Raw genomic sequence first — 116,094 nt, forward strand, 5'->3', positions numbered from 1 at the left:
GTAAAGCAAAGACCCTATCATAGAACGATAGAGGGATTGATCAACCGGTTTACCGTCCACATCCAAGTCGAGATGCCCATTGGTTGCCATGGGTGTCTTGATTGGCTTGCACTCATCCATCTTGAACTTCTTCAAGATATCTTTGGTATACTTTTCTTGATGGATGAATGTCCCTTCCTTCATTTGTTTGACTTGAAAACCAAGGAAGAAGGTCAATTCGCCAATCATGGACATCTCGAATTCCCTAGACATCATGGTAGCAAACTCATGGCTTAGTAAATCATTAGTTGAGCCAAAGATAATATCGTCAACATAAATTTGACAAATAAAAAGATCCCCGTTGACGTCTTTAGTGAACAAGGTGGTGTCCACCCTCCCGATCTTGAAGCCTTGCATGATTAGGAAGTCACGAAGCCTCTCATACCAAGCCCTTTGAGCTTGTTTGAGCCCATAGAGTGCCTTGTGCAACCTATAAACATGGTTAGGATTCCTCGGATCTTCAAACCCGGGAGGTTGCTCAACATAAACAAGTTCGTTAATAACGTCATTTAAGAATGCACTTTTCACATCCATTTGATACAACTTAATGTTATGATGTGAAGAGTAAGCAAGAAGGATACGGATAGCTTCAAGTCTTGCGACCGGAGCAAAAGTTTCACCAAAATCCAAACCTTCGACTTGAGAGAACCCTTTTGCCACAAGTCTTGCTTTGTTGCGTATCACCACCCCATGTTCATCTTGCTTGTTTCGAAAGACCCACTTGGTGCCGATGATGTTCTTGTCTTTCGGAGGAGCTTCGAGGACCCAAACTTCATTGCGGGTGAAGTTGTTCAACTCATCTTGCATGGCCATCACCCAATCCGAGTCCTCAAGCGCTTCCTCTACGCTAGTGGGTTCAATACAAGAAACAAACGAGTGATATTCGCAAAATGAAGCATGTTTAGAGCGAGTTCTTACTCCCTTTGATGGACTACCAATGATTTGACCAATTGGATGATCCTTGGAGATGCGACCATGCTTCACTAGCGGTACTTGCGTGGATGCTTGTTGGGGTGGATCATGGGTGACTTGTGCTTGTGGTGGAACACTTTGCTCTTCTTGTTCTTGAACTTGGGGTGTTGGCGTTGGCACATCTTCTTGAGGTTGTGTATCATCTTTTTCTTGATCTTCATCCACTTGGGGCGCCATGGAGGTGCTTGGTGTAGATGAGGAAGGTCCTCCCCCTTGATCATTGTCTTCATGCACCTCTTCCGGCTTGATATCCCCAATGGACATATTCTTCAAAGCTTCATCAATCTCCTCATCACCTATATTTTCATAGCCAACAACCCCCTCTTGGGAGCCATTAGATTCATCAAACTCCACATCACATGTTTCTTCAACTAACCCGGAGGTTTGATTGAATACTCTATATGCTTTGGAGTTTGATGCATAACCAAGAAAGAAACCTTCATCACATCTACTTTCAAACTTACCGAGCCTTTTCTTCTTGTAGATGAAGCATTTGCAACCAAAGACTCGAAAGTATGATATATTTGGTTTCTTCCCGGTGATGAGCTCATATGGAGTTTTCTTGAGGAGTCGGTGAGGATATACTCGGTTGGATGCATGACACGCCGTGTTGATTGCTTCCGCCCAAAACTTCTCGGACGTGCCATAATCATCCAACATTGCTCTAGCTAGGGTGATGAGTGTCTTGTTCTTTCTTTCCACCACTCTATTTTGTTGAGGCGTGTAGGTGGCGGAAAACTCATGCTTGATGCCCTCTTCATCGCACCATTCTTCAATCTTTATATTTTTGAACTCGGTGCCGTTGTCACTCCGGATCTTCACAATTGGGGAGTTGTACTCCCTTTGAGCTCTTCTTGCAAAAGTCTTGAAGATTTCTGGAGTTTCACCCTTATCGCCTAGAAACATAACCCAAGTGTAACGTGAAAAATCATCAACAATTACTAGGCAATAGAGGTTACCACCAATGCTCTTGTATGTAGTTGGACCAAAGAGATCCATATGAAGTAGCTCGAGCGGCTTGGAGGTAGACAACATCGTCTTGATGGGATGATGTGTTGCAACTTGCTTCCCGGCTTGACATGCTTTACATAGCTTGTTTTTGTCAAAAGTGACATCCTTCAAGCCGGTGATCATCCCTCTCTTGTGGGCTTTCTTGAGGTTGCTCATGCCAATATGAGCAATTCTTCTATGCCAAAGCCACCCAAGAGAAGACTTGGTGAAGAGGCATGTCATGGTACTTGTTTGCTTTGAAGAGAAGTCCACTAAATAGATGTTGCCATGCCTAAACCCCGTGAATACCATTGACTTGTCTTCTTCAAGAGTTACTACAACACCATTCTTGTCAAAGGTACACGTTAGTCCAAGATCACACAATTGAGCAATAGAAATAAGATTAAAACTAAGTGCTTCTACAAACAAGACATTAGAGATAGATAAATCTTTAGAGATAGCTATTCTACCCAAACCTAAAACTTTTCCCCTTGAGTTATCACCATAGGTGACATGTTCATGATCGCCGGGGTCTTCAAGGGAGGTGAACATGCTATCATTGCCGGTCATGTGTTGAGAGCAACCGCTATCAAGTACCCAATGTTTTCCACCGGCTTTGTAGTTCACCTACACACATGAGAATTCACTTTTGAGTTTTAGGAACCCAAACAAGCTTTGGGCCTTGCACATGTGTGACAAGAGCTTTTGGGACCCAAAGTTGCTTCGGGAGCTTCTTCTTTGACTCCTTAGCAATTTTGCCAATAAATTTGGCCTTCACTTTGCCCTTCACTTTACTCAAGAGAAAATGGTTATTTTGAAACATTGATGAGTAATTCTTAGGTAAAGTGGGAAGAGGACGTGATGGTAAGGTGCACTCCCTAGTGTGGTGCCCGGTGACTTGGCAATGTTGGCAATATGAACCAACTTCCTTGATGAAGCTTATCTTGATCTCCGGAGAAGGAGTAGTGCCTTGATTTGGCTCCGGAAATGAACCAAGACCTCTCTTGCCATAGTCACGTGCATTGTTGAAGAGAATTTCCTTGTGGATGTATTCTCCTCTTGAGAGCTTCTCCACACTACTCTTGAGGCTAGCTACTTGATCCATCAACTCCTTTTCCCTAGAAGGAGCAAGCTTGGACACAATATTAGTGGCATTTGCATTAATGAGTAGGTCATCACATGAGGTAGAAGCATTGACATTTTCAATAGTTTCATGAGCAAAGTTCTCAAGACTTGGGTCAATTGCTTCATAGGCAAATTCAAGTTCTTGATATTTGTGAGCCAACTCCCTATGCTCTTGTTTAAGCTTTTTGTGGCTCTCTTCAACTTGCTTAGCAAGTACAAGTGACTCATTGTGCTTTTTGAGCAAGTCATTGTACTTGCCAAGCAAGTCGGAGTGGGCAAGCTCTAACTTGGCATGAGTGCTCTCAAGAATTTTGACTTTGCCCTTTTCCCTCTTGATGACGGATGTATACTCATTAATGAGGTTAGTGAATTCATAAGGATCAAGCTCTTCATCACTATCATCTTCACTATCCACCTCACATACCTTGGTGTTACCTTTTGCCATTAGGCACATAGGAGGCGGAGGTAGTGGTGGTTCTTCATTGGTGAGGGCGATGGTGACGATGTCTTCTTCATCACTTGAATCTTCGCTTGATGAGACATCGGTCACCCATTCTTGTTTTTCCACCAAGAAGCTTCTCTTGGTGTGCCCTTTCTTCTTTGGGAAGAGCTTGGTCTTCTTGTCATGACTCTTCTTCTTTCCAAGCTTCTTGTTCTTGTTCTTCTTCTCATCTTCTTCATCATCGCTTGAATCATGGCGATGTTTGCCTTTGTTGTCCTTCTTTCTTTTGTCCGGCTTGGGGCAATCGGGAGAGATGTGTCCTTTTTCTCCACAATTATAGCAAGTTTTGTACTTGACATCTTCCTTATACCGGAACATCCTTCTTTTGGGGTCAAAGTTGTAACCCTTCTTGTTTATCTTATCGCTCAAGCGTAGTGAACTTTCTCATCATGAGAGCAAGTTCCCCATCTTCTTCATTATCGGATGAGCTTTCATGATGATCTTCTTCTTCATTGCTTGAGCTAGATTTTTGCTTGACCATCTTGAGCTTGCGGTGCTTGTTGGCCTTGGTTTTGAGAGCAATTGATTTGCTTGTTGTTGGCTCTTCGGTCATACCAAGGATACTCATTTCATGAGCGTGAATTTCGCCCACAAGCTCTCCCAATTCCATTGTATCAAGATTCTCCTTTTGAAGCATAGCATTGATAATGTTGTACTTGGGCTTCGGAAGGAGCATGAGAATCTTGCGGTTGATGGAGCCACTGTCAATTTTGGAAACTTCAAGAGCATTAATGTCCTTGACAATGACATTCAAGCGAGAGTACATATCATTGCAATTTTCATGAGCTAGCATTTTAAAGGAATCATACTTAGCTCTAAACAAGTGATATTTTTGCTAACGAACTTTAGTGGAGCCTTCATGAATTTCAATGAGCTCCTTCCAAATATCACTTGCTAAGTCCATGCCATTAACTCTAGCAAAGACTTCCTCACTAATGGCCTCGGAAAATTGCATTTCTAGCCTTGGCATTCCATTTTAATTGTTCGGTGGTGGGAGTTCCGGTGAACCCGGTCTTAGTGGCCAACCACACTTCGGGGGCAATCGCATCAAGGTATGCGGCCATGCGAACTTTCCAATAAGCAAAGTTCTTGCCCTCGAAGTGAGGCGGCGAACCACCCATCTTGGCCATAGCTCTAGGCGGTGAAGCCTAATGATCCAAATGAGCAACGAGGCTCTGATACCAATTGTAAGGATCGATGGACCAAGAGGGGGGTGAATTGGGCCTTTTTCAAATTCTAAAACAAGGTAAAGCAACCTTAACCTATGCAATACTAGTAGGGCACCAATTCACCAACCGGATAACTAAGCTACCTACACAAGCTAAGAGAGATAAAAAACAAAGTAAAGCCTAGCAAGGTAGAGCTAAGTTATGATCTCTAAGTCAAGCACATGAGTAAATTGCATGAAAGAAAATGCTTGAATAAAGAGAGTGGACAAGAGACGACTGGATTTTTTCCCGTGGTGTCGATGTGTTGGCACACACCCCTAGTCCACGTTGTGACACTCACTAAGAGTCTTGTCACCTCCCATGTCACCGAGACTTGGGCGCTCACTAAGAGTCTCCGTTCACCATCCCGGCGTGGTGGAGCTCAAGCCACGTACAATCTTCTTCTCCGGCTCCCACAATCCTTGGCAAGCTCCGCGAGAAACACCCCGATCACCAAGATCGCCTAGGTGATGCCAATCACCAAGAGTAACAAGCTAAGGCCTTCACTTGAGCAAGAACCGATCACCAAGAACGGATGCACACTAGCTTCTCTCTACTCAAGTCCTTAATCTTGCTTCTTGATTGATTGAAAACACAAGTATGTGAATGATGAAGCTCAATGTGGCTCTTGACTATAATATGAGTGTATGGATGTTGCCTGGTGTCAAGAGTGGGTGAAATGACCCATTGGAGGGGTATATATAGGCAGCTCACACAAATAGAGCCGTTGGAGAAAAGCTGCCAGAAAACTGCGTAGCGCCGGTTAATCCGACGTCCCTCCAATAGTCATCGTCGGTTTAACCGGTGAATGTAAACTGCCACTTCTGAAAACTAGCCGTTACCACTTGGGCAGATTAACCGACGTATCATCGGTTTAACCGGTGAGTGTAGTTGTCCACTGATCAACTGAAAAACCAAGTCTCTGGACAACTGCACCGACGTTAACTCAAACCTATCATCGGTTTAACCGGTGAGTACAACTTTTGAATTCCTCTGAAAAACCATCTCACTGGTCAATTGCACCGACGTCTTGATTTAAACAGCGTCGGTTTAACCGGTGTATAGAACTTGAAATACCCTGGAAAAACCAACTCTGGACTAATGCACCGACGTTAATTTCAAACACGTCGGTTTAACCGGTGTATTGAATTTGTCCAGACTCTGCTGACTTCGTTTAACCGACGTATAGAAAATTGAGAGCGTCGGTTAAACCGGTGTATAGACTTTTTCTGATTTTGTCTTTTCTGATTTGAGTCTTGAATGAAATCCAAATATTCTTGAGATATAGTTTGAGAACCACTTATTTGAACTTCTAGAAACCTGAGTGACCATAGTGTGCATCCATTTTCAAATGATCATGTCCATGCTCAAGTTACTTAGCCTTAACCCCTCTTAATAGTGCGATCACTACAAAACTATAAAACCTATACTAACCTAAGTGTCCTTCTCAACCTTATGACACTTAGGACTAGAAAGATCCTTAGTCTTGACATAAAATTGAGTTGAATACCGAGATCGCCTTTTTGAATAATGAAATTGAGGGGCCTCTTTTGACATATGACCAAATGAGCGATAATGATCTATTTAGCTGCACAAACTCATTAGACACAATAATGGTTGTCATTAATCACCAAAACATACCTTGAGGGCCTAGATGCTTACACCCGCCCATCGTGGCCCGCTCGCCCGCCGTGGCGCCCCCGCACGCCGCAGATCCGGTGGAGGGAGGGGGCGTGGCCGGTGGTGGGGCGGCGTGGCGCACTGCCGGTGGAGGGGAAGGGGGCGCGGCGTGGGAGGTGGGCGCGGAGGGGGAGACTGGGAGAGAGGAGGGATGCGGCGGAGAGGGATACGTTGGAGTGAGGAGGGAGAAAGAGAATGGTGTGTGGGTTAGGGTTTTAACATGTTTATATACTCTTCTCAATTGTTGGGCTTATATGGGCTTTCGTTTGGGCTCAGTACATTAACGGTGGCGGGTCTTTATAAGCCGTCCGACTCCGAAAATAGGGATATTAACCGAGGCAGACATTTGAAAGCGTCCGTCTCGGTTAATCGCGGGCATTAACCTAGACCGTTTTTTAACGTGCCCGCCTCCGAGGCCTTTTCAAAGTAACTCGGTTAATCAGTTTTTGTAGTAGTGCTAGTTGGTTTGCGGACCTGTTCCAAATTCTAACACCTTTGATTCAATAAGAATAGTATATTTTGCAAGATGTAGGTGAATGATATTACAAGAGATCAGATGGGCAGAGTTATTTAGGAACAAATTTGTATGCATGTGCTAACGCAACCTCCAACAGCTAAAGATGTCATCAATTATTCTATGTGGGACATAGCCACTCCAACAGTTTGTTTTTTCTCATCTTTTTTTTTCACGTATGACACACGATAACGTACAGTCCCTCCATATACGACACGACCACGACAGCTAAGTTGGCACGGTTGAAGCAGGCCTAACAAAAATATTTAAGCAGGAGCCACAAGAATGTGCATCGAAAAGGAAGAGAGCGTGTCACAATTTGTTCATTTCTGCGTGACGCACGCTGCCCAGCCAAAGTGACGCGAGCCGAATATAATGTGGTGGCAAAAAATTTAAGGGCACAACTTCATGGAAGTACACCCTCCGATTCCAAAAAATGGAACTCTCAATTTTCCGTGAAGTCAAATAATTTTAAATTTAATTAATTTATTCAAAAAAATATTAATACTTGTATTAGAAATAAGTATTATTGGATGAAATATGTAATATAATTTTATATACTAAATCTATTAAGTGACATAAATGTTAGTAATTTTTGTATACATCTAGTAAATTTTGAAATTGTTTGATTTCCGAGGTAGCGAGAGTTATGGAACGAAGGGAGTACTCAACTACTCACTCTATTTTTTTTTACATATCATATTAAGTTTGCCTTAAGTCAAATTTAGCAAATTTTGATCAAAATTATATAAAAAAATAATAATATTTACAATACCAAATTTGTTTCATTGCATCCACCATGAAGTAAACATTAGCAGTGCATATGTTGGATAGTATAGTTGTTGCTATAATTTTCTATAGATTTGGTCAAAATTAGTTAAGTTTAACTTAACACAAAACTAATATGACATGTAAATAAAAACGGAAAGAGTATTAGTCCCAAAGCTTTGTGCTGTATTTAACACATTTCAACTCGTGATAATTGAACTTTTTTTTCTTGGTTGAGATAAACAAACGGCCTTCCCCCTCCAAAGCATCCTTTGACCAGTCGCGTGGCCGCGCAGCTTATCCAGCACACCATGGCCCCACCTTTTCTCCCTTCTCCTCCCCTGGCCGCCGCCCGCCGGCGGCAGCAGCAGCAGCAGCAGAAGCAGCTGTTCCTCCCCCTGCGCTATACTCAGCTCTGCTGCCCATGTCCACCCCAATCACCGTCCCCAACGCCCCTTGACCCCACCTCTCCTCCCTCCACCCACCCCACCCTCACCCACCCTTCCCCCTCCGCCTCCCATGTCCCGCCTCCATCTCCTCCCGCTCCTCCTCTCCGCCCTCCTCCTCCTCCGCCCCATCCCGCTCCGTTCCCAGCCGGCCGCCCCCTCCCCGCCGCCGCAATGCGCGCTCAACTTCACCGCGCTGCGCCCCTTCCTCGCGCCGCCGCCGCCCGCCGACGACGCCTCCCGCTGCGGGGTCGCCACGCAGGCCGTCACCTTCCTCCTCTCGCTCCACCTCGCCGCCACCTCCTCCTTCGTGCTCCCCGCCGGCTCGTCCTCCTGCCTGGCCCCGCTCCGCGCCGCGCTCCCCTACCCGCTCCCTGCCTCGGCCTGCGGCCTCTCGGGCCTCGACGCCGTCCTCGCCGCCCCCGGCTGCGGGAACGTCTCCTCGCTCGCCGACTTCGACGCGCTCGTCCCGCCCTCCGCGCGCCAGGACATCGACGCCAGCTGCGACCGCGACCTCTCCGCCGTCCCCGACTGCACCTCCTGCTCCACCGCGCTCAGCAAGGCCGCCGCGGCCTACCTCTTTCCTAGATCCCCCAACGCCGGGAACAACAGCGTCACCGGGTGCGTCCAGTACCCGCCCATCTATGCCGGCGCCAAGGCGAGCCCCCACGGGCCCGCCGACCCGGCCACGGCCTACTGCCTGTTCCAACTCAAGGCCAACCCTCCTCAATCCCGGAGCTCTGGCACCGCCCCCTGGGTGTACGGCACCGCATTTGGCTCCCTCGCGGGGGTGCTCCTGCTCGCCGCTGCCGCGGGATCCTGCTTCGTCGTGAGGCGGAGGCGGGCGCGAGCGGCCGCAGCTGCCCTGGCGGCGGACAGCAGGAGCAAGCGCTCGCAGGCCATGGAGTCCATCAGCGCCAGCACCACGCTCGTCAAGTTCACCTACGACGAGATCAAGGCCGCCACGGACAACTTCTCCAGGGAAAGCATCATTGGCAGCGGAGGCTACGGGAACGTATACAAGGGGGTGATGCGCGACGGCGCCGAGGTGGCGGTCAAGCGATTCAAGAACTGCTCTGCGGCCGGGGATGCTGCTTTTGCCCATGAGGTAGAGGTCGTGGCCAGCGTGCGCCACGTCAACCTGGTCGCGCTCCGCGGGTACTGCATTGCAACCACGCAGAGGGAGGGCCACCAGCGAATGATCGTCTGCGACCTCATGCATAATGGCAGCCTCCATGACCATCTCTTCGGCGCTGGAGAGTGCCAGATGGCGTGGCCAGTGAGGCAGAGGATTGCCGTCGGAATGGCAAGGGGCCTGGCCTACCTGCACCGAGGTGCGCAGCCAGCCATTATTCACAGGGATATCAAACCAAGCAATATCTTACTTGATGATGATTTTGAGGCCAAGGTGGCTGATTTTGGACTGGCCAAGTTTGCACCGGAGGGGATGACACATGTGAGCACAAGGGTTGCCGGAACACTGGGTTATGTCGCTCCAGAGTATGCACTGTATGGCCAATTGACCGAGAAGAGTGATGTCTATAGCTTCGGAGTCGTGCTTCTTGAGCTTCTGAGTGGAAAGAGGGCGTTCATTTCTCTCGGCGAGGGCCAGAGCTTTGTGCTCACTGATTGGGCTTGGTCTTTGGTGCGGAGGGGCAGGACAGTGGAGGTAATCCAAGAAGGAATGATTGAGCCTGGTCCAACTGAGGTTATGGAGAAGTATGTCCTTGTCGGTGCACTCTGCACACATCCCCAGCTGCACGCAAGACCAACGATGGATCAGGCGCTGAAGATACTTGAGGCTGATTCTGCACCAAGTCCGTTAATTATTCCAGAGAGGCCAATCCCTGTTGTTGCAAACCTGGCTGAGATTGAGAGGTCAGCCAGCAGCAGTGGCTCAGGTCAGCTGTTCAGCCCCTCTGGTTTCCGATCTTTTATTCATGCTAACGAGGACGCTGCTCTGGCATCTCCAAATGAAACATGATCTTGGCCCATTAGTAAAAGGTTCTTGCTAGAATTCACTACATTGTTTTTGTTTCATATGATTACACACTACAGGCAGCCGTTGTACATAGCAATTTGTAGTTTTGCTCCCATAGGAAAAGTAAGGTTCTTGTGACAGTTGAATTCATTGAAACATGTTAGTGATGTTTTTTCGATTCCTAGATAATTAGCTTTCAACCTGCAGTAGGTATATATCGGGATTCTGGATATGGAGGATAAGAAATTCGAAACTCAAAACATATCCCTGATAAATTAGATTCATAACTTGCTGAATCCGATTGTGAAGTTGAGGTAACTCAGATCCAGATATTAGGTGTTAGGACATATCATTTGAATGGAAGAGCAAGGAAATCTTTTTGATAGAAGATGCCATCAGCTTCCATATGTACTGCATGTCAAGATTCTCGCAGTTAGATTATTGGACTCCGAGAGTCATGGGAACTCCCTTCCGACCGGGGTTGAAAGTGCGGTACCTTCTTAGAACAAAGCTCAGGGGAAGTCTCCAACCGTCGGTGAAGTTTTTTTTTTATGCATACTGTATTCATTAGATGCTATAAGGAGGAGGTATAAGCTTAAAAATCATTACCCTATAAATCTGTTATGTTGTTTTTAGCTGTCTCAAGGTTTTCATTTACACTGTCAAGAAAAATACCAGAGGACCAGAGGAGCTACTTTTGTCCGTTGATATTTATTCAGTATGACTCTAGCCTGTAGGGTTGCAACACTATATTCTCGGATGTAAGATTTTGTCTATGATATACTCCTTCCATCCCATGAAGAGTGCAATTCTAGCATTCAAAAAAAATCCAACAAAGACTGTGATCATAGATATTGGACCACCTTAGTATTCAGTATTCCGCATGGCAAGTGGTCAAATTTGATTCCCGTTCTCAACTACATGCCCAGTGTTTCATGGTGAGGGGTGTGTGTTTTGGGTGCGTGGTGGTGGTTGTGTTGTATGGCTATTTTGGCCTAACTCTTCTTCCTTTAATGCAATGATATGTAGCTCTCCTGCATTTAGAGAGAAAAAAACTACATGCATGCCCAATATTTGCATAGCAATTGGTCAGCTTTGATTTCCCATGTTTAGTTACATGCATGCCAGTTAATATGCCTGTGGATAGTAAAAAGACAACACCACCTAATTAGATGAGCTAGTGGATTTAATAAGGGCACCAATGTCATTTTACAGAAAAAAAAATACAGTTGCACTCATCAAGGGATGGAGGGAGTATGTATCTAGCACCAAGTGTTAGTACCTTTAGGATCTCTAGGAATAGATTGAGTTGGTACTTTCTTTTCTATTGGATAAAACAGGGGTTGTTGAATACATGAACTAGAGAGAGAAGGAGAGAGCAGAGACACTAACCATTGGCTGTGGAAGTAGAGGATGAAAGTCGTCGGTGTAGGTGAAGATCGTCGCTGCAGTGCAGTGCAGTGGCGACCGGCGATGAGGCGCAGTGACGGTGGTGATAGGGGTCATCCCTCAGTACAGCGCCCTTCGTGATCGGACCGATACCCGCGTAGATGAGATCCCAGCAAACGTTGGTTTGCGTGCCCTCCTCAACAGGGTTCTTATAGTTGTGGCGCTGACAGAAGGGGCCCACTACCTTAATGATGATTAGTGCCCCCGATCAGGGCGTGATTAGGGGAAGTTGGACTTGGTCCCTTGACAAGTCTTGGAGATCAATCCAACATTCTCCCCCTTGATCTCAACTTTGTACTTTAAACTATTCAACTTGAACTTAACTTCTTTTCTTTACTTGCTTTGCTTTCAGTCCTCATCTCATTGCAGATCGGTACGTAGGGCGTGCTTCGTCATGACAGTTATCACTTACCATCAGATTAACAGCCACAATGCACCTTTTTGTATTGAAACAAGACCTTAACCTTTCTTTGGGCCCTTTAGTAATCCAGAAATCATAGGCCTCCCGTAAAACCCATGTCGACTTGGGCGGTAGGCCTTTTGGTAAGCGGATCCGCAAACACTTGTTTGATACTTTGGTGCTCCATGATTTCATATGATTCTGGATTTTCTCCTTTGCAACATATAAGCCATTGTCAATGTGTTTGGCAGCACACTTAACATGTTGCCATAGGAGTGAAAACATTCGAATGGTATATTGCTGTTGTCTACCATTATCAATTCCGGGTAATAGTTTTCTTAACCATTTTGCCTGTCCTGTAGCCTCATATAATGTTAGACTTTGGGTACATGACCCACAATATCACAACTATTTTGCTTTGGAGCTTTTCCACAATAAAACTCCAAACTCGAGTGTTAGCTACTACTGTGGGCTTCACTAAACTCGCCAAAACTTTCTTTTTACTCACAATCTTTTGAGAGTAAATGTTTCTTTCTTACTTAGCATGAGGCTGACAATATTTTGTAAAATTGCAAAACATTCTATAACTCCATTTCAGTGATCTATTGCTGGACTGGACTTCTGCCAAAATGTCCCGGATACTTGCACTATGTCAGGGTAAATTCTTTTGAGCACTAATTTTGCTTCCAACAGCTGAAGCACATGGAACCACTTTCTTTTGATCGATCATATAACGGTTCCTGGAATCCTGAAAATTCCAAAACTATTACCCTTGACAATAGGACAGGCGTAGGCTTACTCGCATGCATACTATATATCTTTAGAACTCTTTTCTAAGTATGCTCTCTGCGAATGTCCTGATACCCCTTTTTTTTTCTTTTATCCCGGTGAATTTCCTTTCCTAGAGCGAATGACTCTTCACCAAGATTATTCCTATCAAAACTAGAGATCATAATAATCTTCTTTTGACTTTGCGGGAAAAGGAATTTCCCATCTTTGAACTTTGCATATTTGCAATTTGTCATCTTGAGTTTTAATTAAAACCCAAAACTTTCTTTGCACTCATAAAATTTTAGATATCACTATTTAGTGATCTGATTTCATCAGATGGTATTCCCATGTTCTTTTCTTTCCACAACAAAAGGAACCATTTGGTTATGCCATGTATATACTTTCTTGAGCAAATCTCCATCGGGAGGTATTGCTCCAACATCCATCTGATGCAATTCTAAAAGCAGTATGCCATCAATTACATTATGATTCTAAAAGAATCATTTCATGAGACTGAATAAAATGTCTCATTATAACTTATTCTTTTCTTTGCACAAAACTTTTTGCCATAAGTTGTGCTTAGCAACTTTTCATGTTCCCTCCGGAGTCACGTATCAATCTTGTAGACCCATTATAGCCTACTGTCTTGGCTCCATTAGAAACTTATTCCATGTTCCAAAATAAATTTAGAACTTTTAGATCTCATTATATCTTCCATGGCTTCTCGCCACGTCGATGAATGAGACAACTCTATTTATGACATTCATACAATGTCAAAACATATGTTGAGACAATTTCAGTGCTTGAATCATAGGAGTGAATATACAGTCCCACTTCTCTTCAAGCCTTAGTTCTCGGCATACAATACTCTCCAGATTATCCCATTCTATTGTAAAGATGGAATATCTTTGCTTTTGTTTGGGTTTGACTTTACATGCCTCGCAGGGTGCTTTAAGCACCTTTTCTTTTCGGTTGCTTTGAGGCTCAACTATCTTTTCTTCCTATTTGGAGCTGAAAAACTCCAGGAATTTCGCTTACTTTTATTATTGGGGTATCAATGTTATGACCGTTGTACTCCCTTCTCGGTCATATTCACTTTAATAGATCATCCTTACTTTAATTTTGAGGAGAATTTCTTTGTAAATCTTAGTCTTTCTAACTTTTCTCCCCCTCGAAATATGGCACAGACTTTGTTGCCATGATTTCGAAACTATTTTCAGCAATTGTGAACGAGGAGCCTTTTCATTACTTGAACTTTATTCATTTGACCAAGTCATACAAAATAATGGGAGTACCATTTCCTCGTTCCTTTTCAAGAGCTCCTCAGAGTTCTTGATTTGTTGCACTTTTAAGAACTCATAAGTTCTTCATGTTTCTATACTTTTGCAAGTCATGCTTGCAATCTTGGTTCGCATACGACTTTCTTTTTGTCCTTCGATTCTTTTCAAGTCACTATCCAACATGCCAATATAGTAGTGCATGAGAATTGCTGGGATAACTTTAAAAGCTCCCTTAGACTTCTTTACTTTTATGTGATACTCAAGTAGCACATGAGCCATCACAACTTTTCCTGTCATGCAGGATATAAGTGACACAAGTGCCAAAAACTTTTCCGACATGCGGTATAAAACTTCAAAGACATTTGCAACGCATATTTAATTCAACGTTGGTCAAATTGAACGTGCATCAAACTCATTTCAACCATTATCTTTACTGTTGAAGGACAAGATAAAAACATAATATAGTGATAAACTTTGGTCACAATGACTAAAACATGCACATATACTTTCTTTTCTGATTAAATCTTCCCGTTGGTTCCAATTTAATCAGAAAATTTAACGAATTACAATATTCGCAAAACTTTAGTGAGAGAAAAGAAAAACTTTTCGAAAACAGTTGCATCTATTTTCCATATCAACTAGAAGTCAGAATGGAACAAGCACTTTTCTTTCTTAACCTCAACTATACAGCTGAGTAACCTCAAAACTTTATCTGTAGCGTTGATTGGAATCAACTTTTGTCTGTTAATTTCTCTCTACGTGGGAAGAATTGTATGTCTTAATTTAACGTTGGTCAAAATTAAAACATACAACTTTCCTTTACTTTCAATTCTATATCACCGTTGGGCAGAAATAGAACACATGACTAGAATAAAAATTATAATATTGTCATCATCAACTTTGGTCAGAAAATGACAACATCTTAATAAATTTTAAATTTCTTTTCTTTTAAGAGCAAACTAAAGCTCAACTTAACACTTACAATGGCAAATAGTGCCAAAACATTCTTTCTTTGACATACAACAGCGGAAGCTTTTCTTAACCTTAAACTTAAAAGCTCCTTTTTCCCACAGGGAAATAACTCATATGAGTTTATATTTCTTTATTCAGAGGAAAACTTTTTCTTTCTTTCATAAGCTTTTCTTTGTTTTTCTCTATTCTCTGAAAATTGATCACTTTGATGCAAAAATGTCAGAGAATTACATTGAACTTGAAATCACAATGAAATTATAATATTGTTATAATCAACGTTGGTCAGAAAATAACAATATCATAATTAACTTTAAACTAATATCTTTCTTCTCCTCTATTTAAAGTGTCCCGTTGGTTCTAATTTAAATAGAGGTTGAGACTTTTACTTTGCAGCAGAAACATATAAAATTCTATGTCCAAAGACATTGCTGTACTCTTTTATTCTCCTAAGCAATATACACGTTGGTGCAAAATTGAATGGAGAACAAACTGCGAACAAAACCATCTAAATATCATTCAAAATGCCTCTGGAAAAAAATGTTGAACTTTGTTACTGTGCTGGGAGGCCCAGCGAGCCAGCCAGCGGCCCACAGCGGAGCGTGGCCCACGGCCCGCGAGTGCGCGGCGCGCTCCCCCGCGCCCAGGCCGCAACCTGGGCCTGGGGCCGAAATCCGGCCCGGTTGCGGACACCCCCTGGGCCTCATATGGCCCAAAGCCGCGCGCGTCGCTCAGGGCCGTCGGATTAAATCCGACGGTCCTCCGTCGATTCCGGCCGGGCAAAACCGGCGTCGCCGGTCAGCTGCCCCAAACCCTAAACCATTTCTCCTCTCCCTTGCTTTCTGCGCACCGAGCGGCGGCGGCCGAAGGGGCGCCGCGCCACCACGGCCCTCCCCCTCCTTTGCCGGCGCGCTGCCAGGGTTGGCCGACGCGCCATGGCTGTGCCATGGCTGCGCGCAGACCTGGGCCTTGCTTGTTTTTTCCCTTCTCTCCTTTCTCTCTCCCGAACGGAGGCGGCGGCCCGAGCGACGATCTGTGCTGTGCTCGATGGAGGAGGTGGCCGGCGCCGACGGCGGCGCCGCCTGGCGATGCGCGGCGGCCCCGAGCTGTTCTATCTTCCTCTCCTCCTCTTTCTTTTTCCTCCACCGAGCGGCGGTGGCCATTGGCGGCCGGAGAAGAGGCATGGTAACGGCGCCGCCGCAGGCCCACTCGCCGGCGTGCGCATTCTCCCTCGCGCGAGCACGCCGCCGTCGAGCGGCCTTGCTGCGGTGCCCAAGCCCGCACGCCGAGCGGCGGCTCAGGTCTTCATCCCGCGCGACGGCGGTGGTCCATCGGCAAAACGGCGGCTCTGGTGTCTTTCCAGTGCGGCGGCGGCCGACGGTGGTGCGTGCAGGTACGTCCCGCCGCCTCTTTTCTTTGTTCTATTCCCCATCCAATCGGTTAGAGTTAGGGTTACATTTCTGTTTTTCGATTTGCATCGAAAACCTATCTTTTCTTTTGATTCCTTTCGATTCATGACGAATCCAAACTTCTTCCGTCTCGATCTACCCACTAGATCGGCTCTGATACCATTGTTAGTACCTTTAGGATCTCTAGGAATAGATTGAGTTGGTACTTTCTTTTCTATTGGATAAAACAGGGGTTGTTGAATACATGAACTAGAGAGAGAAGGAGAGAGCAGAGACACTAACCATTGGCTGTGGAAGTAGAGGATGAAAGTCGTCGGTGTAGGTGAAGATCGTCGCTGCAGTGCAGTGCAGTGGCGACCGGCGATGAGGCGCAGTGACGGTGGTGATAGGGGTCATCCCTCAGTACAGCGCCCTTCGTGATCGGACCGATACCCGCGTAGATGAGATCCCAGCAAACGTTGGTTTGCGTGCCCTCCTCAACAGGGTTCTTATAGTTGTGGCGCTGACAGAAGGGGCCCACTACCTTAATGATGATTAGTGCCCCCGATCAGGGCGTGATTAGGGGAAGTTGGACTTGGTCCCTTGACCAAGTCTTGGAGATCAATCCAACACCAAGATCAATGAATTAACCAAACAGAAGTAGAACCATCATACAGTGTTTATGTTAAGCATAACCATTAGCTGTGACATGTTTAACCAACATAGTAATCAAAATATTGTTGGGGTAATCAAATAGTAATACTTGAGGGATGATTCTCTCTAGTCGAACTGAGTCACATATATCATTTCAGATCATTTGTATATTTTTTTATGGATGGTTTTTGATCCTGAGGTCCAGTTAGATGGTTATCCATATTATTATATATAACTAGCACTGTCTACACACTAAGTTTGTTACAGCTGTGCCTTCTGAATGCTACTGAAGTTTTTGTAGATCCTAAAGGAAGAGTTGCTGTGTAGATTGATAACGTAGCTCAGCAAACACATAGCGGAACTTTTGTAGGCAAGGATAATCTTCCTGTGAACGCATGCCTTACCCAAAGTGTTAACTTTTTTTGTGGGAAAATCAAAGTTTGAAACTGTTAACAATCTCACTTCCTGCTTGTCTGACCCCAACCATGTGATCCTATTCCTATGAGACAAGGTCTTGCATATGTGAGGTATAAATATTAATTTATATCGTCGCATGTGGCATCAGTGCATCACTGACCATGAAATGAGTCTCAGTCCAACAATCCAACCTCAGGTGCACGAGAGCAGCTTGGTGTTGTAGTATGATTGCCAGTTAATGTACTACTGCTTTCATATCCCTCTGGAGCAATAAAAGTTCTTGATGTTGTTTAGGGGACCCATGTAACAAGAAATGCCCATATAGTGGTAGTTTTGCTTGGTTTCTGTGATGGAAATGATGGTATATGGCAGCAAATTAAGTATTTGAAAGCCTGAAAACATTACCCTAACTTCCTAAGTCATACTCCCTCCGTTCCAAAATATAGGTCGTTTTGACTTTTCTAGATTCATATATATTGCTATGTACCTAGACATATGTTATATCTAGGTGCATAGCAAATAATATGAATCTAAAAAAGCCAAAGCGATCTATATTTTGGAACGGAGGGAGTACTAACTTCAGTAACTTAGCGGTAGCACCATTTATTGATAAATGGAAGGTATTAAACAACATGGTTAAATCAACAGGATAACTGCGATGCAAGGCAAATATATCTTAACATGATGTATATAAAAACCAAACCTTCTTGAGTAGCAAGACACATAACTGTGTTTAGGTCCATAAACATGACATACAAACTAGATGCATTAGCATCTTACTGAAGTTCGATGAAACTTTCATTATTTTCCTATGGACATTTCCTATACGAAATGCCCTATTTTGAAAGCTTCAGTGGGGCTTGTTGATCCCTTCTAGTGCTCCTGTTGGTGCTTCCTAATCTTGTTCAGTTTAGCATTGCCATGCTTCAAAGATGGTGGAAATACTGAAGGGGCTCCAGAGTCAAGAGGAGAACATCCCCCTATGACCATGGCCTAGTGGCCTACATGGATGGTGGTTCTTCATTGGGCACATATGTTCCTGACTCTGGCTGGGACCCAGTTGCACTACTAGCTGCTGGAGTCTGGAATGCTGATGAGGAAGACCCCAGCTCTTCTTTAGGAGGATTTGCTTTGTTCCTCCGCATTGCAGCAATGGCTTCTAGGCGTTCAAGCTGCAGGAAGAATGATCAACAATAAATGACTTTAAACTTAAAAAGTGTTTGTTTGCTCAAATCTGGTGTAAAGAATACTGAGGTAAATAACATGAACAGAATGAACTACAATTTGTAAGTGCATGATATACATTGGCATGTGATATATGTAATAGTTGACGGCCCGTTTGGCTGAGCTAAAAAGAGCTGGCTGGGCTGGGAATTCGGCAAACCACGTGCAGCCGAACGGCTGTTCCTTCAGTCAATTCTTTCAGTTCCATCCATCAGGAACAGTAAATACCAGCTTCTACTGTGCATTCCAGCCACCGGCCCAGCCCAAGCCAGCAATTTTTAGCTCAGCCGAACGGGCGGTGAGATATGAGACTTAATGCATCACAAAAGTGTTTTTGGCCATGTTCAACTTAACACCCACTTTCATCTCTAGGGATATATATGACAGTGCCTAGTGCAAAGATGTGTGCCTTCCCTTGTAGTTTTTCATTTTTGCGCAATTATTGACCACTATCTTTAAAGAATGACCAAAGTGCCCGTCTCATTTTTATATGAAAGGAATGATTTTAAATCTCTTATCTCAGAATTTTGGTATTTAAAACTAAGAATTTTTGTGAACGAGCATATGGAGAAACATGTAATGTAAATTTCATGCACTAGAAATTTCTTGTCACTTGAATTCTCTAAAATTTTACTTACCATGTTGGACTACCCATTTTAAGAAGTGATATGATGACTGGTTATGTTAACAGTGGCGTCCAAGCATATGGTTCCAGAACAAGGCAAATTTGCCATATTTATCATAGTTTAAGATAAATTTGATATCGCCCAAACACCGTGTCATGATCACAATTCCCCGGCTCCCCAGGTGAGAGATGTTTTCTGGATCGCTGACCGCCATTCCTTTTAGCTCAAAGCTAACTCAAACGAAAAAAAAAACTATCAAACAGCCATTGGTCTAACTGTAGCCATTGCTCCCTTCGGTTTCAGAAGGATGTCATTTCCTCTTAAAAAAGAGGCGTAATTTTCCTCCCCCCAAAAAGAAGGATGCCATTTTGGATATTGGCATGTTCTGCTAAAGATAATTTTAACCACTAATTTCCATTGTACTTGTTTGTAATCAACAGTAATTTTAGTGCTTATCAGTTCCTATATGCAGATACAATATACAGCACATGCCAAAGAAAAGCAACTCTGATATAGGAGTCTGAGATTACTTTTACAAACCTCAGCTTTAAGGCGAGCGTTCTCAGCCTTTAATATGCAAAGGCCACATACTTTCCTTCTCTGCGTTACACCCATTGTGTGGTTCTCTTCCCTCAGCATTTCATTCTCAAGCCTCAGCCTTGCATTCTCTTCCCTTATCATCTGCTTCTGTGATGAACATTATGGTTTTATCAACTTATTCCTTGCATTATATAAAACTTGTGAGAACCAGATACTTTAGTTACAAAATATTCTAAATATACTTGTTATTAGTGCAATCGTTAGAGTAGGTGACATATTTTCATCTAGGAATATGTAACTTCCAAAGAAAATGTGCTAGAGAAATTTTGTGAACATCTCGAATTTCTTATCATCTATATTGCTGCCGAAGTACTCTGCATCCTATTTGCCACTAGTGTACCCTGAGTAACAAATTTATTGGAGTTTACAGTTTTTATACATATTGAAATAATTTATAGCCCCTCTGGGTTCCTTGGCATTTTTTTTAAAAAAAATCTTGAAATTGACCCATTTAGTTTAAATAAGAAACTAGGTACATTTACACCTTATGGTTTGTGTGCCAAATCCACAAAAAGTTGTGTGAAGTGTAGTCAAGTCATTGTGTGTGTTCAGATGATATACTAATTTAATATCCTTAGGCCAAACTCAATTTAACTCTTCAAAATATAATATATGTAAATTTTTATTTCAAAATTTGTGTTTTCAATAGCAGTGTTTGTTTCTAAGGTTGCTAGACTTAAGAATATTATATATATAGTTGCAAGTTAATCATTACTTAGACTAATTTTGTTGTTAGACCGAAATTCTGTAAACTATGGAAGAGCTGTTCCAAAATTATTAATATGTACCTTAGTCTTTTCAAACACACGGTATATTATTGTTATTGTAAAACTTGGAATACTTACAATATTTAAGACACTAGCATGATAAAAATCACTGAAATTTTCACTTGAATAAGTTTGAGTGTTCGGTGTTGTAACATGTTACCTTAAGTTGAGCTCGCTTGTTCGAAATCAAGATCTTCATTTGCTTTGATGGATGTCCCGAGTTCCCAGCCATTTGGTTGATGTTTTTCCTACAAACGTATCAGGCTCTGCAGAGCTGATAAAATTAAGAGATTAGAACTTCTTCCACAAAGAAAAATATCAATATATTAGAACTCGCAAATTAATCTTTGTGAAGACAAAGAATAGAAATGGTCTAGCTAAGAAAACTAAAAGTATCTCCAATATATATGTTGGTTCACCCCTTGCTAATCCAGCTACGAGCGGTTCTACTTCCCAAAAAGCATATTAGTATTAAACCTTTACGACAAACTTAATAAAATATATGCTTAGTAACTGCATGTATTGGAAAAATTATTAAATTTTTTTAAGAAAAAATAAAAAAGTTGATATTAGTACCTTTGATGGAAGATTTCATGAAAATTGGTCCTAGGTATAAATGTTGTCAAAACATATAGGTTTAGAATTTATCCTCACAATTTTTCTCCATAAATGTAACTACCGAGACATGCACCAGTTTTGCAATACTACTCACAAGAGTTTGGGAACTTAATATATAACATAAATGTTCACTCCTTATCATTCCTTTATGGAGTTTTTTGAATTCTATAAGGATAGGAACCATAGAATCATAAATGAATTCCATAAGATAAATGATGTTATAATACTTTTATTTAGAAAAAATGCTTATCATTCATGGAACCATTCAGAACCATCTTTAAACTGCAAAAGTAATGTTGTAAAAGGAATAGTTTTAGTTATTTCATAAGAATGCAATTTCCAACTTAAAACTTCTTTCAAAGTGCACCATTGAAAACATGAAATGATTTGCATGATCGAATATTCGCTTCTTAAATAAAGTTAAGTACAACAAATTCAGTAAAAAAATACAAATTTGTAACTCAAGTTGTTACTAAAACTGCATAAGCATGCATTCTTTCGTCTGGGCCATCAAATATAATTGATCATTTCAAGATCTATAGAAAAGCATCAAGAGCAAAAAAAATTATACATTACTGCTTCCTACATGCATAATTTCTTCTCAACATACATATAGTGAGCATATGGTGATTGGAAGAAGGGTAAAGAAAAAACACAATGGTAGATACATGAAAGAACCTTTCATACATACTATCCATTATATTGTTTAGGGGGATCCAGACATCATTTTTTTTAAAAATTTGGTAAGAGTTATACAAAAGTTTGCTACAATAGTTCAAAGGAAAAATTGAATATTTTTCCTATGAAAATGCATACCAGATTCTCTCCTTGATAGAATGATTCGACTTAGTTCTAGTACTTCTCTTTTCTTGTTATGTGTTGATGAGAAAAGGATGCTTTATATAGACTTTTCAAAACTAGCGGTGTTTGTTATCAAATCCATGTATGGCCAGTCAAGTCTCATGCCGCACTAGGGATAGATAGATTTACAGATATAATGGTGAAGATATAGATATATAGAGATAGATAACGGTAGATAGAGAGATTGGGCAGCGGTATTTTTTTTTTTGGACAGTGTGCCAAAGCCAGCGGCGCAGACATTGGAGGGCAAACTTGACTTTTTGGATATGCAACTAGTGTATCCATGCCTACACACATGTTGCTAGGAGATGAAAACAGATTGAATATGATCAAACTGGAACATCCTTCATAATGTTTGGAATGTAAGAGTTTCAAATGTGGTTAATTCAAAGTTTGTTTGTCAAATATTGAGAGTAGCTTATAATCTGTTTCATCTAATTATTATATCTAGGAAGATCACGAATGCATTAAGAAATTCGCTTTGAAATGGTAAGATACAAATATGGGGATATCTAATTGTCTAGCTTATAATCTAGACATCATCTGAATTTATTTTGTAAGATACAAATATGGGATATCATTTATATTTATTTTGATTTTTTATTTTGAATATGGATATATCTTCTCATATACGGATGTTGGATAAATTAGACTAACTATATCAATTTTCAATTCCTACATGTGGCTCTTGGTCGGTGCCTTCAGCATCATGTACAAACTTTGCAAGCCAACTCATTAATTCTACGAAACTCACAAGCTCCTTGGCAATCAAGATACAAATATGGGATGCTATTTTTATTTCTTTGGATACGGATGTTGGATAAATCAAACAACCATATGAGTTTTTAGTTCCTACTTGTGGCACTTGACCAGTGCCTTCATCATCATGTTCAAACATTATAAGACAACATAGTAATCCTAGAAAATCAACAGACTCTCCTTGGCTGATCAAGAACTCCTGCACCTAGACTGCGTTTGGCGGGCATCTTGTTAGCTATGTACCCAAATGAGTGTTGTGATGTATGTAACAAAGGAGGTATGACACAATTTCATTCACTAAAATAAGAAAGAAAATGTAGTATAAACCTACCGTATCATGGTGAGACATACTGATGTTATGTAATGAAAAGCTTTCAACTTGTGCTCTTGTAATAGATGGTTGCTTTTATGATATGGAACACCACCCATGAAATTCATTGGCATGCACGGTAACTGCAAACTAGTGAAAGAACATATATATGTATTGACTTCGTATGCAGTAGTAGCATATAGTGGTGAGCTTTCGACAAACAGAAGCCACAAAGGTGGTGAGGAATATTGTAACTTGATAATACGACTTCGATGTCGACTGGTATAAGATTTGAATTCGAGAGAGATTAATGCCTAGTATGTACATTCAGTGATGAATCATGGGTGGGATTACAGATGTCCATGCAGCCCGCAGCCCGGCAGCCCGCTTTTTTGGCCCGGCCCAAGCCCGGCACGGCCCGGTCGCATCCGTGCCTGTGCTGGCCCAGCCCGATGGGGCGTGCCGGGCTTGGGCCGCCACTCCAGCCCGTCTGGCGGCACGGCCCGGACCGGTAAAAAAAATAAGCCCGTTAAAAGCCCACTTAACCATCCCCTCCCAGCCTTCTAAGTTAAAAAACAAAAAACCCTAGGCCCATCAGTCTCCCCCACACCCCACTCAAGCAGTCAAGCCGCCGACTCCCTCGACCCCTCCCTGCCGCCTCCGCCGACTCCCTCGACCCCTCCCCTCCCCGCCGACTCCGCCGCTCCCTCCGCCCCGCCCCTCGCCGACGCCGGAGCTCGCCCCCCTCCCTGACGCCGGAGCTCGCCCCACCCCGCCCATCCCCAACGCTGGCGCGGCGTCTGCCGCTCCCCCCGCCCTCGTTGTCGGCCTGCGCTCGACCCGCCTCTCTCCGGCGCCGGCGTTGGCGCTCGCTCCGCCGGCCCTGCTCGCCCCTACAGGCGCACGTGGCGGGGGCCGGCGGGGCGGCGGCTAGCAGGCGCTGCAGGAGGCGCGCACGGCGCGCCGGCGTCCAGGGAGCGAGGCGGCGGCGGCCGGCGGCTGGCACAAGCGCGACGCGAGCGGAGGCCGGTGGGCGGGGGATGGCACGAGCCCGAGGAGTCGCCGTGCTTTTTCGGGCCGACCCGGCACGAATTCGGCCCGTGGGCTCGTGCTTGGGCCGCTGATACAGCCCGTGGGCCGCCCCGGCACGACCTGTTGAGATATAAGGCCGGGCCAGGCACGGCACGGTGAAGACCGGGCCAAGGCGGGCCCGTGCCCGGGTCGGGCCGGACGGCCCGGATGGACATCTATAGGTGGGATGATGAAGTGGTTGCCGTCTCAAGGTAATCAGTAATTACACGGTGACAATCTACGCACGAGGTTTATTTTGCTCACAAGCCGACCAACCCCACTTGCAATCCGGCAGGTATAACTTGCTCCATCTTGGAAGGAAGAACGTGCTAGGCGTACACAAAGTGCGTACCCCGAGCATTAAATCGATACTATTGTTTATCTTACAACACGTAAAGAGATCTTGTTTACTGTATTCCAACTTGAAGTCCTATTCTTTACGGTTCCATCAAAATTTCCCTAAAATGTTTGCAACTATATATTTCGTCAATACTTATGGATAGTAGTACATTCTCCATTTCAAAAAGTAAGAAATTATTGAGTAGCCAAAATATTACTTTTTAATGCAAAGATATTACTCACTCAAGTCAGGAACAAGTGGTGTTTTGGGTAGTCAAAAAGCAACTATATTAAACTTGGGTTAATAAATAATTTGAGTCTGTTGGGTTTGGATAGTTGAAACTGGTATGAGTGGATTTGTATCAAATATAGTTTCGTAGCAGTATGTTTCGCCAGGTATTACAATCATGTTATAAAAATTAGGTATATAGTTTTATATCAAAGATTACGTAAATGTTTAAACCATCCTTATTTGTGCGTAAAATACATTTTAGTACAATTGAATTAAAAACACTACTCCAGTGGATATAGTTCCATACACTTATCTGAGCATGGAATATATGACTTGCAAAAATATTACTGCAAAGTGCCGCTACATTTCGTTACATAGGTTTTTGCCATCGCATTTAGCAGACAGCCGTTGCTAGCCATGGGCCGGCCCCTTGCTCAACACCACATATTGAAGTCTGTGTAGGAACCGGGGTACCCGAAGCAGGCTCGCTGAAAAACAGCGGGACCGGCAGTCCGGCACGAAGCTGCGGCGAAAAGATCAACTCGAGGACCGAAGCTGCGGCGAGGAAGCCGTCAAAGTCCACCACAATCCACAACAATCCCCCGCCGGAAGCCCGAAGGCAAGGCAGCCGACGCGTCTACCAAATCCATTGCTCGCCCCTCCCCCTTCCTTCCTCCTCCGCGTTTCCACCACTATAAGAGCCCTGCGCGCTGACCCGCCGGAGATTCCACAGGTCCAAACTGCGACCAGCAACCAGCGCCCAAGCCCAACTAACTTCCACCACCCCCCTTTCCCCTTCCCCTCAGCTCCCCGCCGATCCTCCTGCCGAGAGACATGGCCACCGAGGTGCTGCGCGCGCACAACATCCTCCTGCCGGCGCCGCACCGGACCCGGCCGGCGGCGTCGCACCGGAGGCCCAGCAACAGCAACACCCCCGCGGTCGCCAGCAGGAGGTCTCCGCCGGCTCCCGCGTCCGGCCGGACGAGGCACCACGGCAGGAAGGCGGCGAGGCCCGCCGCGGAGGTGTACGCTGGGCCGGCGTTCTCGACGTCCCCCGAGCCGAGCGCCCTGCCGCTGCCGCAGTTCCCTGTCAGGAAGGCCGCGGCCGCCGCTGACCTCCTCGTCGACGACGCCGCGACGCGCGACCTCAGGCGCATCCTGCGGCTGGAGTGATCGATCGATTGGTGGCTCCGATCCGATCCTCCGGTTTCTCTTTTCGCTAGTCCCCCCTTTGTTAGTTCAGTTCGTAGTCGTCGACGCGTGGTCGATGGAGCTGCAGCTGTATGTTAGTTCTAGCTACTCTCGCGGTGCGTGCTCCGCGCCGCCGCGGCGAGGCCTCCCCGCCTCCGGCTCAGTTTTATTGTGGGGCCGGAGGCGGCAAGCCACGCGGCGCGCCGTGGGCTCCCCACCGCGATGGCGGTGTAGAATGACCGCAGCAGTACACTACGTACGTGACCGTGAGTCCGTGACATAGAAATTACTAGTTATGTGTAGACAGGGTAATTAAGCCTTAAGCAAGGGGTTCCTCGGTATACAAGACGAGAACCTCTCTCTCTCTCTCTCTCGTTCAAGCTGCTTTACTTTCTGGGCCTGTTCATGTTAATCTTCAATGTACTCCAGCATATAGTACATTTCAATCATGTCGATTTGAATAAGTCAAATTGTGTTGATTTCAATCGCAATCAGTCGCGATCACACCAACCGGCAGCTGGCAATTGCCAACCTACCGCCAGCGGGCAGCCCGCATCTTGTTTATTGTAGTATACTATAGGAGATTAGGAGGGAGCGCATCAACTTTTTCTTTTTCTTTTGAAGAAAAGGAGCGCAACTTGGTCAAAGATCGTTTATGTCATCTTATAAACCAAGTTCATTTCTTGACGGTCGATGTGTCGCAAGTTATTTATAAAACAGAGCAAAATTGTACTCTTATGAAACCACATTTTCGAGATGAAACTAATCGGACAATTTTGAAATATCAAAACTCAACAAATAAAAGATTTACGAAAAAGTTTGATTTTAATCCTCCGACCATTTAACTCTAAAAGTTGGTACTGTAACGAATATGGCACCATTGATGCCATTTCGAGTGATTTTGGTGATCGAATGACAACACAACACTTGGACTAATATGATTGTTAAGATAATCATTCTCAGGCTTTTAGGTTCAAGTGATGACAAAGAGAAAGAGAAGATAGGCGTAGCAAGGCCCGATGGACTGCCCCTACGGGGGTTCCGCTACCCGGTTAGCGGACGGGGGTCGAGGGGGAGCCGCCCCTCGCGGGTCTCAGGGCAGCGCCCTGAAAGCTCTTCGATTCAGGAGCACCGGAAGAACCGACACCAGGGCATCGGAGCATCCGATGGTAGTCGGAAGAACCGACGCCTTGATACTTTGGTGCAGAAGGGAATCGAAGCCAAGTCAGCCTATAGGCACCGGTTGAACCGACGGTCTAAAATAGGGCATCGGTGCAATGGCCGTCCTTTGTACCAGAGACGATGTCAAGTGCCCAGAAGAAGTTTCTTCAGCACCGGTTCAACCGACGGTGCATCGGTGCATACCACCGGTGTAATGACGTCAGCGTCCAGGAGAAGATTCCTTCAGCACCGGTTGAACCGGTGAGGCATCGGTGCAAAGCATCGGTTCAACCGGTGGTCTCTGCGTCAGCCATCAGGAGTCCAACGGCTACTTCGTGTTATGAGTGACCGGATGAACCGACGCTACCCTGCCAAGAGGCATCGGTTCTTCCGGTGGTACGCAGATTTTCAGCTAACCGTTGGAGCAACGGCTACAAGACTTGGTGGCCTATATATACGCCTCACCCCGGCCATTTGAAGATTGCTGGAGTTGCTGGACATCCCACACACACCCAAGAACATCTCCAAGCCATACAAAAGCATCAAGATCATATCCTTAGCCCTTAGCACACTTTGAGAGTGTTGTGTAAAGGATTAGCTCTTAGTGAGTGAGTTTGCAAGGCTTAGAGCCTTTGTGCTGTGGTTCATTAGTGAACCAAAACAAGAGCTTGGTGCGCCGGCACCTTGGAGCGTGGAGCTCGCTGGCAACGTCATCGACCCTCCGACTTGGTGTGGAGCGGCGACGACACCTTTGTGCGGGGGACGTGGAGACCCCCATCCTTTGTGGAGAAGCTCTTTAGTGGAACACGGGGCCAAGGTGACCGTGATTGTGTTCACGGAAGAGACTTGGTGGCCGAGTAGCAATACTCTTAGTGAGTGCTACAACAACGTGGATGTAGGTGTGCCTTTGTGGCTAACCGAACCACGGGATAAACACCCGCGTCAAGAGTTTGCTATCTCCTATCCCGCTCTTTAAGCTTCCGCATTTCTTTCTAGTAATTTGTATGCCTTTACTTTCATAGAATAGTTTCTTGGTAGGAAAGGCTATAGGTTGCTAAACTCTTTTGGGATAGGGGTTTTACACTAGAACAACCTAGTTGCACTTTTTGATAGCATGTTTTAGTTTAAGTTTTGTGCAAACTAGTTGGAGCCATAGGTCTGAGTTTTTATTAGTGCCTAATTCACCCCCTCCCCCTCTTAGGCTAGAGCACCCGATCACTTTCAGGTACTTCACAACATCCCGCTATTACTCAATCCAGACAAAAAGAAAACACCCTTGCAGCAATACAATCCTGTTTTCAGGGCGGCGTGAAATGTTTTTGACACGTTTATATATCTGTGAAGGTTATATTTTTTAAAAAATTTAAATTATGCGGGTAAAACAATTATTTGAAGTGTGAACTTTGTATTTCAATATTCAATTATCATACAAGTTTGATTTTTAACACTCAACATCAAAACTAGCTGATAATAATGCGTTAAAAGTATCCATGCAAGCGGTTGAGATGAACCGGCATGTTTTATATTATGAAGTTGTATCATTGAGTAGTTGCACGTTAAAAGTATTTTTTTACTTCATGTCTAATTAGGTGCTTAATAGATGCTATTTTTATGTCTGGTTACATCGAATGTTTAGATGCTAATTAGGAGTACTAAAACAAAACAAATTCTATAACACCTAGACTTTTTCGCGAGACAAATCTATTAAATCTAATTAGTTCATAATCAGCTCTGCTACAATAAACATGCAAGTACTAATTATAAATTAATTACTCTTAATAGATTTGTTTGTGAATAAGCTCTAGGCTTATGCATTTAGTTTTATATGTCTAATTGCATAACAAATTTTATGCACGTAGAAAAGCTAAAACGACTTATAAATTTATAATATGGAAGAGGGAGTATATAATTTTAGAGTTTGAATCCTAAAAATCTATGACTAAAGTTCAAAGCCTTGACTTAAGACAACGCTATATGGTCACGTATTTGTGAACCAGTCAATGTATAAAAGACATGGCCGAGCCACACCAAGCATTTTATTTATCCTTGGTCACATCTCCCATGGGCCCATAAGTCAGCATGTCCCAGGGTGAAGGGCCCACACTACACGGGAAGCTCCAAGGCGGGACGGGGCAATCGAATCGTCAGCGAACACGGCGTCACGCGCTCCGTGGTCCGTGCAAGACCGTCACGAAACAGCGAAACTTGCCCAAGCGCGGAGCGGGGATCAGAGGGGAAAAGAAGGAACCCACCACACCCTTCCCAGTGAGATCTCCCCCCCCGCACCCTCCCCTCCCCTGGCAGCCGCAATCTCTCCCTCCCCGGCGCGGAGGGCGAGCAGCGCTCTCGATCCGATTCCTGTGAGCGCCCGAGATGGCGGCCTGGTCGGACTAAGTCCGAGCGAAAAAGGCGAGAGCCGACGCGCCGCTGTCAGGCGATGGCGAGGCGGACGGGCGCCGCCGGCTTCCTGCTGCCGCTGGTGCTCCTGGCAGGTGCGCCTCCTTCCTCCCCTCCGATCCGAGAACGTCGCGAAATGCCAACCCGTGTCTTCGCGCGGGTGTCTCTGCCGATTAGGGTGGGTTGTAGCTGTGGGCGCCGTGCGTCGATTTTAGCTGCCCATGGTGTCTAGTTGCGAGTGTTTTCTGTGTTGAGTGGCACGATTAAGAGGTTGACAAGGTAAAATGTATCCTAGGTAAGATGGTGTCCTACAAAAAGATGGGAAACTAGGTGCCCGTTGGACAGAGCAGACATCCTTTCGTTTTAGCACCATTTCATTTTCTGTGGTACTTGTAGTAGGCAATCTATCAGTGTTTTACCCTTTATGAAATGGTTCTCATGTTCTGGAACATTTCACACGCGTACACTGCGACTCATGTCTATCAGATAAGTTGCCAGTCTGTCAGTGACTAACGGCATGCTTGCTCCGTTCCAAAAAATGTAAGGTGTTTTAGTTTTGTTCTAAGTCAAACTTCGAATTAGTTTGTAGAAAAATACACCGACATCTGTAACAAGTTAGTTTCGTTAAATCTACGCTGAAATATTTGATAGTGCATTTTATTTGGTATGGCAGATGTTACTCCCACTGTTCACAAATATAGGGACTTCTAGTATTTGAAATTTGTCCACAATACTTGTACATAAATGTAAGGGCTTCTGAGTATCCATCAGGCCTGCACCCCAGAATTTTATTTATATTTTAGTATTTACACGCATAGAATGTGGGGCTTGAAATGGTCTAGGAAGAGTGTAGAGCATGATGGGCAAAAGGGGACACGGTAGAAAAGTGGCTAGTATTTTCAGAATACATGTCTGTTTTGACCTGGTCTTTGCTTTATTACTCTATAACAGGAGACTAGGAAGTAGTATAGATAGAAAGGTACCAAGGGTTTCAAGCATAGAAGTACTTTGGGTATTTCTGGTGGAGTATCTAGTGGAAATGATTTCTCTGTCTGGTGGACTGGGTACTTCGTAAGCCTGGGAGGTGGCCCTCTGAGCTCCAGCCTTTGTGGACACTAGGAATGTGACCTGCCGAAGTGTAACGAGATCCTTTGGCCAGCTGGCCCTCATGCCCTAGGGGCTCAGCATTGCTTCTATGAGTGTGAAATGATGGATGAAGCCCTTTAGCCTTGTGACCTCCTAACCTGGTGATTCTGGGTAATTGAAGCTCCATGTTGCTTTAGAAGACGACCTTCCTGATGAGTATGGCCTTGAATTGATGTCCATGTCCATGTCCATGTCCATCTCCATCTCCTTTGTCTTTGTCTATTTGTTTTCCCTGTTTTGGATTGCAGCATAGCAATTACAAGCTGGCCCATAAGGCTATTCAAAACTATTTCTCAAACCACCAAAAGTTAACCATTTTTTCAGCATATGCTTCCTTTTGATCTGACTGTTAACTTTGCATCTGTATTTTTGCAGCCTCCTTACTTGATTGGAACTTGATTTCTCTAATTAATATGATCATCTTCTTTGCTATTCGATTTCTTGCTCCAACAAGAGGTATGTCTGTGATGACTGATATCTAGTGCATTGCTCAAGTGTCATTTATATTCTTTCAATAAAGCTGGACTGAGTTTTTTTTTTGGGTTGTGTACTATTTGATGAAGAACTAAGTTCAGGTTGCTAAACTGGAAAGTGTCACTCTCCTCCCTCAAATTGTGACATGTGATTGAACCAACTAATTCTAGTACCATGTTATTAAATATTTAATTGGCTGATTTTAGTATTTTTACTGTCTTGGTATGATACTTGATAGCACGGATTTGATTTTCCTTCAGTATTTAGGGATGCTAATTTATGATAACTAGAATGCTACCACGTGTTTCTGTGGGTTCGATTGTACCGTTAAAGGTTTTTGAAAATTATTGTCAAACTTTGATGTGTGTTTCCTTGTGTAATCTAAATGTTGATGTTTTATTTATTTTGACTTTGTGACCTACCACATGTTTCTGTGGGTTCGATAGTACAGTAAAGTATTTTTGAAAATTTTACTGTCGAACTTTAATATGTTTATGTTTATTTATATAAAATCAAACTTGATTTTTTTTAATTTACGAACTACCTAAAGCATTTGCAAAATGAAATGGCCTATAAAGCTGAGATTTTTTTAGATCTGAATTCAAATATTAGCAGGAGCAAAATTGGGATGTCATCTCTTGTCATTTAGGATTGTCTTGTATCACTTTGATTCAGCCCTTTTTTCTTTTTGATCCTTTTGTAACTCCTGCCTCCGCTTTGGAAAGTCCTTTGGTTAGTGTCATCTAGTGAGTCGAAGTTAGATTGAGCGAGGGCTGAGTTGGTCTAGTTTGAGATGAGAAAACTTGTTAAACTCTTGTAGCTTTCAGTCTCTCTCTTGCTTCTGGACTTGTATTTGTAACTGTCATCCTCAGCAGTCGACCATTGTTTCTGCTCAGTTACACTTAGGAATAAAGCTGGGAAGTTGCCTTTGGTTGGAAAAAAAATCATCCATTTGAATACATTGATGTACATATTTTGATACATCCATGATCAGTTCATAATCTCCATTGTATACATATTCTTATAGTGGATCTCCTGTTTACCTTCTTCATTTGATGTTCTCTTGACGATCAGAAAATAAGGTATTTGCACACAAGCACGCAGTACTAACCTTTATATCACGACCTTTTTCCTTGTGCATGAAGCCATGAACCAATGCCATTGAATTCATGTTTCAGCAAAATTGTAGCTCATGCTTAATAATGTTATGCCAATGCCCTCAAGCGAATTACATTGTGGTCAAAGCATTTTACTGTCATATATCAAATCCACAACTGTGTGCTCTGTACCAAGCACATGGTTGAAAGTTCCTTTTGCTTTAGCGACGGTGGCTGAAATCATAAATTGATTTAAGGGTTTATGACTTGCTGACAGTGTGGTCGCACGAGATTAATTATTGTGGTGGATTAGTGTTTCTGTAATGTTAATTTAAAAGTCTTATAGGTTTAGGCGTGTAGGAGAGAGCGGCGAGGGAGGCGGCGGCCCACGCGGCCTGTGCGGCGTGCGCGGTGGGCGTGACGGCCTACGCGGCGTGTGCCCGCGCGGCCTGGACGAGCTTGGCCTCGAGGTCCCGCAGCATCTCCTGCGCGCGCTCATGCGCGGTAGCAGGGGCGGCGCCGGGGGCCGTGAGAGGCGCCAGGGCGGCGGCGGCGGCGGGGCCGGGCGGCGGCTGCGGCACACCGGCCCTAGAGGGGTCGCGCGGCGGCAGCCACGCGCCACCAGCGCCAGAGGAGGCAGGGAACGGCCGCGGGGGCCAGGCGCCGGCCGCACCCGCGGCCGCACCCCCCATAGTAGAGGAGGTAGGGGCGCAGGCGAGTGCACGGGCGCGGCAGAGCGGGCAGGAGGCGTGCGCGCGGAGCCAGACGTCGATGCAGTCGGCGTGGAAGGCGTGCGCGCACAGCGGCAGCACGCGGAGCTCATCGCCGTCCGCGAGCTCGAGCAGGCACACGGCGCACTCCCTGTACGCCCCCGACCCGCGTGCGGCGGCCGCGAGGTACTGCGCCGAAGGTAGCGACTTGATGGCGGCGGCGTCGCGCGCGGAGGATCCGGCGAGGGCGGCCATGGGATCCGCTCGGCGGCGCGTACCAGGCCGCGGATCCGGCGGCGGCGCGTCCCAGCCCGCGGGATCCGCGCGGCTGCGCATCCCAGGGTCCTCCACCGGCGGCTGTGCGTCCCAGGCCCGCGGCGGCGTAGGCCGAGCGACGCCGGCTCCCAGAGCAGGGGAGGTGGCGGCGCCCAGACCCCCCAGAGCAGGGGAGGCGGTGGCGCGCAGAACAGAGGAGCTGGCGGCACCCTAGATCCACGTAGAGGAACTGCCGCCGGGAAAGAAAGAGCGGGGAGGGAAGGAGGAGGAGAGGGGAGGGAGGGGCGGCCGGCCGGCCATGGAGGCGGCGGCGGCAGCCGGGGAGAGAGAGAGAGAGAGGGCTAGGCTAATGATACCATATAGGAGAGAATAATCACTTGTATTCCTCCAAACCCTAGAAGGGTGGGATATATAGATCCTATACATGGGCCTCTAGATGGGCCTCTATACATGAGCTCACATATACACCAACACCCCCCCGCAGTCTGAACTACCGGCGCAGTGGTGTTCAAGACTGGACAACAAGAAAGCCAACAAGGCGGATAACACAAGTTAAGAAAAAGGCACCTATTCGTGAACATAACTTATAGGTTTCGCCATCGTATCATGCGAGGTCATTTAACTACTAACTTGTTATAATAAGGTTAAATGCCTATTTAGTGCTATTTATATACCTAAAGAGCTCAAAGAACTTGGCCTTTAAATTTGGAATGATTCTTGTTGCAACTTTTAGATGAGGAATTGGTTCTCCTAGTTGTATTCTTACAAACTACATACACTGATTATTTATGCGTGTCCTAAATGGCAACTGTTTTCTTCTCATTTCAAAGGGTTTCGCACTTGGAGGCTGTACCTTCTATTGTGGTGTACGATTATTTACTCAGCGCTTGCTATTTTAGCACAAGTTATGTTTCATATAATCTGGTGCATTGAGGGCACGGGATGGTCTGTGGCTTATTCTTGGTGGGTGAAGCTGGTGGGTTTAGCAAGGTAAATAAGTTTGCATCAGTCCTTTTCTTCATGTTGATTCTCTATTCAAGTGTATGTGCACATATCCATCTGTCCACCTGTTTGTAGATTCTTCCCATGCAGGCCTGTCTGTATTGCAGCTAATCATGCATGTTAATGCAGGGGCCAGCCTTGGGAATCACCATCAGTTATCTATTTTCTAGCCTTACAGATATCTGCCACAATCCTTGCTTTGGTTGAAGTCCTTGGAAGTAGGCTTCATCAAGATTCATGTTGGCTGAACTTCTCTTTTGGGTTTGAGCAAATAGGTCTGTTTCCTAAGCATTGCGGATGAACACGGACTATGCAAAAAAGATTTAGTTCTTCATTTAACTCAAAGTATCTCTTTATCTTAAATTCACAGTTATATTTGATGGACCTTGAATTATTGCTCCATTTTTTTCTTTGTTGGCTTAAAATTTGTAGTTACGTGTACAAAAATCAAGGTTGTCTCTTGTAAATAATATTAAAATGCAGATAAATATAGATGTGTTAGAGGCAATGTAGGTGTTCATCTTTTTGAAAACCTATAACATACAAAATAAGAACACTTTTTAACTCCTAAAACATTATTAAATAGACAAGAATTGAGAACATTCAGTCCGACTTTTGCAATAATTAGTTCAGACTTCAGACCACTGCAAAACCAGTGATGTTATGAAGGATGAATTTTTTTAAAATATCATTGAGAAATGATATGATTTCATTTTTAAAGGTATCCCATCTTTTCCTTGCAATACTATATGCCATAAGAATTGTCAGCACACTAGTTCACAACCTATTGTATACTGTCCAATGAAAAAGCATTTACTCTGTGCAGGTTACCATTTGCGGGTAACATGCTGTTTATTACTGCCTGCTGCCCAGTTAGTTGTCAGTATTAGCCATCCTTCATGGATTTCTTTACCATTTTTTGTATTTAGCTGTATTGGCCTTGTGGATTGGTCATTAACAAGCAACTTTCTTGGTCTTTTCCGGTAAGCTCCTTCATGTGAACATTGGTTTATTATCTTAGTAAATGTGGGTTTTAGGGGTATTGATTTTATTTTTTATGTTTTGTGAAGATGGTGGAGGTTACTTGAGATATACTCGGTGTTTAGTATTCTTCTGCTTTATATCTACCAGTTGCCTGTGCAGTTTCCCTATGTTGTCCTAGCATTTGCTGACTTCATTGGGCTGTTCAAAGTTTCCTCGAAATCAGAATGGCCTGAGCTGTCTTCTGGTATTTCTCTTTTGGTGTATTACTTCATGGTAAGCAACCAAGCATCTATTTCTACAGTATGCTCAATGTGAAGTATGATATTCTTGTTGTATGCTTTAGGTTGCGATAGGATTTTGTAGATAATATAGGAGGATGAAATTGTTATAATTTATTGGGATAAGCTGTCCAGTAGCTGAATCTGGCATATTGGGGTTAAGAGTATGTTCAAATATAACTTATTGAAATATCATTGTTCTGCTTCGATGTTGTTGTTGTTGCCTTTGAGCTTTATGTAGAAGAGTGTTAACAACAACATCATTGTCTCCATTTCTTTCTTGAGAACTAGTAGCACAATGAAATAAAAAATACTACCAGTACTCTGAATTGGGATCTGTTGTGGGCGCCGGCGTTACGCAGGTTGTAGGAGTGGCTGGTGGGAGGGCGTGGTTTGGGTTCTCGGCTTCTCGCCGCTGGCAAGGTTGCGATGCCGTCCTGGCGTCCGGCATCGGAGTTGGAGGGAGGAGACGAGTTCGCCAAGAGCGAGAGAGATAACTCTATCTCTGGCTGCCTTTTTCCATTCACTAGAGTTCACCCTTTATACAATATCTTAACAAACCTCAATTGCTAGCCTAACAAACTGAACTATCTGATCCTAGAATCTAGGAGACCAGCATGTGCGCGCGGTGACCAGCGGCGCGCGTCGCGTGCGTTCTCCCTGCACGGACCTTAGCCACTGCCACGCTTCTTCCTCTGATACACGCGCCCCACCATGACAGGATCTCTAGTCATTTATATATTATAGGCAGAGCTTAAAGTAAGGATTTAAAGCGGAACCAATTAGGCTCTTGAGATCAACTACATTGTTGGTTATGGTAGTAATATGTGGAAGGTCATAAAACAGAATGCCTTGTCAAGTTTTAGCATTTAATATTCAGTCGAGTAAAGCAGTGGAGCTTATGTTTAGATGACTGATCATTTAACCAAACTAGACTGAAGTAATAATACAGTATGTATCATTAAAAATATCAAGTGTTGCACTCTATTAGTTCAAAGTATCAGTCAAACTATCATAAAAATTCTGCGATTAATAGGAAGCTTTGCTAAGTTCTGAGTTTGCAGTGCACAAAAAATCTCTTCCTTCTAATACCGGCACCTGGTTACTTACTGTAGTTGTCATCAGTGAAACAAGACATACAGGAAACGGATTCGCTTATATCTCTAGAAGATGGCAGCTTAACGGAACACCTACTGCCTTCTGGAAATGCCTTCTTCAGTTCCCAATCTCGGTATGCAAACAACTTTTTTTTTCTGTTAAATTATTGAGATGGTTTTAATCATGGGCTTGTGTCACTTGTGAAAAAAGTGAATGTTGTTGTAAAATATTATCTTACTAACACCACAGAAGAAGGAAACTAGAGAATAGCACTGGCTAATGATCTTGACTGCTAAATGACATCACAATCACAACATATTTTGGAATAACTATCTTGCTGGCATTGTTCTTCACTTTTGTGGAGTACTTTCAAATTGTTATTTCGTGGTGGAGATATTTACCAACTTTTATATGAAATGGGCACTACATGATCTGGCCAAAAAAGGAACTATTTCACATTTGCCAGGTTTTTTGAGGGCACGAAGCAAAATTTGGAGCTTCTGGTGTTTCAAGTACAGTTCTGAGATAGCGAGACTAAAGCAGAAAAAAGAATGATTTCTCATTCGCCAGGCTAATTTAAGCAACAAGCTAGATAAGCTAAGCACGCAAGGATTATTCTAACAGTGTCTTGAGTTCTTGACTACTTAAGCTCTTTAATTTACTCATTTTCTCAATCTTGATGTAGCAAGTCATCTAATTGTGTTTCCATTATTTTCCAGCCAAGCCAAAGGATGCTAGCCCAGTTGGTTAGTCACTCCGGCGGCACCCCTCAGGTCCTGAGTTCGACTCCCCATGGGAGCGAATTTCAGGCTGAGGGTAAAAAAATCCCCTTGCTGGCCCCGTGTGCCAAAGCACTGGTTGTGAGATGGCCCAGGTCGGCCTGAGGACCCTTACATGGCCCAGGCACAGTTCCCAGGGGTTACGTCTCCTAGTGTCAGGGCGGGGCCAGGGTTCGGGGATTTTCTCGGTCGGGGAAGCCGAGGCTTCTTCTTAAGTTAATACCGGTGGGGCGGTCTTTCCCCACCCGGCCGAGTTTTCATTATTTTCCAGCCAATAGAAACATTTCCTCTACAGAGTCTAGGGGCGCAAATTGATGAATCTAAGGGTATCCACCAACCCCTTTTAATTCAACTAATAATACTAGTTTTCCAAAAGGTAGGTTCTTTCTGAAAAACTAGTACTATTGGCTGAACTAAAGAGGGTGATGCCCTCAGGCTCATCAATTTGCACCCCTCAGAATGTTCTAATGGACTTTTAGCAAGCTGCTTAACTTCTATGCTTTGTGACTGCTGGTACTCGTGTTAGGATCATCAATTTGCACCCCTTACAGAATGTTCTAATGGACTTTTAGCGAGCTGCTTTACTTCTTTGCTTTGTGACTGCTAGTACTCTTGTTTACATCGACACTTTAAATAACATTTTATTGCTAATTATCTTTTCTGTACCTCAGATCTGACAGAAGGCATACTAACATATTACTGAGAGGATCGGTTTTCAGAAATTTCAGTATTAACTTCTTCACTTATGGATTCCCGGTATTGTTCCCTAATTTTTGTTTTCTCACTCTACCTTTCCATTTGCTGTCCTAGAGACCTAGACTCAACATTCTTTGTGATTGATATGGTCAACCATTCCTCTTTGTTTTTGCCATGTTGTTAAAGTCACTGATGATTGGAGAACATAGTCAGGAACAAACATACGAATTGAAGGAACATATAAGAACAAATAGGATAGGATCCATTATATTCAGGTTGACATGTTGAAAGATGCTGAAGTACAAGTGAATTGTCCGCCTCTTTGTTTAAGCTTTTGGATTGAATTGGCTGGTGCATGCAACTCAATATGGTATCAAGGCCAGAGGTCTCGAGTTCGAATCCTGGCAGGCGCGATTGAATAAAATTATTTTCGGCGACTCTTATTTCCAGGTTTGAGGCTTGGCGGAGCCTACACGTGAGGGGGAGTGTTAAAGTATAAATGAATTGCCCACCTCTTCCCATCAGCTTAAGCTTTTAAGCTTTTTGGGTTGAATTGGTTGGTGCATGCAACTTAATAAAAGATACCAATTATGATAAGAATGAAATGAGCCACTCCAAGAGGCATTTAGTCAGGCTTGCATGGAACTTGCGGTTGAGCTGGTGTCATGCCAGGCACCTCCTAGTTAAACAACTATGACTACTGTAGCCTGCTAAGGATGCACACATGACAGAAGCAGCAGCATGAGGGATGCATCGTCAATTTGCCAAAGTATTTGGCTTTTTCTGAGTCACCTTTAGCATTGTCACTGCAGGATGATGTCACGGCCCTGATCGGGGAGCCATGCAGAATTAGGGAAATTGGGGACTGTGAGGGTAAACAAATGCTGAACCGGACACTTGAGATAGGGCACGGCGTCGTTGGCTGCACCCAATCTCAAGGTCTGGAGTTAGATGAGGATCTCTCCTAATAATTCTTAATTGATTCCTCTAATTGACACATCTCTTGTTATATAGAGATGCTTACTTGACCCTTAAGCTATATATCTAATTCTATCTCTAACTCTAACCCTAATGGAGACCCAAAAGGTCTAGTTTTGGCCCAGCCAACTGCCCATGACATAAGACATTTGTTATGAAGCTGATAAGTCTGGGTGCCTCTTGGGATTATACGTTCGAAGGATTTTTTTAGCTGATCATATTAGTGACTCCTCTCTTTGAAAGAGGGATGCCAACCTCTTTCAAAGGCATGCAAATATGCAATTGTCCTATCCCTATGTCTTCTCTCCTTTTTGCCTACGGCAATGGCCCCTTCTCATGTAAGAAAAAATATCTTCGATTATTGCAGGTCCTGCTGCTTGCCCTTGCCTTCTGGAGTTTCAACTTCACTAGTATTTGTGCTTTTGGTCTCCTAGCATATGTTGGATACATTTTATATGCTTTTCCTTCCTTGTTCCAAATGCATCGGTTGAATGGATCACTTCTAGTGTTCATTCTGCTATGGGCAGCCAGCACGTATGTCTTCAATGTGGCATTCACATTCTTTAACAAAAGATTTCAGAAGGTATCATGTCAAGGTACAAGTCCACCTGTCGTTATTTTATATATCAGTATTTATGAGAGGTTATCAAATCAATGTTGCAGGATATGAAGATCTGGGAGACTGTTGGGCTTTGGCACTATTCTATTCCTGGGTTATTCTTACTTGCCCAATTCTGCCTTGGAGTCTTTGTAGCACTGTGTAATCTTGTTAATAATTCTGTTTTCCTTTACGTGCAATCCATGGATGGTCCTTCATCAAGTGATGATCATCTCATTGATGGTATGTCTTAACTCTTATCATATTCTCATGAAGAAGAATTTTATTCCTGCCATAGTTGACAGTTAAGCACTAATGAACTATGAAGAAACTGCATCAAATTCCGTATATTTCTGATCCTTCTGTTTTTAAGTTTCAGAATCTGTTTTGAAGTCCTGCATTCCTTACCTTGTAATTGCTAAAGGAAGCATATTGAACTCATGATTCTTCAAGTTCTCCTCGAAACCCAATAATACAGTCATTCATGTTATCTTGACTTTAAAGCTCGGCAAGTTTTATGGGGCTATTTTCGGGATTCTAGGCTAGTTTGTTGTCTCATTATGTTATACCATTTCTAATTTTGTGAATTTTGAGAGTTTACAGCAAAGCCAACACTCCTGTAGTGTAGTGGCAATCTTCCTAGTTGAGGAAGACACCAACCAGGGTTCAAATCCTGGTGGCAGCAAAAAAAAAAACCTCGCTGGCAACCCGAAAAATAATGGCACGGCGCCGGCCTGTGGCACCTCCACGGGGTAGCTGCAGTGGTTGCTAACCCAGTGGGTCGTGGTCGGCTTAGGTTATGGTGCAGCACTCTAGGGTGAAGCCGGGGTTCGCGGTTTTCTCGGCTGGCTTGTCTGAGATTTATTCTTAGTGCAATGCCGTGGGGGCGGTCTTTTCCCCCGCCGGTCGAGTGTTTTTTAGAGTTTACTGCAAATGGATTGCATAGGAGCTCTACTGCATTTACTGTCCTATGTTTTGTATTGCGAACATTTTTTGTTCTGTATGATGTCATTGATTTCTCTTCTGTTTTGTTGTGGCCTGTTCTTTGCAGAGAAGGAAGATACAATGGTTCTGATTGTAGCAACACTAGCATGGGGTCTACGCAAACTTTCACGTGCAATTACTTTAACATTACTCTTTCTACTTGTGATGAAGCGAGGATTTATTCATGCTGTTTACAGTATGGTGAACCATTCCTTCTCTATGCTGTCTTTCTAAATTCATGGTAGTATTTATATGTTGTCCTATAACATGTGAGAAAATATTTATCTACCACTAATTTATGCATTTAATCTTAAAATGTTTGATCTCTAGATATATTCATCTACCGACAGCTCATATTTATGTTCTGAGTGTCTACTGGCATGCGTACCACATATATGTGAACTATGATGTCTCCATAGCAGATGCTCTTAAGGTTTATTTGTTGTTATCCCATCCCTTAAGTGCAAATGGTCCTATTCTTCTAAGTATTTGTTAGTGCTTCATTGCGCTTTTACATTGTTATTCTATTCTTTATGTGTCCACTCATTCATATTCACCAAGTCAGGCATGCAAAAGGTGCAATGTTCTGCTTTGTTTTCTTTATGTTGCTAGTTGATTCCTTTATCTTACTAAATTGCTTTGTGCACCTTCAAATAATTCCTTCAAATAATTCTTTTCTGTTGGTATATTTATAATAGATCTGTACCATTCCTAACTAGCCTACTTCTGTCTCAGTGTGCTTTTTCCTGGTGTTTTTGGTGAATCATTCAATCGACAAGAGACTACGCCAGATCTTAGTATTGTTCAGCGAGTTTCATTTTTCAATACTCTACATTCTTCAGCTTGATCTGGTGTCCAGTGCTCTGGAGCGCAGTGGTTCACTAACAATGGAGGTATTATCACAGTTAGGTGGGCACTCTTATTTTTATGTTGTCTCCATTTTTCTGTAGAAGGTACCCTTGTTTGTCATTTATACCTGAGGGCTATTAAATGGATAAAAGCTGTTAACCTAGGTCCTTGGATGAGGCACACGGCAAGGCAATGCACCTCAAATTGCATATCAGGCAAGGTGATGGATTTCTGCCCAAGGGGTGGAGGCTTTGTGCCATGCATATCTAGTCAAGCATAGCTTTGTGAAGGAAAAAGAAGGGAAAAATATAAAATGTGCTAGGCCTAAATGAAGCTCCTTTGTGGAATGATCCTAAATCAGCTAATCTAGTTTCAATCCATGATACCTACAAACTTACCATGATTCTGAAAGGTACGATAGACCTGAGACACGCATCTCATGGTGGAGCATGAAGATAGGAAATAGAAAGCTAGGTACTTGGTCCGCATAAAGCAGGAACACAAATATCAGTTTTAGGGCTTGATTTGTAACGTTGGTGACCAAGGTTATCACTTATGACAAGTCACTAATCACAGACCTTATCTGATTCTGCCAGAAAAATGTGTTTTTAAATATGCCATGTATTTTAATATGATGCATACGTCTTGCAATTTAAGAAAATATCTTAATCTTCGCGACATGTATTGAAAGAGTTAAAAGTTTGTCTCTTGTTAGAAGCAAGCTTTGGCTAGGCTGGCCGCCAGCCCTAGTGCCGTACGTGTCCTTTGGTTTGGTATGAGGATTAGTATTATTAGGCAAACCACAGTGGGGGTCTCCCTCACTGTACAGTTTCAAAAAATGTTATTAGGCAAGGACTTCTGTAGGTGTGGGCCTTGCTTCTATAAGCCTAACCCTAGAACTCTATTGTTCTGCCCATATTCCTGCTTTCATGGTATATATTCCTACTTCCATGGTATCAAGAGCCCTGGGTTCCTTACCCACTACACGCTGTCCTAGGTGCACCACCCTTGGCTGCACCCCCCCCCCCCCACACCAGCAGATCGCCGGGGCAACTCCACGCTGCCGCGACTACCATAGTTGGGACCCCCTCCCTCCCCTCGCCCGCTGGCTGACGGCAAGCAGCGGAAGGCTGAGGAGCAGGCAGCGCGTGACGCCGCCCTGGCGCAGCTGAGCGTGCCGTCGGCATGCAGGAGCGCGACGCTGCGGCCGCACGCGCCCGCTCTCTTCTGGATCAGGCTGCGCGTGACCGCAAGGCTGCTTCTCCCCCTGAAGACAATGACTGCAAGTCCCACATTTCCAGTCAGCAGCACCACACCATTCATGACGCCCTGCTCCTTCACGAGGCTGCCGCCGTCCTGAACCTTCATGCCCAAGGCTTTGCTGTCCAGAACATCCTATGTCTTGTTCCGATTGTTCCGGACAACTGAAATAATTATACTGTATTGTAGCTGTCGATTCGGTAGTGAACTGCCCAACAGAAATAATTATACTTCTCAAATAAATTGTCTTTTCTGAGATCTAATTCTGAGAACAATTGATCAAAATGCAACTGACCAAATTATCTGGAAGAATGTAAGATACAGTTTATGGATAGCCAGCTACGATTGTATTTTTTTGCATCCTTGTTTAAATTTAAACTTGATAAAATACAATGGTGAACATCATGCTCTCGTGCATAAATTTATTGCAGAATGATCGTTTAAATTCCACTGTGATATTCATGTGTTACCAGGATACACATTGGCGCGCCAAAGGGCCTCTAGCCTAGTGGTTAGAGGAGCCTGGCGGCACCCCTCAGGTCCTGGGTTCGACTCCCCGTGGGAGCGAATTTCAGGCTGAGGGTAAAAAAATCCCCTCGCTGGCCCCGGTGCCAAAGCACTGTGTGTGGACGGCCCAGGTTCCCATGGGTAACGGCCCCGGTGTCAGGGCGGGGCCAGGGTTCGGGGATTTTCTCGGTCGGGGAAGCCGAGGCTTCTTCTGAAAGTCAATACCGGTGGGGCGGTCTTTCCCCACCCGGCCGAGTTTTTTTTTTCTAGGATACACATTGGCAGAAATAGGCATGCTTTTTGTGGATTGTTCACTCTAATTGTTTCATGTGTCTGCTATTTTTCCTTCTAAGCAAGTGATTATATGTGCTCGATGATGAACCGTGATCATAAAAATTGACACACTGTTCTTTTGATGTGAATAATCAATTCATATTATAATCTGCTCCCTGATACATCTTGCAGGTCTCTCAAATAATGCTACAACAAAGGACTTCATAGAGATAGGCTCAATAGTGTGCTTCTGCGCTGTGCATAGTCATGGTTTTAAGATGCTCTTTTCACTATCAGCGGTTTTGCGGCATACACCTTGTCCACCAGTTGGATTCACAATTCTAAAGGCTGGTTTGAACAAGTCAGTTCTACTGTCAGTTTATAGTTCACAAAGTTCGCGAAATGATGAAGCCTGCCGTAACTCACATGGTATCACCTCATATTGTTGGCACTTTGACTCTTTTTATTGATAAATTAAAGCATGTAACATGTATAGTTCACCTAGGATTAAAGTTCCTCAAATATTGTCCTTTGGCCATTAATCCTGAACCAGATGGTGAGAATTTTTTCCTTCGTTGCTGATTTTAGTAGTTTAATAGTATATTTTTTGGGAGGGCAATGTATTTTTTCTATAAAACTGGTCACATTAGAACTCTTCCTTGTTGAAGTATGAGTGACTTGCCCTCCATTCCCTATCAGCTTAAGCTTTTGGGTTGAATTGGTTGGTGCATGCAACTCAATATGCTATCGGGGTTAGAGATCTTGAGTTTGAAACTTTGAATCGTAGCGGGCACGATTAAATAAAATAGTTGCAGCCGACTCCTACTTGCACGTTTGAGGCCTGGCGGAGCTTGCATGTGAAAGAGGGGGGGGGGGGGTTGTTGGAGTATAAGTGAATTGCCCTCCTTTCCCTATCAACTTATGCTTTTCAGTTGAATTGGTTGGTGCATGCTGTTGGACCAAGGATAAAAGCCCCCACCCCTCCCACTATAATACCTGGGTTTTATGGTCGGGTTGGCTAAGTGGGGCGCTCTAACTTGGTACCAGAGCCGAGGTCCTGGGTTCGATCCCTCCCGGCCACGCATTTCCGCTGCGCGATTTCCCCTGCGTCTCTCGTGTGCTGAGACCTGCTGCGGGCTACGCCGGGCACTAGAACCTGCTGCGGGCTACGCCGGGCTCGCACGCCGTAGGGGGAATGTTGGACCAAGGATAAAGGCCCCCGCCCCTCCCACTATAACACCTGGGTTTTATGGTCGGGTTGGCTAGGTGGGGTGCTCTAACTCATGCAACTCAATATTCCTGTTGTGCATTCATTTTAAATATCTATGCATTTCTTACATACACTTTCTATTTGGATAATTGAAACTCTATGTAGTAGAGGCACATTATTTTTTTAAAGAAAAACATTTGTTGAGACTTTGGAAGATGTTTATGTTTTTCTCGAATACAAACATGTTTATTTTGCAGCTGCATTTACCTATTCTTCATTCAGAAAGTAAATAAAACTTCAATTTGATTGTTTGCTACGATGGAGCATTTTGTCTTCAGTGCCTTTTTTTAAAATTTTCTTTGGGCATATTGGGCTAAATATTTCATACAAGCACAAATCCAAACAAGGTGTTTGTCGGACAGCCTAGGGTGTCTTCCTTTTAAACTTTCTGGTAGGGAGTTCTGATTACATGCAGATTTGGATACTACTTAGGTGCCTTTTTTTAGAAAATCCATAACATGTTATTTCCTTTTCTGTTGTTCTGCAGAGAGAAAAATTGCATCGTATCTCAGTAAAATTGGTCAGAAATTTCTGTCTGTGTACCGTTCATATGGAACTTATGTGGCTTTTCTGACAATTCTTTTGACTCTATACTTGGTGACCCCTAATTACATATCATTTGGTTACCTATTTTTCCTTCTATTTTGGATAATTGGAAGGCAGCTTGTGGAAAAGACAAAAAGGCGACTGTGGTTTCCTCTAAAAGTATATGCCGCGGTGGTTTTTATCTTTACCTACAGCCTGAGTGTTTCACCGATCTTTGCAGAATCAGTCTCAAAGTTTGTCAAACTAAATCCTGATCTGGGATTTGATCCTAAAGCTTCTTTGTTGGAAAATGTCTGGCAATCATTGGCCGTTCTAGTAGTAATGCAACTTTACAGCTATGAACGAAGACAAAATAGTGACATGCACTTTGGTGCATCTGATGCTTCGGTATCTGGACTTCTGGGGTTCCTAAGAAGATTTCTAATTTGGCACAGCGATAAGATATTATCAGTTAGTGTCTTTTATGCTTGCCTATCATCCATCAGTTTATCTGGCCTAATTTATCTGTTAGGCCTCATTGTGTTCTGTATGTTACCAAAAATGTCTCGAATTCCTTCAAAGGTTTACCTTGTCTACACTGGTTTACTTGCTGCATCTGAATATCTTTTTCAAATGGTCTGCAAGCCTGCACAAATGTGTCCTAATCAGCACTTATATGGTTTATCTGTGTTTCTTGGTCTCAAATATTATGATTCTGGGTTTTGGGGGGTTGAATATGGGCTTAGGGGAAAAGTTTTGGTGATTGTGGCCTGTACCATTCAGTATAATGTTTTCCATTGGTTAGATATGATGCCAACATCTCTGGTGCATAATGGAAAATGGGAAGAGCCCTGCCAGCTGTTTATTTCGTCCAATCCACCTTATAGTTCTGTGAGAAGCAATGAAGAAAATCATTCATCAAGTAGGTTTACTTCGTTGTTTTCTAAAGTTCAATGTCTTATAGGTAGCAGCTCAAGTTCATCTTTGGGTCCAGGCAACACTTACCAGAATTCAGAGTATGTCAATAATGCCATCAAAGGCTCAGATGAGGACAAAAGATACTCGTTTGCAAAGATTTGGGGATTGTCAAAAGAAAGCCACAAGTGGGATAAGAAAAGAATAATTTCTCTGAAAAGAGAAAGATTCGAAACTCAGAAGATGACATTCAAATGTTACATGAAGTTCTGGATAGAAAATCTTTTCAAACTGCGTGGTCTGGAAATTAACATGGTTGTGTTATTATTGGCAAGCTTTACATTGTTGAATGTTGTATCAATCTTCTATATCACGTGCCTCGTAGTCTGCATTCTTATGAACAGAGATCTAATCCAGAAATTGTGGCCCCTTTTTGTATTTCTGTTTGCTTCTGTCTTGATACTCGAATATTTTGCTCTTTGGAACAATTTGATGCCTCGGTTCCATGATATCAATGACATTAAAGTCCATTGCCGTGAATGCTTGAAGAATTCAAGGATTTTCTTTGACTACTGCTCAAAATGCTGGCTCGGTATGTCATTGGGTCTTTCTTCTCTGTAACTCAATGCTATTAAATGTGTTTTCTAAATTGGAACGTTTACTAACTATTTCTACATTTACAATGATGCAGGGATAATTGCTGATGATCCTCGAATTCTGATTAGCTACTACGTTGTGTTTATATTTTCCTCTTTTAAGCTTCGATCTGATCGTTTCTCAGGCTTCTCAGACTCAGATACATATCATGAGATGATGTCCCAAAGGAAAAATGCAGTAGTTTGGAGGGACCTCTCACTGGAAACAAAAAGCTTTTGGACGTTCCTTGACTATGTACGGCTTTATGCTTATTGCCATTTGTTAGACATAGTTTTGGCATTAATTGCTATCACCGGTACTCTAGAGTACGATGTTCTGCACCTTGGTTACCTTGGATTTGCTCTGGTTTTCTTTAGAATGCGACTTGAAATATTGAAGAAGAAGAATAAAATTTTCAAATATCTACGGATGTATAACTTTGTACTCATTGTTTTGTCACTAGCCTACCAATCTCCTTATGTTGGGCAGTTTAGCTCTGGCACGTGCGATCAAATTGACTACCTGTATGAAATAATTGGATTCTACAAGTATGACTATGGTTTTAAGATAACATCACGATCTGCTTTTGTTGAAATAGTGATCTTTCTATTGGTGTCTGTTCAATCATACATCTTTAGCTCTGGTGAGTTTGATTATGTGTCAAGATACCTTGAAGCAGAGCAAATTGGTGCTATGGTCCGTGAGCAGGAAAAAAAAGTTTTGAAGAAAACCGAGCAACTGCAGCATCTTCGCAGGTCTGAGGAGCATAAACGTCAGCGGAACATGCAAGTGGAGAGGATGAAGTCTGAGATGTACAATTTACAAAGTCAGCTTAACAGGATGAACTCTTTCACACCGATAAATGATACATCTTACAATGAGGGCCTGAGGCGCAGAAGGAATACTAAGCTGTACAGTGATACTAATACCCCAGATGTAGGTAATGAGACTGGATCACCAACAAAGCAAGATAATATAGGAAGCACTGAGTCAGCACAGTCCTTTGAATTTTCTGTAACAGATACACAGAAGAACATCAGAAATTTGATGTTCCAGGGCTCATCTGATACTATGAGATCACCAATCAGGGGGAGAAGTGATGAATTTGTGCACACTGATAATATTGGAAATTCCCAGGGTTTGACACCTGAGATCACTGAGTTTGAGGAGGGTGATGACAAAGTTAATTATAATTTATCCAAATGGGAGAAGGCAATGGGACAACCAAAGGAAAACCCACTAAAATCAGCTGTACAATTGATTGGTGATGGTGTCTCCCAAGTTCAGTCATTTGGAAACCAGGCAGTCACAAATATTGTTAGCTTCTTGAACATTGATCCAGATGAACCACACTCTAATGAGCATCCTGCAGAAGGTGACATTTATGATGTTGTTGAGAGTCAGAAGGAAACACAAGATGGGCAGCTTCTGAGAACACATTCAGTTTCAGATATCTCAGGGACTAAAGTTAAATCATGTATGCCAATTGGTGTGATCTTTAGATATATATGGTATCAGATGCGAAGTAATTATGATTATGTTTGCTATTGCTGTTTCGTTCTGGTTTTCTTGTGGAATTTTAGTTTGCTATCCATGGTCTACCTTGGGGCACTTTTCTTATATGCTCTTTGTGTGAACTATGGCCCAAGTTACTTGTTTTGGGTCATCATTCTGATATACACTGAGCTCAACATTCTGTCACAGTACATATATCAGATTATCATTCAGCACTGTGGTTTAAATATACATTTACCTCTTCTCCAGAGATTAGGTTTCCCTGACGATAAAATAAAGGCATCGTTTGTTGTCAGCATATTGCCTCTCTTTTTAGTCTATATATCCACTCTCTTGCAGAGCTCTATTACTGCCAAAGATGGTGAATGGGTTCCGGTAACAGAATTCAGCTTTCTTAGCACAAGAAACAACATTGAAGAGAAACATTGTATGCCTTACAGTTGGAGAGAGAGGCTAAAAAGTTTGCACTTGCCTGTAATGAATCTCATAAGGATGATCACAAGAGGCTTATCTAGATATTGGATGTCATTAACACATGGAGCAGAATCTCCTCCATATTTTGTGCAACTTACGATGGAGGTAAACCATTGGCCAGAAGATGGAATCCAGCCAGAGAGGATAGAGTCAGCCATAAATAGGGTGCTTACTATTGCACATGAAGAACGATGCCAGGCTAACTCTTCTACTTCTTGCCACTGTTGTAGCAAAGTCCGGATTCAAAGTATCGAGAAAAGCAAAGAAAATTCAAATATGGCTCTTGCTGTACTAGAAGTTGTTTACGCTGCTCCTGCAGTATGCCAACAAGCAGGATGGTACAATTCACTCACTCCAGCAGCTGATGTAGAAAGGGAAATTCATGAGTCACAAAAAGCTGGTATTTTTGAGGAAATAAATTTTCCTTACCCAATTGTCTCAGTGATAGGTGGTGGGGGTAAAAGAGAGATCGATCTTTATGCATATTATTTTGGTGCTGACTTGGCAGTTTTCTTCCTTGTTGCAATGTTCTATCAATCTGTCCTAAAAAATAAGAGTGAATTTTTGGAGGTTTACCAGCTGGAGGATCAGTTCCCGAAAGAATTTGTTTTTATCTTAATGGTGAGCTCACCTTCCCTTTAACACTACTGTTGTTTCTTGTTTGATTTGCGAGCTATTTTACTGTTTTAATTAAGTTTCATTTTATGAGCTATTTGCTTTCTTAGTGATTCTACTACCTTTCTTGCAGGTTCTCTTTTTCTTGATAGTGGTTGACCGCATTATATACCTATGGTCCTTTGCCACTGGCAAAGTTGTTTTCTATATATTTAACCTTGTGCTTTTCACGTATTCGGTCACTGAATATGCTTGGGGAATGGAGCTAGCTCACAGGGATGTTGGAGGACTTGTACTGCGTGCTATCTACCTTACAAAATCAATTTCCCTAGCACTGCAGGCATTACAGATCAGATATGGTATTCCAAACAAGAGCAACTTATATAGACAGTTCTTGACTAGCAAAGTAACACAAGTAAATTACTTGGGTTTCCGGCTGTATCGCGCTTTACCATTCTTGTATGAATTGCGGTGTGTGCTTGATTGGTCTTGCACAACCACATCATTAACAATGTATGATTGGCTAAAGGTACGTATGGGTTGTCGATATTCTTTTGCAGTTACATGGTTAATCACCATTTTTTTTTGCATATAGGCCCTAAAGCAAACCTAAAGTATGTTAAATCGCTGTATCTATCTTAGGGCCTGGTTGTTGGAGCTGCAGCTTTTAGAGCTTTTCTGAAAAGCAGCTGCTGGCCTTTTCTTCTGAAAAGCCCATAATAGCTTTTAGATGATGCTTTTAGGGGGTGTTTGGTTTATGGGACTTATGCAAAAGTTCTTGGGACTTATGGGGCTAAAGAACCAAATAGGTGGGTGATACAGCCGGATCTTTATTTATGGAACTCACGAGGACAGCTTACAGATAGAGGCAAGTTAACCCAGATCGCCCTCCCTTGGAGGCTCTGATCTCTTTGGGGTTATCTTCTTGCTTACAGACTCCGACTCACACACGACTTATATAGATCCTAACAAACCTGATCCTGCCAACAACTAAGCAACTAACTCTCCTACTCAGCCGGTGCAGCAGCTGCTAGTCCTGCAACCGATCCCGCGTCCTTTGTGCGCTTGCGCCTGGAGTATGTGCGCCCAACAAACGCGTCCACAACATGGGACTTTTTGGAGCTAAACTGGTAGTTGGGGCTAAAGAAATAGAAGTCCCTCTTGAGGAGTTTTTTGGACTAAAAGCCTACATGAGGCCTGTAGGAGGAAATGATGGCTTGTATTCCTCCAACCCTAGAAGGGTGGGTATATATAGATCCTATATATGGGCCTCTAGATGGGCCTCTATACACATGGGCTCAATATACTCCAACACCCCCCGCAGTCTGAACTACCGGCGCAGCGGTGTTCAGGACTGGACAACAAGAAAGCTAACACCCCCCGCAGTCTGAACAACCGACGCAGCGGTGTTCAAGACTGGACAAGAAGAAAGTACAAGTAGAGTACAAAGTGCAAATACTCCCCCGCAGCCACAACTAGCCACCGGCTACGTTGAGGCTGGATCGAAACTCCGAGAAGGTCGACGAGGGCAGCCTCTTGGTGAAGATGTCAGCAAACTGGGAGGTAGTCGGGACATGGAGTACCCGAACATCGCCGATTGCGACTCTGTCGCGCACGAAGTGTAGGTCGATCTCCACGTGCTTCGTCCGCTGATGCTGAACGGGGTTGGTGGAGAGATACACGGCGCTGACGTTGTCGCAGTAGACGAGCGTGCTCTTGGCGAGCGGACTGTGGAGCTCCGCCAAGAGCTGTCGTAGCCAGGACGCCTCCGCCACACCGTTAGCGACAGCACGGTACTCCGCCTCGGCACTGGAGCGGGAGACAACCGGCTGCCGCTTCGACGACCAAGAGATCAGGTTGCCGCCCAGGAAGACGGCATAGCCGGAAGTGGAGCGACGAGTGTCCGGGCAGCCAGCCCAGTCAGCGTCGGTATAGACCACCAGCTCAGCAGAGGAGGAGCGGTGAAGTACCAGGCCGAGGTCCACAGTGCCATGGACGTACCGGAGGAGACGCTTCAGCGCAGCAAGGTGTGACTCCCGGGGATCATGCATATGGAGACAGACCTGCTGAACAGCGTAGGTGAGATCCGGCCTAGTGAAGGTGAGGTACTGCAAAGCGCCGGCCAGACTCCGGTAGGCAGTAGGATCATCCACCGGAGCACCCAGATCAGCAGACAGCTTCGCCTGAGTGTCGACTGGAGTCGAGCAGGGCTTGCAATCAGTCATCCCAGCCCGCTCCAGAATATCGAGGGCGTACTGCCGCTGGTGAAGGAGAAGACTAGACGGGCGAGGCTCAACAGTGACGCCCAAGAAGTGGTGGAGCTGACCAAGATCCTTCATAGCGAACTCCCGCTGCAGAGAGGATATGACACTCTGAAGCAACTGCTGACTGGAAGCTGTGAGCACAATGTCGTCGACATATAGCAGCAGATAGGCAGTCTCATCCCCACGTCGGTAGATGAAGAGAGACGTGTCAGACTTGGCCTCGGTGAATCACAGTGTCATCAAGAACGTGGCGAACCGAGAGTACCAAGCCCGAGGAGCCTGCTTCAGTCCATAGAGAGACTTGTTGAGCCGGCAGACCATATCCGGACGACTCGAGTCCACAAATCCCGCTGGCTGAGAGCACTAGACAGTTTCTGACAAGGTGCCGTGACGAAACGCATTCTTCACGTCTAGCTGGTGCACAGGCCAAGTGCGCGAGAGCGCAAGCGAGAGGACAGTGCGCACCGTAGCGGGCTTCATGACCGGGCTGAAGGTCTCATCATAGTCCACACCAGGCCGCTGAGGGAACCCCCGGAGAACCCAGCGAGCCTTGTAGCGCTCCAGTGTGCCGTCAGCCCGACGCTTGTGCGTCCAGATCCACTTGCCAGTCACCACATTGCAACCAGACGGACGCGGCACGAGGTCCCACGTCTAGTTGGCAAGAAGAGCCGCGTACTCCTCTTCCATCGCGCGACGCCAGTGAGGATCCGCTAAGGCGTCGCGGACAGAGGAAGGTACCGGAGAGACCCGCGGCGCTCCCTCGGTGGCGGAGAGAGTCGCGGCCTGGGACGCCATCCGCCGAGTCACCATGGGATGGATATGCCGAGGATCCCGATGGATGACCGGCGGGTGGTACACCTCCGGCTCAGCTCGAGAGGGAGCCGGAGGTGGCGGCAGCGGCGGCGACGGCTCCGGTGTCGGCGTCGCAGGAGCCTCCGGAGCAGGAGGCGGCGCCGGTGTCGACGCCGAACGACGCCGGTACACCTGCGTCGGCTCAGCGTACCGCTGCGGTGGCGGGGTCGGCGCCGAGCGGCGCCAGTACACCTGCACCGGCTGAGCGTACCGCGCAGGTGCAGGGGAAGGCACCAGGGCCGCGCGTGGCGCAGCGGGTGACACCGGGTTCGCGCACGGCACGACCGAAGGTCCGGGGACCGCCCGTGGCGCGACCGCGGGCACCGGGGCTGCGCTCGGCGCAGCAGGGATCACCGGAAACGGTGCCGGCGTGCCGGGAAAACCTGCAGGAAAAGGACAGACAGGTAACGGTGGCTGAACCACCGGGTCAGTCGGAAACAGAGACTCTAGCTTGGGGTCAGGAGAAGGTGTAGAGGAGGTGGAGTAGGGGAAATCCGACTCGTCGAAGACAACGTGTCGGGAGATCAGGACGCGGCGAGTGGTGAGGTCAAAGCATCGGTACCCCTTGTGGTCAGGGGAGTACCCGAGGAACACACAACGAGTCGAGCGGGGCGCTAGCTTGTGAGGAGCGGTGGCGGAGGTGTTAGGGTAACACGCACACCCGAAGACCCGAAGGTGGTCGTAGCGAGGAGGGGTACCGAAAAGAGCGTGGTGTGGAGTGGGAGCAGGAGAAGCAGTGGACGGAAGACGGTTGAGCAAGTAGGTGGCGGTGTGGAGGCTCTCAGCCCAGAACGCGGGGGGAGAGAAGCCTGGATCAGAAGGGTGCGCACGACGTCGTTCGTCGTGCGAATCATCCGCTCAGCCTTGCCGTTCTGAGGAGAGGTATACGGACAAGACATACGCAGCTGAACACCCCGAGACAGGAAGAAAGACCGGGAGGTGGAGTTATCGAACTCCCGCCCGTTGTCGCACTGGACGGCCTTAACGGTGAGGCCGAACTGAGTGGACACCCAGGCAAAGAAGTGGAGGAGGGTGGGGAAGGTCTCAGACTTGGCACGCAAAGGAAACGTCCAAGAGTAGTGCGAGAAGTCATCGACCACCACCAGATAGTACTTGTAGCCAGAGGCTGAGTACAGGGGAGGTTCATAGGTCACAGCGAACAAGGTCGAATGCATGCGTCGCATGCGAGGAAGAAGAGGAAAAAGGAAGTCGAACATGACGACCGAGCTGGCACACATGGCAGAGGGGCTGAGCAGGAGCCCTAGTACCAGGAACATCGGTACTACGACCGAGCTGAGCCAGAACGTCGCGGCCAGGGTGACCAAGACGACGGTGCCAAGTGGTGGAAGACGGCGTCGCGGCAAAAGCGGCAGACCAAGACGGCCAGGGCGAAGAAGAAGACGAGAGTGGTGCAGCGGAAGAAGGAAGGCGAAGGGTGTAAAGGGGCCCCGTGCTGTCACACCGGAGTAGCGGACGCCGGGAGGCCGAATCCTTTACAGTGAGGCCAGAAGAATCAAACTCGATGGAACAAAAATTGTCAGCTGTAAACTGACGAATGGAAAGAAGGTTATGAACCATCTGAGGAGCAACAAGGACATTGGGAAGACGAAAAGAGTAAGGAGCAGAACCCACGGCGGTGACAGGAAGACAAGACCCGTCATCAACCATGATGGAAGAAGGACAAGAGGGGTGTGGGGGTCGAACAGAAGAGAGGATACCGGCATGTGGGGTGGTGTGGAAGGAGGCACCCGAGTCGGCGATCCACTCGGTGCAGATCGGCGGCGTCCCCCCCATGGCGCTGAAGGACTGCGCCAGTGCGGCCTGGTCCCACCCCCCAGGCCAGGTCGGCTGCTGGCTGGGTGGAGCGGGCGGTGTCCAGAACGGCGCGAACAGGGGAGCAGCAGCGGCGAGCATGGCTACCGGCTGGGGCAGAGGACGAGGGCCCGCGACGGCCTGGACCGGCGCGGCGTGCGCGACGGGCGCGACAGCCTGCGCAGCGGCGAGAGAGGCAGCGGCCCGCGCGGGGTCCCTGGGCGCGACGGCCTGGGCGGCGTGCGCAGTGGGCGCGACGGCCTTTGCGGCGTGCGCGGCGGCGAGGGAGGCGGCGGCCCGCGCGGCCTGCGCGGCGTGCGCAGTGGCGGCCACAAAGGCGGCGGCGGCGGCCAGGTCGGCGGGCGCGACGGCCTGAGCCGGCGCGGCGGGCGCGAGGGCGGCCTGCGCGGCGGGCACCCGCGTGGCCTGCATGGCGTGCACGGCGGGCGCGCCGGCCTGCGCGGCGGGCGCGATGGCGGCCTGCGCGGCCAGAGGTGCGGTGACCAGAGGAGCGCGCGGCCGAAGGTGCGCACCGGCCTGCAGGGGCAACGGCCCAAGACCAGAGCGGGGCGTACAACCCATGGCACAGGCGCACAGAGGCGCCGTGCCTCTCGCGGCCCCGGCGTCCAGCGCTGGCTCCAGGGCGCGCCAGGGGCACCAGGGGTCGGCGACGGGCGGGGCGCGCCAGGGGCACCAGGGGTCGGCGACGGGCGGGGCGCGCCAGGGGCCGGCGGCCGGAGCAGATCCGACGGCGCCCACGGCCCCGGCAGTGCCCGCGGCGGCGTTCGCGAGCAGGGGAGCAGCGGGAGGGGCGGGAGCAGCGGGAGGTGCGGCCGCAGCGTGGACGCAGTCGGAATGGAACCCCCTGTCGCAGGCGTCGCACACGAAGGTCTTCCCCAGCTTCTCCTGGCGGGCGCAGGAGGCGCAGAGCGGAGGCGGGTAGCCCCAGCCGGCCTCCCCAGGGTGCGGCGCCGACAGCGGCAGCCCCAGGCTAGGGAGCAACCCGGCGGGCACGCTCCCTATGGGCCCAAACGGGGTGCTCCTCAGCTCGGGCGGCCGGTGGAGCCGCAGCACCACCTCGAGGGCCTCCTGCTGGAGCCGCAGCTGCTGCTGTGGGCTGGGCGCAACCAGAGGCAGCAGCGGGGGCGGGGGCAGGGGCGCGGCGTAGGCAGGCGGAGCGAGCTCCTGCGGTGGCGACGGGCCCCGTGGCGTCGGGGGCTCGGACGGCGGCGGGGACGGCGCCTCGTTGAGGTCGATGTCGAGATGCGGCGGGCGATCCATGCCGGAATGGGGGGATCGAGCTCGCTGGAGAAAGGCGGGGCCAGAAGCAGGGGAGGAAGGAGGGGAGGGCGGCGCCGCCTGCAGCTAGGGGAGGGCGGCGCCGCCTGCAGCTAGGGGAGGGCGGCGGCGCTGCAGGGACGACCAGCGGCGCTTGCAGCTAGGGCGGGCGGCCGGCCATGCGCCTGCAGGAGAGGTGCGCCGCCGGGAGCAGAGGTAAACCTAGTCTGATACCATGTAGGAGGAAATGATGGCTTGTATTCCTCCAACCCTAGAAGGGTGGGTATATATAGATCCTATACATGGGCCTCTAGATGGGCCTCTATACACATGGGCTCAATATACTCCAACAAGGCCTACTATTCCACCCCCTACCCCTGGTCCCCACCAGGGTTTTTTTTCCCAACCGGTAACCCCAAACCGGAGCACTCCGGTTCCGGTAAACCGGACCGGTTTGACCGGTTACCGGTAGAAACCGGTCAAATTCAAATTTGAATTCAAAAAACTCAGTTCAACCGGTTCGTACCGGTATACCGGTCGGTTAGACCGGTTTACCGGCCGGTTTGACCGGTTTGAATTCAAATCCAAATTTAAAATCGCATGTGTAACCGGTTTGGACCGGTATACCGGCCGGTTTGACCGGTTTACCGGCCGGTTAGACCGGTTTATCAAGTGGGCCTTAATGGGCGTCTCATTTTTTTCTTTTTCTTTTTTGTTTTAACTTTAAATGCCTGAAAAGTATGTTAAACGAATGAATTTTTGAGAAAATTTGACACCATTAGATTCGTCACACCTTGAAGTATTTTTAGGAATTTTTCATTTTTTTGAATTCAAATTTGAATTTTGAATTTGGGCAGGTTTGGTACCGGCCCAAACCGGAACCGGACCGGTTCCCACCGGTAAGGGAAACCCTGGTCCCCACCTCTTGGATGCATGCAGATTAGGGGTAATATGGTACTTTGTGCACTCATTTAATGACCTCTAGTCCCTTTTAGTCCCTGGAACCAAACGGGTAGAGACTAAAATTAGTCTAGGGACTTTTTGCAACCAAACACCACCTTAACTTTCTGGACTCTAAAAGCTACAAAAGGCTTAGAAAACCGAGCTTTTCAGCTTTACATATAAACTCAGCTTTTCTGAGCTTTTGGTTTTCTGAAAGCCGCGCGAGAAGTTCACTATTTGTTTGAGCTTCTAGCTTTTCATGTTGAAAAGCTGCCCAGAAGCTCAAACAAACAGGGCCTTAGTATGCTGTGAATTGTGCGCACTTACATAATTTCTTGAAGTATTTCCCATACAAGGGTTCCTTTTCCCATATTTTCCTTTTAGCAATCCTAACATTTAATGTAGCACGTTTCATACTTAAATTAACTCATGTCTTTAAGGATGAATCACTTCTATGGCAATCTGCAGGTGTAAAGGGGAGTGGGGCTGGTTGTGTGTGTTTGGTGGTGGTGAGGTCCTTATTTTTCTCTTTTTGTAAGAGTCCTGTACGGTTAAAAACACTGTCCCCCATTCTAATCCAAGGTGGGGTGTTGGTTACTTGATTGGACTTTCTCTCCTCTTAATATAAAGATACACAGCTCTCCTGCACTGCATGTTCGAGAGGGAAAATTGATTCTGTAGCATCGTAAGATCACAACTTCCGTAAAATACCATCAAAAGCGCTTGCACCCGTAAATACCACTTGAAGATGCAAACGTTACCGGAAGGTGCCAATCTGTTAGATCACGCCTGCAACTCTGTTAACTTGGACAAAAATACGCTCAAGCTGTTATAAGGAATAAGAAACACGCACACAGCACGTAAGAAACAAGCTCATGGCTCATACTTAACCATTTCAACACAAGAACACTCTCTATAGCAACACATGCACTGAATATAACTAACAGCAACAGGTGCTTCATGTTAATAGAATATAACACATGCACTCTCCATTTCCAACAATTTATTTAATTGTATTTTACAGTATTGTTTTCATTGCTACATAAAATGTTGCAATATGATACTTCTATTCATCTGAACAGTTGGAGGACATATATGCAAGCTTGTTTCTTGTGAAATGCGATGCAATTTTGAATAGAGCAAATCATCGACAAGGAGAAAAGCAATCAAAAATGACAAAGTTCTGTAGTGGGATATGCTTATTCTTTGTACTTATTTGCGTTATTTGGGCTCCTATGTTGGTATGTGACACAGCAATCTTCCACAATAGTAGCTATGTTTATTTGTCTTTTCCATACTGCTTACCTAGTTTCCATTTATATTCACATTTCCTTTTGTTTACAGTTGCATTTCCTTTTCCATGTCCCCACAAAGAATAGTTGTTTAAATGGATACTTGTTACATATGTATTTTTATTTTAATGATTTTAATAAACCATAGATGACTGTCCGTCATTTTGTTCTCAAATATACTTTGTGTTGAGTACTGCTTTCTGCTGAGTACAGAAAACATGATATACTTGTGTAACATTCTTTCTTGACCATATCGTTCAATTTTGTAAACTTACTTTGCTAATCGCCAAAGGCAATGTTCAAGCATTAATGCTGTTCCCATTTTCCCTTAGTCAAATTGTTACCATTAACTTCCCTGAACTCATTTTTTGTTCTTGAATACCCAATCTAACTGGTAGAGCTCTTGCAATGTCTGAAGAAGCTTCTTTCTCTTTGAAAATTACAGATTTATAGTAGCGGTAATCCTACAAATATTGCCAACCCCATTATTGATGTAAGTATTCGGATTGATATAAAGGCACTTGGTGGAAGATTAACCTTGTTTAAGACTACTGCTTGTGAAAAAATACCCTGGAAGTACTTGAAGGCCTATGATGATGTTGATCCTCTAGGATACCTAGGGTCATACAATGTCGATGACATTCAGCTGATTTGCTGCCAACCTGATGCATCAACAATGTGGTTGATACCTCCTCCAGTCCAAAGTAGATTCATTCAATCCCTTGAGAGAGAAATACCTTTTGAAAAGATGGAACTTATTTTAAATTGGGATTTTCTCAGAGCTAGACCAAAAGGGAAGGAATTAGTGCGCTATGAATCCCCTATTGAACACTGTCCGAGTGTAGATGATGTTAAACAAGTGCTTAATGGAACTACACACAGCTTCAGCATAATCGATGCTTACCCTAGGTACTTTCGGGTTACTGGATCAGGTGAAGTCCGGCGATTAGAAGCAGCGGTATGCCGTAAAGTTCTGGACATTTTTTTGTTAGCTTTCCCTACCAAAAGCTAAATTGTTTTGTTATATCCATAATTGCAGATAGATTCAGTAAGTGGGGAACTGCTATTTAATAATGGCACTCCTCCTTGGTGGTCATTCTATACAAAACCCTCAGATTTGGCAGGCTGTCAAGGGCTGAATGGTCCCATGGCCATAGTTGTGTCTGAGGAGACACCTCGTACGTATCTATCCTTGCTCTTAAGTTGATGAGTTCTCTGCTAACTCTAGCATGGCCTTTAAAAGCTAATAGACAAGATTTATTATTTCACATTGTTTGAAGATATTGATAATTTAACAATGAGAAATATCTAGTTATATTTTACCTGTAGTCATCTATGGTGTTGCCCTCACATTGTTTATTTTCTTGCTCTTCCATTGAATGATATTGTGATTTAGTGTATTTTTTTTAAAAAAAAGCAATAATACATCTGGGCTTTCATTGTGGACTTATTTGATTTAGGTACAATGACAAACTCACAGAAAAGGTGGACTAATGGGTTTTCATTGTTGGCAGAGATTTAACTTAGCTTTCTTTATACTTCATGTTTGTTATTTTTTACTGATTTCCATCATCACAGAAACTCAAATGTATGTTAAATAGTTTAGTTGTAATTTTATCCAGAACAAACCCATGAGTGTGGTTATTTCTTTCCTCTTGTTAGTTTTTGTTTGTACCGTGGAGCTAAGGTTACTTTAAATGCTATCACCTTCCTGCTAACAATTTATGCATTTTTTTTTGTTCAGAGGGTATTATTGGTGAAACACTCAGCAAATTTAGCATATGGAGTTTATACATTACTTTTGTTTTAGCTGTTGCAAGATTTATTAGGCTGCAGTGCTCAGACTTGAGAATGAGAATACCATATGAGAATCTTCCGTCTTGTGACAGGTACGTCAGATATATGTGAGAATGTTCTACTTTATTTTGAGAGAGCTTTATACGTAAACAACAGTGGAAAAAGGTAAAAATTCAACTATGTATCTTGTGAACAACATTTGGATTCATGTCTTTGGGAAAGAATCCATCTCTAGTTCTACCATCATTTTTTTTCTCAATTGGTCTTGTGCAACTGTGCTTCCGAAGCTCCTCCAGAGCATGCTAATGTTCCTCTTCTTTTTTTTTTTGATTTGGGAACACTAAGGCCTCAGAAATGTATGACCTTCCCTATGTCTTTCTTTATCCAAATCCAGTTCCTCTTCCGTTCTTTTGATTTGGGAACACTGGGGCCTCCTTTTTTTTCCCTTAATGGAATGCTAAAGCCTCCTTTTGGTATGTGGGAAATTGTAGGAATTTTGAAGGATTCAATTCCTATAGGAAAGTAGGAAACAAACCATTTGGAACAAAGGATTGGACTTGCAATCTTACGAAATTCATTTTGGACTAGCTTGTTCTATAGGAATTTTGGAGGATTTCTAATACGAGGTGCAACTTCATGGATAAAAATCTAACTGATCTAATTCTGCAAATGATCATTTGGTTTCTCGATCCTTCTTTACCCATTTGCATTCTGCAAAATCTTGTGTTTTCTATTCTTGTGATAGAAACGGTCTAGACATCCACAACAATAAGAGGAATTTCATACTTCCATGCTCCTCTCACCAAGTTAACTTGCATCAGATGCTAAATTTTTCTCGTTTTAGTTTCCAGTGTTGGGCAATACTCAGAGGTGTTGCTTGTGCTTGAGGTCATCATTGTGAATGATCAAGTGCACAAAGAGCATGATGGTGTCTGCCGTGAGTGCACAATTGTGGAGGAAAATTTTTGGCACTGTCCATAATTTGCAAGCTATCTCCATAACTTCCATGTGTTTTTAGGTGTCTTGTCATTCTATCTATCTGTTGTGACTACTCTTTGGTACCGACATGTGTTGTTCCACCACACCCACCCCTTTGACTAACTCAGTTCATCCAGAACCACAGTTATCAGCTTGGATGCGACCACAGATGGCATCTGTTCAAACCTTATAGCAGCATACTTTAGCTTGTAGTGGTGGCGTGAGATAAGTTGCCCCAAAAGTATGTCCTAATCCGAAAGATTTCATAGGCATATGCACAGCTCTAAAGCCCTAATTTTTTGCCCTGTTCCGCTAGGCGTCGATTAGCCGGCGATTAGGCGCGACTACGCGCTGGGCGAAGCCCGTCGCCTCGCCTATGGGGGTAGTCGCCCATCTAGGCGGGCGGAGGTGGCGACTGGCGCAGAGAAGCAGGGACAGGGGCGGCGGAGGTGGCGACCGGCGCAGAGGAGGCGGGGACGGGGGTGGCGGAGGTGGCGACCGGCGTCGAGGAGGCGAGGAAGGGGGCGGCGGAGGTGGCGACCGGAGCGGAGGCGGCGGGGACGGGGTCGGCGGAGGTGGCGAACGGCGCGGAGGAGGCGGGGGCGGGGGCGGCGGCGGCGCGGAGGAGGCTGGGACGGGGTCCCTGACCGGCGCGGTCGGGATGGAAGGGATAGGGTTGGGGTCGGGATGGAAGGGATAGGGTTGATGAGGTAGATAAGTTTGCTACAAATTGGGCTTGGGTTGTTTTATGGGCTTTTTATGTAATATTTGGCCCATATGTGTCCTGTTTTTTCTTTTCTAATAGACTTTTGTAGATAAAATATGAATGGATATAGAACGCCTAGCAAAACGCCTAACAACGCCTAGCAAAACGCCTAACAACGCCTAGGCGCGATTAATCCCGCCTAGGCTCTAGGCTGAGGGTCAGCGCCTAGAATCCGCCTAGCGCCTAGCGGAACCATGATTTTTTGTATTACCATTCTTGTGCAAATTTATGCTGTGGAAACAATAAAGCTGAAAGCCTGTCATTTTCTCATTGCACTTCTATCACTTATTTCCTACTCAAACAACAGGCTGCAAAACAAAATCCAGATGGTCACAGTACAATCTGATGCATTTTTGGAATGTATTTTATTGTCAATGATTGTTCTCCTAGGATTAAGAATGACATACCTGCCTTGTGCAGGCTACTCGACATTTGTGAAGGCATTTATGCAGCAAGAGCAGAAGGCGAGTTAGAAGTGGAAGAAGTCCTATACTGGACATTGGTAAACATCTACAGATCACCACATATGCTGCTTGAATACACAAAGCCTGACTAGGGCCTCCTGTCTGCAAAGGAAGTGATTTTGCAAATATTTTCGAAGTACTATACAAGTAAAGTAGACTAACGTTTTCTTTCCTTTGAGACCATGGAAGCTGCTTGATAGCCTTCTCCCCCTCTTCTTTCATGTGAATTTAGGATCGAACGGTGTATTTTTTTTCACCGACTTGGCCTGGCTGGCTGGCCGCCGAGGCAGCCCGGTTTGTTGAGAAGAAATAGGACAAGATCATGTAAATAGGCCTTGTAATTACCCATTTATTTTTGCTAACATGTATGTACGGTTGACAGTTGTATTTTTCTGGAAAACATATACATCAAAGTTTGGTCATCACAGTTATCTCAAGCTACTAAAATGCATTAAAAATTGTGAAGAAAAAATCCATGCCGTGATCCGCCAATGGAATGTCTTCAGAAATATTTTGCATGATCTTCAGATTTTTGTTCATCTACCCAGGTATAACAAGAATTACTGATTTCCTGTTCGATATATGCCTACTAAATTCACATTGACCACTGTTCATTATATTCCTCCTGATTTTACTGCTTATTCGTATGTGTGGTTGTGAGTGCAGGCTTTTTCGGTGCCTTCACTATCCATGTTCGATATTCATTGGTTGAGACATGGAGGTGGTGAGGTGGTAGCCGCAAATTTGAAATATCCATTGTTTATTCGTACCCTGATACTGAGGGTTTGGATTAATTGATGCAACTCGCTGTATGTACACCTATTATCAGTCAATCTTATTTAGATGGCAGTACCTCTTGTGTACGTTCTGTCGGATGTGGAACTCCATTTCTTTCCAAATTGCATTTCATAGGGTCTGATTGAAGGTTCTCATTTTGAGTTATTGCGTGTGCGCTTATGCATGCTACATTGCTACCTGCTCTGTTCAAACTGTATATCGTGTTTATCACTTTATTGCATGAATACTTTGACCAAACATTTACTGATCTGAACCAATAATGGCTCCTGTTCATGGGTCATCCTTGGGTCACTAATCGTGTGGAATAATTATCCAATGATTTCCCAAAGGCAGTCAGTCATAGAATGTTGAAGATTACCTCCGGTCGTTATAAAGATATCTGACGTAATTTTGAAAAAGTTGGTGTGCTCATTATTGTAGTGTGCTGAATGTTAGTTTGAAATAAAAATATTTCATTTCATTTTAAGTTTAATTTTCTTTACTGAATTTGTAGGGTTGATATGCAATATTTCCTAGTTTGCATCATCTTGTTTCGTTTTAAATGCAATGCTTAGATCCTTCCTCCGTGACAAACAATTTACAATACCATAACATCTTTGTATTGTGATAGTATTATGAAGCATGACAGTACACAATGATAAAACTTCTTTTTAAGATAAATCTGTTTATATTATTCCAAACTAACCAAATATAAGTAGTAATTTGTAATTAATATATGAAAATGATCAGTTAACCGCAAGCCCATAACAGAGTTGTGAGCCGGCTTGCATTCTGTTGCCTTTGAAAAATATTGCTGAAGAAAACTCGCAGAACTAGTGAAATGTGTTAGATTAAATGGGCTAATCCCTATTTATTTAATTAATCAAATAAGAATTAAAAGCCCACAAGTAAATCTAGGGAGTTACAAAAGTGGTTCTCCCACATGGTAGTTGAATTAAAACCCCTAATCAACTTAAATGGTGGACCATCTGTGCACAATCTGTGATGTTGAAAATAGGAGAATGGCATCCCGTAAAAAAAAAAGAAAATAGGAGAATGGCATGCTGTGCGCACGTGCTCGCCAGGTCCGAGCGTGTCGTGTAGAATGCAGCTCCACCTTACAACCGTTGCCTCCCCTCTCGCCAATGGCGGCATCAGTTCCTTCCGAAAGAAATTCGGTTCCAAATTATAAGACATTCCAAGAATCTTAGAGAGTCAAAGCAATCTCAAGTTTAATCAAGATTATAGAGAGAAATATAAAGATTTATGATATCAAATTGATGTACTATAAAATATAACTAATAAAGAATCTAATGATATTTAATTTATATAATAAATATCATTATTCTATTATATAAATTTGGTCAAATATAAAAAACTTTGACACTCCAAAATTGTTGAAATGTTTTATAATTTGGAAAGGAGGGAGTAATTCGTAATGGCCAGTGTGGTCTAGTATGGAGGTTGGTCTGGATGGGGTGCATTGAGTAAAATGCCGGTGGTTTGCTGGGCGAAAGCCTATCTCAAACTTGCTAAATTATGCCAATTTCGACCAGAAAAGCCCATGTGCAAAGAGCAGGACGGAATTTATACTACAAGGAACCAACCCTCTCCCTCACAAACCACCTTTTGGTGGCCCACATGTAAGCAAAAATGTTTGATGAAGGCCAGTGGAAGACGGATTTTGTCGCCCACGCCATACAATTCCGCCTGGGCATCGAATTTTTTGACACTGCGTTAATGTATACCCACCTCCGTGTACCCGCCAGGCGATTGGTTGTCCAGCCCAAATAATCAGCGTGTGATTACCTTCCAAACACGGCGTGGTGCCCTCGCTCGTCGCCTGGATCATCGCGGCAGACGTTACCTTCCAAATGCGGTGCCTGGCCCTCGTCGCCCCTACTCCTCGTCGCACACGTTGGTCCCTGCTCCTCGTCGCGCACATTGGCCCCTGCTCCGGACAGCCAGACGCGGTGCCTGCCCCTAATCGCCCGCCCTCGTCCCTGGCGTCGAGCCTCCGCTCCATCCCGGCCGCCGGCCGCACCGTCCTAACCGTGCTGCCGCTCCGTCCCTGGCGGATCCGTGCCAGCCCGGCCGCCGATCCGCTTCCCCGGCTCCGCGCCATTCGCGCTGTCCCGGAGGATCCGCAACGCCCGCCGATCCACGCCGAACCGCCACTCCGTTCACGGCTCCGCACCGTCCTCGAGTGTTTGGCACTCTACATCGAGATATACCGTGGAAAGATGATCTCAATAATATGTGATTATTTGAACTGAGAGCTTAGAAGTATTGATAAGATTGTACACTGCCAAACTATTAGTGTTGGTATTTTTGGTGTGCAAAATTCACTTGAGTTCCCTTGATATGCACTTTTAAAGTCATGTTTATTTCTATATGTTTGTTTTCAAAATAAATTCATATGTTAGTTTTCAGATAGGTTTAATTTTACTTTTCAGATCATGGGAACATATGACATTGATAATTCAATCTTATAAAGTTCTTTTTTACCTCTTCATTTATATGCTACTCAAACCTGACTCCCCAGACTTGACTGTTTGTAGGTATATACATTGCAAAAATCATAGACAAATTATTGAAATATTTATGATTGTATAAGTAGGTGCACATATTTGTGTATTAATGAATTCCTTAAAAATAACACATGATTCAAGGAATTAATTAGCGTATTTCATGTTTTAACAATGCTGAATTCATTTATGATAGTTTCAGTAGTTATTTGCTGGCATCCAATCCATTTCTAAATAATTTGACTTTAAATACGTGCCACAAATCTCCACTATGCAGTAAATAGAACGCAATGTATTATGAGAAAAGCAGCCGTGTTTGTAGCAGTATCATGTTTCGAATAATTTTTGTAACTATATACTTATACATTCCATTATACACTATCTTATACATACCATTTACCTACTTTTATAATTATATATTTTTTTTCATGTTTCAAATATTTTGTCTATTTTCACAACAGATGAGACCTCGTTGCTTGTTTTCACCATATGTAGATTCATAAAATGCTTGTTGCAATTAAATTTAGTGTAGTTATTTTTTATAATATTATTGTTCAGACACGTGCGATGCCGCACGTGCACCCTAGTAGTTGCCTTAAAAGAGGGACTGCTTTTCGATTACAACCATATCCATATCCATCCACACTATCACATTTGAGCCTAGTTTTAGCCAATTTACCAGAAATTTCGTGGGCCGAGGGCCCGCACATACAAAGTAAGCTTCTCATTGTTTCACTTATATATATACTGCTTGCATCCGAACTTTCAAGGTCTCATTCAGCAATTTTTTTTTTTGCCCCGAGATGACATAACTGGACTACTACAAATGCACGTACAACTAAACTAATGCTGTGTGCGTGCCAAATTAAATTAAAGCGTGGACATGCAGCGTGTCATTCACTGCGCGTGGGGCGCCATGTCCGCGTAGCCGATGCTCTTCCTGGTGGTGGGGAAGATCATGAACACCATGCTGGACAGGAAGCCCGCCCCCAGCGGCAGGTTCACCAGCAGCTCCCTCACCTCCGGCCCGGCGTCCGGGAACAGGCACCCCTGGATGCTGGCGTCGGCGAGCGCCACGGCGAGGAACACGAGCGCCGAGAAGAAGGCGTGCACGAAGTCCAGCGCCGTGATCCGGAGCCTGCACAGGTCCTTGAACGTCGCCTCCCGCTCCTCGCGCGTGCCCGTGAAGTTGAACGGGTAGAAGCCCCCGAAGGTGGCCGCGCCGTGGTAGAGCTTGCCGTCGCGGCCGACGAGGCTGTCGGTGAAGGAGAGGAGCACGCACGCGGCGGCGCACGCGCCGACGAGCGACAGGACCAGGTACCGGTTCGACACGTGGCACACACCGTGGTTGCTGAACGACGGCGCCAGCGCCTGGAACGCCAGCACGGTGCCCGTCGGCAGGAGCTTCATAAGGTCCGACGCGCTTGACAGGGCCGACCGCGCCGCCGCTTTCGGCGCAGCGGCCGGCAGTGGCTTCGTCGCCGGAGCATCCGCCGGAATAGAGGAGGATTCTTGGTGGCTTGACGCTGGGATCTGGATCTGCACAGCGTTGGAATCCATGGCGCTGGCCGGCCGATCGACGAGAGCTAGCTGCTAGCTGATGATTGCCGATTAAATTTCTGTGGAGGCTTCAGCTTTTATAGGTCCCTAGGAGATTCAGCATGCAAGGCAACGAGACATGGTTGCGGAGAGCTGCACGGGAGTGATGCGGGCGTGCCCCCGTACCCGAAAGACTATTCTGGCCACCCACGGCACGGACATGGCGCCACCCACGTTGCTTTGGTCACGGCAACAAGAAACTGCCGGCACGGCGGCACCGTTGCACCAGACAGTGGCCCAACCATAACGGACTTCTCGTTTCGGACAGTTGGCGTGCAGGAGGCCGGGATTGGGTTTGCCGTACGATGCATACATGTTGTGATCAGCTCAATCTACGTACCTTCCTGACGGATGCCATTAGATGATTTTAGGATACGCATTCAATAATCTGCGACGTGGAATAGCGGCTGAAATGAGTACAAGGTAGGAGGGTCGGAGCGAACATGCCACCCCCCACCCCCTGCGCCGGCGATCCCGCCTCTCCGGCCATCGCCGCCACCAGTTCGCCTAGCCCCGAACCTCGCCGCCACAGCCACCACCAGCCACCCAGCCACCGTCGCCGCCTCACCGCAACCCTGCCCTTCGCCGGCTGCCCCAACCCCGCCACTGCCGGCTTCACCTCGCCTTCTGCCCCTCGCTGGACTCACGCTGGTAATCCCAGCTCCGGTGCGCCGCTCTTGCCAAGCGACACTTTCCGAGACTACTGCCTCAGGAACTTCCACTCGCCGGTCTTCCTGCCCCTCTCTGCCGCCTCGCCGCTCTTCGAGCTCTCCGAGCTCTGGGTTACCCCGTATCCCAGGCTCCCATCATGCCACCTCGCTTGGATGCGGAACACTTTGAACTACTGGCTTGGGGGTCCGTTCTGCGTCACTCAAGTATCCTCAGTCTTGTTCCGTGTCGCCATTGCTCGGCCGTCCATTGCCCGCTTCATCCTCACACTCAGCGTACTCCGCCATGGTCCGGTGAAGGTCCTCTTCTTCGCCGATGCTGGGTCGGCCGCCGCGTCCCTCCCGTCACCGGCTGCATGGGTTTCGGCTTCGCCCCTTCCGGTGACCGGTTCTACTGTGCCGGTTTCCACCTGTGGTGCAGTGCCCGATGCACCGCGATGGCCGGTTCCCTCCTGGTTACCGGGCTTCGCGACTACCGAGGGCGCGGAGACGGCCGCGGCCTGGGCGGTCTGGCGCGGCCGAGAGGAAGCTAGGCGGCGGGGCAAGCCGTCGCTTCACTACATCACGCCGTGTGTGACTGTTGGTGGATGGCTGCGCCCGGTGCACGCTTGCGCCTTGCACCAGCGTCGCTGCGCCACACACATCCTCTGCGGTTGTGCATTCGGTGTGCACCAGGTGCACCGGTGTTTTTGCCCACCCCTTGCAACCTCGATCCCTTCCCCCCTCTCTCTGGCGCGTCGCCTCTGGCGGGAAGCCTCGGCGCTTCGCCTTCTCCTGCAAGCCCCGGGTCAAAAACCCCACCTCACTCCTCCTTTGCCGCTGTTGCTGCTCCCCCCCCACACCCTCAAGCTCCACCCACCTCCCCACCACGCTCCCCGCTCTCGTTCCCGCGCCACCGCTGCTTCCGCTGCCTTGCCTTGGACCATTAGTGCGCGGCGTGCTGTGACCCCATCCGCTGCCGTCGTTGCTGGCGCCTTGGCCACACTGCGCGCCTCTGCAAAATGCCGGGACTCCCCTTCGATGGCATGGGAGCTGGGCCTAGCTCCCCTGGCCTTGTTTCGCCGCATGCCTCCACCACCTCTTTCGGCACCTCTGGCTCCCCCAATGCTCCACCCCAACCGATTGCCCCGGATCTTGAGGAGGGCGAGATTCCCCCTCTTGTTGCTGTCGAGGTGCTGCTGCCGGCAGCCGAGGATGCTGTCGGCGACATCGACGCTGATGATGTCGCCGGCGCCGATGGCGATCGGTCCGATGACAATCTGCTTCGCCCGGTTGCTGTCAATGTCTTCATGCCTTCGGTGCGCATGCAGCGCTTCGACCACCTTGCCTACGGCCTCGTTGACCCTACACCGGCTTTGTCGGCGAGCCACATTCGTCTGGCCCTGGGTGGCCCTGGTGGGAATCCCCGGGTAACTCTGCCCCCCCTCTTCCTATGGTGCTGCTGTCATCATGTTCGAATGCCATGCTTCTAGGGAGCAGACCATGCTTCGGGTGCCCGTCCATGGTCGGGAGCACACGGTCCGCCTGGAGCGCCACACTGAGACCTCGAACCGGTTTCAGTTTGAGCACGAAGCTTTCGTCCCTTCTCGCCATCTGCAACTTCCCCATGGAGCATTGGAACCGCGAGTGCATCATCTACTCCTCCGGCTCCTACGCCAACCCGCACCTCGTCGATCCGGTCTGCGTCCTGGGCACCGACTTCTCCGCGGTGCTCCTGACCGTCAAGGCCGAAGGGGAGGCGGACATCCCCTTTGAGGAGTTCATCAAGAACCATGCCGGCCTGGGTGCGGTGGCGCAGATCGATATACTCCATGCTGAGCACCTGGACGACTCCGACTCCGACAACGACGACCTGCCTCCGGGTCCTGTTGCGCCGCCAAACCCCAGTCCCGACGCCAATGCTGCTGTGCCCCCTGGGGATGCCCCGCCACCACATGTGGCTGGGTTCCCCATGGAGGGCGCTGCTCCGGGGGTGCAGTTCTGGCGGTGCCGGGTGCCCCTGGCCAAGCTTACCTGGGTGGCCATGCAACCCGACATGCCTTCATGGTGCAAAGCGACATCCTGCCGATCCCTGTCAGCCGTGACACAGGCCGCCTTTGCTTTCCTGAGGTACATGCCAAACCTTTGCTTTCCAGGCCGGTCTCCGTCTCCTTCCGCATGTGCCTTGGGTCCTTCTTCGAGATCTGCACGGTTGGTGAGGGTGGCGAGCAGGGCATGTTCCGGATCCCCATACAGCAATATCGGTCTGACCTCCCAGGGGACCAGGGAATGTTCGTCGTCAACCTCTGCACCGCCTCTATGGGATTCCTTCACCAGCGGGCTCAGGTGGGGGCCACCCACTAGCCTGCTCCGTCGACGTCATTGCCACTGGCGTTGGCGAGCCCCCGCCTGCAAACATCTCCATCCGGGATGCGGAGCGGCTGTGCAATGGTCGCCGCCTTCCCCGGCCTACCTCTTCTTCATCGCTAGTTGTGCCGGTGGTTGCCGCCTTCGACACCGCCTACTGCCGCCCTCGACACCGATTCGGCTATCCTGGTGCCTACGGCTGCGGAGGTGCCTGCGCTTGCGACAACGCTGGACTTCGACGACCTCGACCTCGACATCCAGCCGGTGGCACCGGACACCTTCGGCACCATTGGAGACTCCATGTGCATGGTCACCTCTGTGACCATTCCCCTGCCACCGCTGCCCTTGGGCTTCCTAGAGGCTGCCGTTGCTGCTCCGCCGACAACTCTGCCTCCCTCGCCGCCACTGCAAGTCTTGGAGGACCCCCCCGGTCATGGTCTTCCTGGCTGACCTGCATCCTGGGGGGTGCTCCCGTCTGCCTCCACGCCCTCACGCTCGGGGATCATTGCAGCTGCGCTGTGTGTTGAAGTTACTGACCTCAGCTGCCATGAGGTCCTGCCGGAGCTTCTGGCTCCCGCTGCTGGTGACGATGTAGATGGCATGTGTCGCAGCAGCCGTCTACGTGCGAAGGAGTGTCCTCACCGTGAGACCGTGGCTGCGGCTGCTGCGCGAATCAAGAAGCGGAAGCTCGGTGCTACTGCCGCTTCCAGCCTGGGCTCCTGCTCTGCCTCTACGGTGAATGTCGCCAACCCAACTGCTGCAGATGATGTCCCTGCTGCCCCTGCTTCTCCGGCTTGTCACCTCCATGACCTGGAACTGCTTGGGATGGCTTGTGGTGTCCCTGATGGTCTCCTCCACACCTTGGATGAGATCCCTGCCCCGGCCATTACACCGCTTGACTGATGCCTCCGCGATGTCGCAACTGTGTTCCTCGCCACTTTTGCTGTTGCTTGAGAGCCTGCGCTGCTCTCGCTTTTGTAAAGAGCATGTGGTTAGACTCTGGTTTGTTCATATGTTGGTTGCAAACTCTAGGGAGTGACTCTGTGCTGAGAGCTCCCCGGCTGCCGGAACATGTTTCCTCATGTCTTATTGTTCGCTTGTTTTCCTTCGCCGGCCTTTCCCACTGTGTTTCCTTGGAACTGGTGGAGTTTTCATTCCCTAATGGCTAGATCTATCACCATTCTTTCCTGGAACGTGAGAGGGCTTGGGGATAAAAGCAAGTGTAACAATGCCCGGCTTGCCATTCCACAAACCACCCCCACCATTCTTTGCTTTCAGGAGTCCAAGCTTCAAACCATTGACCTCTTCAAAGCTTGCTCTTTCCTCCTTGCTACCCATGCTTCCTCCTCATTTCTTGTTTCCAATGGTGCCTCTGGTGGCATTGTCATTGCTTGGGATCGGAGCTGCCTCAGCCTCTTCTCCTCCAACCACACACCCTACTCCTTAACCACCACCCTCCAATCCAACTTCTCTAGCCTCATCCTCACAGTCACCAACTACTATGGCCCTTGTTCCCATTGTGACAAGCAAGCCTTCCTAGATGACTTGATTGAGCTTCAATCTTCGCTCTCTGGCGCCTGGGTCGTTCTTGGTGACTTCAATCTCATCAGATCACCGGATGACCGGTCCAACGGTAACTTCAATCACCAAGAAGCTGGCTGGTTCAATGATGCCATCGAGGCCATGGATCTCCAGGAGCTCCCTCTTCTTGATCAGCGCTTCACCTAGTTGAATCGTCAGGAGGACCCCATCTTGGTATGTTTGGATCGGTTCTTTGTCAACACGGAGTGGAGTTTATGTCTCCCCAACTCTACCATTTCCTCCTTCTCTGCGGCGGTTTCTGATCACTGTCAGCTGCTTCTCTCGGCGACTACAACCATTCCCAAGCCTACGGTCTTTCACTTCAACAATTACTGGTCCCGTATTGCTGGCTTCTCCGATGTGGTTGCCTCTGCCTGGTTCAGTGTTCCTGGGTTGCAAGCCTCGCACTGCAATCAGGCTGCCTTGCTTGTTAAGAAGCTCAAGCACTGTCGCAATAATTTGAAGGCTTGGCATCGAAGCTTGCACTCCCCATCTGATCTGCTGCTGAATTGCAACCTTGTCATCACCAAGATGGATAAGCTTGAGGAAGTTCGACCCCTGTTCCGAGCTGAGTTTAACCTCAGGAAGTTAGTCCGAGCGGCGGCACAAGAACTGAGCAGGCAGTTGGCTATCTACTGGAGGCAGTGTAGCAAGTTTCAGGCCTGCATGCTTGGGGATGAAAAAGTATCTAATCTAAAGGACTCATTTTCTTTTTTAGAATTAAACAAAAGGGTTCGCAAATAAAAGCGCTAGTGCCACAACCAGTCCATAAATTGTTAAAGCTTCCATAAAAGCTAGACTGAGTAATAAAGTACCTCGTATTTTACCTTCTGCTTCTGGCTGTCTCGCAATACCTTCTACAGCTTGTCCTGCAGCAGTACCTTGGCCAACTCCAGGCCCAATAGAACCCTCACCACTTGACAGCCACTATGCAATGGCGCCGCAATCAGATCAGAACCCTTCAAGCTGCAGACAACACCTTGGTGACCGACCATGCTCCAAAAGCTGCCAACTTGCACGCCTTCTACTCTGAACTGCTGGGACAAGCTGATGACTGTATTACAATGCCGAATCTAGTGTCCACTCTCAGCTGCACCGCTCTCACCACGGGTCAAGCTAATGCCTTGATTGGCCCGTTCACCCTAGAGGAGCTCAAGGTCATTCTTTTCTCCATGAAGACTGACATTGCCCCTGGGCCTGATTGTTTCACTCCTCTCTTCTTCAGAGAAAATTGGGACTTGGTTAAGCATGATCTGCTGGCCTTCCTGAATGTGTTCCATGGTGGCACAGCTGACATTGAGTGCATCAACAAGGCTTACCTTGCCCTGCTACCCTAAAGAGCGACCTCACTTTTGGCAAAAGACTACAGGCCTATCTCCCTGCAGAATTACATCACCAAGATTTGCACTAAAGGCATGACACTTCGCTTGCAGCCGTTCATTCCTCAGCATGTGCACTCTGATCAAACTGGCTTCATCAAAGGACGCTGCATCACCGAGAACTTTATTTATGCGACTGAGGTTTTCCAGTACTGTCACACGCGGGGTGTTTCGGCCATCATACTCAAGTTGGACTTTCGCAAAGATTTTGATTCGGTAAACTGGCATGCTCTTGATGCTCACTACACCACAGCCCCCCAAATGACGACTACAATTTGGTCGGCAAAGACTGAATCAGCGTCTGACCATCAGTCGCTATAGACTTATAGCGACTGACGCCTTTGGTCGTTGAAAGTGGCGTCGCTATAACCTTATGCCGACGGACAGCCCTATAGCGACTGACTATTGGACGCTAGAGCGAGAAATACCGACAGACATACATATGCCGACTAACTGGCTGTTAGAACTTATGGCGTCTGATTGTTGGACGCTATATTTGTCTGTAGCGACAAACAATCAGATGATCTTACAAATCAGGCAAATAATTAAGCTCACACTAATTATAGCAGACAATAATTAAATCAACATTAATCCCAAACAAGATCACATTGAGCATTAGATAAAATTGATTTCACTAAATGGAAGCACACATATATACACACATTGATCACCAGACAATATATATTGCTCAAGATCTGTTCACGGAAGCCATAATAGTTTGAACTTGTACTAATAACTCCATTGCAACTAGTACATATATAGCAGCCAACACATCAACACAGCATCCAGCCACCAAAAAGATTAAGTGTTCACACAACCATAAAGTTTGGTTGGCACATCTCACATATTTGGCTTGCATAACCACTACATTTGTTTACAAAATGTCTCATATATCCTCCTATGAGATCCAAAATAGCAGAGCATCCATGAGATCCAAAATAGCAGAGCATCCATGCCTTCCTCTAGCATCTCCCGGAAGTCCCTGAAAAATCGAAGTTGCCATTGAATCAGCATTTACTTTCACCCAAGTTTCAGAAGGTTAAATGAAAAATAAGAAATGCTACAATTTGACATACTATACTGTATATCTATCCATGTTCAAACATTTTGACAGCTACAATCAAATGCTAGGATTTGCTTTATGAACACTAGCTGCAGTAGCACAGCAAGATAGAGTTTTAATGCTACTATAAAGAAAACTAGAGGCTGTCTACAAATTCAAGCCACATGTAAAAGCAGGTGATAAAAAGGTAGCAGCTATGGCTATTTTGGGGCTAATCATCACTAAACAGATGGTAGAATGCATGGAAATAGACTACATATTATGCTGTTTGTATAAAGTAAATTCAGAATAAATTACCTGCAAACCCATGGGCTGACTTTGATGTCTTGTTGACAACCTTCAGCTATGAAAAATATTAGTAATTAGAAACTATGGTTACTCATCACATATCAAAATAAGAAATAAAGTCAAGTTTAAAGTTGTTACTTTCTTGTATGGCCACGCAACTGACATCATATCAGCATCGCCCATAACCTCCATTTCATCATAGGGGCGAGGCAGAATTGCATCCCTTTTGAGCACAATATTCACAATAACTTCACAATATTGCCTTCCAAGAGGCTGACCTACCTCAGAGCTTGGATCAGTTGAAATAATTATACCCTTAGCCACAGCTTGATCAGATCTCAATATGGCATATAATATCACCTCCTTTCCAACCTAAATAGATGATGCATTTATGAGACTTGAATAAATATAGGGAGCATATATTAGATCACAACTAGGAATTCTGTACGAAGGTTGAGAGGATTACAAGTTCATCATGGGCAAAGCGAGGGGCAGCATCATTCCTCAGCGTGGTTGTAATCTCCATGGCAGGCGGGGAGGGGGTAGCAACACGCCTCTGGTCAAGAAAGTTCTCATCCTCAGAGTCATCGTAGTGCTGATCATCAGAAACATCATCTCCACACTGAACATCATGTTGCTCATTGACAAGTTCTTCGGATCTTGGGCTCTACATGAAGCATCAAACTATCATATAAGATTTTAGGTATTGGTGGAAGGCAAGGCAAAAGCTGGTGGAAGTGTTTTACCTCCTGGCGTCGTGAATTAGAACCATGCTGCGAGTTGTCTTCAATATTATGACTTTCTCGCACCATCCTTTCCTCTCGGATTTCCTCCTCCATGTCCAATATGCGCTGTTCAAGTGCTGCTTTCTCCCCTTCGGCCTTTTTATGAGCCAAAATTTCCATTTGAAGCCTTGTAGGTATGAAACACTTCAACCCTGGGGTACCAACATCTTGCGGAGTTGGCCCTAGACCTAGGACACGCACACGTCCTCTAGGCTCCTTTTCTCCACAAACAGAAGCAAATGCATCACCTTGCTGAATTGTTCTATCCTTTAACTCTGGACGGACTTCAACAATGTTTTTAAGTTTACTCTACAAAAATGAAATAGGAAAGTTTATGCACCAGAAATAATATTACACATTGCGAAGTTTTTAGGACAGAACTCACAATTATTGGTGCTGCCTGCCTTGAAGGAACTCCATTTTTTCTTGTATGTGTTTTGATATAGAGTTCATCTCTTCGAGGAGGACACCCTAGCTCATCACCCTACAAGTGTTTCACTTTTAGTACTAAAAATGCATGGTTTTTTCAAGGGTATTAATTTTCAGTATACAAAAGAAAGTTTTCTAGACCAATTCATGCCCAGAACAGGCGAAGCTCTTGCTGCCCGATGTATGATGTAGCTGTAGCTTTCCACGATTTGTTTTCGCTCTTTTTGTGCGCCTCTGTGATAGAAACAGTTAAATGCAAATGTTTATAATCAGATTCATGTTAGTAGTTACTTGCTCCAAAGTCATGTTAGCTGTTACTTACTTCAGATTCAGGAGACTTCCAATAGTTAATAAGAAAATTCCAGTCAGCATCATTAATTCTTTCCCCACTTTTTTCCTTTATTTCATCATCAGTAAATTTGCCACTAAAATACAGTGCCTTTAGCTTTGCCTTGAACTCATTCCATTTCTTTCCAAAATGTCGTGGTGCTGCAAACCACAGCCAGGTGGCGGAAGGCACCCGCCCTAGCCCAGAGGGTGTGTACTCGGGGGTTAGCTAGTCCTAGTTCGATCTCACTCAAGAACACGATGAACACAACAAGATTTAGAGTGGTTCGGGCCGCCGGAGCGTAATACCCTATGTCCACTATGTGTTGTATTGCCTTCCCTCGAGAGAGTTCGAGAGAGCTTGTGTATTGTGTGTGATCTCGTGAGCTTGTAGTGCACAGCGAGCGCTTCCCTTTTATATCTCAAGGGAGGCACGTACATGGCTATTGGGTCCCCGACAGGTGGGCCCAACGATGTAGTATAAAATAACGTACTGTTCATACATTATGGCATCGCAGGCAAAGGAGATCTCTCTCCTGGATTCTCTTGCCTGCTCCTGGAGTCCCTCGTTCATCATGTCCAGGCGCTGTCTTGTCGGGACGGTGCTAGACGTAGCTAGTGGCGTCGCCTGCCACGTAGCTGAACGGGCTGTGTAGCTTGTGGCGTAGGCGGCATGATGGAAAAGTGCTGTGCCGTCGTATCCATTTAATGCTGCAGACGGGCTCTGCATGGGTGCGGCATAGGCGGCTGCACTGTGTACCTTGGTAATACGCGGTGCACAGTGAGGCCTGACAAAGGCTGTCCCGCGTGCCGTGGCGGCAGAGCACGCCTCAACCATCTGCATTAAATGCAGTGGGTGGGCGAGTCTTCCAGCGGAAGGCTCGCGCTCGAACCCGTGCCTCCGGGACACGTGGCGGCTCCGGACCCCCACACAGTATGGGAGGTCCGGATGGACACAAGAGGTCGCGGACCCCTATGGGGGTTCCGAGGCCTCGGCTGTCGACATGGAGCTTCCCTTCCTTAGGGGCACGTGGCATCTCCGGACCTATCCCCAGGCGGAGAACAGGTCCGGGGCCATTGGCCTGGTGAGGAAAGAGCCTGACCCGTGGGGCCTGGCTACTCCGTCCTTTGCGCGCGTTACGGATAACTATGCGGGTCCTGCCTTGCCGCAGTAAGAGTGGGTATCCCTGCTACAGGGTACCGACAGTGGCCCCTGGGCCCACCTTGGGGGAGGTACGAACCCGCAGGTGGGGCCACTACTGAGATTTGGCTCTACATAGCTTGAAGCTTCTTACTGCATGGGCCTCGACCGGCTTTGTCCATCCGTCGGGTTGTTTGCTGCCTCATCACATCGCAACGGCTTACTGACACATGGCCCCCACGCACAGTGGTTCCCCTCATCACGCGCGCGACGCTCGGCATTGTTGCGGCCGGAGTAAATGGTACATTTACCACCGGCACAGTTCCCGAAAAGCTCGGCCACGCCAGCGCTTAATACACGCACGTCAGCTCAGTTTCCGCCTCGCTTCGCGCGTGGGCGACGGTTCAGATCCCGCCTTTTCACGCCTTTGTTGGTCACCCGCCCTCCCTGACAGATGGGCCTGGGCCCCCTTGTCAGGGACTGGGCGGTTAACATCAGGTGCGGGCGTCGCTTGGGTTCCAGCGATGGTTCCGGGGCGCGCCGGTTGAGTCAGGCTTTATAATGGGGCGAACCGTATACCGCGGTTACTTTCCCGCATTCATCTTTTTCCTTCCAACCTTTGCGCCCCTTTGCCTTCGAGCTTTCCTTGCCCCTTGCTCCCCCTCGCAGGCTGCTCCTCACCTCCATAGAGAGATGGCATCCCTTGCTCATCCTCGCCGTTTCCAGTCCGAGGAGGAGTTGAACACGGTGCGCCGCCTGCTTGGGTGGAGTGCTCAGGAGACCGGTTGGGGGGTCCGAGCAGGTTCGGTTCCTCTTGGCAACCTCCGCGCCGGGGAGTTTATGCTATTCACCTCACACATCTCCACCGGCGTGGGGCTGTCAATCTCTTCGTTCCTGCTACTGCTGCTGGAAGACTTCGGCCTCCAACTTCAGCACCTGATGCCCCACTCCCTCCTCCTGACGTCCATCTTCGTGCATTTGTGCGAGATGTTCGTGGGGGTGCGGCCCTACGTTATCCTCTTCCGCTACTTCTTCGTCCTGGTGAGGTCCGGAAGGAGCAAGGACGAAGTGGGGGGGGGGTACTACTTCCAGATAAGGAGTGACCTGCCGCCGCCTTACATTCCCGGCCTTACTAGCGCAAAGTGGGAGGAGTGGCGCAGGGATTGGGTGGTCACCACCATCGAAGCCAACGAGCGCATCGCCCTGCCGACCGAGGGACCTGCCACGGACCGTGGATCCTGGAGGGCCAAGCCGTCCCTGCAGCCAGAATTCGACTCCGTGCTGGGCAAGATCAGGTCGCTGGCGGAGAGCGGCCTCACTTCGTGGCACGTGCTCGGAGATTTCCTGAAGCGCCGGATCGCCCCCCTGAAGCAGCGGCTGCGCCCTACTTGGAGCTTCACCAGCCTCAACGACTGCAGCAAGACCCACTGCGGAGAGGGGAGTGACCTGACCCAGGAAGCCTTGGAGGTCCTGGTGCAGGCCGTGATGGGAGACACCTTCATCTCGGAGAACCTGATCCTCCCTCAGGGTATTGTCCCCCTCTGCGAGGACTCCGCGAGGGTGGCGGTGCTGGCTACCCTGCCAACTCTTGACGACGGGGGGCTGGCCCCACACCAGACCGGGGGCGATCCGAACCGTGGGCTCTGGATCCCTGGCGCATCAGGGGATCAAGCTACACAGAGCACCGCGGGGTCCGGCGCCACCACGAAGGGGAAGCAGGCCGTGGCCAGTAGCGCGGCTACAGCCGGTTCCAGCCAGGTACAGGGCAGCTCCGGTGCATCGTCGGGGGATGCAGGCCGGCGCAGGCTACTCTGGGGTGGTGGGACCCTAGTCACGGAGCCCGTCACGAAGCGTCAGAGGACCTCTGAGGGCACGGGCTAGGGTAGCTCCCGGGCTGCCGGCCCTCGCGGGTCCTCCGGGGCGACTGCGCCGCCGCCATCGCCGCTGAGAGATACCTCCCGCCGGCAGCAACAGCAGCAGCAGCAGCTACAGGAGCAGCTGCAGCAGGCGCGAGAGCGGCAATAGCAGTAACAGGTGCGACCCCGAGTTGCGCCCGCACCGCAGCCACGGGAACAGCAGCAGCAGCAGGAGCAAGCCCGGGTTGCGCCTGTATTGCAACTGCGGGAGCAGCAGCAGCAGCAGCAGGAACAGCAGGAGCGGAGGTCGGGCCTCCGAGGATGCTGGGTACCCGGCACTTCTGGGTTAGTGTTATTCTGCTCTCTTCCCCTATGCCAGGTGCTCTGCTTTTTGCTGAAGGTTTCTCCGCTTGTTGCCAGGGCTCCTCGCCCCAGCAGTTCTTCTACCATCGTCGGCTCGTCGGCTGGTGCCCAGGTGGCCGTGGCCTCGGCGGCGACAGCAGCGGCAATGGCGGGTGCGGGATCCTTAGGTACAGTGACCTCTGCCAGCCCGGTGATGCCCGATGTGGTGCTGACAGGCGCGTCTTTGCCAGACTCAGCAGCACACAACGCTGCGGCGGCGGGGGCGCCTGTGGCAGGCGCAGCAGATGCAGCGGCGGCGGAGGCGCCGGTGCTGGGCGCAGCCGCACCCGACGCAACGACGGCGGAGGCGTCGGTGCTGGGCGCTGCCGCACCCGACGCTGCGGCGGCTGAGACGCCGGCACTGGGTGCTGGCGCACCCGACGCTGCGGCGGTGGAGGCGCCGGTGCTGGGCGCTGCCGCACCCGACGCTGCGGTGGCTGAGACGCCGGCACTGGGCACTGCCGCCCCCGACGCTGCGGCGGTGGAGGCGCCGGTGCTTGGCGCAGCCGCACCCGACGCATCGGCAGCGGAGGCGCCGGCACTGGGCGCAGCCACACCCGACGCGGCGGCGGCTGAGGCACCGGAGACAAGTGCTGCAGCAGAAGCCCCCACCTCCAGCTCTGGTCCTGTTGCAGAGGAGGAGTTGGAGGTGGTCTTTGGTAGGCGACTCCTGCAGCTCCAACTCCCGGATGAGGAAGCGACTCCCCTTCCCCAGGTGCTGACCCAGGTCCGGCGGTCGATAGTGGAGGCAACCTCCTCCGCTGAGGCGGCCTTCCGGCGGGAGTGGTCTGCCCTGGAGAGCGAACGCCAGCGCCTCTCCGACTGGCACACCCGCCTGGAGGCGCACACGAAGGCGGAAGCCTCCCATGCTGCGGAAACCCGGTCGAAGCTCAAAGCCGACCAGGAGGCCTATCGAGCCAACCTTCTGAAGGTATTCAACCGGGAGCTTGCAGTATCGAGCCGGGAGAAGACCCTGGCTCAACGGGAGGAGACTTTTGCCTTGGAGGTTGTTGGCTTCGCGGCTCAGCGGTCCGACCTTGAGACTCGCCTCGCGGCCCAGCAGTCCGAGCTGGAGACTCGCAGCCAGGGTCTCGAGATCCGCAGGCAGGAGCTAGACGAGCTCTCTGGGACCCTGGCTGGGAGGTAGAAACAGCTGGAGGAGAGGGCCAGCAAGCTGGCGGATGCCGATGCGGAGCTGGAGGAGGACCGGAGGTCCCTCTCCAAGCGGGAGGCCCACGCTACCGGCATAGAGAAGGAACTTGGGTGCCAGCGGGACTCCCTCAAGAAGCTGAAGGAGTGGTCGGAGAAGAGGAAGGCCGAGCTCGAGGAGAGGTCTCGCGAGCTCGAGGAGAGGTCCCGCGAGGTGGAGGTGGCCATGGCGACGCTGGACACTCGGGTGCAAGAGGCGGTCCAGGAGGCGGTCCGGAAGCACCAGGAGGACCAGCGCGTGGAGGCCCAGTGGATCGCTGACTGGACGACCGAAGCGAGCCTAGCACTGGTGCCACTTGGAATGAGCCCAATCCAGGTGGCGGAGCCGCCAGCTTCGATAGCTGACGCCCTCCCAATGCTGAGTTCTGCTTCGGATAGGCTCCGGTGTCTAGAGCCGGTCCTTGCTGGTCAGCTCGAAACCGAGGGTCGCGAGCTGATCCGGATGGTGGCGGAGCACATCCTGACCTGCCTCCGGAGCCATGACCCGGCCATCTCGCTGACGCCCGTGGTCGATGGTCCTGTAGCGGAGACAGCGTGCGGGAGGTCGTCGACTTCGTTGCCGCCTACTTCAAGCGGGAGCCTGCAGACCCTTGAGCTGGGGATTGTATCTTTGTATCTTTTGCATTATGTAACAAACATTGTATTAGTTGAAATTTTTGAAATAGAAGAAAAACTTCAACTTAGCTGTTTGTCAGTTGCTGATTTGCGGTATGCAGCACCCCGGCGCCCTGGCCCCCTGGCGGATAGGTTCAGTTGATTGGACCTGTCTGCCACCTGACCCATAGAAGATACTCTGGACCTCCTTGGGCATAGATGCTGCACAGTTTGCAAGGCGAGCAAGCGTCTTGTTCCCTGTGTAGCATACAGAACTACAGAGAGAAGAATCAAATTCGCTTATACGGTAGTAATGATACTGCAACTTAGGTGTTTGACACATGCAGAATCCATTCATGATCTCTTGGGACAAAGCGGATGCTCCGGGCCCCCCTGGGAGATAGACTCAGTTGTTTTGAGTCTATCTACCATTGAGACTGGACCTTGATCTGCATGAAACCTTTGAAGCGGATGCCAGGACCCCCTGGTAGGTAGGCTCAATGGTTTGAGGCTGGCTACCACCAGTTATGGCTTAACCTGTGTACCATTTCAAAGTTACAGCTTAGTAGTAGGCCCGTGGGACTCCTCCTGGACCGGTCCCAGGCTGGTACCAGGTCCGGGGCTCTAGATGCACAGGTCCGGGTAGCTCAGTGCTTGTTACAGAGTGGTGGAGTGCGTAGGCTTAGGGTACGGAACCAGGCTAAGGTGCTACACAGGGCTCCGGACCACTCCAGGAAACAGCACGATCTTTCCGGACCTGGCTTCATCGTCCCAGACCCTTCGCAGCAGTGGGTGAGGTCACTTTGTTGTACTCGATCCTTTGAGATATAGGGCTGGACATGCCGTGTAGGACTTAGGAAGCCAACTCTTGAACTGGAATGAGGTCCAGGCCCCTAATTACCCAGCCCTGGGTACTAGGGCACTCGTTACAGGGTGGTGGAGTGTGTAGGCTTTGGGTACGGAACCGGCTAAGCGGCTACATAGGGCTCCGGACCACCCCAGGAAACAAGTACCCCCTCTCCAGAGCTGGTTCTTAGGGGTCCGGACCCCTCTCCCAGTAGCAAGAGGGTCCGGATATGTACGCCAGTCCAGCGACTCAATACAGATCTTAGTTGTAGCAACAAGAGTGGAGGTCTACGCGGGGGTTAGAAAGGTAAAATCTCGAGAATCAGAATGCAAAATTAAATTTTGACACAAAGGCAGAACTGCGAGAAATTATTTCCTTTGCAATCTTGATGTACATGGCCTTGCGCGATGGATGCCAGAGGCCGGGTTTATGAGGTCGGACCTCTACCGCTCTAAGCCGCGCGTTAGCCGACGGTGCGATGGATGCCAGAGGTCGGGTTTACAAGGGTGGCCCCCAACCGTTCTGGGCCGCACGCTAACTCTAACTTATTACAAAGGAAAAGTTTATTTCCCTGCTCTGCCTAGGTGTAAAACTTACGCAGATGCTCTATGTTCCATGGGTTGGGCAGCGGCACTCCATCTTCTGTGGCGAGGCGAACGCATCCGGGCCGGCATACCTCTGTAACCTTGAAGGGCCCCTCCCAGCTGGGGGAAAGTTTGTGGAGCCCTGCTCGGCTCAGGATCCATCTGAGGACGAGGTCGCCAGCCCGGAGCTCCCTACTGTGTACGAACCGTTGATGATAGCGCCTGAGTGCCTGGTTGTAGCGTGCATTTCGGATTGCTGCTCGCCACCTTTGTTCGTCAATGAAGTCCACATCGTCACACCGCAGCTGCTCCTGCATGGATTCGTCAAAAGCCTGGACCCGTGGTGAGCCCATGCGAATTTCTGGGGGAAGGCATGCTTCGGCCCCATAGACCAGGAAGAACGGAGTCTCCCCGGTGGCTCGGCTGGGTGTGGTCCGGTTGCCCCATAGTACACATGGAAGCTCATCAACCCATTTGGCACCATGCTTTTTCAAGCAGTTGTAGGTGCGGGTCTTGAGTCCCCTGAGGATCTCTGCTTTCGCTCTCTCAACCTGTCCATTGCTGTGGGGATGTGCTACGGACGCAACGCATAGCTGGATGTCGATGTCCTCGCAGTACTTTTGGAAGAGTCTGCTTTTGAATTGGGTCCCGTTGTCCGCGATGATGCGGTTTGGGACGCCAAATCTGCACACAATAGACTTGAGGAATGCGACTGCTGATTTCTTTGTGATATTCACCACAGGGGTAACCTCCGGCCACTTTGTGAACTTGTGATGGCGACGTAGAGGAACCGGTACTCGCCGACGGCCCGGGGGAATGGCCCCAGGATATCCACACCCCACACGGCAAATGGCCATGAGGGCGGAATCATTTGCAGAGCTTGAGCTAGTATGTGTATTTGCTTTGCATGGAACTGGCATGCTTTGCAGGATTTTACCAGCTTAGCCGCATCCTGGAGTGCTGTTGGCCAGTAGAAACCATGCCGAAAGGCCTTGCCAACAAGCGTGCGAGATGAGGAATGACTTCCACACTCGCCTCCATGGATCTCCGCGAGCAACTCGCGGGCCTCTCCCTGGGAGATGCATCGCATGAGGACACCATTGGCGCCACGGCGGTAGAGAACCCCTTCTACCACCGCGTAGCGTTGAGCCAACCGGACTATGCGCTCTGCGGACACATCATCATCAGGGGAGGATGTTATCTTTCAGGTAACCCCGGATCTCGGAGATCCATACATCGGGCGTTCCCTGAGCAAGTGGGGGTGGCTCTATGAGGTCTCCAGGATCCTCAATAGAACACATAGCCCAGGTCGGGCACCATAGGTGGAATGCCACCGGGACTGCTAGCTTCGAGGTGCTAGCATGATCCCCTTCACCCAGCTCGGCACGCTGGGCGGTAGGTCTCAGTAGCCGTCTTTCAAAGACGCCCTCGGGCACGGGTGCCCAGGTAGATGCTCTCGTGGAGAGATCATCCGCTGCTGAGTTGAGTTCGCGGGGAACGTGTTGCAGCTCCAAGGCGTCGAAGTCCTTCTCGAGCTTCCTCATGTGTATGAGGTATGCCGCGAGCTAAGGATTGTTGCAGCTGCAATCCCCTCAGACCTGCTTGATGATTAGCTGAGAGTCCCCCTTCACCAGAAGCTGCCGGACCCCCAGAGACAGGGCTTGCATCAGACCAAAGATCAGAGCTTCGTACTCCGCCATGTTGTTGGTGGCCTTGAACTCAAGGTGCACCATGTACTTCAGCTGATCTCCATTTGGGTCGATGAGGACCACGCCAGCTCCGGCCCACTTCTCGCGGGCGGACCCGTCGAAGAAGAGTGTCCAGTGGGGCTCGGTGAAGACTGGTGTCCTAATTCCCAGCTCCGGGGGTCCGGCATTGAAGTCCGGACCCCCGGAATTGCTTGGGGAAGGAGTCCACTCCGCTATGAAATCAGCCAGGATTTGGCTCTTGACTGCATGGCGAGGCTGGAAGTCCAGTTCGAACTCAGCCTGCTCTACCGCCCACCCTACGATATTGCCTGTGGCGTTGGAGTTGTGTAGGATCGCTCTTAGCTGGTAAGAGGTTACTACAACAACTCGGTGTGCCTGAAAGTAGTGGCGCAGTTTCCTGGACGCAATAAGTATCGCATAGATAAGCTTATGCGTCTCAAGATACCTAGCCTTCGCCTCGTGGAGGACTTCGCTGACGTAGTAGACTGGCTTTTGGATGGTCCGGACCCTGGTGACCGGGTCCGGTTCGCCCTTATCCTCCACGTCAGGTCCTTGGGCCCCCAGCGGTCCTAGGTTCCCACTGGTACGAGGCTCCTCCGGACCCTCCTGTCCGGGTTCCGGAGCTTCAGGCAGAGGTGAGGCTGACGGGCCCCCGTGTCTGGGGTCCGGCTCACCATCCTTGGCCGGGGAGACCCTGGTGTCCCCCTGGCGAGTTTGCTCCGTCCTCTCAGCAACTAGCACCATGCTGACTGCCTCTGCAGACGTAGCAAGATACAGAAACAACGTCTCACCAGGCTCTGGAGCCACCAATACTGGCAGTGAGGTGAGATGTCGCTTCAGTTCCTGGAAGGCTTGCTCAGCCTCTTCGGTCCAAGAGAATGGACCGGACTTCCTCAATAGTTTGAAGAAAGGGAGGGCCCTCTCAGCCAGCCTCGATATGAAGCGGCTAAGAGCGGCGAGAGATCCAGTAATCTTCTGGACGTCCTTGATGCGGCCGGGAGGCCTCTTCGCTTCGATCGCCTTGATCTTGGCTGAGTTTGCCTCGATGCCTCGATGAGAGACCAGGAAACCCAGTAGCTTCCCCGCTGAGACGCCGAAGATGCACTTCTCGGGGTTCAGCTTCGTGCGCGTGGCACGGAGCCGGTCGAAGACGAGGGATAGGTCCTCCACTAATGTTGACCCTACCTTGGTCTTGACCACAATGTCATCAACATACACCTCAACAACATCTCTAATTAGATTACAGAAGGTTTTGTTCATAGCCCGTACAAACGTGGGCAAGGCATTCCTTAGACCATACGGCATGACAATGTAGCAATAAAGCCCATCTACTGTTACAAAAGCAGTATGCTTCCTATCCTTTCTAGACATCTAAATCTGGTGGAAACCAGAGTATGCATCTAGGAAAGACAAAAGGTCACACCTAGAGGTGGAGTCCATGATCTGATCGATACGTGGAAGAGGATAGGGGTCTCTAGGACATGCCTTGTTGAGGCTGGTGTAGTCGATGCACATCCGAAGCTTCCCGTTGGCCTTCGGGATGACGACCGGATTGGCCAACCACTTGGGGTTGTGGACCTCCTCGATGAAGCCAGCGTGCAGCAGCTTGTGCACTTCTTTGCAGATGAAGTTCTGCCGCTCCATGGACTGCTTCCGAGGCTTCTGGCGCACCGGCGTGGCGTCAGGGTAGATCCTCAGATTGTGCTCGATCACTTCCCTGGGGATCCCGGGCATCCGCGACGGTTCCCAGGCGAACACGTCGACATTTGCCTGGAGGAAAGCGATGAGCGCGTCTTCCTATTTCTCCTCCAGGTTCCCCGCGATGCGGGTGGTCCTGGTGGAGTCCGCTCCAATCTGCACCGTCTTCACGGGTACATCATCCGGATCAGACGGCTGAACCCTAGGTACCTTTGCAGGCCCCCTGGGTTGCGAGGGGGATGGGTCCTCCTCGGAACGAGCAGCCTCTGCCGCCAGAGCATGCAGTCTCTCAACTGCAGCGACGGAAGCGGTGTGCTCGCCCTGCACGGTGAGGACACCGGCAGGGGAAGGCATCTTCAAGACCAAATATCCGTAATGAGCAATGGCCATGAAGCGGTAGAGTGCCGGCCGGCCAATAATGGCGTTGAACGGGAGGTTCACCTCCGCAAGATCGAACAGAACGCTCTGTGCGGAAGTTTTCCTCGGTCCCGAACGTGACCGGCAGTGTGATGCTCCCCAGAGGGAACACCGGATGTGGGCCCACTCCGGAGAATGGGCGAGAGGGAGTCAGCTTGGACTCCGGGATCTGCAGCTGCTTGAATGCTGCATAGCTGATGACGTTGAGGCCAGCCCCCCCATCGATCAGCACGTGATAGAGCCTCACGTTGGATATGACAGGGGCGGTGACTAGAGGTAGTACACCAGCCCCAGCCATATTCTCCGGGCAGTCGGATGGCCCGAAAGAGATGGTGGTGTTCATCCACCTCTAGTGCGGCGCTATCTTCGAGACCCCTGGCTTCACCGAAAGGACCTCTCGGTGAAGGGTCTTCACGTCCCGCCGGGGACAAGCTCCCAGCTCCCGCTGTACATTACGTACAGCTTCTTGCGGCGGTCGCCGTTGTCGGAATCGGAGTCGTCGTCGTGGTAGACGCCCTTCAGCTCCCGAGCGGGGGACTGGTACACCAGCTTCTTCTCCCCAGCAGCGGTTCCGCTGTCAGAGGCTTTCTCCTTGCCAGGCCGCTGGCGAGGAGGGGGTGATCCGTCCTTGGAGGACTGCTCACGCCGCCCACTGACCCGCTTCGCGAGCTTCTGGATCTCGCGGCAGTCAGCGGCGCTGTGGCGAGCGGTGGGATGCACTGGGCATGAACCTCCGCTTCCACCTTGCGGGCGAGGGCGTTTGCCATGTGCATTCTAGCCCCCGGCCGCTGCTGCAGCCGCCAGCGCCGCCACTGGTGCTGCTGCTGCAATGACTGGTCCACCAGAATGCGGCTCCCCGCGACTCCGGTTCTTGTCCTTCTTCTTCTTGCCACCGCCCTGAGCGGTAGCACCGGAGCCACCAGCTTTGGTGTCTCCGTCTTGGGGGGCTGAGTGCCATGCATGGCCCTCAGCGGCCCTGGCACACTTGTCTGCCAGGGAGAAAAGCGTTGTAACGCTTTCCACCTCATGCGTCGCCAGCTTCTCGAGCATCTTCTCGTCACGTACTCCCTGGCGGAAAGCAGTGATAATAGATGCATCGGAGATACGAGGAATGGTACCCCGTACCTTGGTGAAGCGCGAGATGAAGGCCCGGAGTGTTTCTCCGGGTTTTTGCCTCACGGCGTGAAGGTGTGCCTCCACACCATGCTGCTGGTATGCACTGTCGAAGTTCGCTGTGAACCTCGCACAGAGCTCCTCCCAGGACTGGATCGTCCTAGGTGTGAGATTCATGAGCCAAGTCCGAGCTGGCCCAGACAAGGCTACATGAAAGTAGCTCGCCATGACGGCGTCATTACCACCAGCTGCTGTAATGGCGGTAATGTACACCTGCAGGAATTCCGACGGGTTAGTGGTACCGTCGTACTTCTCCGGCAGGTGCGGGCGGAACTTGGACGGCCATGCCACCGCGCGGAGGTGCTCTGCCAGTGCAGCGCAGCCCACCCCAGCCACCGGGGCGCACGCCTATATCCGGGCGTTCACTGGAGGCTTAGGTGCTGCCACGTCCAAGTCAGCATTGAGGTTGCATCCCTCAATGTTGAGGCGGCGCTCTCGCGCCCTCTCGACGGAGATGCGGGCGTCCTCTCCCGCGCGCCGGCGATTGAGCTCCGCCCGCAAGTCTTCTGTCCGTGCACCCCTCACAGTGGGGGAGCGCACAGATGCCGACGCACCGCCCTGGCGCTGGTGGTAGGGTACCACCGCATTGCCGGGCGGAGGTCGTTGCCCAGTCCTTGCAGAACTGGGGGAGGTCTGAGCCAGATGGAGGAGACGGTCAACATCGTCCCGCCACTACCACAGGGTGTCTGGCGAGGCTACAGCAGCCGGAGGGTTGCGAAACAACTCCCTAGCCGCCGCCAGCGCTCCGCCGCTCGCAGCCTGCGAGGGGGCCCGTGACGGCCGCCCTGTCCCTTGCCGTCGAGCAGCGCGCGCTGCCGCCGACGGTGCCTGCCCCACAGGCACAGTTGCCCCTGGAGCAGGAACTCGATAGGCGTGTGGCGTGGAGGATGCCACACCCACCGTCATCTCCACATCGTCCACACGAACCATGGAGACGGGGAAGAGATGAACTGTGACCAACTAGTGCCCCTACCTGGCGCGCCAAATGTCGTGGTGCTGCAAATCATAGCCGGGTGGCGGAAGGCACCCGTCCTAGTCCAGAGGGTGTGTACTCGGGGGTTAGCTAGTCCTAGTTCGATCTCACTCAAGAACACGATGAACACAGCAAGATTTAGAGTGGTTCGGGCCGCCGGAGCGTAATACCCTACATCCACTATGTGTTGTATTGCCTTCCCTCGAGAGAGTTCGAGAGAGCTTGTGTATTGTGTGTGATCTCGTGAGCTTGTAGTGCACAGCGAGCGCTTCCCTTTTATATCTTAAGGGAGACGCGTACATGGCTGTTGGGTCCCCGACAGGTGGGCCCAATGATGTAGTATAAAATAACGTACTGTTCATACATTATGGCATCGCAGGCAAAGGAGATCTCTCTCCTGGATTCCCTTGCCTGCTCCTGGAGTCCCTCGTTCATCATGTCCAGGCGTTGTCTTGTCGGGACGGTGCCAGACATAGCTAGTGGCGTCGCCTGCCACGTAGCTGAACGGGCTGTGTAGCTTGCGGCGTAGGCGGCATGATGGAAAAGTGCCGTACCGTCGTATCCATTTAATGCTGCAGACGGGCTCTGCGTGGGTGCGGCACAGGCGGCTGCACTGTGTACCTTGGTAATACGCGGTGCACAGTGAGGCCTGACAAAGGCTGTCCCACGTGCCGTGGCGGCAGAGCACGCCTCAACCATCTGCATTAAATGCAGTGGGTGGGCGAGTCTTCCAGCGGAAGGCTCGCGCTCGAACCCGTGCCTCCGGGACACGTGGCGGCTCCGGACCCCCACGCAGTATGGGAGGTCCGGATGGATGCAGGAGGTCCCGGACCCCTATGGGGGATCCGAGGCCTCGGCTGTCGATATGGAGCTTCCCTTCCTTAGGGGCACGTGGCGTCTCCGGACCTATCCCCAGGCGGAGAACAAGTCCGGGGCCATTGGCCTGGTGAGGAAAGAGCCTGACCCATGGGGCCTGGCTACTCCGTCCTTTGCACGCGGTTACGGATAACTATGCGGGTCCTGCCTTGCCGCAGTAAGAGTGGGTATCCCTGCTACAGGGTACCGACACACAAGTACTCATAAACCAATCAAAAGCAGCATCGTCGATATCATAGATTGCCTAGTGCATTGGAAAAGGATCTAGTCAGTCAATGCTTAAATTAAAAACTCCAAACAGCCAATGCTTAAGATAAAGATGTGTTGGTGCAGTGTTCGAGAAAAAAAAGGATAAGATCACAGGAGAATGAAACAGTCCATACCTTTATATCAGTCCATACTTCATACTTCTTCTCAGGTTTAACAAGCCTCCAATCAGAACACCCAACTGATATTTTCCTTCTCACTTGACAACCAAGGACTCTAGAAAACTTCCTTGAATTCTTTCCTACAGGCTGGCCATATTGATTGAGTGTTATTTTGATCTTTGGCATGTTAGGTGTCCTTGCAAATATTTCATCCATTCTAGTTATACCCCTTCCTTTGCTCTTCTTTTGTGAACTCCTTTGCAAATCTGCATCAAAATAATTTAAGAGTGAGAAGTATGAAATATCACAAGACAAAATTTATGCTGCAATAATAAGCAACAAACATGCTTGAAGACCTTCATTGTCATGTAAGAAATCTCCAGTGAATTGGCTGTTACGATCTTGGCCATTCTGATCATTTGCAGAATTGTTAGCACAATTGCTTTGTGTCCGCGCGCGCGAACTGTGAGTAATCTGTTCATGTAGATTCTCAGCATAGTTTCTTGGAGTCCTTACACGCAAATTGTGCCGTTCAGTTGCTGCACCACTTGGCTGATGGGTTCTCCACAAGAAAAGAGCATGATAGTGTAAAATAGTTACTATCAAGTGAGCAAGTACTATTGTAACAGAAAATTTCATACTAACCTTTGTTCTTTTCTTAGGCTGATTGTGCTGCACCAATGTGTTCATCTTAGGGACAGAAAGAGCATCCAGCTTCCTTTTGTTTTCTTCAATGTTTGCAAGCCGCCGCTGCTCATACTCGCTGAGGGTGGATTGCTTATTGTTTCCTTTTTCTCTTGACATTTTTTCTCCTGAAAAGTAGACAAAGAAATCAGCAACCTTTTCAAGTATCCAGTAACAAAATACTAGCAGCCCCAATGTTTGCAAAAGGCTTACTTTCTAGATTTTTTTTAGACTTCTTTGGATCAACAATTATACCATCTATATCATTTCTAACACTAGGGACAACCCCATTAACAATATCAACGGTCACATTGGCATTGAGATCAGACAATGGCATAACTATTCCACTTCCATTATCTAGGTGCTCACTGTCCAAATTATCCATGTCATAAATGTCTCTTGGTTTTGATTGAAGGACAGCAACCCACTCCATATCAATTGGATCAGGAACATAGAACACTTGAACTGCCTGTGATACTAGAATGAAAGGTTCATCTGATATCTTTTCACCAGTATTGAACAAATGCCTAAAATTGACTGTTGTGACTCCAAATTGATCAGTTTTTACCCATTTGTTCTGCACCCGGTTATCAACCCAAGCACACTTGAACAGCACCACATTCCCTTGATGGTGATAGTTCAGTTCAATAATTTCCTTTATAATACCATAATAGGTCTTGTTTCCTATTATGATGTTATCATCATTGCCCCTTTCAAAACTCGTTGACTCTGCAACTAGAGCAACCCCACTATTTTGAATAGATCTACTCTCGTCATATTGTTCTGTGTGGAAATCAAATCCATTTATGCTGTAGCTACTATACTTCCGTGCAAGCATCATTGGCCCCTTAGCTAAAATTTTTATCTCATCGCAACAAATCAGAATATTAGAATACGGCAATATGAGAGAAGGGGATAGCAACTACAGAACCATACCGTCACCAAGGCCTTCACCAAGTTCTCGGCTAGGGTACCAGCTGCTATGGATGCTTGCAAGATGAGCACCAGCATGTTCCCTAAAGAGAGGCAATCACATTTTTTAAAAAACAATCTATACACCTTGAATCAAAAAGAGTACTGGAAGTTAAAATATTTACCTTATATTGCAATACAAACAATTGGTGTAGTGCAGGTCTAAAGTTCAGCAGTAGAGGAAATAATGAAGTACCTGGTCAGAGAAAAAAGTCAAACAACCATTTCAATATGCATCGTGGAAGAATGGTAGGTTCACAGACACACTAGATTTATGGACACATAAAAGCAATACACCCCATGCCATATAGTTTTGTTTAGGTTGTAAAACTTCTTAAACTAAGAAAAAACAGAGATAGTTAAAGCACATGCATCTCCAAATCTATTAACAAAGCTTGGTTCTAGTGATTTACTGAGCAAGCACTAAAAGAATGACTGCTGACTTGAACACGCTCATTTTATATCCCTATTTGCATCTACATTCGTAATTTAGCACTCAGCGTAGCAAATTTGCAAAATATACCAAACAAATAATTGGGACACCACATCTGACATTGAACATTTGAATCCAAAACTGAAAAGGTAAAGAACTCCAGGCAGTGGAGGTTAAATAATTGAATTGACGAATGTAACAATGAGTAACGGGAGACACATGGGGGAGACTGACCTGGGGGTTGAGTGGGAACTCAACAAATTTGGGGGCGGACGGGGGAGGCAGGGCTCGGCGGTCTCGGTCCGCTCTAGGAACCCCTCCGGGAGGAGCGCGTCTAGGTCGGCGTCCGACGGGTGCCGCGACCCGGCCGCGGGAGGGCCGCGCAGCGCCCACAGAAACCGGTGCCCACTCCACTCCAGCCCAGCGGCGACCTCGCGCGCCTTGGCGACGTCGAACCACCCCAGGCTCCCGAAGCACAGGAACACCACCGACGCCCGTGGCTGCGCGTCCAGGCTCCGTGCAGGGACCGGAGGCTTGCAGAGGCAGGTTGCGGCGGAGGTAGGGCTCGGCGGCCGGTAGAGCCAGGGCTCGGCGACCAGCGGAAGCAGGGACGGATGGGCTCGGGGAGGCTACAGGTTTTAGATTCTGAGCAGGGGAAAGGTTTGGATGGGGCGGCTACAGGTTATGGCTGGGAGGAAGGCCGCGAAATTTTGGTGCTCCCCGCGCGCGCGGCCGCCGCGTTGCGAGAAGATGAGGGCGCGCGCGCGGGCGATGGAGATTTGGAGCGGCGGCGGCGGCAGGTTTGGGAAGGAAATAAATTGGATAGCTAGGGTTTCTTTTGTTCAACTGACTTGTGGGCCAGGGTTAAAATATGAAGCGCGTAGAGATTCACTTGGCACGCGCGCACCGGGCGCGCTGGGAGGGAAAGGGGTGCGCACATTTGCCGACTGACATTTGGCCACTATATTACCTTATGCCGACCAACGGTCTAACGTTATATACAAACTAAATACCGACTAACGGTCGCTTGGTACATCCTGTATTGCCGACACATCGTCCGTCGAGAACTTATAGCAACCAACGGTTTGTCGCTAATAATAGTGATTTAGCGTCTAACGTCCGATGCTAATCCAGTGTTGTGGTATAGTGGCTATTCTTCAGGCCAAAGGGTTCCCTGCGCTCTGGAGATCCTGGATTACCTGTCTTAACAACACCAGTCAGAATGCTGTGGTCCTAAATGGTGTCCCTGGTCGGTGGATCCAGTGTAAAAGGGGCCTGAGACAAGGGGATCCATTGTCTCCCTACCTATTCATTCTGGTGGCTGATCTGCTACAACAAATGATTCTGCTGGACTCCCAACAAGGCCTCTTGCAGCACCCCATTGTTGACTCCTTGCCTTGCCCTGTGCTGTAGTATTTTGATGACACTCTTCTTGTGATCAAGGCAAACGCTGTGCAGTTGCAACATCTCAAGGCTTTGCTTGATCATTTCTCCTCCTTCACAGGGCTGCATATCAACTTCGAGAAGAGCACCTTTGTTCCTATCGGGATTGAGCTGTCACTGGCCAATGAATTGGCACAGATTTTTGGTGTCCAGTATCATCCTTCCCTCGAACTTACCTCGGCCTCCCGCTCAACTCAACCAAGCTCAGAATTGCTGATCACCGCCCCCTTGTCGTGGCCATTGAGTCCTATATTCCGGGCTGGTGTGGAAAAGTGTAACACCCAGTTTATAAAAGGACATAAACCGAGCAATCATATACGTGCCAAGATCAAGTCACACGCATATACAACAGAATGAACAATATATCACAGCACATATTATGTAAAAAGATATAATAAAGCGAATACGAATGTTATTTATTACAATAATGACAAAAGTCTGGTACAGAGTATGCGGAAGCGTAAAACATAAATGATAACTCTCGTCGGAAGCTGAGCAGGGCACCACAGGGACGTCGACTGGGAGACGAACGCCTAGAAGTCCTCGTACTCCTGGTAGCTCCGGGTGAACTCCCTCGCGTCGGCAAGAACTGAGCAGCAGTAGAGTATCCCCAAGAGGAAAAAGAGTAGAGTAGGCAAGAGTGAGTACACAACTTGTACTCAACAAGTATAACACAAACTATGAGGCTCTAAGGTTGGCTGACTCAACTGCATTAGCTTTTAACCTTGGCAAAATTTTATTAAAGCTATTTACTACAAGTTGATGAATTACCATAAACCCAGTTACATAGTAATTAATCAAGATTAACCATGATACTACTGAGAACCAAACCGAACCAAGCCAAGGTAACCCCGAGAGGCACCCCCCTCGTCGGAAGGAGATAACCCCACTAATCAAAAGGAGGATCTGGGCCGCTCATGACCGTGAGCACGGCTAGTATACCAGTTTTACACTCTGCAGAGGTTGCACATCTTTACCCACAAGTCGTGAGCTACGCTAGTTGTTCATCACACTTCCTTAGGTGAGATGACTAGCAAACTCACTACGAGGCCATTACAAAGGACACGTTGGTAAGGTGTAACCGCTAAGGAATCAGGCTCCGCAACGATGGTGAACACCTCGAGGGGTACACAGACCAAGCCTCGTAGCCTGGGGACCATTGAAGCTCACCACCCCTCCTGCCCCGTCGGTAAGTTACTCCCGAACCAAAATGACCTAATTAGTAAGCCAAGATCGTCCCATTCCAGTCTTGTGGTAGCGCTGTTGTCCCAGGTTGTCGCTCTACGAACCGGTCCTTATGTAGAGTGGCCAACTAGTCAGTAAGCACTGTACTGGCCCCCTAAACCATGTTTCTAACAAAACATATTTTAACGAGACGTGAACCCCTCAAACGGGCCACTCTCAGAATTAAGTTGCATATACCATTAATCAAATTAATTAAAAAGACCAAGTGTGCTATAGCGCGGCACCTAGCACAACTAACCAAAATGCAACCCAAAGGATATATATAGAGGATATAAAGTGGCTAGGAAAGTCCTTATAGGCATACATTATTAAAATGCAGTATGAAATTGTATTTAAAAGTGATAGGTGGTGTTCATGTTATACTTGCCTTCCTCAAACTGTTCCTACTGCTCGAACTGCTCAGAAGATGGCTCCTGGTACTGGTACTGGGGCTCCTTAGATGGATCGACGTCTACTCACGAGCACATGGCCAAAAACAAGGCACAACATAAACATACATGCAAACAATAGCAAAAACTAAGAAACAGTACAACAATACATGAAAACAGCAGATAAAACTAAGCTAGAACTATTCTACGCGCTACAACGATCGCGTGGACACAAAGAACGCCTAAAACGGAGCTAAAACGCATAATCTAGGCCAAAAACAAGTTCCAGGGACCTATTTGTAAGAAAACTGGAGTTCCAGGGGGGTTTTTGGGCAAAACCGAGGACTAAACTATAATTAAACAACAACTCTGGGGTCTAACTTGCGAAAACAGCAGCCAAGGATGGTGGGTTCAAATTCTAAAGAGTTCAGGGGGCTGGGTGCTAATTTCTGGACTAAACTGTAATTTCTTTTGAATAGAGGTGGACTGCGGGTTGATATCGGGAAAGTCGGGGGTCTCTTTAGAAAAACTTCCAGTCAAAGGGGTATCTTTGAATCTGGGCGCTTGGATCTGGATCGGATGGCTCGGATTTGATCAACTCACGTTCTAATCCTGGGCGTTGCTTCCAGATCGGGCGGCCAGGGGCAAAGGGCGCACGGGGCGGCGGCACTGTCGCCGGAGCAGTGGTTTCCGCGGTGGCGAGCTCGCTGGAGCTGGCGATGCGGGCGCTACGGGGGTCTAATCGGGATGCGGTTTGGCTGGGGAGCCTCCACACGGCATGCGTAACGCACTGGCAGCAACAGGGAGGCGGTTCGGGGCTCCGGGCGTGACGCTCGTCGGAGATGGCGGATCGGCGGCGCAGGGCTCGCCGGGGTTTGACAAACTGGCAAAACCGGGGTCAAATCAAGCGGGTTTTTGGTCGGGCATGCCCAGCGTGCCATGGCGAACGTGCCGGGGCCCTCGGCAGGGCATGCTCGGGCTCGGGCCGTGGGTGCGGTGGGGCAGGCGGCTAGACTCACCGGAGCGCGGCATGCTGGGTTCACGGGATGGCATACAGGCCCTGGAATCTAGCGCAAACTAATGAGGGAGGGTCTGGCGTGCTCACCGTGGGTCGGGATCGAAAGAAGGGCCGGCGCTGTGTGGTCGTCGGCGAGTTCCGGGCGGTGGCGTTGGGCGGCGCTTGCGGTCCGGGCGGTGGCGTGCTCCTCCGTTCTCCGGATCCCCACTGGTCGACGCGGGGTGGCGCTGCAAAGCAATACAAGGGATCAGGGAAGCGTGAACAGCACCGGTGGCGAAGTAATTCGACGGCGGAGGAGCTTACCGGCAGCGGTTGCTCTGCTCTGGGCAGGGGCAAGGCGGCTAGGGTTTGCGACTGTGGGATGGGAGGAGGAGGGGAGGCACGGGGCTCCTATTTGTAGGGCGGCAGGGTGCCTTGGCGTGCGCGCCCGAGATTGGAAAGCCGGCGAGATTGCGGCCGGGGATCTCGGCCGTGCTGGCGGGTCTGTTGCGCCGCGGAGGGGAAAGAGCTGCCATGCGGGCCCGGCTGGTCAGCGGCTGTGAGCAAGGGCGCTGCGCGGCGACTACGGCTGGGCTGCGGCGCGCGGAGTGAAGCGGGAGTGCGCGGTGGAGCAGTCCGTGCGGCTCGCTGGATTGAGCGCGCGGGACTGGGCCGAAGCGACGAGTTGGGCCGCGCGGGCACTGAGCGAAGCTGGGCCGAGGGGAGAGGGGTCGCTGCTGGGCTGCCGGTGTGAGAACGGGCCGCGGGGGAAAGTGTGGGCCGAGCTGTTTGGGTTGGAGGAGGAGGTTGGACCGGCCAGGCTGGTTTCTGGGTTTTGGGGTTTGGGCCTTCTCCTTTTTCTATTTCTATTTCTAACTCAAACTCAAGTCTAATGAATTCAAATAAATTTGAATTCAAACCCTAACCAAACAAACAAAAGAAAGAGATGCTCCAGCATGAATGCACAAACATTTTAACCCTATGATAAACTTTAATTACTTATGAAACAAAATTTTGATTAAATGCAAGACTAAACACAATAAACCTTAGAAATTTAAATAAAGCCAAATAAATTTATTAATAAAAGCTGAAATTTAAATTAGGGTGTTACAAAAAGTGCTAACACCAAGTGGCAGGACTATTCTTGCCAATGCTGTTCTGGGCGCCAGGGCGGTTTATGCAATGTGCTCAACTCTGCTGAACAAGGGAACTATCGAGGCCATTGATGCTAGATGCCGTGCCTTCATCTGGACTGGTGACAACTCCTGCACGGGTGGACAATGCAAGGCTGCCTGGGACCTGGTTTGCTGGGATAAAGCCCAGGGGGTCTAGGAGTTAAGGGTTTGGATCTTCAGAATAAAGGTCTGTTGTCCAAATTCGTCGACAAACTACTACAGCCCCCGGCCACCAACTGGCAAAAGTGGTTCCACCGGATGTATGGAGAAGGTGCGAGCAGGGATCTCGGGGACTCTCATCATCTTGACACTGCCATCTGGACTACCCTCCGACAGCTGCTGCCTGGCTTCAGGAGCTGCACCAAAATTCATCTGGGAAATGGTCAGTTTACTAGCTTCTGGTTTGATCACTGGATTGGGTCGCAGCCGTTGGCTACCATGTTCCCAGCTTTGCTCTCCTTCTGTCCGCGGCCTAACATCTCGGTGTCTCATGCCTACCATCAAGGCCAGTGGATGCTCCCCTTACACTCTCGGCTCAGCTATGTGGCCTCCTCGCAATGGGAGATGATCCAACTTGCTCTAACCAATGTGACACTCTCACCGGATGTTCCTGATCGTCGTGGCATCGGTGCTGACCTTTGCCCTTTCTCCTCCCGAGCCTTCTACCTATGGCACATGGAACAGAAGCCGACTGATGACTTCTCTGGCTGCATTTGGTCTAGTGCTGCGATCCCGTGATGCAAACACTTCCTCTGGCTTGTTCATCATGGACGACTCCCTTCTGCTGCCTTGCTTCATCACCGTGCCATCATTGAGTCTGCACTTTGTCAGTATTGCGGAGAGCATGAGGATCAAGACCATCTGCTGCTGCGCTGCCCCTTGGCCCAGGGGTTGCTCAATGCCATCAGCTGGGGCATTGCTCCGTATTTGGCCTCCTTCAGAGATCTTTGGGACCTGCCATCCTTCACGGACGATGTTTCTCCACGGGTTCGTTCCACTATCATCACAGTGGTGCTCTGGAATATTTGAAAAGCTCGCAACTCTGTGGTCTTCAACGCCTTACCACCCACGGTCGCAAGTTCCTGCTCCACTATTCAGCAAGACTTGCAGCTTTGGTCCATCCGTATGGTCTCAGTAACGGATCGTTCTTACCTCCATGCGTGGTGTGCTGCTTTGGATGTAACCTAGTCCTTGTACAAAACACTCTCTCTCTTTTTCCTTTGCTGTAAATCTCATATGTACAAACCTTACATATTAATACAAATTGTGCAGGCTGGCGCTTAGCTGGCCGTAGACCCCCTAAAAAAAAATCTGGGACGTCAAAGAGTCACAGCTTAGTTCAGAATTATGTACGCATATGACCCTCTCCGAAGTCCGAAATGTTTGAGAGAAATTTGTGGGTGGTGGTGGTGTGTGTGTGTTGGGGGGGGGGGGGGGGGGTTGTCCGGGGGGCATGCTCTAGTTAACACTACACCAAACTGGAATTACCTTGGCGGGCATAAATTTACTTGGCGGCCGAAAAGAAATCGCCAAAAAAAAATGTAGTTTCCTTGGCTATGCTTGTTAACCGCCAAGAAAACATATATTCCTTGGCTGGTAATAAAATGCGCCAAGGAAATTATACATTTTCTTAGCGTTTTTGCTATCCCACCAAGAAAATTGAGCATTTTCTTGGCGGTTTGGACGGGCAGAAAAGCAAATGGTTCATTTCCTTGGCGGGTGGCAGCCAAGCAAATGTGTATTACCTGCGTGTCATGCTTCTATTCACTTGTATATAGTTATGCCACAAATATCACTTGACATGTTTTTATATTTTGATTTAACTTCGATTTAGTAGGTTTGTTATGAAAATAAATTAATAATACTTCCTTTTACAATAACATACTTTTTTAGGATTTAAGTATATTTCTGTTGATTTATTGGAATTGCAACACATTTGAAATACATATGTTGTAAAAAGAATATATTGAATTGCAAACAAATTTTAGACTACTGTATTTATACATTTCAATACCACATTCAAACTTTTAAGGATAAACTCAAATGTTTGTACACTTTACATTTTAACTCTCTTACTTACTTTGCAGTTTAATAAATTTAATGATATCAAAATTTTCTCAAAAAATTCCAAAATTTGGTTGGGAACCAAAATACAACCTTATAGCATACTTAAAAAGTTTAACAAAAAAGAATCAAATATAGAAAATGGTTTGCTTCATTTGCTTTTTCATATGACAACACTTATATGATGCGAACACTCTCCTCTAACAAGGTTCAATATGATCAATAGCTATCTTTATTCTTTTCACATGAAAATTTGATACAACCTTGATTTAATATGCTTATCATGAAAATAATTTATTATATATATTTCTGCAATAATATACTTTTTTTAGAATTTAAAGATATTTTACCTATTTTTTAAAATTACTTCATATCTGAACTCGATCGAAAAAATCTTGCGAATAGGTGTGAACTCGGCCCAGCCCACTAGGACTCCCACACGCCCCCATTATAATTTGGTCTATCAACATGGGCATCCCCCCTCCAATTTAGTCTAACAACTTTATGCACTCACAAGGCAAGTGCATGTCCTCTTCAATTTGCTCTATCTTCGCCACTAGCTATGAATGAGGAGTAGGAAGAAGAAAATGAGAGGAAGGAGAGAAACAAAGTCCCTCAAAGTTAAATTCTTGGATCCGCCAACTACATATATTTATGTTTACATTGGATTTTTATAAACAATTTTGGACTAGGTCTTGATGATTAAAATCTGAAAACGCTGTGTCCATAAGTGAAGTTATTCAAACTGAAGCCACCAAGGAGCACAAGACCAATGATCAGAAATGGCTGATGATCATGGGCGCCCTTCTATTTTAGAAGAAGATCATGTAATTTTCTACATGAATCATTATGTTATTTTTGTGGCTGCAAGTGCCGTGGTTGTGGGCATATTCTTCTTGTAACCAAGAACGCAACTGATGCACACTTGACCGGAAATGAAGCTCTGAACTAAATACATCCGGAATATCATAGTGACAATACACTGTCTAAGGCCAGTCACAGTGCACAGTTTCATGGCAAAGTTATCTAGACCGGAAACTAGATAGTTGTGCATCTTGCGGTATGCTGCCCATCTCGCACCGATCCTCAACGATCGTCGCTGCTCGATGGCTGGCCCTTCTTCCCACGATGCCGAGGCCCGTGCCGAGGCTGACACTGACACTGATGCCAAGGCGAAGGCCAACGTCGGCGCCGACACTGCCAAGCGCCTCGCGGATGCGCACACTGCCTGCAAGTCTGCGCGCGAGGCTGCCCTCGAACGCATTCGCTAGGCCGAGCAGGAGGCCGCCAAGGCCTCCGAGGAGCGTGATGCCGTGGTCGCCCCCACATGCGCTGCCCTAGATCGCACCGCGTGCGAGCACAAGGCTACTGTCGACGCCGTGGATGAGGATGGCGTCCACACCATCACTGCCGACGCCGTGGTGATGGTGATCTGCACGATGCCCTCCTCCATGAGGTTGCCGCCGTCCTCAACCTGCATGCCCAGGCGGTGGCTATGTAGAGTATCCGGAGTCTCATTCCCATTGTCCTCTATGTCAATTCCTACTACGGCGTCATGGCACCCCAACACGTCTACGTCACTGTTCTGGCACCTATTCAGCAGGCGCCCCTCGGGTTTCTCCAACCCCATGACCGCCACCTCCTAGGATCAGCAGTCACTTGCCTCAACTTTCAGAAACATGTCTCTTTAGCAGCGTCCTTAGACTGACTGGTACTTTGATTTAGGTGCTACCTCTCACATGACCTCCAATTCTTCCACTCTTTCACACGTTTTACCTCTGTGTTACTCGTTTCCTTCATCAATTGTTGTCGGTGATAGTTCTTTGCTTCCCATTACTGCTACTAGCGCTACCCCCTTCCCTGTCATTTGTCGCTTAATAATATTCTTATTTCTCCTAAATTTATGAAGAATCTTATTTCCGTATGCAAGTTCACTTCTGATAACAATTTGCTCTATTGAATTTGACCCCGTTGGTTGCTCTATGAAGGATCTGGTCATCAGGTGCAATAGCTTTGGTCCACTATATCCACTGCAGCTTTCCTCGGCGCTTGCTTTTGCCGCCACCTCAGCTCATGCACTATGGCATCGCCACATTGGTCACCCCGGTCATGAGGCCTTAGCGAAAGTCGCTTCAATCATTCCATTTTGTAATACATAACCTAGCTCGATCTGTCATTCTTGTCAGCTAGGTTCCCACACTCATTTGCCTTTTCAGTCATCAAACTCGCCCACTACTAGTAATTTTGATCTTATTCACTGTGATTTGTGGACCTCGCCAGTTCCCATACTTGTGGACTTTTCCTCTTCGTGTAAAATCTGACACTTTTTTCACATTGGTAAACTTCTTTTCCTATGTACGCACATAGTTTGGTGCCATGATGAAAGTCGTCCAGTGCGATAATTAGTGCAAGTTAGACAACTCTAGCGCGCGTACCTTCTTCCTCACCCACGGTGTTCACCTTTGCATGTCTTGCCCACACACCTCGCTCAAGAATGGTAAAGCAGAGCGCATGATTCGCACCATTAATAATGCTGCTCGCTCCCTGCTATTTTAAGCCAGTATGCCTCCACCCAATTGGATTGAGGCCCTCCACACAGCAACGCACGTGCTGGACATACTTCCAACCAAAACCCTGAAGTCTGCCATGCCTCACCCCGCCTTGTTTTGCACCGCAACTTCATACACTCATCTTCGAGTTTTTGGTTGTTTGTGTTATCCTAACCTTTCAGCCACTGCAACCCATAAGGCTTGCTCCGCGTTCAGCCTCGTGTGTCTTCCTTGGATATTCTGCTAACCATAAAGGGTGATGCTGCCTTGACTTACAGTTCAACGGGGCTCTTATCTCTCACCATGTGGTGTTTGATGAGACCTGATTCCCATTCTCCTTGCAGACCACCCAACCTAATCCAGTAGATTTTGAGTCCTCTTGGACCATACTGACCTTGTATCGGCTCCAATCAGACCTGTACAATCTCTGCCAGTAGGTGCACCACCAGCGCCAGCTGCACGGCCACGTGTGGCTAGTGCCATCAGATCGAGGTGGGCACCCCTAGAGTTGGGCGCTCCAGCTCCCCTCGTGTATCCTGCACCCACGACGGGTGCCCCAGCATCGGCACCAAGCGGGCCCTCGACTAGTGCCCCCCTCGAAGCCCGCGATGCCCATGTCACCTGCATCTGGTGTGCCCTCGCCGATGTCCCAAAATGCTCCGGCTGCTCGGGTGGCCACTCTATTAGCGAGCGTAACCATTGCCACACCTGCGCAGGGCTCCCTAGTGCCCCTCGTGTTCTCAATGCGGCCTGTACCTCGCCCAGCTACACCGGCCATGGACTCGCCCTCAACTGGTTCTCAGATGTGACCTCTGTGGGACTACATCCACGTCTACTCATGCAAGCTAGTTAACGGGCCTGTCCCTCCGCGACCTCTTCCTCGTGGTGCTGTTTCAACACAACGCTTGTCCAACCAACACGGGATGACCACACGTGCAAAGAGTGGGCTATGCTTCCTCTCCATCTACGCCGCCTCGTCGCTTTCTCTAGCTCCTCGCTCCTATTGCGGGGGCCTTGTCGGTCCCAATTGGCGAGGCACTATGCAGGAGGGATGCCCTGTTGATGAACCGCACATGTGACCTAGCTTCGCGGCCTCCGCAGTCCAACATCTTGAGCGGTACATGGGTGTTCAAGCACAAGTTCAAGGCAGACAGTACACTAGAGCGTTATAAAGCCTGTTGGGTGCTCCAAGGCTTCACACATCACCTAGGTATTGACTTTGATGATACCTTCTGTCCAGTTGTCAAACCAGCTACAGTCCGCACAGTTCTGTCCTTGGCACTCTCTCGCAGCTGCCCGATTCACCAGTTGGATGTCAAGAATGTCTTCCTTCATGGCAACTTGTCCGAGACCATCTACTGCTCTCAGTCAACCAGTTTTGAGGACCCAACTCATCCTGATTACGTGAGCAAGCTCAATCGATCGTTCAATGGTCTTAAACAGGCACCCCGAGCATGGTACAACCACTTCGCCTCCTACATCCTTCAGCTTGGCTTTGTGGAGGCCAAGATAAGCTTATTGTTCGTCTATCACTAGGGTGCTGACACTGCTCTGTGTGGATGAGATCGTCCTCACTGCATCATCGACTCAGTTGCTTCGTCGTGTCATTGGTGCATTGCAACAAGAGTTTTCTATGATGGATCTCGGTGAGTTCACTTCCTGGGTATGCATGTGAAGCGTTCTGGTCCTGGTTTTCTGCTCTCTCAGTGGCAGTATATGATGGAGATTCTCGAGCATGCTGGCATGACCGACTGCAAGCTTTGTGCCACTCCAGTTGACACAAATCTGAAGCTTCTTGTGGATGGTTGAGTTCTATGGCCGACCCTACGAATTTTCGCAGCTTTGCTGGAGCTTTGCAGTACCTGACTTTGACTCGCCCGGATAGAGCGTATGCTGTACAACAGGTTTGCCTCCATATGCACAATATCCGAGAGCCTCATCTTGCTGCTTGATCTTGTGGTCTACTTAGGTGCAAATTGGGCTAGCTGTTCATGACTCTCGCAAGTCTACCTAAGGTTATGATGTCTTTTTTGGTGACAATCGCATCTCCTAGTCCTCAAAGCTACAGACTGCATTTTCGTGTTCGAGTGTCGAAGCAAAGTATCGACCTGTCGCCAATGTAGTGGCTGAGGTCTCCTGATTGCGCCAACTTCTAGTTGAGCTGCATGTTCCTGTTAGCAAGGTTGCCTTGGTCTACTGCGATAACATCAGCACAATCTACATGTCTGCCAACCTATTTCAGCATCAACGCACCAAGCACGTCGAGATTGGTCTCCACTTTGTTGGGGAGTGGGTTGCTATAGGAGTTATCCGCGTTCTTCATGTTCCTACCAGTTCACAATATGCCGACATCTTCACCAAACGCCTGCCGTCTTCTGTGTTCATGAAGTTCAAGTCCAGTCACGGGGGAGTTAGACAAATGTATATGTGTGTGCGTGAGGAACCCAGGCGTGTATTGCGTCACCGCTAGGGGCGGCTATTGTGCCGAGCTCGGCTGATTAGGGTAGCGTTTGGTTGGAAGGATATGCTAGAATGGAGCCATTCCATTCCAGTTTTACCAGTGTTTGGTTGGGGAGCTACGGGAGCGGACTCGTTCCAAACCAGAGAATATTCCATAAGATTCGGAGCGCAGCCATCCCACCAAAATGACCGAACGCAACCATCCCACTTCGAAGCCGTTGTGTTCCGTCTCCTCTGCTGCACACACCAGCAGCAACGCGCTCTGCTTGCTCGTTCGTTCCGGCATGGCGATAGAGATGCTAAGCACTCGGAGCAAACAAGTTATAAAATCGAGCAAGAGGTGTAAGATTCATGTGTTGTTTATCGAGCAAGAGCAAGGGGCCAAATCGACTAGCCTGAGAGAACTTTGGACAGCTCACAGCTGCTGCTTCTCGTCCCGGCCGTCAGCATCCACGGGGCAGCGCGGGAAGATCCACCAGGCGCCGCCGTAAGCTCCACCGAGCTCCGCCGAACGAGCTCCACAGCACCACAAACATGATTTTGGAGCTCGATGGGAATTTGGAAAAGGCAAGGAGAGTGGGGCAGGAGCCTTGGCATAGCACCGGCAGGCGAGCAATTGCGCGTGCCTTGAGCGGGCGGCCGCGGCGGTCTGCGCGAGCGTTGCGGACGAGCGGCTAGTTTGACTGACAAGTGGGATCCATAGGCCATAGCTAACGGGGTTAGCAGATGTATAACTCCATCCATTCCTATCCCTCCAACCAAACAACAACATGGAACCGTTTCATTCTTCCAAACAAACAAGAAAATAGAGTCGTTCCATCCCTAAAAATAGGAATTGATCTAACTCATTCTACCTCACTCCTCAACCAAACACACCTTAGGATGGCAGGGGATCCCTGATTGGTATATTTTCTATAAACCTCTCTAAATCTATCTAGGGCCTACTTATATATGTAACTCATATGTTAAACCCTAACCAACCAATCATTCTCCACAATCTCCATTGCTTTCAGTTTGATTGTTGAGGACAACTGTAACTAGTTCAGTGCAATTTTGGTTTGGACTTCGAACCATTAGCACCCTGCCTCATAGTAAGGGTCACGTCATGCAAAAATGAAAGAAAAGAACTTACACAGTAAACCCACTTTTACACTTAACCAGACACCTCACCAGTGAGTAAACCACAAATTGTATATTGCTTTTCCAGGTAAATGGTTGAAATTGCTGAGCCTATCTAGTAACTAGACTCGGCTACAAGAGAGAAGACTGATGTACAACTATTCATTGTACCTCAAACTATCATTTCAACAATTTCCAGTTTATGGTCTCTTGGTAGGAAGATAATGAGCAACTTATTTGAATAAGAAGCACTACTCCAATTTTGCTATACACTATGCTATTATAACTGTGACAAGAAACCAGTGCTACCATAATTCATGCTATCAGAACAAAAACAAACTAATTAATTGAAGAAAAAACATCCAACCGCCCAAATAGTGGCTAGAAAGTAGAAACAGTCCAATATGCTATACAAAATTCAAGTGACTTCCATGCTACAAGACTTGCAAACTTCATTTAAATCAGACACAATTCAAACGAATTCCATGTTTTTTTTTGAACTAGACAACTTGCAAGCAATCAGCCTACGGTTTTTTCAACAAATGAGTAAAGGTACAAGCATTGTATGCTATGCTCCCTCCGTTCACCATTGACTTTTGATCATGACATTTTCATGTCATTCAAAAATTTAATGAACATATGCGAAAGTATAGGTCATGCTTAAAGACCTTAACAATAAAAAGAATCCATAACAAAAGTTATATTTACATAATTTTTTAATAAGACAAATAATGAAACAGCGTGCCCACAAGTCAACGGTGATAAACATTTAGGACAGCAGGGAATACAAACTAGTGCATTAGTTAACCCTCTTCTGCGGTCATTCGGAAGAAAAATTAGAAGTGACATTCTTCTGTGACTACAGTACATCTGAGAAGTGAGGGTGATCTCCAAAACTGAAGAAAAGTATGCATTTTTCTGACTATGGAGCTAAACATTAACATTATAGTGCATTGTGTTTGTAAATTGGGCCATCGAACTGTGAATCAGTTGAACTAGAAATTTGCACATCAGGAATTGTCACATTTGGCTGGAGTACTAAATCCCAATCCTAAGCTAGAGGCAGAACCAATCTAATATATGACCAGTCCAGATCATCAAATCATTATGTTCTGTCAAGTCTTATAGAATTAAAATGAATATTGAAATATAATAGCTCGGGCACATCATATGACTTCAGAACCAATCTGCCATACACTGAAAATGTGCCCAGAAGTAAAAAGAGCAGAGTACAACACTATTCTTGTTCCATACTGTCAGACCTCATGATTGGGAAGTAAGCTACATCATTACATGTGCATGCTTGTCCAACCAAAAAAAAATGTGCTTCAGAAAAAAAATGTACATGTCTGTTTCATGCTTCAGTATAAACCATTTGTTAATACTTTCAGGCCTCTTTGATTCCCTTTATTACACTTATGTCATCTATAATAAGACCTTTATTCATGCAATTTGATTATGGGCATATGAAAGGACTTATTAGCTTTAGCCTGAAACATTCTCGTTTCAGTTGTAAAAAAACAAGGGCTATACTAGTTTAAGTTCCAGATTTCTAGGAGGAAACCAAAAGCATTGGAAATTTTGATCCATCTCTTCTAATCCTGATTATAGACATTTTCATGCCCTCCAATACGGATTATATCAATTGATGGTTGTTGGCAGCTACTGACTAGGCCTGGTGTCCTACAGCTGCTTCTGCTTGTAACTTACATAAGCATCCACCAACACTCACCCTCTTTCTTCTCCTCCTTGACGTTGAACTTATGCATAGGCTTTGCAAATCTGCTAAGTATATTGACAAGAAGATTAGACTGGTCGACCTCACAAGTGGTAGTGAAAGCATCTTCCTTGATGGTCTCAGCAGGCACTGTCTTATCAGGAATATCTTCGGCTTCCACCTTAGGCAAAATGCTTAGGGTTGCTGGATCCTCCACTCTTACCATGGAAGCAGACTTGTGAACAGTACTCCTTTGCTCCTGTTCTTCTACAATTATTGATAAAGACGTATGCGCAATTAGTTGACAAAAGAGGTTCATCAAAGCACACAGTTCAGAAAACCACGAAGTAGTGAGAAAAAAGCAAATAGCAAATATATCGATAGTGAGACATCTCACCTTCCTTGCGCTTTGTGACCTGTTTCTCCATCATTGCAACAAGTTTCTCTTCCTTAGAGTCATCACAGGTCTGATCTGAGACTAATACTGGAGGCCCAATGACCACTGCATCAGAAGAATCATCTGCACATTCATACACTATCATCAGTGACCACCCTCGAACAGTGCAGGATGATTCAGGGGAAACACCGAAACAACTCCTCACTTTTCTTCATATTCAAGGCTGCCCTAGCAGCTTTAGATTTTGCTCGTCTCATCCTCTTTGTTGTAGCCACCTCTTCCGCCTCTACAGGCACCGTGGCCTCTGGTGCTGATGTCCTCTGGCTTCGCTGCAAGGTGACTGGGGCCAGCATATCCATTCTATATGCCACGGTCCTCCTTTTTCATTCCCACCTTCAAGTGGCTTTGTGGCCTGTTCCTCCACCACAGCAACCACTTCATCCTCTTTAGGACGATCACAACTTTTATCTGCAGACCCAAGGGCCACTTCAGAAGAGTGATCTGCGCATATAGACATTGTTATCAAGGAATGCTCATGAACAATATCAAGTTGACAAATTTGAAATTTCAGCGAATTGATGAACAGAAAATCAGCATCAAAATCTGCATTCCAACAGTCGAAGTTAATAAGGGGAAGTGAGACCTTGTGCTCACCTTTCTGCCCCTTCGGTACTGCTGCCGCCATCTTAGATCTTGTGGACCTTCTCGTCCCTTTCTTTGCCGTACCCACCTCTTCGGCCTCAACAGGCACTGCTGTCCTCTGGCTCCGCCGCAGGATGGCTGGGGCTGGCACCTCCTCCATCTCATGCACTACATGCGTCTTTGTCACATTCTGACTTTTTGTGAAATCTTCCTCCACCACCAAGATCATACTGTGCGTTTTAGGATCATCACAGTCCTTTTCTGAAACTACAGCAGACGACCCAATGGCAACATCAGAGGAATCAGCTACAAATTCCAAAATTATCATCAGGAAATGTTTGCCAACAATAGCCAATTTACACTTTCCAATTACGATAAACGAAGGACTCTTTATGGCAGATTTCTGAAAATCTGCATTCAAGCAATCCAAGTCAATCAGGGAAAGCGAGAACTTGTCCTCACCTTTCTGATCCAAAGCCATCTTCATCTTCGATCTTGCAGACCTCCTCGTCCTTCTCTTTCCTGTGGCTACCTCTTCCGTCTCCACAAGTGCCATGCCCTCCACTGCCCCCGTCCTCTGGCTCCCTTGCAAGGTGTCTGGGGCCAGAACCGCCACCTCCTCCTTCTGCAACGCGGCCATCCTTGTCTTCACCCGCGCACGGCCACCGCGGGGAAGCGGGCACCGGTGCCCTTGCTCTTCCACCTCCACAGGCGCCACCACATCCCGTGCCGCCGCGTCCCAAAAATATGTGATCTTTTTCGCAAGAAACTATCCGTAGCACCCCTCTCCCCTAAATGGTTCAATACGCCTGACTTTGGAAATGAACATTGCACGGCTATCAGTCGGGCCAATATGCCCTTTAGCACCCCCACCGCGCACGCATATATCGTCTATACCACGCATATGCGAGTGGGGAGCCACGCGTCACACAAGACACTCGCCCCCCTTATCGGTCGTCTTCCCTATTTTCGGCGGCTTTCGCCGTCGGATCCCACCGCCTGGTGCTTACACATCGTCCAACTCCCGCACCCCGCCCCGATCCCTAGTCGGTCGGCTGTCAAGCCGCCACCCCTGGCCGGTGGCGTCCCTACCGCCCGCTACCCGCCACTAGTCTTCCCTTTCTCCCCATCTTCTAAGGCCACCGGTGACCACGGACCACCGCAACCCTCCCTCCCAAAACTCGAAATCCTAAGCTCCGCCACCTCGACCACCATTCCGACTGGCTGCACCCCTTATCTCCCACCCTCCCTTGGCACCCACTCCTCTGGCCACGCAAGCGAGAGTGGCGGCGACGACAGTCAGTCGGCATTTCCTTCTACGATTGAATCCTGTGGAGTAGCACACACGATGAATAAATTTCCCCATTTGACGCGGGGTCCCTATTTGCCTTCCGTAAGGTAGAAGGCAATCATGTATAAAGTTCATTGGTCTTCGGGCCGTTTAGCATTTTTTTGCATCTTCTCCGGCGCCAGTGGTGGAGTAGGTGGCGGCGGGGCGAGGGTGCCGATGGCGGAGCAGGAGGGAGGTAGTGCACTAAACGGCAGCGTAGCAGGAGGGTGGCAGCGCAACAGGAGCAGGAGGCGCTGCGGCGGAATGGGAGTAGGCGGCTGCGGCGGCGGCTGGGGGGGCAATGGCGTTGTGTCGGGGCGGGCGGCAGCGTTGTGTGGAGGCAGGCGACAGCGGCAGCAGGGAAGGGATAAGGTGAGAGTGGGAGTTAGGGTTTGAGTGGATTCAAAAGCTGTGGTTATTCGCACGAATCTCAAACAGTAGAAGATGATAAGAAAAACCTTTTAGAAGAGGTATAGGCTCTGTTTGGGACCGCGACTGCGTCGTGAATGAGCAAGAAAAGCTAAAAAAACGCTAAACGTTTGGCGACTAACGCGTGTCCGCCGGCCGCCCACAACGCAAAACACGGAAAACTGAACTACGGGAGGGAAAATCGCGAACGCGGCCTTCGAGCCTCTTACGCCGTCGCGCGATTCTCACCCACGGTCCCAAACAGGGGAATTTATTTTTATTTTTTTCGATTTATCAAATATATATGCCGAAAATTATTTTTTGCAAAAATGTCACCCAGCCGCCGGTTCATCCGGCGGTAGCTACCTACCGCCGGATGAACTGGCGGTAGGCGCTACCACCGCGCTACAGCCGGCTATAGCCGCGCTGTAGCCGGACTGTAGACCGATACTGCCTATCGCCATTTCAAACGGCGGTAGGTCCTCCCATATTTTTTTAATTATTTTGTATGCTTTCTGGGCTGTAATTATTTATTTAATTATTTTATAGGCTCTCTGTGCTGTAATTATTTTTTTACGCTTAGAGATATTTCAAAAAGCAATAGAGATAGAAGAGGTTATGGAAATACTTTTTTAAAATCTAATACAAATTAGATTTAACTCTAGGAGAATGTGAAAATATATTTTCATAACATATTATCCTGAGCTCCAATTATAATTTCGATGTCCTGTCACTTTGTATCGGATTCTTTTGCACCCCCACTCGTTTACTGTGTGTGGATGTGATGGTACGTCAATTGACAGTTGTGCGCTTTTCAGGTTGCATGAACCATGCCTATAGACCAAATACTTCCATCTATAAATAAGGACATCACCCCATCTCATACAAAATCACTAGACATCCCCGCACTACCACCATGTCTTCTTCTAGTTCTACCTACATTCCGTGGAATAAGATTAGAGAACCTGTGCCTCAAGGAGTGCAGGTTCCAATGTGTTCTGCGGTTCGTTGTGCAAGCTGATGGAGTCCAAAGTTTTGGGCGATGACTTCGGCAGGAGGTTCTTCATGTGTGACAACTACGAGTACGATCCGCCAAAGCACTACGGCAAGGACAAACCGAAGGTATCACCTCGCACTATCTAGTTTGCGCCTTCGGAGTACAGTAAGTTAAATCTAACTCGACTTGGCAATAGAGTCCACCACCTCTTGGTGATTTCATACAGTGGCTGGACACGGAGCAATCGACCGAAGCTAAGGAACACGTTGAACGCGAAGCAAGGTGGGCTGCGGAAAGATGGCAGCGAATGCTGCAAGAGGAAAAATGGAGGAGAAGCGCAAGAAAGATAAAGAAGAGATCCAGAAGAGGTTCGCAGATGTGGAACGTCGGCAGGCGGAGGAGCGTGAAGCTGATAGGGAGAGGAAGCGAGAGAGGGCCCGCTGTGCGAAGGAGGCGGGGCCCGAGGCTATTAGGAAGGGGAAGTATCCTCGGTGCACTTAGTAGATCACTATCATTTAATGTCCGAATTTCATATTCCATAAGGCTTGTTAGGTCTAGATGGAACACGACATTAGCGTGTTCCATGTACAAGCCAGTGCAATTGTTTATGTAATTTCAATGTCTAATTAATCTGCATTGTGTACTTTCTACTACAAGTACCCGTTTCATAAAACATGAGCTACAACTAGACTTTTCAGAAGTATTGGTGTACAAGTAAATTTTTCATACCGACGTGATGACAACTCCATGAGGTTATGTCGGTCACTACACATAATAAAAACAAACAAAACAATCACCTTGCATACATTAAACACAAATAAAGTAGTGGTCCACACAATTGAACGCGCACAACACATGACATGGCATGTCAGGACCTGTTGCAAGCTACGGTAACGAGGTCCAAACATAAACCTAACATGCCTTAGGTAATTCCAACAAATAACATTACATAGACAGGCGGAAGAGGCTGCCGAAAATAAACACGCAACATATTGGCCGGGCAGCTACATTATTTATTCAGACGGAGCAGTACAACATCAATCATTCACGGGCCCTTATCACGTCCTGCCCTGTCTGCTTTCGCACGCTCGCATTTGCGTACATTTTCATCCACCTTCTTCAACCACTCTATATATTGCTGATCACGACGAGTGATCCACGTGTCAATCCACTCATAGAAATGACACCAATGAGTATGCGTGTCATCACCAGCGTACTGTCGCAAACAAGAAACGATTCAAAATTATAAAAAATAACAAAATATATTTACAAATTAATCTATACATGTGATGTTGCACCTCTTTTTTGGAATTCATCGATATTCTTGCAACACCAATACCTCTGGCCAAAAGTCTCGTAATCACGAGATATGTTCGGAACACAACGCATCTGGCAATAGCAATCGAGTGGCTCTACACCTTTAGGCCATACCTTGCAATCTGTAATACATCTATTGGGATCGTTAGGAGAGGGTCCTAAATTAGCCTCCATTTCCCGACGGAAAGCTGCCTGGGAGAATGAGGAGCTCATAGCTGTTTGTTTCGACTAACTAAAAATATATGGAACCTGAATTGCAAGTCTGTGCTCTCGGCAACCACATGGTCGCCTTTTATACACGCAAGGCTGCCTGCATCGTCCAAGCACTTTAAACATAGATACGACCTCTCACTGATCCTGACTTCTGCTCTCGCACGCTCCGCACCGCTCACTCCTCCCACTTTAAACAACGACACGACATCTCACTGGTCATGACTTCCGCACTTGCACGGTCCACAGCTCTCACTCATACCACTTTAAACACCAACACGATCTCTCACTGCTATACGCCAGGATAGCAAAAGCTGTGTCCGTTCACTGCAGCACAGTACTGCACTCGCACGCCAGGACAGGCAAAGCAATCAATGAACGTCCTTTGAATGTGACTTTATGTCACTTCACTTCATAGTCGAATCCAATGCACGAATAAATGAGCCCAACGCAACTGTGCAGCGGGAAATGACAACTGTATGCATCCTATGTCGGCCACAACGTTCAACACATTCATATTCGAATCCAATGCACGGCACCGGCCTAATCGTCATAATGTCACTGCACGGATACATCCCATTGCCCATCATAGTCTACACAGGCCTACATAACATAGTCTGACGGAACAAAGTAATTAACAAGCTACAACCTGTACATTAAATGCGTCCGCGCTTGCCCCCTCTCCTCCTGCCACGTCGCTCTGCAACCTGGGCCGCCCTAGTGTGGTGCTGCGAGTACGTCAGTGGCTCCGGCGGGATGATCTCGCGAGTGGACCGACAACCCTGCTCAGGAACAGGCGTCTGCTCCACCTGAGTGTAGTCCTGCGTCGCGGATGGGGCGCCCCCCAGCTGTGAAGTGCCGACGACCTCCTGCGTTGGTGCAGCAGAGAAGAACGTGTTCACCCACTCCATCTGCGCGAGGTCGTCCACGTCCTGAATCTCCTCATCGTCGTCTATCCCTCCCACCTGCCGGTACTCTGATTCACAAACCTTCATCCATTAATATTCAATTAAGTATGTATTTGTTATCACAAATTAACAACTCGTTTTAGACGTACCTAAATCATGTATTGGACGACGAAGGGAGGACGATCCGGCGCCGTACAGATCTATCGGCGGAAACGACGACGAGCCGGGCACTACACGAATAAGAGGTACAAGTTGATGAATAAAGTTTTACATAATGCGGTATTGTAAGTGACACCAGGATAGAGTATGATTTACCTGCCGAGTACAAATGTGCCGGCCGCGGCACGTACGTGGGCCGAGCTGCAGAAGCCGAAGGTGTCGCCATCGTGACGGGTGGCGGTGGTGGTGGACCTGACTGTGCCGAGGGTGCAGACCATCGTGACGACGGACCGGCCCGCAACTGTGAGGTGGGAGCAAGGTGTCGTCCTCACGACAAGTCACGGCTCGCCGAAACCGTTTGCACATGTTGACGATCTTCTGCAGCGTGCTCTGGTGTTGCGCGGGTGTCATGTCATGGTTCTGGCCCATGCTCGATGAAGCCTCGGACTCAATCGCTCATATGACATCGTACTGAACTGAGAAAGTTGTAACATCATATGCAATCAGTTTTGTAGAATGTAAAATCAATCAGAGAAACGTACCGCTATGGCAAAGTTCTGGTCTCGAACTACGGGGTATGTCTCGGACACCCTTGTGGCCTCGATCCGAGCATCTGGTGAAACGTGCATGACACGTGTGCGCGTCCTCAGCAGGTACCACCGTAGGTAGTCTGCGAACGCCTCGTCGCTGTGCGGCCGATCCTCGAAAACAACGTCGTCGAGGGCCGCGGCCCAGGAGTCGACGTAAGGACGGATCTTGTCGGCCCACCGCGAGCCTGGTGACTGGCCCTGACGTGTCCACCTATAATACAAAGATTGAGCGAATCAATGCTAAGTGGTAGGTTAAAAAAATTAAATTGTTAACAGAACTATATATTCGATACCTGTGGACGTGGGCCTCCACTGAGTGCACAATCGGGACCGGGGTCTGCTGGTAGAGACCGAACTGCCTTAGGACCCAGTTCACGTGGTACTCCTCGACGTGGATGTCGTAAAGGATCGGCTTCCTCGTCATCCAGTACTCATGGTCTCGCAGGCATAAGGAAAAAAGACCGCTCGGTGCCCGGGCGTAAATGTCGGCTGCAGTGTACGGAGTCCACCTCACGTCCGTGTCCACAAGAGCGTCAAACTGTCCCACGAAGTCGTGGTATGACTTCCTCATCTGCACGCCGACCCAAGAAGGCTGCATAACAAAAAAAAGTTAACCGCTAAATCGTACATTCCTGAAGGCATGTAACAATAAGTAAAACAAACGATATAACGTACCCGTCTGAGGCACCACAAAGATCTCATCGTAGGTCTGTCGACGTCGTCGTGGTCGTGCGACAGCTGGACGTACGGCTTGAAGTCCATCTCTGGCCTACCGACGGGGAAGCACTCGTACGACCAGAGCTATAACAGTAGAGGACACCCAACAAAGATGGGCTCCTCTGCTGAGACCTTCGTCACGCCCGTGCAAAGGCCCCTGTAAGTCGCAGCCAAAACGGCAGAAGCCCAGCTGAACTGTGGGACCTCGTGAAGTGTAGCATCAGCTATCGACCTCACCAAAGAAATGAGCTGTTTGGGGGCACGAGTCACCCTGGGAGCTGCAGAACATGACCCAGCCGAACAGCCACAGTAAGTAGGCCTCCAAGTGTCTGGCAACCGTAAAGTCGTCTGCGTCTGCCCTCATGTAGTCCGCCTTGAAAATGGTACGAGTCGTCAATGCAAATACGTAGGAACGTAAGTACGAAAATATTCAACATTTAAGTACTCACACTGAACTGTAGGAGCCACCTCTTTGTCGGTCCGTGTCCGTGGTTCGCAAGCAAGGGCCGGTACGGCACCGCTAGCTCATTGCGCTGAACCCCGTCGAACCGAGCCAAAAGGTCGTCGCGCCACGAGAGTCCCACGTCCTCTGCACCCACGGCTCGTCCAGCACATGGCAAGCCTAGAAGCATCACCACGTCCTGAAGAGTAGGAGTTATCTCACCGACCGGGAGGTGAAACGTGTGCGTCTCCGGACGCCAACGGTCGAGAAGTGCCGCGAGGAGGGACATGTCGAACTGAAACCGTGGAGCCCTGTCCCTAGATCGACGTGCAAGGTCAGCCATATCTCCCTCCACAAGTCGCGCAATCGGGAGAAGACCCAAAGCGCGTAGCCTGTATCGCAAAAATGAAACATCAAGTTAGAACAAACAGTTACGGAAATAATGAAAATATGTGACAAATGTAACCCGTACCTAGGAACCCAGCGACGGTGTATCGGCATCGTCGACATGGGCACACGAGCCCGAAACGTCCCTAAGCTTATGCCACGGACCGCAGACATGTACGACCGGTGGCGCTTGTCGACGAGAGCATCAATCAACTCAGGGGTGACTCCTTCCTCGTGCGCCATACCTGCATAATAGGATTTATTAAAAAGAAATTCAGAACATAAATAAGAATATTAAGCGTGTTAACATTAAATAATATAATAAATACTAAATAAAATACTAAATGAAGCGTAACGTAATAAACTAATAAATGATGCACAACAAATTACATATCATATAACTTCAATTTCCAATTAGAGCAACAAAGTTCAACATAGGATTGCGACACACATTACAACAAATATTCGTATGCCAAGACGAAATAAGTTTATGACATAGTAGTTCTTAACATTACATAATTTAACATCGCACATGATTCAATAGCGAATCACACAGATGACAATCGTCATCGATCACACAAGTCCATCGTTGTTCGGACGGCGGCCACGACGACCCGTTGCCTGCGTTGCCGGATTTGGAGCAGCTTCAGATGG

The 116,094-nt window shown here is 48.0% G+C and overlaps 9 protein-coding genes and 2 long non-coding RNA genes across 20 annotated transcripts; 3 read left to right on the forward strand and 8 right to left on the reverse strand.

Moving 5' to 3' along the window:
* The first annotated feature begins 8,142 nt into the window (after nt 1-8,142).
* LOC120709488 (probable LRR receptor-like serine/threonine-protein kinase RKF3) lies at nt 8,143-11,283 on the forward strand. Its single transcript, XM_039995146.1, has one exon. The coding sequence runs from the start codon at nt 8,318-8,320 to the stop codon at nt 10,226-10,228; it is 1,911 nt and encodes a 636-aa protein (XP_039851080.1). The 5' UTR covers nt 8,143-8,317; the 3' UTR covers nt 10,229-11,283.
* Nucleotides 11,284-25,487: 14,204 nt separating this feature from the next.
* Nucleotides 25,488-26,642, forward strand: LOC120709492. The gene is made up of 2 exons (XM_039995156.1): nt 25,488-26,143; nt 26,193-26,642. Exon 1 carries the CDS (start codon nt 25,795-25,797, stop codon nt 26,131-26,133), a length of 339 nt encoding a protein of 112 aa, XP_039851090.1. The 5' UTR covers nt 25,488-25,794; the 3' UTR covers nt 26,134-26,143; nt 26,193-26,642.
* A 2,821-nt stretch (nt 26,643-29,463) lies between these two features.
* Nucleotides 29,464-63,023, forward strand: LOC120709489 (piezo-type mechanosensitive ion channel homolog). Of its 9 annotated transcripts, XR_005689692.1 has the most exons (24): nt 29,464-29,804; nt 31,231-31,311; nt 34,243-34,402; nt 34,544-34,689; nt 35,241-35,397; nt 35,485-35,671; nt 36,792-36,907; nt 38,225-38,309; nt 39,595-39,810; nt 39,891-40,068; nt 40,877-41,005; nt 41,545-41,718; nt 43,891-44,127; nt 45,456-47,000; nt 47,100-49,654; nt 49,782-50,177; nt 57,879-58,037; nt 58,534-59,046; nt 59,128-59,266; nt 59,833-59,977; nt 62,050-62,184; nt 62,357-62,475; nt 62,522-62,641; nt 62,760-63,023. XR_005689692.1 is itself a non-coding variant. In XM_039995148.1 (22 exons), coding segments are annotated over exons 1-22 (7,509 nt in total). In that variant the 5' UTR covers nt 29,464-29,749; the 3' UTR covers nt 62,358-62,530. The 9 variants fall into 9 exon arrangements, 7 of the variants coding, with proteins under 7 accessions (XP_039851082.1, XP_039851081.1, XP_039851084.1 ...); XR_005689693.1 differs by lacking the exon at nt 62,760-63,023 and adding an exon at nt 57,265-57,378 and having other exon boundaries at nt 62,050-62,530; XM_039995148.1 differs by lacking the exon at nt 62,760-63,023 and having other exon boundaries at nt 62,357-62,530.
* On the reverse strand, nt 32,720-33,661 carry LOC120709491 (E3 ubiquitin-protein ligase EL5-like). Its single transcript, XM_039995155.1, has one exon. The coding sequence runs from the start codon at nt 33,470-33,472 to the stop codon at nt 32,852-32,854; it is 621 nt and encodes a 206-aa protein (XP_039851089.1). The 5' UTR covers nt 33,473-33,661; the 3' UTR covers nt 32,720-32,851.
* Nucleotides 63,024-66,276: 3,253 nt separating the features above from the next.
* On the reverse strand, nt 66,277-66,958 carry LOC120709802 (protein DMP2-like). Its single transcript, XM_039995448.1, has one exon. It carries the CDS (start codon nt 66,956-66,958, stop codon nt 66,296-66,298), a length of 663 nt encoding a protein of 220 aa, XP_039851382.1. The 3' UTR covers nt 66,277-66,295.
* Nucleotides 66,959-73,695: 6,737 nt separating this feature from the next.
* Nucleotides 73,696-76,004, reverse strand: LOC120709493. Its single transcript, XM_039995158.1, has 8 exons — nt 75,859-76,004; nt 75,678-75,770; nt 75,493-75,591; nt 75,069-75,416; nt 74,789-74,989; nt 74,461-74,694; nt 74,332-74,377; nt 73,696-73,953 (listed from the first exon to the last, which is right to left on the reverse strand). The coding sequence occupies exons 4-8, from the start codon at nt 75,225-75,227 to the stop codon at nt 73,934-73,936; spliced, it is 660 nt and encodes a 219-aa protein (XP_039851092.1). The 5' UTR covers nt 75,228-75,416; nt 75,493-75,591; nt 75,678-75,770; nt 75,859-76,004; the 3' UTR covers nt 73,696-73,933.
* Nucleotides 76,005-89,534: 13,530 nt separating this feature from the next.
* Nucleotides 89,535-90,234, reverse strand: LOC120709494. Its single transcript, XR_005689694.1, has 3 exons — nt 90,067-90,234; nt 89,726-89,976; nt 89,535-89,586 (listed from the first exon to the last, which is right to left on the reverse strand). It is a non-coding gene; the product is annotated as an uncharacterized LOC120709494 (long non-coding RNA).
* An 8-nt stretch (nt 90,235-90,242) lies between these two features.
* On the reverse strand, nt 90,243-91,260 carry LOC120709804. Its single transcript, XM_039995449.1, has 3 exons — nt 90,608-91,260; nt 90,329-90,522; nt 90,243-90,272 (listed from the first exon to the last, which is right to left on the reverse strand). Exons 1-3 carry the CDS (start codon nt 91,233-91,235, stop codon nt 90,243-90,245), a joined length of 852 nt encoding a protein of 283 aa, XP_039851383.1. The 5' UTR covers nt 91,236-91,260.
* A 69-nt stretch (nt 91,261-91,329) lies between these two features.
* LOC120709495 lies at nt 91,330-91,566 on the reverse strand. The gene is made up of 2 exons (XR_005689695.1): nt 91,492-91,566; nt 91,330-91,410 (listed from the first exon to the last, which is right to left on the reverse strand). It is a non-coding gene; the product is annotated as an uncharacterized LOC120709495 (long non-coding RNA).
* A 15,077-nt stretch (nt 91,567-106,643) lies between these two features.
* On the reverse strand, nt 106,644-108,899 carry LOC120709496. Of its 2 annotated transcripts, none has more exons than XM_039995160.1 (5): nt 108,438-108,899; nt 107,988-108,242; nt 107,539-107,834; nt 107,334-107,456; nt 106,644-107,203 (listed from the first exon to the last, which is right to left on the reverse strand). In XM_039995160.1, the coding sequence occupies exons 1-3, from the start codon at nt 108,613-108,615 to the stop codon at nt 107,620-107,622; spliced, it is 648 nt and encodes a 215-aa protein (XP_039851094.1). In that variant the 5' UTR covers nt 108,616-108,899; the 3' UTR covers nt 106,644-107,203; nt 107,334-107,456; nt 107,539-107,619. The 2 variants fall into 2 exon arrangements, with proteins under 2 accessions (XP_039851094.1, XP_039851093.1); XM_039995159.1 differs by having other exon boundaries at nt 107,988-108,281.
* Nucleotides 108,900-114,603: 5,704 nt separating this feature from the next.
* LOC120709497 (protein MAIN-LIKE 1-like) lies at nt 114,604-115,353 on the reverse strand. The gene is made up of 2 exons (XM_039995161.1): nt 115,061-115,353; nt 114,604-114,984 (listed from the first exon to the last, which is right to left on the reverse strand). Exons 1-2 carry the CDS (start codon nt 115,340-115,342, stop codon nt 114,832-114,834), a joined length of 435 nt encoding a protein of 144 aa, XP_039851095.1. The 5' UTR covers nt 115,343-115,353; the 3' UTR covers nt 114,604-114,831.
* Between the last annotated feature and the right edge of the window lie 741 nt (nt 115,354-116,094).

This window comes from Panicum virgatum, chromosome 5K (assembly GCF_016808335.1).
Source record: "Panicum virgatum strain AP13 chromosome 5K, P.virgatum_v5, whole genome shotgun sequence".
Taxonomy (NCBI): Eukaryota; Viridiplantae; Streptophyta; class Magnoliopsida; order Poales; family Poaceae; genus Panicum; species Panicum virgatum.

Coding starts and splice junctions, on each gene's coding strand:
- LOC120709488 (XM_039995146.1), top strand. CDS start 8,318: ATGTCCCGCCTCCATCTCCTCCCGCTCCTCCTCTCCGCCCTCCTCCTC.
- LOC120709492 (XM_039995156.1), top strand. CDS start 25,795: ATGGCCACCGAGGTGCTGCGCGCGCACAACATCCTCCTGCCGGCGCCG.
- LOC120709489 (XM_039995147.1), top strand. CDS start 29,750: ATGGCGAGGCGGACGGGCGCCGCCGGCTTCCTGCTGCCGCTGGTGCTC. Junction 29,805..31,230: donor GCCGCTGGTGCTCCTGGCAG/GTGCGCCTCCTT, acceptor GTATTTTTGCAG/CCTCCTTACTTGATTGGAAC. Junction 39,811..39,890: donor TTAACAAAAGATTTCAGAAG/GTATCATGTCAA, acceptor TCAATGTTGCAG/GATATGAAGATCTGGGAGAC.
- LOC120709491 (XM_039995155.1), bottom strand. CDS start 33,472: ATGCGCAGCCGCGCGGATCCCGCGGGCTGGGACGCGCCGCCGCCGGAT.
- LOC120709802 (XM_039995448.1), bottom strand. CDS start 66,958: ATGGATTCCAACGCTGTGCAGATCCAGATCCCAGCGTCAAGCCACCAA.
- LOC120709493 (XM_039995158.1), bottom strand. CDS start 75,227: ATGGAAATTTTGGCTCATAAAAAGGCCGAAGGGGAGAAAGCAGCACTT. Junction 74,695..74,788: donor GCTTTGCCCATGATGAACTT/GTAATCCTCTCA, acceptor TCATCTATTTAG/GTTGGAAAGGAGGTGATATT. Junction 73,954..74,331: donor GTCAGCCCATGGGTTTGCAG/GTAATTTATTCT, acceptor TCGATTTTTCAG/GGACTTCCGGGAGATGCTAG.
- LOC120709804 (XM_039995449.1), bottom strand. CDS start 91,235: ATGATGCTTGCACGGAAGTATAGTAGCTACAGCATAAATGGATTTGAT. Junction 90,523..90,607: donor GTCTAAAAAAAATCTAGAAA/GTAAGCCTTTTG, acceptor TCTACTTTTCAG/GAGAAAAAATGTCAAGAGAA. Junction 90,273..90,328: donor TGAAATTTTCTGTTACAATA/GTACTTGCTCAC, acceptor TTTCTTGTGGAG/AACCCATCAGCCAAGTGGTG.
- LOC120709496 (XM_039995159.1), bottom strand. CDS start 108,615: ATGGCCGCGTTGCAGAAGGAGGAGGTGGCGGTTCTGGCCCCAGACACC. Junction 108,282..108,437: donor GATGGCTTTGGATCAGAAAG/GTGAGGACAAGT, acceptor TGGAATTTGTAG/CTGATTCCTCTGATGTTGCC. Junction 107,835..107,987: donor AGTACCGAAGGGGCAGAAAG/GTGAGCACAAGG, acceptor CTATATGCGCAG/ATCACTCTTCTGAAGTGGCC.
- LOC120709497 (XM_039995161.1), bottom strand. CDS start 115,342: ATGTCCCTCCTCGCGGCACTTCTCGACCGTTGGCGTCCGGAGACGCAC. Junction 114,985..115,060: donor GGTGGCTCCTACAGTTCAGT/GTGAGTACTTAA, acceptor ACCATTTTCAAG/GCGGACTACATGAGGGCAGA.